Genomic DNA, 144,179 nt, shown 5'->3' with positions numbered 1-144,179 from the left:
AATCTGCCCCCGGAGTTAGAAATGACCCACAATTTGATATATATTTTTTGTATGTCCGAGGAGTTAGTCTCTGGCATCACTGAAAATCATAAAATATACAGATAGGATAGATTGACTTAATTAAAATAAAGAAAGAAAGAATGAATACAAGTAACCTACACTAAACTATACTGAAACATCGCCTTATAAAAACAAATGAACATCAACTGAAAACAAAATAAAGAAAACACAAAAACATTAAATTACCTATGGCGTTTCAAAGAGTCCTCCGATTGAAAGTGTACAGCCCCGTTACTGAACGACCAAGTGGAGATACCTAGGGCATGCGTGGAGGGTTAAAAAAAAAAAAGTAACATCGTTGTCATGGGTCAAAAACAGCCAGGGGTTTGTTCGAGATCTTAACATGTAAATTAAGCAAAGGTGTTTTATGACCCTGCTTTACAAAGACAGGAAACGTCCTCAATAGTTCAAAGTGGTGTCGGCACCCCTATTCAGCTGTTCTGGACTTGTTTTGATGCTGCCTGACCCGACGTCACAGACGTGTCAAACAGAAACAGAAGAGGAGAGAAGAGAAGAGAAATACAAGGAATCTATTAATCCTAAAATAAAGTGCACGTGTATATGGGTACTGCTTCTTTGAATGCTCATCGCATGGCTTCTAAATATATTATTCTTTGGGGGTTGTATTCTGTAAGAATGTGAAACAGCTAGTTTAGAGATATGCTGATTGTGGTGTTACGTTTAACAGGAAGCTTTCTGTTTTAAAACAGCTAGTTTAGAGATATGCTGATTTTCTTTATACATACCGTGGTGACGGTTGAAATGATTCCCTTTGTAAAGGGTATTTTGTATCCTCTTTATGCAATATGCATTGTTGTTCTCATTCATACTGTTTGTAAATTCCCAATCATTCTACAAGGTAATGTATGCTTGGTTTAATCTTTCTTCTTTTTAACATATCTATTATAATTTGACAGCAAAAAATCTTAATTTGACAGAAAATAAACAATTCCAAAATAAATGAGGCCCAAATAACTTCTGTAGAGAATTATTTTTCTATCCACATGTATGAAATATACCACAAAGGTGTTTGATAAGATTTTCATGTATTTTAAGTCATTTTGTTTCAAGATCTAAAATGAATATGTTAAAATAATGCAAATACTTAGTTAAATACAGTAAAAGCTTGAACATTATAACATAGAGGCAATATCATGTTAAGTTAGATCATATAAAGTGTATCATAAAAAGACAACCATATCACATTTGTAGTATTCCCCAGTAAAATCAGAAACACAGTACTAAAAACATGCTTTTTTTTTACATAATGTCCGACTATTTGTGATTGTAAAACAATTTCTGACCTCCATTCAATCAATTCAAAGATAAGCGTCCATAGTTTGTTGCTGCTTACATCTGAACTAAAATATTTGTAACAAACTCTTGAACACTGTCTACAATTATAGACTATAATTGAACAGCAAACATGTATTTATTTATTTGTGTATTTATTAATTTCATTGCTTTGTATATGTTTTCATCTTAACTAAAATAATTGTAATTATTAAAGAATTGAATTTACACACAAACAAACAGCAGACATTGAAAGATTTTCATTTATTTTTTGTTTTACAACTTTAATTTGAAAATAATTAGAGAACCGGTACACGGTAGATAGAAAGATCCTGCATTCGAATATCAGCCAACAGCCTTGTGGGAACAGTACATGCATTACCCTTGAGCAAGGTGCTTTACTTAGATTGCTCCAGTAAAAACCCAACTGTATAAACAGGTAATTGTATGTAAAAATAATGTGATATCTTGTAACAATTGGAAGTCGCCCTGGATAAGGGCGTCTGCTAAGAAATAAATAATAATAAAAAAATAATAATTACACAGTGAACAGCCCACCCCAAATCTACCTCAGTGTAATAGTGTAAAATATTACATATTGATTAAGAAATCTATATGCAAGATGTATTCTTCTGAAGGATAGTAGTTAAGACTATTATTTAAGAAAAATCTCTTACTAAGTAAAAAAAAACGTTTTTTTTACCCTTTCTTCTCTAGGGCCGCTTCTCTCCTCTTGGCCAAAAGACAGGGTCTGTTCACCATGTTCTCCATAACCCTGCTGCTTGGTCAAACACAGAACGATTATCCATAACCTTGTTACACGGGTTCTTTTTACAGCCAGTGGCTGTAGAGTTGAAGCTATCGATAAGACTCTTATTTTTATTAAAACATTAAGGGTCTCGCTTTCAAATTCATTTTTAAACATGCTTTTTATAATATTTATTTTGAAAATAATTAGAACCCAATGCTAGTATAGGCTATTAAAAGCATGAAATCCAACAGAAATGTAGGGCCCCCAGCACATTTGAAGGGTGCTATTATGGGTTATTTTGAGTGTAATATGTATATAATATACTGATTATGAAACTCTTTCATATGTTTAGGGACTCTCTGTTTGTTGTTACGGAGAGTTTTGAACATAGTCAAACATGTTTAGGGACTCTCTGTTTGTTGTTATAGAGAGTTTTGAACATAGTCAAACATGTTTAGGGACTCTTTGTTTGCTATTAACCCCGGTTATTGTTACGGAAAGTTTCGAACATAGTCAAAAAAATGCACTGCAATACAACTTATGTGCTTTCTTTCTTTTCTTTCTTTCTGTCTTTATCTTTTTTTGTGATAGTCTATAAACTAGGGGTACACCAGACACCATTTTTAGGGGAGGGCTATTTTTGACGGACATCCGGTTAATGTCAGAAAAAAGGGATTGGTCATAAATCACTAAAAAATGTGGGAAAAAGGGGCAAGGCTTTAGGGCCATAAATCATTCAAAGCATGGGAGAAAGGGGAGGGATTTAAGGGCCATAAATCACTCAAAGTGTGGGAAAAAAGGGGGTGGGGCTTAAGGGTCACAAATCACTCAGGGGGAGGGAAGGGGCGGGGCGTAAGGGTCATAAATCACCCAGAGGCATTGAAAGGGCGGGGCTTAAGGTCATAAACCAACCAATATGGGCGGGGTTAGGGTCATAAATCAATCAAAAGGGGTGGGCTTAGGGTCATAAATCAATCACAAGGGGTGGGGCTTAGAAAAGTGACAGACGGGTAGTTAAGGTTTGAACGAAGGTTCTGTTTAAAGTCGATTTTACAACCAGCTCAAAAGGGGGGTAAATCCCCATCGATATGCATGAAAATCGGTGAGTGTGGTCAGATTGACATACTCAACGAACCCTGTGAACGGGGTAGCATTTGGTGAAATACTTCTTGAGATACAGCGTGGCAATAAAAACAGCTGTTTAAAAAAAAATTATAATAATAATTAAGACGCTTTTATATACACCTGTATCTCAAAAAGTACTGCCAATTAAAGAACCACACTTGGCATACACATAGTCCCGGGAGTGCAGATGTGCAACGGGGTATTTATATTTTCGGGGGGGTCCTGGTTTTACCAAAATTGAACCAAAAAATATAACGGTCTGACGTCACTTCTGTCTGACGTCAGTGCCTGGCAGCGTTGCTTTCGACCATTCCATTTCACTGAATAGGGAGACATTGAATAGCCTATAGTTCAGCACACACGGGTCAGATCTGTGTTTCTGTCTGGATAAAACTGGTAATCAGTGATAATAATTAGTGTTTGTGCCTTCAATACTGGGGAAACTAATAATAATTTATTCATTTAGGAAATACGTTTTTCTCCTCCCCCCTCACTTTATGATACAGTCGGGAGTTCATCGAAACTGTCCGTGTTCCATTCCACACACACAGCGTCAGCGGTCAGAGAAACGAACACGTGAAACAGAGAATGCAGTGGCACTTTACAGTATTACCCTGTTAGCTGGGTTGTATTGTCGCTCACCAAAAAAAAAAAAAACTTTCATAACTAAAGGGGGAAAGAGGTGCCGTGGCTCAGCCCTGGCACAAATTAAGAACTAGTTAAATAATAAAATGTAAGCCTCCGATAAAGGCGTCTACCAAATGGATAAAAAATAATAAAGACGACAATGTATTTGTTATGACACCTCCTATTTTAAACTCCAATGTTTTTTTGTTTATTGAAGATCGTTGTTATTGAGTTTGTGATTATTTGTTTCTATCACAGTTGTAATTTGCTTTGTTAAACTAATGATCTGACTGACAGCTTTACATGGCCAGGCTTGAACAAAACTCTTGTTCGTCGAGGAACACATTGATTCACATAAAATAAATATATACTGCCTGCTGGATATGAAAAAAGAAAGAAGTCTGTCAATACTTGTAAACGCAATACTGTAAATGGTTCTGATCTTGTATAGCGTAGGTTCTAAAAAAAAAAAAAGTTAGAAGATAATGTTTTGCCAAATAGAATAAAATACAAATGTATACCATTATATGTATGCGTGTTATATATTCCATGTTTAAGCACATACATTAAACATTTTCGTCTATTTGTTTACTGTATATCGCTGCCAAAGGACGTTTGAGATTTTTTAAATTAACAGCGCACGCTGGTCCACGAAGTTGTTCCTCAACTGCGACAGAATGTTTGATACCTTCTTCACAACGCAAAGTAATTTACTGACAAGTGGGTAAAAGCTATTATTAATCATTTGTGTTGATTTAAGAAACCCCTGAAATAAGGATGTATCAGACAGCAGTAGAACATCCACGAGTAAAATAAAAAGTTATTTAACTTTTGTTAATGAAATGGGTCAATAACAACATATTTTATAGAAAGTAAGACATGGCTGATGACGATAATCAATCGGCATGAATTGAGAACATAAATAAATTAATATACTACTCGCAGCGAGTAGTCTAATGCCGGTAAAAATACCAAAAAAATAAAAATAAAAATAATAAAAAAATTACAATACAGTATATTATTAATAGTGACAATACAACTGTAGTAATATTCATATTGCAATTGTTTATGTGTAAAACTCGTCAAGACAGTACAGTAAAGTACAACTATACAGAATTCTATTCATTAAATTTCGAGTAAACTTTTGGGCAAATCAATTTAGAAATGCATGTAACCTGTTATTGTTATTGTTTCATTTTTAATAAATACTCTTAGTATATCACAGATTATTATATACATTTTCAGATATCCAAATCACTATACAGAATTCTATTTATTACATTTCAGAAACCTTTTTTTTCCTTTGGTGGTTGGTCCAAATATCTCCTATCTAATTCAGGTAAGAACTGACAAGACTTGAAAGATGGGCCTGACAGATAGAAGAGAGAAGAAGCAACTGCAAATCCAATATGGCATCAAGACCTTAAATTGCACACAACGCATCCTTCTGCCTAAAAACCTGCAGGATTCTTACATGATCTTTCTAGAGAGAGTGGACAGAGCCACACAACATGAAGAATGACTGCTCCCCGGCAGTACTGTTCAAATAATGTCACCAGCTCTTCAGCCTGAGGTACAGCCCTTTCTTTTCCACCTTTCCAGACTCAGATAGAGCCATTGCTGTCCCCACCTCTCCAACCTCAGGTACAGTCCTTGCTGTCGCCATATCTGCAGCCTCTCTTGCAGCCGTTGCTGTCCCGACCTCTCCAACCTCAGGTACAGCCATTGCTGTCCCCACCTCTCCAGCCTCACGTACAGCCGTTGCTGCTTCCACCTCTTCAGCCTCCAAGGCAGCCATTGCTGTCCCTACCTCTCCAGCCTCAGGTACAGCCGTTGCTGTTGCCACATCTGCAGCCTCAGGTACAGATGTTACTGTCCCCACCTCTCCAGTCTCCAAGGCAGCCGTTGCTGTCCCCACTTCTCCATCCTCAGGTACAGCCGTTGCTGTCCCCACCTCTCCAACCTCAGGTACAGAATCGTTGCTGTCCCCACCTCTCCAGCCTCAGGTACAGAACCGTTGCTTTCCCCACCTCTCCAGCCTCAGGTACAGAACCGTTGCTTTCCCCACCTCTCCAGCCTCAGGTACAGAACCATTGCTTTCCCCACCTCTCCAGCCTCAGGTACAGAACCGTTGCTTTCCCCACCTCTCCAGCCTCAGGTACAGAACCGTTTCTGTCCCCCACCTCTCCAGCCTCAGGTACAGAACCGTTGCTTTCCCCACCTCTCCAGCCTCAGGTACAGAACCGTTGCTTTCCCCACCTCTCCAGCCTCAGGTACAGAACCGTTTCTGTCCCCCACCTCTCCAGCCTCAGGTACAGAACCGTTGCTTTCCCCACCTCTCCAGCCTCAGGTACAGAACCGTTGCTTTCCCCACCTCTCCAGCCTCAGGTACAACCATTGCTTTCCCCACCTCTCCAGCCTCGGTACAGCCATTGCTTTCCCCACCTCTCCAGTCTCACGTACAGCCATTGCTGTCCCCACCTCTCCAGTCTCACGTACAGCCATTGCTTTCCCCACCTCTCCAGCCTCGGTACAGCCATTGCTTCTTCCACGTCCTCAGCCTCAGGTACAGTCCTTGCTGTCCCCACCTCTTCAGCCTCCAAGGCAGCCATTGCTGTCCCCACCTCTCCAGGCTCAGATACATATGTTACTGTCCCCACCTCTCCAGCCTCCAAGGCAGCCGTTGCTGTCCCCACCTCTCCAGCCTCAGGTACAGAGCCGTTGCTGTCCCCACCTCTCCAGCGTCAGGTACAGTCCTTGCTGTCCCCACCTCTCCAGCCACCAGAGCAGCCATTGCTGGGGACTCCAGGGACAGTCTTTGCTTTCCCCCCTCCTCTAGCCTCAGAGGCAGGGATTAACAACATTTGATTTTGCCTCAATAAACCTGGCTTTTAAAAAAAATCTTTACATACTTCTTGTTGGTTGTTTGATTTTCCAAGATACCTTCTGCAAAACTATGGAAATTCAATGGGAAAAACTTTGTTAAAGTAAAGTTAAGGTTTGTTTGCAAATGTCCAAAAGGTTAGGAAATTGCAAGTTAAGGTAGCCACACAACCTTAACTCTGCACCCATATGTGTATGTTTCCTGTCACACTTGACATCACATACGACATCATCAATGACATGGGAAATGACATCACTAAGCACATGACAAATTCTCCCCGAAGACTGGCCATTCGGAAGTCATTGTGATTGGTAACATGTTCCAAAATCACTCAGACACTGTGTGCAAAGCTGGTACATACTTACCCCAAAAGACTTAAAGCTGTTATTGCAGAGAAAGGTGGCTCTACCAAATATTAATGTGTGGCGGTTCAATACTTATGCAAGCAAGATATTTCAGTTCTTTATTTTTCTTAAAATATTTCCCAACATAAAACCAATGTCACCTTACAATAATTGATTTTGAGTTTCAGTGTTTTAAAATAAAACATCAAACAGAACTAAATTTCAATGTACAATTTGTAATTCAGTAATATGAGAGAATTGGTCAGGGGTCTAAATACTTTTGCAAGGCACTGTATATATAATCCCATGCCTGCCAAAAATGTGGGAATGTAAATGTTGATCTTAAAACATTCCATTTATTGCATCTCCCAAAAACATTTATAATAACTCTTAATACAACCACTTCTAGACTACCTGCAATGTTTATTTTTCTTCTATTTTCAAAAAACAAACATACTATATTTCAACTATTATGTCATACTCTGATAAATATCCATTTGTTACGATATTTAAAACAGACCAGAAACAGGAATGGTACTGTAATAATATTGATAATGTTTCCTGTTCTTTTGAAATAGTGAAAAAAATGATTTCAAAATCCACATTTCTAATAGTTGCATATGTTTGTCATGTCATCTGAAGAAATACAAAAGTATTGCACAACAGAAGTAATGCATTATTGTTCTATTCAATGCAAGAAAATGGCAAGATTTGAATTAAACCAACCTATTCCTCTTGAAATTAAAAACTTACCATTTAATTTGAGAAATGAGGATATAGAAATAATACGTAATGGAAATTGGTTAAACGACAACATTATAGATGCATACCTGTGCCTTTTTAAGTAGTAATTTGACAGACAAAAGTGTGTTAACTATTCCTTCCACATTTGTCAGTCAATTTGAATAGTGTCTATTGTGATGACATTGAAGTACTGCCAACCCCCCCCCCCCCCCCCCCCAAAAAAAAATGATAGGAATTGGTGGTGCTTCACAACTGTTCTTGTTCCTGTTAATATAAAGTCATCCCACTGGATACTTATTACAATCGATATGAAGCATGATGCAAACAAGGCGAAATGTACAGCATTAAAAATATATATATAATGGAACTCGCCTGGTCTTAAACTGGTCGTCCTTGGAGGTCGCAAGCGTCTTGCACCCTTTAGGAACTGAGATACCAGAAAGTGGCAACCTGGTGATAGAGTGTCAATGCGTACATGGCAAGCCGATATGGCGGCTAAATACACTTTAAGTGTAGAGGAAGATTTCCCTTCATCCAACAGTTTCTGTAGAAACTCTAATAGCACTGCCATAGGGCAAGATATTGGGTCATGGCCCTCAGCCAGACACCAATCTTGAAACAACTGCCATTTTTACGTATACTGTGACCTTGTAGAGGGCATTCTTGCGCTCTGAATAGTCAAAATAACCGCAGTCGATAGCCCTAAGGCTGACAGGCGCTCCCGTTCAGGGGCCAGGCCCATAGCTGCATGAGCTTGGGATTAGGGTACCATAACCCTCCCTGGGCTTGAGATAACAGGTCTGCTCGCAGAGGGAGTTCCCTCGGGCGACTGTGCACTAACTGCACCAGGTTCAGGAACCATATTCTCCGAGGCCACCGAGGAGCGATCAGAATCACTGTCGCTTACTCTACCCTGACCACCTCTAGGAAGGCGGGGAGCATCGGTATCGGTGGAAAAGCATATAGGAGTCCTGGCGGCCACTCGTGGGCCAGTGCATTGACTCCTAGGGGGCTGTCGAGGTCCTTCACCGAGAACCACAGAGGGCAGTGAGTGGACTCTCGCAAAGCTTTCCTTGCCCTCTGACGCAGAGAGCGCTGTTGAAAATTGGTGCACAATGCGCAGAACGTCCTGTCAGCTAAGGCAGATGCAGCATGATTTGGACCCAGGCACGCTACACAGTCTTCATGTGGGTCGTTTGCAGGCAATTTTGTCTCGCATGTGAAGCAACGGTGAAATCCAGACATGGTAATGACACCCCAATCGCCAAAGCGTCGTGTGTCAATGGATTTGGAGCCGATGTTAAGCACCGAGCGTCGAGTGCGAAGCGTTGAGCGTCGAGATGCGTGCACCAATCGCCAAGCACCGAGCGTCAAGCACTTAAGCGTCGAGGTGCGTGCACCGAGTGCCAAGCACCGAGCGTCGAGTGTCGAGGTGCTATGCACCAAAGCGCGAGTACTGAGCGTTGAGACGCTATGCACTGGACGCCGAAGCGTCAGCTGACCCAGAGAGCGGAGACGCTAAGTGCTAGTACAGTGTCTTAGTCTAAAACGACAATGGTGCTGTGCTATACTTACCTGTATGTATCAAGGGGGCAACTGCATAGGTGCACTTGGTGGTTGTCTTCCTTATGTATTAAATGGATTTTTTTTTTTTTAGAGGCGCTGCAGCAGCGCGTCCTCTAAACTCTATTCTACAACCTAAAAGGAGAGAACAGACAATACAAAAACCCCCAAAATATAATATATACAATAATATTAATATTATTAATTAATATAATCATTAATATGCAAAGCGAGAGAGTGAAAATAATATGTATATAAAATATATATATTTTCAATGTTCAGCGGAGCGAACACTGAAATAAACTCGGAGATGATAGCCAGCTTCTCAAGCTTGGAAAGCTAATGAGTACAAACAGTGTAATAATGTAAGAATTCTCAGCGAGAAAAACTTACCAGCTCAATGTCCTACATAGGCTGAAGGCAAAAGGGGAAGGGCGTCTCTGCGCGCTGCGTAATGTAAGCTTCCAGGGGGGCGGGCTTACACGTCAGCTCGCACAGAGGCCTATTGGCAGCTTTGCTATAAAGCTCAGCCAATTCCTACTGTCTGACGGTGATAACCCATATTTGATGGTTATTTACGAATTGAAAGGGAACTGGGGATCGCCTCCGCTCTCCGCAACTTTCATGCCGAGGGAGTCTTCTCACCACTGCCCACAAACACTAACCCAAGGTCTCGTTTGGGCTCTCCTTCTTCAGACTGTTTGTTTTTCTTTTTCTTTTTTTTCGCTACCATTTCAAACTCTTCTTCGCTTTGTCCAGCCTCTTGCCCTGAGGCTGTCTGCGCTTGGCTGTGGCTGTGGCTCTTATGCTGCGGTGTCGATTCGGCTTCAGGCACGGCTGACACTGCTTCAGGCACCGCTGCCTCGGGCTCTGCTGGTTCCGCCAACTCAGGCTTTGCTGGTTCCGGGGGCTGCTCATCCTCCCGCTCTCCCCGATCGCCCCTAGCCTCCTCCCCACCAGGAGCTCCCTTATCCTGCTCTGCTTCAGCCCAATCCCTGTTTCTCGGACACTGTTTCCTTTGATGCTCCACATTTAAAACACCTCATTGTATCAGAACTGGCAAAAACAACACAATTCGTCCCCTCGACATTAAAATTCCACGCTACTTCAATAACTAAATTAGGATTGTGTTGTAAAATAAACGCTTGTCTTCTAAAGATAAAACATGTTTTACACTGGGAGTTTTACATCCTAGAGGAATCGTCTTAATGGGTGTGGCAAAGTGCCCCCCCTGTGTATGTTATGTTACGTGTTGTGTGTAAATGTTGGTGTATAGGCATTGGTACACGGGATATAAGCGGTCTGTGTTTCACGTGTGTGTAAATTGTATATTTGTATTTAGGCACGGGGATGGCACATCACATCACGTGCAAGTAAAAAGTAATATGTGAGCACGGGGAATTGCACTTTAATTAATTCACGTGCAGTTGTACCGAGATTCCAATTGAATGATTGACTAGCAATCGAATCTCGGTACAACTGCATAAAAGCTGCATGTTTTCACTCACTGGGGGTTGGTGTTCGGTGAGTGGAGAACGAGTGTGGAGAAGGAGAAAGTAAATAGTAAGAAAGTAAGAACGTAAATAACTGTCTCACTCACCGTGTTTCGTTTGTCTGTCTGTGCACTGTCTGTTTACTGTCTAGTCCGTTTTGTTTACCTGTTTATTTTGGCGCAAGTGCCGTGTCCTGTTTTGTGTTCTGTTTGTTAAACCTTTTTATTTATTTGTTATTAAACGCTGAGTGCAACCATCGCACTCAGTTTCTCATCATCACCGTCTGTCTGTGTGTTTCTCTCTCTGGTCTGAGTTCCTCCCTGCAGCCGTCTTTGTCACACGTGGTGTCAGAAGTGAGATAACAGCGCCTTCAGGGCTCAGGCCAGAGCGGGAACCGCAGTTTTTTTTGTGGAAAAGTAAATAAAAAAAAAAAAAAAAAAATGGAAGGCTGGAACTGGAGAGACGGCTGCAGTGAGCTGGAGGATCTCCTCGGCAGGTTGGAGGACCAAGGTTGGTGCCTTGCCTGCGGGGTGTATGGGCACACGGTGGCTGTCTGCCCCTTCCAGGAAGAGGAGGAGGAACCAGCCCAAAGGAGGAAGGTGAGCAGAAGGAGGCAGAGAGGGGGAAAAGTGAGGAGGAAGCAGAGGGAGCCAAGGTGGTGCACCATGTGCATTGCTTATGGGCATGAGGACGAGGACTGCCCAGAGCAGGAGCCAGGGGAGGAGGAGCCCGAACGTCCTGCGCCTGAGTGGGAGGAGCCCGAACGTCCTGCGCCTGAGTGGGAGGAGCCCGAACGTCCTGCGCCTGAGTGGGAGGAGCCCAAACGTCCTGCGCCTGAGTGGGAGGAGCCCGAACGTCCTGCGCCTGAGTGGGAGGAGCCCGAACGTCCTGCGCCTGAGTGGGAGGAGCCCGAACGTCCACAGCCCGAGTGGGAGGAGCCCGAACGTCCACAGCCCGAGTGGGAGGAGTCGGTGCGTCCACGTCCCAAGAGGGAGGAGTCGGTGCGTCCACGTCCCAAGAGGGAGGAGTCGGTGCGTCCACGGCCCAAGAGGGAGGAGTCGGTGCGTCCACGGCCCAAAAGGGAGGAGTCGGTGCGTCCACGGCCCGAGAGGGAGGAGTCGGTGCGTCCACGGCCCGAGAGGGAGGAGTCGGTGCGTCCACGGCCCGAGAGGGAGGAGTCGGTGCGTCCTGTGTCCGGAGGGGAGGAGCTGAAGGCCAAACCCCTATTTTTTTTTGGGAGGGACGAGGGCGTGAAGCTCAGGCTCCACAGCAGCCGCTGTTTTTGCTGCTGAAGGGAGCCCAGCGGAGACGCCCGCCACCAGCTCTACCCCCGCTGTCGGAGGAGCCGGCAGCGCCACCAGCCCTACCCCCGCTGTCGGAGGAGCCGGCAGCGCCATCACCACCACCCGAGGGAGAGGAGCAGGAGCTGCCTCTGCCTCCACCACCTGAGGGAGAGGAGCAGGAGCTGCCTCTGCCTCCACCACCACCCGAGGGAGAGGAGCAGGAGCTGCCTCTGCCTCCACCACCACCCGAGGGAGAGGAGCAGGAGCTGCCTCTGCCTCCACCACCCGAGGGAGAGGAGCAGGAGCTGCCTCTGCCTCCACCACCTGAGGGAGAGGAGCAGGAGCTGCCTCTGCCTCCACCACCACCACCCGAGGGAGAGGAGCAGGAGCTGCCTCTGCTTCCACCACCCGAGGGAGAGGAGCAGGAGCTGCCTCTGCCTCCACCACCACCACCACCCGAGGGAGAGGAGCAGGAGCTGCCTCTGCCTCCACCTCCCGAGGGTCCGCTGCTGCTGCCGTCGCCTGAGGTCATCGAGGGTCCTGCTTCGCCTGGGGTCGCCGGGGCCTCTGCTTTGCCTCGGGTCGCTACACTGTGGCCGGAGCTCCATGAAGGGGAGCTGCCGGCCATAAAGAAAGAGGGGGAGGTCAGGAGACCAGCTCCCCCAGCTGCACTTTCGCGGCAGCAGATAGTGTGGCTGAAGCCCCGGAAGAGGGAGCTGCCAGCCACGAACAATTGGGGGGTGCCAGACATTCCACCATGGCCACCCCCAGAAACAACTTGCTTCCCCCTCTTCCGGGACTTTGGGACTGAGGGGGAAGGTGGCCATTGAGGCCATGTGTGCGTTGCACAAGGGGGGGTATATGTGGCAAAGTGCCCCCCCTGTGTATGTTATGTTACGTGTTGTGTGTAAATGTTGGTGTATAGGCATTGGTACACGGGATATAAGCGGTCTGTGTTTCACGTGTGTGTAAATTGTATATTTGTATTTAGGCACGGGGATGGCACATCACATCACGTGCAAGTAAAAAGTAATATGTGAGCACGGGGAATTGCACTTTAATTAATTCACGTGCAGTTGTACCGAGATTCCAATTGAATGATTGACTAGCAATCGAATCTCGGTACAACTGCATAAAAGCTGCATGTTTTCACTCACTGGGGGTTGGTGTTCGGTGAGTGGAGAACGAGTGTGGAGAAGGAGAAAGTAAATAGTAAGAAAGTAAGAACGTAAATAACTGTCTCACTCACCGTGTTTCGTTTGTCTGTCTGTGCACTGTCTGTTTACTGTCTAGTCCGTTTTGTTTACCTGTTTATTTTGGCGCAAGTGCCGTGTCCTGTTTTGTGTTCTGTTTGTTAAACCTTTTTATTTATTTGTTATTAAACGCTGAGTGCAACCATCGCACTCAGTTTCTCATCATCACCGTCTGTCTGTGTGTTTCTCTCTCTGGTCTGAGTTCCTCCCTGCAGCCGTCTTTGTCACAATGGGATACATCAATTTTCCATATCTTGCTAGCTCTCTTTCCAGTAACTCGTTTTTTAAGAAGGGAGGGACATTAGACAGTATTACTTTGGTTACGGGTGTCACTAAAGGTGAAACTTCAATAAAAGAAGGCTGCACACTAAACCCCTCCTCCTCTAGCTTGTTACCAACTCCAAATCAGTTAAAAACATGACTAGAGCTTTATTCATCCTCCACCGACACCCTGACATCAGGCACACAGAGGCAGCCGTGCCGGCGAGTCAGTACCCCCGCTCCCCCCGAACTACACGCCATATTGGCGTTTCTGTTCATCTACGATCAGCTGAACAAACAACAATGACTCACAAATATACTAACACTATTCCGATAAACCAACAAACATATTTTACATAAAACACACACACAAATAAATAAATTATTTATATATATATATATATATATATATATATATATATATATATATATATATATATATATATATAATTATATATATATATAATTATATATATAATTGCAAAAGCTTAGACTCTCCTGAATCACAACTCCCACGCTTCACTCACCACTTGGCTCCTCCCACAATCCCACAATATATATATATATGCATAATAGTTTTAGCTGCCTAATAGGTGGACTAGATATTCAAATGCACATTGACCCCATGTGAATGATAGATAACTAGTTTAGTTTTTGTACTGATGCTAACGATTTTCTATGTTGCTTTACTACACTGCCTGTTAAGTGTCTGCATCAACTGGTTAATATCATTAAGCACTGATTGGACTCTGGGGTTTCATTGCAATAGAATAAATGTGCATTTGAATATCTAGTCCACCTATTAGGCAGCTAATACTATTATACACTCATGGCACTTTGACTTTGCTGCTATTCATATTTAAATGAGACTATTGATTAGTGTATAAATATTGCACCTTGCTATTTTGCACATGAGACTTTGCTGCATACATAATGAAATTATTGATCTATGTACAATTATTGCATTTTGTTGTTTTGCACATTGAAGTTGCTTTTTCCTACTAGGTTTGGATCTTTAAGAGTTAATAATAACTGCAAGCGATTGGCCTTCTGCACTTTAGCTATAGCTGAGCTGTCGGTGTCATAAAGGAACGACTAATTATTATTTGATATTGGATATTTGACATGTTACACCAACCTAGTTGTCTTTGCGTGGATAGCACTGCTTGTGTTTAACTATTGTTTTAATACATCAACCTAACTGATATTACTGTAATTGTTTTGTTTGAATTGTATGATACCTATTGAGCTTTTTTATTAATCTTTTTCCTTTGTATTTTAATAAACAGCTTTGGCATGTTTGAACTGCATATATGTCTATGTCTTTCATTTAATTGAAGGGAATCTATGCAGGAGGTTTAAGATTTACTTGTTTAAATACTCAATTTCCCTTATATAATTATAACATCTAGTAAGGGTGGCGTAGTCAACTATATTATCACTTATGATCCATGGTCAGGGCGCTACACATAGATAATTACATTATTCGTTTATGCATGTGTGCATGCTTGTATTTTTTGTATGTAGGATGTGTGTGCTTTGTACATATTTTTAGTTATGCTTAGCTTCCTAAACATTCTTCTGCTGATTCTACTTCTGATCAGGGGACGGGCTTTTCCTCCATTTTCTACTGTCCAGTGAAGTCTCGCAGATGTTGACTGCTATTGGTCGAGAGCACATGCGTCAGTGAAGCGGCGCTTCAAAAAATGCTCTTGGGGAAATCTGGACGCAAAGCGAAGTGAATTGTCTGTGTGTCTGATCTCATTGAAACAAATTATATCAAAAAGTGACTGGAGGCGAAGCAAAGCGCAGCGCAGTGACGCGACGAGCTGGTGTGTCCCTGGCTTTAGACGGCTGTCTACAAGCCTTCCCAGAGAGCGACCTTCCGAACAGACTGCGAGCAGAGCACGCCAATCCAGCACTGTGTGAATGAGAGTGTGAATGCGAGAGCTAGTTATCCATTTTCCACGAGTTAAAGATCCTGTTCTAAAAGAGCTAGAAATAAACAGTGGTTCTAACTGCCTTCAACCTGAAATCTGTCTGCAGTGTCCTTCAATCTACACCCGCTGGGAACCCACACGCACGGCTGTTACAGTATATTTAAGTCAACACTTAAAACAGAAAGGAACCTTTCAAAAATGTGTTAATTGTATGCTGATATTTGTTGCCTTGTCTATGCTGTTTTAAGTACCAATCAATTATATGTTTTTCAGTACCAATTACCGGGTAATAATAATAAAAAAAGTGTCGCCTGACAATCTGAAAACTACTCTGAACATTTTACATAGGCTAATGCTTACGTTTATATTAAGGACGCTTAAATAGTATTGCTTTCGTAAGTAAAAAAAGTGGCAGCATTTCATTTGATGAAAAAAGGAAAATGATAATCTTATTACAGCTTGATCCATGTCTCAGCCTATACTGTTGACTCAAATAAATAAACTCCAGCCAAGATCAGCAAAGAAATTAACCTTTGTTAGATCTGTAGTTCTCTAATTCAGATTGTCAGAAGACACTTTCTTGTGATCGACTGATACCGAAAAACATAGATTAAAAATAATGGAATAGGCAGGAAATTTCATCATGCAGTTAACATGTTTTTGGATTACTATTTACCATACTTAATAACTACTTCAGAAGGAAATTCATGTTCCTGCAGCCAAGGCAGCTTCTAAACAAAACTAAAAAAAAAAACGCTGATTATCTATGAAAAAGTGGTGAATCTTATGGGTGATGCAGTGGGCTTCATTTATTGCACACAGTCAAAAGGATATTTAACACATTTTATCACCTTTAATAGTAATAGTTTAATAGTAAAAAGTGGCCGAAAAAAATGTCCTAGTATCTATTAATAAGGCACACTACTGATCCAAGCAAAAACTGCAATAGAAAAAAAATATACAGAACAAATATAAGATAATTTATTCACAAAAAAAGTTTTTGCGTTTGCTCGATTTGCATTTAGGCCAAAAAGTTCAATTTTAGTTTTGTCAGACCACAAAACTTTTTGCCACATGGCTACAGAATCTCCTGAGTGTTTTTCTGCATACTTCAAACAGGATTCAAGGTGGGCTTTCTTGAGTAATGGCTTCCTTCTTGCCACCCTACCATACAGGCCAGATTTATGGAGTGCTTGGGATATTGTTGTCACATGCACACTTTGACCAGTCTTGGCCATAAAAGCCTGTAGCTCTTGCAAAGTTGCCATTGGCCTCTTGGTAGCCTCTCTGATCAGTCTCCTTCTTGCTCGGTCATCCAGTTTGGAGGGACAGCCTGATCTAGGCAGGGTCTTGGTGGTCCCATACACCTTCCACGTCTTAATAATTGTCTTGACCATGCTCCAAGGGATATTCAAGGCCTTTAATATTTTTTTATACCCATCCCCTGATCTGTGCCTTTCAACAACTTTGTCCCGGAGTACTTTTGAAAGCACCTTGGTGCTCATGGTTGAGTCTTTGCTTTGAAATGCACTACCCAGCAGAGGGAACCCACAGGAACTGCTGAATTTATCCTGAAATCATGTGAATCACTACAATTTAACACAGGTGGAGGCTAACTTGGTGTGTGATTTTTGAAGGCGATTGGTTACACCTGTGCTAATTTAGGATTGCTATTACAAGGGGGGTGGACACTTATCCAACCAAGCTATTTCAGTTTTTATTTTTCATTAATTTTTTACAAATTTCTGGAATAGCGCAGTGCAGTGAGTACGTGATTACTCTGTGACTTGCGTAAATTGCGTAAACCACATTGAACTCTTGAAGAAGGAGGAGTCTCCTGTTGTTTCTCAGGGTGCTGTTGCAAAGAAAATTGGCATGTCAACATCGCAGGTGCCTCGCCTTGTGATAAGATGTGATTTCAGCGATTCATTTTGTTTAGGAATAAAAAAAAAACATTGACTTATATTTTAAATTATGTATGTAACATTTAATTGTGATGTGATTTCATTCCTTTTCTTTTCATTAAGAAACAAACTGTGACTAAGGTCCTCTCACTGCCTCTCGTTTAATTGGGACAGCCGCTTATTCAGGATATTTTTCCTTCTCCCGAGGCGTCCCGATAAAGGGGCGCCGACTGCATTACTTGTAGTACTAGGGCAGTGGTCAGCAAGTAATTTAAATAGCGGGCCAATTGATCCCTTGACAGCCGCAGAGCGGGCCAATCGCCATCCCCCAATAACACTCAACAGGGGATCAAGCTCCACTGATCCGATCCTGGAGCTGCGCAGCCGTAACTAGGGAAACTGACCAATGAGAAGCGAATATGCGTGGCGCAGAGACTGAAGATTCTGAATGTCAGAAAATGAAATGCATTTAATTTAAACGACAGAAATCAGAAATAACTACTGTACATGTATAATTTAAAACTTCAGCGATTCTATAAAAACAGATTGAGTATATTAATACCGGTATCTGGTTTTGTTTTGTTTTTTTTTTAACTTCTAAAAATGTTTTAATAAATGTTAGCGTAATCAAGGTCGTGTGTATTTTCTGACAGACACACAGATATTTTACACACAAACATCTAGCTGCAGCATCTGTTCAGGGCAAATTATCAAGTGCTGACAGACAGCTGCAACTAGAAAATGTGGCGGACAGGGGGAGATTGAGGCTGTCAAAAGGTAAGCTTAAGTTATTGAGAAAAAAAGGAATGGGTTTTAAAGTTTATTAAGTTATCGTTACAATTATCCAAATTCAATATAGTGCTTATTTAAATATTATTTTAGTAATTTTAAAAAAGGTTTCAGTTATGTATTTTGATGATGCATGGGCCATTTTTAAAACGTTTGATCAAGCTCTGATCTAATTCTGATCTTGGTCTATACAAACATGGTTGAACCGATAGTTGGGCCGTATTCTTACTTCTTCCTCGCCGAAATCCTCAAGAGGGTTTTGGCTATCTTTAAAAACCCGACCTATGCGTTTCTGACGGTTTCGAATAAAACGAATTGCGTTTAGTTCCTCAATTTTTCAAAAGTGGGATCAAGTTCTGAATGTTCTAAAGCTGACAGCAGAAGGAAAATGTAATTTTGCTCATTGAATTTGCCATGACGCAGTTAAGCTTTTGCAATGGATTTTTCTTTTTCATTCTGCGATGTTGAGTGTAGGGGTCGCAATTGTAGCAAACATGAAACGCAAGGAACAAAACAATTAAGATTTTTAAAAAATTCCAAGCGATTTTTTATTATTATTATTATTTTTAATATCCCTGCCAAGGATGCTTTTGCGGGCCGGACAGCACAGGTCAGCGGGCCGCATTTGGCCCGCGGGCTGCCAGTTGCCGACCATTGTACTAGGGTTTTGTAGCAGGTGTTGTCATTGAGTAATTTACTCTCCAATTGAGACTTTATCGCCCCTATTATCGTACATCACTAACGGGTTTAAGTGTGCATAAGCTGTCTTTTTAGCCATTTAGACAGATGACTTGTGTATGTGCGATTTTTGAATGTGTAAGTTTAGGTGCTTCCAGGCATTTAGTCGTCTGTCTATTTTAAGTTATTCACGTCTGACACACCCCTACATGCAATTTCCGAAACATTTACATGTCTTTTAGTGGGGTTTTAGGAATTTCCGAGTTACACCTGCTTCTGCTTAGTGTAACTAAAATTATATTGTTTAAAAGATAGACAATTCACTACCCTTTTAAAAGCGAGAATGGAAGATTTTTTTTCAAAGTGGTTGTAGTGCAGGAGAATAAGGAGAAGTTTTTAGTTTTATGGACCTAACAGATAATCAGATTATGAGTCGTCTTTGACTAAATGCACAAGTAATATTGGATTTAGTGAGGACTCCACAATACGCAGCTCTGCTGTTTCTTTGGCAGTGAAGATAACCACTGCCCTTAGATTTCAAAGTATGGAGGCTATTTTATACCAAAATGAAAAATAAATAAATGAATAAATAAATAAATATAGAAATAAATAAATAAATGTTTATATATTGATTTATTTTTACATTTATTTATTTTGACATTTATTTTTCATTTTGGGATAAAATATTCTCCATATCAAAGATCCATCGGAGACAACTTGGGTATAAACCAGTCTACCGTGTACAAAATAATGATTGTGAAGTGACTGTGTGTGAATAAACATTGTAGCGTTGTACAGAAAATGAGACGCATAGAACCGTTGATGCAGTTCTCGAATCCACCGTTTACTCACTGCTAATGAACTGGATACTCACTGAACGTGCTGAAACAGCTGGCAGTCCCAGTGACAAAGAAATTAGCTACCATGACAAACTGCCACAGGCTGTAATACTGGTATTGGTCTCTGTAGGCCGTGACCATGTAGAAATAAAAGGGTGTACAAAATGACACGTCTGACCGCTCTCATAACTCCAAGCTCTCTCAACTTCCCTTTTATACCTCCCTAACCCCTACTCGTTGTAATGTCACCCCTCCAATCCCAACCAGTCTCTGTGTCCAGTCCCTTTTGTGCAAGTCATTGTCCATTCATTCCTATGGTAACACCCCCTCAGTGTTCTGTCTGTCTATAGGGAAGTTACTAAAGTCTTTTCACCATTTAACAAATACAGCCAAACATACACATTATTTTTGTATCTGATGCAGAGAGGCTAATGCATGCCTTTGTTTCATCTAGACTTGATTATTGTAATGCACTTTTTTCTGGTATCCCAAAATGTGTGGTATCCTGCTTATAGCTTGTTTAAAATACTGCCGCTAGAATTGTGACTAAAACCAGGAAAAGTGAACAAATCACCCCTGTTTTGGCCTTACACTGGTTCCCTGTGCACTAAGATTACAGGATGCGGGGCTGCTAGTTATTCCTAGGGTCAACAAAAGTAACACGGGAAGTAGGGCTTTTTCTTGTAGAGCTCCTCAATTATGGAATGCTCTGCCTTCATTTGTCAGGGAAGCTGGGACTGTTACAGTTTTTAAGGCAAGACTAAAAACACACTTTTATAAAATGGCTTTCTTATCTTAGTGGGTTTTAATGTAACTTTAAAATTGCTTTTTTTGTTTTATTATTATTATGTGTATACTGTTATTTAAATCTGTTATTTAAATGGTCTGATTTTGGCAGTTGTATGTGTGACCTGCTATACAAATTTATTGTGTATTTTTCCTGCTATGTACTTTACAGTACTTTGCGATACTTTTGTATAAAAAGCACTATATAAATGCAATAAATAAATAGATAAATACAATAAAATAAATGAATACAGGCTAGTGTGGTTTGTCAGTTCAGTTTCACAGACTTGTAGTCTAGTCACGTGAGCCATGTAGACTGCCGATGTTAAAATAGATTTGTCTTCCGAAAACTACACAGTTGTTACAAAAAACAAAAGAAGAATTGTATACAATTGCAGGGACAGTAGCGGTTTAAGGCACACGCAAGGGGGCCCCTGTTGTCATGACTCAGTTACTGAATGAATGACATTAGTCATTTTACCGTTCTTTAATCTATATGCCATAAGCCATAAACAGAAAAACCACAACCTGTTGGGGTTTAAAGGGCAGCAGCGTGGAGTAGTGGTTAGGGCTCTGGACTCTTGACCGGAGGGTTATGGGTTCAATCCCAGGTGGGGGACACTGCTGCTGTACCCTTGAGCAAGGTACTTTACCTAGATTGCTCCAGTAAAAACCCAACTGTGTAACACCTCCCTGTCTTTGTCAATATTCTCTATTATCATTAACCTATAATGACATCTGGTGTGTTATTCTATTCATTCTTTATTAACTTAACCCCGTTACTTTGATTATTAAGTGGCTTACTTAATAATAAATCAAGGAGTTAAAGCCAAATAAACAATTTATTTGTCTGTGTGTGTGTTGGTTCAGAGCAAGGTTTACACTTAGTTACATTCCATGAGACATTAACCCTATAAAATCCCACTAACCTAGTCAGTGCACTGATATCCCCAGTAAGCCTTATCATTGAAAGAGTCACAACAGTCCATGAGCTCATTGAACGTTTTAGTTTAAGGCCTTCTTAAATAAAGCAAACTGTCTTTCTCAACTCCTGGTTTATTTAGTTACCCGACTCCTTAAGCTGTGGCTCCTGGACTTCCCTGCCGGCTAACACTGTCACTGGAACCTTCCTAGCTTCCTTTTGGGGTGTTTGATAAACTTTAGCTGAGTTGGTTTGTTTCACCTGGTCTCTGTGACTAGCTCTCCTGCACTGCTCTGCACTGCTTGTCTGCTGAATCAGGAAGAGAGAGTGCACCCACACACACATTCCTTTTGTACTGGTAAGATGACCTCTGCACTCTAGGGGGTGGAGCCGGGAGGATCCTTAAAGGCGCAGTCCCTTTCATTTTAAACACATAGTAATGCAGCTAATCTTTTAGCTACCGCTACAACTGTATAAATGGGTAATTGTATGTAAAAATAATGTGTAAAAAATAATGTAATTGTATGTAAAAATAATGTGATATCTTGTAACAATTGTAAGTCGCCCTGGATAAGGGCATCTGCTAATAAATTAATAATAATAATAAAGCCATGCGCAAGTTTATGTCAGTATGTGCCATGTAAAACATGAGCACAAAACGTTAAGACATTTAAAAATGAACTAATTCTGACACACTACAAACAAAGTTTGCATTACGCGTGCTGTGAATACATGTATAGGTGTCTCACATGCGTGGGGCTGCGTGTTTGAATGAACCTGGAAACAAATCTAAATAAATGCGTTTCCAGACAATGTATCGACCTTGCCTCTTGTTGTGATGCTCGACTACATCTACAAGGGAAATTTGCTGGTCCTGTATCCAAACCTCAGTATTGACTGTACCTGTCTCTGAGTGTGTGGTTTTTTTATGATTGTTGTAGTAAAATGCAATACAGTACATTTAATAATGTCATTGCTGCCCTGTTTGAAAGTCATGGTATCATAGCGTAGTATTACTGGTAAGAATAGAGAACAGGGGCCACGGAATCAAGCTTTGCATAGGGCCACTGTTGGACAGACACTGCCACTGTGTGGGGATTCAACACGTTACCCCATCCTCTTTTTTGTATGGTCATGGAATCTGTTGATCCCTTGCCTTGTGTGAAGGTTTTATATAAATGCATCAAGTAATCAGTATTTCTGCTTCCTCAAATGAAAAAAAAGGTTTTTCTGTTCTTTTTTATTTTCCCCAAAACCAGAGAGGCAGATTCTCCAGTTGTTTTGGGGTTTGCTGCCATTTCTTTTAAAGCACACTGCTCTTGTTTTTTTGTTTTTTTCAGAAAAGCAAATGACCATTACAAATGCCTAAAGAACTACATTTAGGTGATTCTGAGACCCGTCTCCTCATTACAATTCGAACTGAGATTCTGCTGAGTCAATCAGCACATTACTACAGGTTTCGAAAATCACACCTACATTGACATGTCTAAATCCAGTGTTCCCTGTAGAAGAGAATTTAGTCATCAGATGAGCATAAGTGATTTAGATGCTTAAACCCCTAATTAACAGTAATTTACGCAAATTGGGGCTATACCAGCCCTGACTACACCTGCCAAAAAAACACATAGCTTTAACTTTAGTCAATTTAGTCATGTATAAAATAGGACCCATAGTGCGCAAAATGTATTTTGCGTGAGTAAAATGCAGCATGATTGGAAAATGGATCAGAGATTTGTTTTAACATGACTGGGCAATTCGAGGGCTTTAATCTCAAGTAAAGGACCTTGAATGTTATTGTGACAAGACGGGTAAATGAATAGCTTTACAAGGAATCCCCGGAAGAGATGTGATGATGTGATTGGCACAGAAAAAAAAGAAAGCCACCATCTAGACTATAATGTGCTGAATTCAGTCTCCATGGAAACCTCATCCTCCTGTACACCCCCCCCCCCCCCCCCCCCTCCCCCCAACACCACAATCACACACACATATGCTCTGTGGCTTAGGGCAGTGTCTGTGTTTTTAATAAATGATGAATTAAACAGTCAGTATCAAAGAGAAAAGGGGAGGAAAGCCATATTATTTATTTGCAAGTCTACCCTCTCCCAAAACTAATTTTAAACCCGCTTCTTTCTCTAAATATTTATTGTCATGCTTGTAATGGCTGTGCTCTGCAGCCCCCCTCCCAGATGTTCTAGTCCCAGCTAGTCTCCTTCCCTCTCTCTGAACTGACTTTGCATAGCAATAAGCTATGGAACAGACCATTTTCCCCATGAACAAGGGGAAGTTGATCATAGCCCACCACTCCCTTTTCTAAGCATCAGTGTTTTTTTATCCTTCCCTTTTGCCTTTCTCTAACAAATTGATTGATTCCTTATTGCTTAAGTACCCCTTTCCTTTATTGCGTATTCATGTGACCAGTCCCTGATTCCACCTGCCCCCTCTACACACACACAGACCCACAGTCTTGTGATGGTACAAACCAGCTCATCAGCGGCTGCAGTGATGCAGTAACCAAACCCTGCTGCAGCAATTTCAAGCACCTTCAACACAGTCCCTATTTAAGATGTGATGAATTTTTAAACATTTTGTATCCCCCACCTTGCTGCAAGCGGAAGACTCCCCCTTTCCTTCACACTCCTCTTTCATTGCTCTCTCCCTTGCTTCCTCCCTCCTGTGCTTTCTCCATTCTGCCTCAACCTTGACTGGATTCATCTGTTGGGATGTCAGCAGTGGACAATAGGCTGCAAACGCCTTCCTATTCTGTAGGATGCTAAGATTGTATTAGCCCCTCAAATTCTAATGTGAGTATGACTGAGTATAACTGGATTTGATATTTATCTCAGAGACCAGCCTTAGCTTTGGTCACATCTGTGCTTCTTAGAATTAATGCCTGTGATGAAAATATATAGTATTTGTTGTGTGTTGTATGCATGGATGCTGGGTTTTAAAATAGCTGTTATGTAAATTAGTCATTTTAAAGCAGTAGGAACTGTACAACGCTCCCTATTAATGATGTCTCAGAACCTTTCATGGATACAACAAAGCATTTTCATACAGGTCCCTTGACCTGCATCTATCTATCTATCTATCTATCTATCTATCTATCTATCTATCTATCTATCTATCTATATCTCTCTCTCTCTCTCTCTCTCTCTCGCTCAGATAGAAAAATTGTACACACACACATATATACAGAACATGCAGACACAACCATACATATGTACATATTGCACATGTAATTGAAACATGCATATCTGGTAATATCATAATGTGCCTAGGGCACATCTTTTTAGAATGTGGTTCTTAGAGTATGGATATATTTGCAATTTTTTGCTGTAATGTGCTGCCTCTTGCCCCAGAAACTCACTGGAAATAAGATCTTGGTTTCAATGAATGCTGCTTTTTGATCTGTCCATGGGACTGGGAAGATTTTAAGCCAGTCTTGTTTGTTTCCATTAGCTGCAGACCAAGATCAAACCAGCTTTGATTGAAATTTTGTCAGCCCTAGTTAGGACTTCAGACTCAAAGAATCTCTCCAGCTCAGTGTTATGGAGGATTTAATGAGTATCCAATGCAAAGGGGAAATAGGAAAAAAGAGGAAATATAAGAGGCTGGTAACTGTGTTTATGGCAATTATACAATGACATGAAATGTATAGGAGATCACTGAACTTGCTGCAGAATACAGTCCATTCTGCACAATCCGTATAATCCATACTGCACACGGAACCAAGACAGTCCCAGTTTCAAACTGAAACAAGATGAGATTTTGTTTTGCCGGTTTCACAAAGAAGTTGTAGACTAGTGGTTCTCTTTCTAAATAAGTAAATAAATAAATTATCTCCAACAGGATACTAGTTTCTCTGGATGACTGGCATTATTAGTGCCTTGCAAAATAAAGACCCTGTTTTTGTATTTGGTCATTGGTTTGTTTTACTGCCATGAAACCAGTCTGTTACTCCTCCTGTTTCAGTTTCAACATCATCTATACATATAACATTGATAACTGCCATTTTTAACTCCAGTATTTTCCTGATTTGTATAATGAAATGAGAGCCCTCCATTCTACTTTTTTCTTTCTACAATCTATGGTTTAAAATGTGCCTCTGTGTCCCTTGTATTGGATTCTCAATAGATCACTTCCTCTGCCAGAGAAAGGGGACTGGAGGGAACCTCTAATACACACCTGTCCCAGTTTAGATTGGGTAGTTATCACTCTGTTGCTTATGAAAATTAATAAGATTGATTTAAGATTCAAACCAATCTTTGTTGAGCATTTGAAATTAACAACTTGGCAGCATTTAGGATAAGTTAGTGATTCTCTGTGTCAGCATGAAGGTAGTTGGGTTAAGTTGAAGTCACAGAATAACGGCCAGAAAGGGTTAGTTGAAAGTTACATAAAAAAGAGGATGCCTAAGACAGAAAAGAATGCTACCAGTAGCAGTTAGGAAGAGTATAAACCGGTGTAGACCAGTTCTCTGGTGGAAATAAATAATAATCAGAATACTCATAATTGGAAGATTTTTGTTTTATTTATTATGAGTGTCTGAATTTTAGGAACTTGTTTTTGCACAATTGAATTGAACTTGAACTTGATTTTGGTGTTTGGTAGAGTACTGTACATCCAGATTATCATGTGTATCATTTCTTGAATCAAAAATACATTTTTTACTTGCAAAACAAAAATGATGGAAGAAAACACAAAAGAATCTACAGAAAGTGTAAAGCAACAGAAAGTTATACTGAGTCCCTTTGGATAATTTTTATGTTAGCTTTTTCTTGAGGTTAATGTTTTTCATTTTTAAATATTTTAAATGACACACACAATTATGCTGAGATGGGAAGTAAAGGGTAACGTGATAAACATTTACAGTGCAGGCTATTTTGGATTATTTATAATAATTTTGCCAAATAGAAAGCGAATACATGTGTTTCCAAAGTGATTACCAAATACTTGATTCTGTGCATTCAGTGTCAGTTTGTTGTGACATAAATGATATATTAAATAAATGGCAAAAAACTTAATTAGATTATTCTCCTTTTTATTGCAAATGTTGTGACATTCAGTAGAGCAACAATTGTAAATTGGTGCTTGAGCTGAAACCTCCAGACAGAAGGGGTACAGTTTTAAAAGTTGAAAATCACTGCAAGGGTATTATTTCTAAAAACAACTCCCTTGTTCTAAATACACAGTGTCTGAACTGCATACATATGTATATAGGTTTGAATTCCTATATCATAAAGAACCCAAAGAGCTGGTGATGTATGTTGTGAAGCAGACCTGCAGACAGTCTACACTCTCAGCATATCTAAGTAAGAGTCTAAATACACTGCCAACATACATTGTAACTAAAATGACAGGGGGGGAAGAGTGGCCATGGCACTGCTGGGTATGAACATGTCTGTCAAATGGGGGAAAACCTCATAATATTGTCTCTTTATGGCTGAAATGCAATAACATCTTGTTCCCTGATTTAAACTGACATTCATCACAGAGCGAGTATTGTTCTTTTAATTTATTTTTTTACAAGTGATGTAGCACCTTTAATATGACTGGCTATAAGTGGGCAAACTTCATGGGAATTGTATGTGTCTGGTAACACGCAGTATTTTGATTGGTCACCACCATGGAATGTAAACCTCTGATAGGCTGAACGGACTATTGAAATGCAAAATACAAATTTGGCTTGTCATTTCCTCTTCTTGTAGAGTATAGGCTAGCATGTGGGGTGCTGAAATGTACCACGATGGCAGTAAGCAGTGCTGGAGATGGGGAGGGGAAGGTTAGAACCTGAAAGAGCCTTGTCTCTAGAGTGTCATTACCCTGAGCAATCATTTTGTAATCACCTGCTAAACCTTTAACTGACCTATTCCCTGCCTGCCACACGCTGTTCCAGTGAAAACAGTATTTATTTATTTATCTTTTCTTTGTTATTATACCAGGAGATTTCCAAGACAAATGAATCATCTTGATTGAATCCTAGTGGTATACTGAATTTAAAATAAAATAAATACCTCTTCTAGCTTGAAGAACTAATTTATACCAAATAGAACATCCCTCTAGAAACCTTTATTTTTCAGTCTATTTTAAGAAAATCTTCTGGATGCATTTAGAAGTTGGCCTTTAAACCCTCAGCCATGTAGGATAACTGTTTGTTTGTTTTACATCTCCAAGCAATAATGACAAATTCTACTGGAATGCTCACTGCTGCTTAGCACTGCCAAATAAAGACTGCTTTTGTACTTGTACCTGTATGGCAAAACATCATGTACTGCAGGTTGATTGTACTCCTGTTGAGTTCATGTAAAAAAAAAAAAAAAAGTGTGTTTTGTGTTACTCCATTTTCCCTCTGATCTTCAGTATAAAAAATCTGGAATTACATAATTTAGAAATGCATCTTCTCTCACTTTAAAGTTCTCAGTTCAACAGGATATATTGTTATTCTGGGAACCTCAGTTTTTGTAATCAAAGCTGAAGTACTGCATATCAGCAGACAAGGGTCACACTGATCAATTTATTAGAATAAAAGTAGAAACTTTATATTGTTGCTAGTGATCCAGGATTCGGTTTCGGATTCGGCCCGAATACCTACTTTTTGAGCAGGGTTCGGATTTGGCCGAATACTTAGGATTCGGTGAACCAAATCTGAATCCTATATCCGCCCAGACGCACATCCATTTAATACTAGGCATGCACCGAATATCGAATCCATCTCAAAAGATTCGGCCAAATACCAAATCGAATACCGAATCTACAAAAACTGTCAAGAAAAACTGAAGGAAACTGTTGAATAAAAAACAGACTGGCAGCTACTAACAAGGGTTGTGCACATCTATTGTTTTGAGCCTTTTAGTTCAGAGTATTTTTATTATTGAATGGAAATATATCCCTGAATAAGATTTCACTTTGTAACTTACACAATTTACCGCTAGCCCCCTCCCCCCACGTCAAAATACAGAACTGTTTACTTTACCTTTACAAGAAAGGAGAGCTGCATCTTTGCCATAACCCACTATTTTCTTTAATGACGTTTCAACCTGTGTCTTCTGATCTGATAGTAGGGTTGCCAGCAGGCTCCAGAATCTCGGGACTCTTTAAGGAAAGTCAGGTTTTGTAACTCACCTCTCTAAACTGCAATGTATTCAGTAAAGTGAGTGTGAATTGTGCAAACTGTCGCCAAATTAATTAATAGTTTTACTTAATTGTTACCAAAAGCACACACCTGCCCACGAGAATCGTTTCCATCAATCAGACCATACAGCAGCTGATTGGCTTTCTGAGTCTCTGACTGGGCGGGACTGTGTAAAGCAATATTAAACAAATAGAAACTTTATCTGCTGCCACAAGGTTAATTGAAAGAGTGCAGGTGCAAAGTTATCTATAATAATGGTGTTGTGCTATTCTGATAGATATCGTTTACTGTATAAAAAAAATCAAGCAATACGATTAATCGTTATTATGAGGCTCTCCGGATAAAATCGCCACCACAATTAAGCAATTAAGCACATTTACTAAACTGCTGAAGCAATTCACACTCACTTTACATGTTGAATACATTGCAGTTTAGAGAGGTGAGTTAAAAAAAACCTGACCTGCCTTAAAGTGTTTTGATTAGTTATCTTATTAATAATATTTAATTGACATGTTACAAAGATCAAGGATTTACTATGAACACACATACATGCGCAGACACAAGGAATGTTTAATCAGTAGTAGTATTTTATTAAGTAGACAAATAATAAACAATCAGAAAAGTCAGAAAGTAAATCTCTTAGTCTCTAAGAACAAACACAATTCAAAACTCTCACTGCACTCATACTGGCTAGACACCGCCTGTCTCCTGGCACACAAAGCAGCAGCTTGAGCAAGCTAGTACCTCAACTGAGATGATGCAGACAATCTTAGAATATATCACATTAAGCTTATTAATGCTATATAGATTAAGGATATGGCAAGTTTACTTTTCAAGAAATTTTTCATACAACAATATGAGGTAGATTACTTATAGTTACTACATCAGGTTTTACTAAAAATTATTTCACACGCAAAGTGTGCAAACTAAATAATTAACAGTTCAATTCTATGTGAGTGTGTTACAATTAAATAATTTAGTTCCATGAAAGGAAAATGCAACTGGAATTATACTCAACAGTTCCGTGAAGCTTAGACCTTTGGTCTGCTGGCTTGAAAACTCAATCTGTTGAAGTGTCCAGTATAAAAACTCTCCTCTCAGCAACAAATTCTTCAATCCTATATTGGATCAAACTCAGCAACAAAGCTTTCAATTCTCGATAGAATCAACAAACGGCTGCAACAAAGTCTTCGGTATAGGATCCACAACAGCACATGTCTGATCGGTCATCTTCGCTGAATCTTTTAGCTACGCAGGTAGCAAGGCATATTTTATTTTGGATACTGTGGTTTTAGGTGTAAAACAGACCTAGACTGGTTTGTCTGACTACAGTCTCTGTAAGTTTTTTTTATAATTATTATTTATTTCTTAGCAGACGCCCTTATCCAGGGCGACTTACAATGGTTACAAGATATCACATTATTTTTACATACAATTACCCATTTATACAGTTTGGTTTTTACTGGAGCAATCTAGGTAAAGTACCTTGCTCAAGGGTACAGCAGCAGTGTCCCCACCGGGGATTGAACCCACGACCCTCCGGTCAAGAGTCCAGGGCCCTAACCACTACTCCACACTGCTGCCCTTTACGGGCAGTCTCCCGGCTGGGCCTCAGTCTCGTTGCTTGTGGTCGCTGACTCGCTTGCAGCTTGCTTCCTCCTCTTGGGTCTGTTTTCAGGCAGAGTACCGGAGTTGCAGCTTTGCTTAGTAGAGTGACAGCACCTTGTTTAGCATTCGATGTGGAGTGCAAAATGTTTAGTTTGCTTGGATATTTATAGTCTCTCACTCTGCTAAATAGCCACTTTCATGAGATCATTTGTGTATATTGCCGTTTTTAAACTCACATTCCTTTGATGTTTTAATGTCCTTTTCCACTGGGACATCACTAGTTTATGTCTTCCTTGTGTCAAAATGATTGTTGTTGCACGTTATTATCTGTACATAATTCAACTGTCCGCTCAGCCTAATCCAGTTCATGCGCTGGTCCTCTAATCAGTAGGTCACATAGTTCAGTATGTCTGCAAGCCAGAGGACCCCTTCTCAAGACACAGTAGTTTGCCCTGTTCTCAAGACACACAGTTTCATTAATGAATCCAGTTACATTTCTAATACATGTTCATGTATTATCATATTCAGGGAATATGTCCCACAATACATTTATACAGCAGGTAGTCTCCCTCTGTCTCTCTCCCTCGGTTGCTGGAGACTGATGCGGCTCTCCCTCGGTCGCTGGAGACTGGTGCAGCTCTCCCTCGGTCACTGGAGACTTGGGCTTCCCTTTCTTGGGCTCTGGACCCACGGGCTACCCCCTTCTGGACACTTGGGCTCCCCCTTTCTGGGTGCTGGACACTCAGGCTTCTCCCACTTGGGTGTTGGACGCTCTGGCTCCTCCCACTTGGGTATTGGACCCTCGGACTCCTCCCATTCCACATCCGTGTCTGGGTCCCAGTCGGCCTCCAGGCAGCTGTCCTCAAGCCCATAGCAAGGGCAGAAGGAGCATTGAGGGACACCGGCCCAGGCATACTGTGTCTGCGCCTCTCGCTCCTGGTAGACCCAGTCCATGACCTGGGTCATTGCCTCCAAGGCCTCCATCAGCCCTGGATATCCTCTGGTGATCCCCTTCAGCTGGATTGCGGGCTTCAACTGGACAAACTCCAGGAGGATATCCAGGTGGCTGTCCCCCAGTATGTGTCTCCCCTCTGTTCTAAGCCACAGGGCGTTGCTGGGGTTCCTCAGCCAGCTCTCGTACCTCTCCATTCTTCTGTGGCATGGTGGCCCTTCCTTTCCCCTCTGCAAAAATATGTACCTGCAGTACCAGTTCTGGCCTGGGTCCATGGAAGCGCTAGAATCCCACACTGGACACCATATGTGGCAGGAAGGCTGAGTGGTGACGTACCCAGACCAGACCCGGAAGCTGACACAGAGACACAGCTATCTGCTGGTTGTTATACCGGTGATCACCTCCAGATTAGCAATAAATTAATCAATTAACCTGGAGATGGTCAAATTCTGCACTGGGTTTTTATATCTGTGTGATCGACAGCAACTCTGTTCATAATTAATTCACTGCCGACTGCACATTTTCACGAGATGGCAGAGATGAGCTGCTAACAATCGCCCGTGCCAGACCACATATGGAGGCTGTGTGGTCCAGTGGTTAAAGAAAAGGGCATGTAACCAGGAGGTCCCCGGTTCAAATCCCACCTCAGCCACTGACTCATTGTGTGACCCTGAGCAAGTCACTTAACCTCCTTGTGCTCCGTCTTTCGGGTGAGACATAATTGTAAGTGACTCTGCAGCTGATGCATAGTTCACACACCCTAGTCTCTGTAAGTTGCCTTGGATAAAGGTGTCTGCTAAATAAACAAATAATAATAATAATAATAATAATAATAATAATAATAAACCAAACAAACCAAAACATTGTATTTTAAATAAACACAAAATACATTCAAATCATACCACCACAACAACAACACCCATTCCCATTCCCTTTTTTATATCATGATACACTATGTGACGGAAAAGGGCGCTGGCCCTTTAAGGAAATCGGGCAATGTAAGAACTACAGCAGAAAAAACTACAGTTACCAGAATGCCCAGCGCCACAATTACAAAAAGGGCGGGGCCAGGGAGTATATAAGGAAGTGCACAGAAGAGCCAGGGGTGTTGCCGTGGGGAGACAGCCCTGACTCTGCTGGGAGACTCGCTGCTATTGAAGCCTGTAAGAGGATTACCGGTGTTGGAGAGGAGCAGTGTTAGAGTGAGTAGTTTGAGCAACAGGCGGCCCGAGCGGGACCAATCATTGTGTGTACTGTTCCTGAAGGGGGTGACATTTCCCAAATGTTCAAGGTTTTTAAGCGCCTTCTGTCTTTCTGGAGGTTTTAAAAAGTCTATTAAGGAAGAGATACTGCTGCCCTCTTTGTGTTAAATCTGGATTTAAGTCAAACTAGACCTTGGCAAGGGTGAAGTTTTACTCCAAAACTCTGACTGACATGAAGGATTACATGACACATCAGAAGTAGGGCTGTAAATCTACGTTTAATTGACTAAACATTTAAACCCACCATTAACTTGGTCATTTATCGTTTAAACGGGCATATAATTTATATTTCAGCAATTTCATATTTTTATACTTGCAATATTTTAAGAGATATTTTTTATCTGTTTTCTATTTTAAGTGTTTATGACAGATTCACACAAACATAATACACATATAAAACATTGTACACAGGGAAAACTTTTTTTTTAATGCCAGTTCTGACAATAAATTCCATACAGTCCTCGAGCGCCAAATAATGCAGGGGAATTAATTTCTGAAAACTTTAGTTCAAAATCACAGTTCCTTTCATTTGTTATGTATTTACAAAAAAAAAAAAAAAAAAACATGAAAGGGGGAAAGAGTAAGGTACTGTACTTCAACGGTAAAATTCACCTTCTGCAAGAAAATTAGTTTGTCTACATTTCCAGTGAACTTCTGATCTTTGTCACAATATTCCCATCAGTGGAAAAAAGTCTCTCGACTGGGACTGAAGTAGCTGGCACGGTGAGGTATTTACATACTAGTTTTGCCAGTCGCGGGTATTTGTTATCATTGACTGCCCACCACTTAAATGGGTTGCATTCAACATCCAGATGTGGTTCACAGAAGTACTGCTCAAACTCACGTCCATTTAGATTTGATGCCGATGGAGCTTTGCGCTGGCCTCAGAGTTGAGCGAGGAGCCTTCCGGCCTCTCTTTGCTGGTGGGTTGTTTCATTCTCTGTTTCAGATTGTGAGTGTGTTTTCAGTGGCTGGGAAGATCACCGTGTGCATTTCGTTCTTTATCGCAGCATACGCTCACCCCTTCAAATCAGCATCTACAAACTACAGCAACTTGTAGCATGGGTCCAGTACAGCCGAAAGTATCAGTGCTGACTGTGCATCATTAACCTTAAACCTATTTCGGATTTCCTCAGTCACGAGCCGTTTGAACGTTTTAATGGAAGGTATATCTTCATTTGAAACAACCAGATGGTTATTGATTAACCCGTGCAAACACGTTTGAAGTGATCTCGCCAGACAGAACAGTTTTAGCACAGTACAGCGGCTTTAATGTGCTTGAGATTCAGCAATTTGCCAGCTCTCGTCTTTCACTTCAAGTGTGTGAGCATCTGTAAGTTTTGTGATTCTCCTATCACTTAAGACAGCACAAACTGCCCATCTTTATTGCAAGAGATGCTCCAACATAAGAAAGTCAGTATGCCAGCATGTTTTAACATGCTGAACAAGCTGATGTTGGGAAGATTCATTATGTGCTGCTGTTCCAAGCAGAAGTGCTGTGCTTAAAAGTGACCCACAGATGCCTTGCTTCTGCCAGCAGGTGAGAGATGTGGTCAGTTTTAAGACCAGCCTGAACTGAAAGCTGTAGTGAGTGTGCAGTGCAACCAAGATCCTGAGCATTGCAGGTCATTTTGCCAAGCTTCCGCATGTTTGAAGCATTATCATGAACAACAGCACCGACCTTACCGTGAAGATTCCAAGACTCTGCTACATTTTGAACAAAACTGGCAAGTGCATCAGACGTATGACGTCCTATTTCTGTTGCTGACAAGACTGCAGTTTTAAATTCCCATTCATCAGTGATAGAACGCACGAGAAACAAAATGTAAGAATCTTGTGCTCTGATGTCCAACAATCTGTCGCTAAGCTTACGTGTGTAGTTTTATCTATGGCTTCTTGTAAATTCGCTTTCGCAGAGTCATAGGGACTGTGCATTCTACTTAGTACCGGTGGCCGTGATGGTACCTTGTAATCAGGCTCAATGAAAGACAGCAACTGCAGAAATCCATCACCTTCCACTGTTTGAATGGGCAAGCAGTCTCTGCAATCAGTTCTGATGTTCCTTCAGCTTTTACCGGGTCTCAAGCTCACGGGCGTGTAAATGCTGATGTGCTGTGGATGCTTCAATAGAAGATGGTTCAGCATTGTACCAGTGGAGCCTCCCCGATAAACTAAACTGCTTGAACAAATGGTACACCTGACAGTGCTTTCGTCTGTTTTTTCAAACAAGTCCCAAACGAGACTTTTATGTTTAGATTTAGACATGTCACGCACGTTGCTTTTTCACAGGCCTTACTACCGCATCAGAGGAAATAGAGTTGATTCATGTAAGAAAGTCACCTTTGATTGGTTGAAGACTGATCACATGAAAGAACACCCAAAGGTCAAATGGCAAAACTACAGATGTAAAAAAAAGACTGTAATATGGGGACACGCTTTTTTTTGTTGTTTGATAAGTGGGGTGTAAATGTATAATAATTTTTTTAAACAAATGTTTTTTTATCTAAATAAAATCTTTTTTTTTGTTTAAACGCGTACAGCCCTAATCAGAAGATACAGGTTCCTCTGTTTGTACAACAGTAACGTTAGGTTACCTACCGTAACCCTGGTTCTGTACATTACGTATGACATTACGTATGAGATATGCCTGCCCATTGGGTACGTATCACTGAGCTCTCTATACCAGAGCTGCCGATAGGCCCCTTCTTGGGATGATGCACTCGGTCCCGCCCACAGAGGGAATAAAACTGCCATCCAAAGGAAGCCATTTCTCTTTTTCCGTCGAACCCATGATGGCGACCGATGCAACCTCGTGGTTTGTGGTCGTCTTCTCTTTCAGGGAACCAGGGTTACGGTAAGTAACCTAACGTTCCCTTTCAATTCGAAGACGACCACCAAAGACATTACGTATGGGATAATGTATACCACAGCCGTCGCGACGGAGAAGGAACGACCCAGAGGTTAGCAGTGCGAACTTACACCCTCAAGGACCCTTGTGCCTACAGAAGGCAAGGCAGGGTCTACCACATTAAGATGGTAGAACCTGGAGAAGGTCTGCGGCGTAGTCCAGCTAGCCTCAGTACCAATATCAGACATCGAGGCACCTCTGAAGAGGGCCCAAGATGTAGCCAACCCTCTAGTGGAGTGTGCGGCTACCCTACCAGGTGGGGGCAAGCCAGCACTATTAAATGCAGTCGAGACTGTATCCACAGTCCAATGTGACAAACGCTGCTTAGAGAGGGGCTGTTCTAGGTTTCGTGTCCTGTGACAGACGAAGAGCTGGTCAGATTGACGCAGAGCTCTTGTCCTATTCATGTAGCATCTCAATGCCCGCACTGGGCAGAGGAAATTTAATCTCTCATCCTCCGTTGAAGCAAACAGAGGTGGATGGAAGGACTCCAGTTCCACAGACTGATTAATGTGAAAGGCTGTAATCACCTTGGGGAGGAAAGCAGGGTTGGTGCGCAGACACCCAGCTGCCATCTTCCCAAATACGCATGCATGAGCTGTGCACAGACAGTGCCTGCAGCTCACTGACCCGCTTAGCAGAGATGATAGCCAAGAGGAAAGCTGTCTTAATAGACAAGTACTTCAGCTCTATGTAGTGTAAGGGCTCAAACGGGGCCTTCGTGAGAGCCTCCAGACAACATTGAGGCTCCATTTGGGGAGAACAGTCCTCCTAGGAGGGCATAATCGCCGAGCACTTTTAAGAAAACGGGTAGCCAAAAAATGCGCGCCTGGAGACATTGAATCTATGGGGGCATGGCAAGCAGAGATAGTCGCTAAATACACCTTCAAGGTGGAAGATGACCTACCAGCATCAAGCAGTTCTTACAGAAACTGTAAGATGACTGGCATAGGGGGTCATGGCTTCTAGCCAGACACCAAGCTTGGAAATACCTCCACTTATAGGTATACAAAGACCTAGTGGACTCTGGCCTAGTGCTCTGCAATGTACCCACAACCACATCTGATAGCCCTAGGGCTAACCAGTGGTCCCTTTCAGGGGCCAGACCTATAGCCGGAACCTGCCCGGCTCCAGGTGCCAAAGAGAGCCTTTCGCCTGAATGAGGAGATGCAAGCGAAGTGGCAACAGCTGGCACAGGGTCGAAAACCAGACCCTCCTGGACCACTTGGGGGCCACTAGGAGAGCTGACGCTTTCTCTAACCAGACTTTTTCGAGAAAAGCCGGGAGCAGATGTATAGGTGGGAAAGCGTACAAAAATGCTTTGGGACACTCGTGGGCTGCTCTCGGCTCCCACGCATTTATGTGCAGGGATGTCCCACGATCCGACCAGGGTCCGCAAACTCCTCTACCTGCCCAGACCACCCCCGCAAACCAGAGTTGGGTGCGTCTGTCATCTGTCATCACCAAGTCACCCCTATCCTTACGCCTTCGCTCAGGTGAGAGGCTTGCCTCCACCAGCGTAGAGCTTCCCAGCATAGGCGACACGGTCAGCCGACGGTGTATGTCGCGTTTGGGGTGTAGCCGAAGGCACTGAGCCATGCTTGGATCGGGTGCATGTGGAGTAAGCCTAGTTGAGTGGGTGATGAAGCTGCGGCCATCAGACCCAATAGTTTTTAACAGAACACCAATTGTACTGTGAACCCTTGCTGAACAGGGCCAGACAGTTGCGAGTGGCAGCTACTCTGTCGTCCGACAGGTAGGCTTGCATCATTCGGGAATCCAGCTGGAGACTCAAGTAGACCGTACTTTACACCGGTATTAATTGGCTCTGGCATTGTTGAGGGTGAGACCCAGCCTCAACAGTTGCTTCATACAAATCGCTGTGTGGGCCACTGCTCCTTCCTGCCACTGGGGCAGATCAACCAGTCATCCAGGTAATTCATCACCCTGATCACTTGCAGCCGCAAGGGAGCTAGGATGGTATCCATACACTTTGAAAACGTGTGGGGGGCTAAGGAGAGGCCAGATAACAGCACGGAAAACTCAAAGACATTCCCCTGTAAGGCGAAGTGGAGATACTTCTTGTGCGCTGGACGAATAGGAACGTGGAAACCGCATTCTTTCAGTCCAGTGTGATAAACCATCCACCCGGCCGGACAGCCTGGCGAGTACCGCGGACACCAGCATCTTGTTCTCTACCTGCTGAGATGCCTTGCGTTCTCAGTGAGAGTGCTGCAGCAATACCTCAACTGCTGGTCCAAGTACCGAGTACCGAGAGCACTATGTGCACCGTGCACTGACGCTGAGGCGCTGGGCACCGTGTGCCATATGCACTGAGCACTTGTGCACCGAAATCTGAGTATCAAGGGCTATGCATGCGCCGCGGTACCGGAGGCCGCTATGCAATGTGCCTACCTGGTCAGCACGTAGCTTGTACCAGGGAGAAACAAGGCCGAAGCAGCGGTGGGCGAGTTGAAGCAGTAGCAAAATACGTAGAAAGATAGTATAAGGCAGAGCACACTATTTGTTTACAAGGCCCGACTCACCAAGGTGGGCAGGCCTACACAGCCGGCAGGGTCTACTCGACAGTGGGGATGTGGCAAGGCCTAGCCCCGTGGAGGAGAGCGCGGCTGGAAGAGTCACTCAACAGTGGGGATACAGCAAGGCCTAGCCCTGTGGAGGAACTGTGTAAAGTTCGGGAGAAAGGTCAGACACCAATCTCTGCGTCACCAAATTGAATCATTCAATGTACACATTAGCTAATTAAGATAGTTAGCACTATAAATACCCTCTTCACTCACCTCTCATTTCATCGTACATCCATGCATCATGGACAACATTCTGGATTATTCCATTTCGTTGGATAATGACCGGTTTGCCGTTTCCCCGGGGCCAAGATCCACTCATCCAGCCCCTCCCAGGCCGACTCCATGACAACTTCGGTCAGCGATATTTACCACGCCAACCTTCTCTGCCCAGATGTCTACTTCACCAGCACCAGCACCATCACCAGATCCCTTGTCTTTTCCCTGTCGCCCAGCACAACAACTGACTCACTCTCCTGTCCACCACAGCTCCTGCCTGGCCACTCGTTCCTAAGCAACTCCTGACATCAGAGACTGGACAATCCTCAGGCTACCAGCATTATCTTCATAGCAACAACATCCCCTTCAGATCTACAGCACGTAAGGACTTGTCCATGCAAGCCCAAAAAATTAGCCGAATTTCAGAAAACCAGATCTAATACTGCCAATGCACCTAAATCACCCTCGTCAATCAATCCATTTCGTTATTTTGGGGGATTATTAGGGTTATATTAAACAAATATTCCTGGTTCTGCAGGCCCAAGAAACCGTTCTTTTCAGCATCGCTCCCCACTCACTGCAAACATACATTGTATTCAACATTCCCTTCCCTTCATTTTCAATGCCTGTAGCATCCTTTCTTATGTCCCTTATGAATAGAGCTATAAGAGTTTCCTCTATCAAAGTTTCAATTTCTGGTATCAGTTTTTTCAAACTCATTTTTGGTGCCCCCAGCAAGTCGCAAATTTCACTAATCCTGAAGGATCAGAATCTCCTTCTCCCCAGGCTTGCTTACCTATCACCATCAACATACTCTCCCAGTGCATCTCATTTATTCGCTCCCGCTACTCCTCCCCATTGTTAGATAGAACCTTAGAAGCCCTTTTCTCCTAGCCTTCTTCAGGATCCTCAGGGCGCATCACCCTCAGACCTGCTGTTCATTAACAAAAACGGAGCAATTGTCACCCGCCATTGGTTCCTCTTTCACCTTCGGCAGATCTTTCCAGGTCCGGATTTACAGCTGAGCAGTTCTCCGGTCATTCTTTCAGGATCGGAGCAGCCTCTTCAGCTTCTCGTCACGGAGTTCCAGACTCCCTCATCAAGCAGTTAGGTCGTTGGTCCACCAGTGTTACCAATTTTACATTAGAACAAATATAATAGATCTTAAAAATGCTTTTACAAAAATATGCTCTTAAGTGTTAGTAGCCTGCCTGGAGGAAGAGCAATCAGATCAGCCATGGATTCCCAGAGGTTTATTTCCCAAACTTGGGTTTTATTTTCCTCTCTTGCGCGCCGACGATCCTTGTCAAAGGTTGGCTAAACCTCAAGTGGGCTATATCTAGTACTACTCACGGCATTGAGACCTGCTTGTTCTTTTGGGGGTCTCTGTCTCATTCAGTCGGCCAGGCAGCGAGCACCTCAAACCAAGTCAGGTTTGATGCCAAATGAAAGTTTATACAATATACCCATGTATTTGCATACTCCGCTTTCTCCTCAATAAATACTGTACTAAAACATGTTGCGATTGGTATTTGTCGAACTACTGAATTCAAACTTAGCAAGAACCACTGTGCTCAATGGAACGCGGGTAGTACTAGCAACATTTTTTATAGTTCCATAGAGATTATAGTAGTGTAGTGGCAGAAAATGGAGAAGACATGTGCTTTTCAGTTGAATACTTTATTCAATTTCAGGACGCTCTCTCAACATCCACACAGAGACCACTGCTCTGTCAGCTTCACTGCATTCCAGTAACAACAACAATTTTTGCCGTTGCTGCGCCTTCTTATAAGATTCAGCTCCGACCCTTATGTAGAACAGGGTACCAGAGCTGAAAAACATCCCATTGGCCCTCAGCCACGCACCAGAACCAATGGGCGAACGAACAACACGAACAACAACCAATGGGGAAACAGACCAGGGAAGACAACAGGCAGGGGGTTACATAATACACTGGAATACACACACAAAAGGTAAACAAGCAGTGGCGGACACAGCGGGGAGACACAAACAAACAGCAGGAAACACAATATATAAACATCAATGCACGGATCGCTACATTGCCCCCACCTCAGCCCAAAAAGTCAGCAGGGCGCAATGCCCAAGAGTCCAGCTCCACAGTTTGAGCATTGTTGCGATCCGGCACAGATTTTCCATGTTGCCGCTGTCGGTCAACAACAGCGGCGGTGGCAACACAGTCAGGACGCAGCTGGCAAGCGATGCAATGCGATTCCATGTTTTCAAAGTATCTGTGTGACTGACAGTGGTGACAGAGAGAAGACACAGACAGAGAATTCCTCTCTTCTTCCTTTCTTTGGTGGATAAATAGTATTGCAGCAAGCTGTACTAAGTGTTATATGTTGTATCGTTTTATGTCGCTGTTCCGTGTTTTGTCTATGTGCCGGTGCATGTGAACGAGTGCACCTGTGTGGTGGGGGGGAGCGTGATCGAGTCGTGACCCCACTGTGCTTGTGAATGTTGTCCAATTGTAGTGTGTTTTGGGGTATAATGGGGCAGCCTGCACGCTGCTGTGGGCTGGGTTTGCTGTGGGCTGGGTTGTGGTGTGCCTGGGTTTTTGTGTATAAAGGGGCAGCTTGCATGCTGCTGTGGGCTGTGTTTGCTGTGGACTGTGTTTGCTGTGGGCTGGGTTTGCCGTGGGCTGGGTTGTGGTGTGCCTGGGTTTTGTGTATAAAGGGGCAGCTTGCACGCTGCTGTGGGCTGGGTTGAAGTGTGCTGATCTTGGCTGATGTGATCTATCTGCGGTCGTCTGGCTCCTTATCACTCAACGTTACAGTATTTTGCAGTTAGAAAAAAAAAAGGTTTATACACGCACACTAACCTGCCCCAGAAGTTTAACGTCACAACTGACACGGTCTCTCGACTTGCTGTGACGCTTTATACCCCAATCCAGATTTGTTAAATCAATAATGCTGTACTTTGACCATGCGAGTGCAGAGTTACTGAAAAGTAAATAAGGCCAGCAATAAAGATGGTTATCTGCTACACCTCCTGTCAACCAATCCACTCTGTCATACCAACCACTTTGAAATGACCTATTCTTATTAGCAATTTCAATGGTTGGTTATGGCTTCCCTTCAGATTTTATCTTGAGTTTTTCAGTATAATCTAGCATGGCAAATGGAGTCTTAATCAGCCGATCAACTGCGTTATCCTGCATTTGACATTTAATGTCTGCAAAACACCAAAATAAAACAATAACAAAATATATTGTGTTTCTTACTGCTGATGCGATGCGAAATGATGCAGTTTCAATCAACACTCAGAAATGAACGCATTACAGTAGTGATTCAGCAAGGGGCGGGAGGATGCTGATTAACAATTGGCATTACGAAGATGCTGCAAAATGATCTGTCGATCTTGGGCAGGTGTTGTGACTCTTGGTCTCCCAGTTCGTGGCCTGTCATTGACAGAGTGTATCTGGTTATTCCATCTCGCCAGGTTTGAAATTGCTGGCTGTGGACACCCAAGATGGCGAGCCACAGTACGCTGCCCTAGTCCAGCCTCTAACATGCCGAATGCATGAAGGTGCTGCTCTCTTGACAGACGTGGCATATTGTTTTTTTTTTCTGTGATTCTTTATTGCTTTTATTCAAGCTTGCAATTCAACAGCAGAAATCACTCCATATCAACTGGCTCACTAATTAGGTGATTAAGTGCATATGCTTCAGTCATAGTCACTCAAACGTGTCATGGTCAAGGATGAATGATCAAGTAATTAAAAAGAAACCAAAAACATTTCGTCAATGTCCTTCATTTATATACCTTATTTTTTTTTAGAAAATAAATGTGTTATAATAGTGATAAGTTTCTTTTGATGATCGGTATATGTATATATTTTTTTAATTTAATTTTCTCTTTGAAAAGTTGAGGAGGCTCTGCCTCCCTTGCCTCCTCTAAGGAACCTCTCTCTCTCTCTCTCTCTCTCTCTCTCTGAGAGAGAGAGAGATTCTATGCTACCATGTCAACAGACAACTAAACTGGAAAAAATAAATCCTGATATATAAACGTGACTAATATTATACTCCTTCCTATGTCCTCACCTTCTTCAGTGTACAGTCAGTGCCGCTTAATGTCAACAACCACCATATTTATCACTAATTAGAGCGCTGTAAAGCGGACAATAGGCTACACTCAAAACAGAGGTTCACACCAATAACAGAATTACAACAAATGTTTTTAAAAGAGCAAGAAAATGAAAATACAAAAAAGAAAAGCACGTACTCACATAAACCTCACAAAGTCGCATTTGCATTCACCTTTTGAATGTCACCTTGTCAGTAAAAAAAAAAAAGCTTAATTGTCGCAGGTCACCTACATCACTTCCTGTCTCAATGACTAAATAAGGGGAACTCATTAATCAAAATGCATGTTAACAAGATCAAGAAAAATGAATGGAAGCATAATCCGCTGTTATGGAAACTGCTAGCGTACAGGGAGGCGGCTCTCCCACCAGCGAGCAGCAGCCACATGGAAATAAAAAATAATGGGAATATCTAGTTTGTGTATAATTTGTAAACTTCATTTAAAATTGTGCATTTTGTCATGCAGAATGTACATTTATTTAGATAACTTCACATATACAATGCTGATTTACGATTATCTGGCGTGTGGGTAAAAATCGGATGGCATGGATTAAAAAATTAAACCCCATTAATCATTTACCCTCATTCGAGGGGATATTTTGCCACAGCTTACTATATACACATTTTTTAATGTGCATTTTACAATCTTTTTTTGGTTAAAAATGAAAACAAAATACCATAAGCCATCTATGTAATTTGGTTGGAATTTATTCTTATGATGACATCTACTTTTGTATGTATTTTAGTATGATTGTAGGCAATATTTAAATACATACGTTTCAAGTGCCATTGGTGTTTGTAGTTGTTAGTTATTATACAAGTATACCATGTATGTAACACTTAATTATATATTTATTCAGCTTTTAAAATTATGATATAACTCCCTAACCTTATACACAATTTGTTTATAATTAATTGTTTGCTGAATTCCTCTAATCATGCATGTTCTAGTGTTACTCTTTGCTCACCTCCACGATAAATAAACTCAACATGATTAGATTGAAGTAGCCACCGAACACTTACAGAATTATATGAACTTTACAGCCAAACCAGTGCTACCAAAGCCCCAATTCTCCTTAAACAAGAATGGATTAATTTAGTTCAAATTTACAATTTATCGTTGATAACCAAATTTACCAATACAACCACCTGATCTCCCCAGTTTAGCACCTTCCAATTACCAGGTCTCACTGCCTGGAACCAATTAACCTTCCCACATACAGATACTTTCATTCAGAACATTAGCCCCCAAGTAGCAGTGACACAACACAACGACAGATGCACTTCTAATGATTTTTATTTCGGTATACAATTTATTATTCTAATTACAATTCAATACACTAAAATGAAAATACAAGTTTCAAGTATAAAATTATTCTTGAAATACTAGAACAGGTCTATTAAATTAGCAGCAGTCAGAAGTATAAACAAATAGTGCATGGAAAAGAAACCGTAAAGAATGCAAATGTGTTTCAGTGAAATGACAAAAGACACTATATAAGAAAACACTGAAACATCAACCAAAACTAAATCACACACTTCAATCAATTATCAAATCATGAAGCAAAACAAAAGTGAAACACAGCACACAAACTATAACTTAATATACCAACCGTGAAAGAATTATCCAACGTGCTCAACAACTGTCAGTGACTGAAACACGTATACAATACTGTCCTAATACCTCTAGATCTTTAATTACTCTGGCTAAGCCGGCCTTAACTATACAGTGCAAAAGAGTGTAACAAGCAATAGTTGATTTATACAACGTGCTACAGTTCATTTACACAATCAAAAGCTACACTAAAATGGAAAGGGGGTAAGGAGCACTATCTTGTACTGGCCCAGTTACACAACAAGATATAGAACTTAATAACTGAATTAAATAAGCCACAGAGCCAAGACTCAGTACTCACCAAACGATACGCAAATACTAACGTTTCTCCAAATTCTTATATCTATTATTATTATTATTATTATTATTATTATTATTATTATTATTATTATTAATTTATTAGCAGATGCCCTTATCCAGGGCGACTTAAAATTGTTACAAGATGTCACATTATTTTTACATACAATTACATTATTTTTTACACACAATTACCCATTTATTAAGTTGGGTTTTTACTGGAGCAATCTAGGTAAAGTACCTTGCTCAAGGGCACAGCAGCAGTGTCCCCCACCTGGGATTGAACCCACGACCCTCCAGTCAAGAATCCAGAGCCCTAACCACTACTCCACACTGCTGCCCCTGTATTGGTTTTAGGCTCTGTACCCCGTCTCCGCTTTCTTACAACACCACAACGTGTAACGTTGTTAATTTGTCTCTGTCACCAAGCGTTCTGTCTCTCACTCTCTCTCTGTGCTTGGCAGTGTCCATTTTATCCAGCACGGCACAGGTGCAGCTACTCTGTAAAAACTGTATTGAAAGCTAGTGAGGCGGGGGCGTGTCCCCAGCCGACCCACTCCTAGCTCAAAAAAGAGAAAGCCCAGACAGAGGATGATAAATAAATTACAGAGATCAATTTACTTGCAAGTAACATAAAGCAATCATGCAGTTGAGAACAATACAAAACTGTTAAATAACAGGAGGTACCAACATGAGTGCTACATACAAATGTGTGAAGGTGAAAGATTTCCATTACACGAGAGTAGATGTTAAAACTTCATGCTGATTTGAACTCGGCTCTCGCCAAGATAAGCACCAACTAAGACGTAGCTTTACAGTAAACTAATGTGATCCATATGTGTCTCCATCCATTTACGTTTCCTTCCATATGATGATGTAGATATCCTTCTGTCTGGTGTTAATGGCTGAAGTGTAATGCTGGCTCCAGGGATCAGCTTATTTTGCCTCCCTGGCGCATCAGCACACACAACGGCTGCGATGCTGGCTCCGGGGATCAACCATAGTGCGGCCTCCCCAGCGCATCAGCATGACAACCGTCTGGATTGAGCTAAGTAGGGTACATCTCTGGGGTTTTCAAGTGGGCACCTTCCATCCTCAGTGTTTCGTCGACTAGCCCACGACACCTCAAGAGGGCTCGACGGTGATTCTGGCATCCCAGCTTCACCCCCCTCCGTCCCCCACTCAACTCAGCCCAGCTTACTTACCTATACATCAGCGTTTCTTTCTTTCTATTGTGCTTGAGATCCCCAGCCAGACTCTTTCCGTCTCAACCACAGCCAGTTGCTGCTCCTCTCTGCTGCTTCAGATAAGTTCTTCACTGTGCGACGCAACTCTTGGCCACTGAATCCGACGTCTCTGAGAAACCGGGTTGTAGAGTGTGCCACAAATCCTCGACAACCCACTTCCACTCGGTAAACCCGGACTCTCCATCCTCGCTGTTCCGCTTCAGTGGCTAGTTGAGCATACCGCAGTTTCTTCCTCTCATACGCCTCATCTACAGCATCCTCCCATGGCACTGTTAACTCTACCAGGTGAACAAGGCGTGCTGATCCAGACCACAAGACAATATCTGGTCGAAGGTTAGTGGTGGCAATCTCAGGTGGAAAAATAAGCCGTTGACCAACATCTGCCAGCATTTTCCAGTCTCTAGCAGCTTCCAGTTGTCCTGGGCGAGGATTGGTTTTAACACCTTTTCTTGGTGGTTGCTCTCCTGGGCTGAGGAATGTTGTCTTTTGTGTGTAATGTTTTGATGGAACAGGTGACAACTTATTGGTCATGTTACGCTTGTCTTCCAATGCTAAGGCCAAACATCGCAGCACCTGGTCATGGCGCCAAGTAAACCGTCCTTGGCTAAGAGCCACCTTACATCCTGTCAAAATGTGCCTTAATGTTGTAGGTGATGAACACAAAGGACATGAGGGATCCTCTCCTACCCAGAGGTTTAGGTTCTGTGGTGATGGGAGAACATCATATGTTGACCTGATGAGGAAACTGATCCTGCTCTGTTCCATTGACCATAGGTCTTGCCAGCCAATCTTGCGTTGTTCCACACTCTCCCATCTCATCCATTCTCCCTGCTTGGCCTGGGAAATGGCCTTTATACACCTCATCCTCTCCTCCTGCTTTTGCACCTCGTTGAATACCAGCTTCCTCCTTTGAGCTGGGGCTGACTTGTGCCATGTAGGAGGAGCTGAACTGAAACCAAGACCCCCTCTTCCATGCTGAACTTGCCCCATGATATCACCAATTCGAAGGGCAGCCTTTGCATCTTCCACAGCTTTCTTTGCCGCCCACTTTCTTCCAGTTTTCAACACAGGTGCTGCCTCCCTTACGCATTTATCGCGTGACTCTACTAATGTCATTTCCAGTCTGACCTTGGCGCACTTAAACTCCTCGGTTAGAGCAGAGACTGGTAGCTGCAGTATTCCTTTACCATAAAGTCCCACTCTGCTGAGGCAGCGTGGAACTCCCAACCATTTCCTGATGTATGAACTGATTAAAGCTTCCAGCTTCTCTACTGTTGTCAAAGAAACCTCGTACACAGTCAGTGGCCACAGCAACCTCGGCAGTAGACCAAACTGAAAGCACCAGAGTTTTAGTTTACCTGGTAGAGCGCAGCTGTCTATGCTCTTCAACCCTTCCACTGCTTGTTGTCTAACTTCTCCCACACGAACTGTGTCCTTTAGATCCCCGTCGTACCATCTCCCAAGACTCTTCACTGGCTTCTCAGACACTGTTGGTATTGCCTCACCATTAATGAAGAATGTTTTATCTACTACTTTGCCTTTAATTATAGAGATGCTCCTTGATTTAGTGGGCTTGAATTGCATTCGTGCCCATTCAATGTTATTGGTTAATTTGCCCAATAATCGATTAGTGCAGGCTACTGTTGTAGTCATGGTTGTCATGTCATCCATGTTTGCTCGAATTGGTGGTAGTCGCATTCCAGAAGCCAAGCGCTCTCCTCCTACTACCCATTTTGATGCCCTAATGATTACTTCCATTGCCATGGTCAAAGCCAGTGGAGAAATGGTGCATCCTGCCGTTATTCCAACCTCTAGGCATTGCCATGTAGTGCTGAATTCTGAAGTTGAAAAACTGAATTGCAAATCTCCAAAATAGGCTTTCACTAAATTTGTTATTGTCATCGGTACACTGAAAAAATCAAATGCTGCCCAAAGTAGTTCATGTGGCACTGAACCATATGCATTAGCCAAATCCAGGAATGTCACATGGAGCTCCTTCCTCTCCTTTTTAGCTGATTGAATTTGTTGCCAGATCACATTGATGTGTTCTAAGCAACCTGGGAAACCTGGAATGCCCGCTTTTTGTATTGACGTGTCAATGAAGCAGTTCTTTAATAGGTAAGCTGACAATCTCTGAGCAATAATGCTAAAGAAAATCTTGCCTTCTACGTTTAATAGGGAAATGGGACGAAACTGACTGATGCTTGTAGAATCTTTTTCTTTAGGTATAAAGACTCCACCTGCTCGGCGCCATGCTCTTGGTACAACCTGTTTTTCCCATGCCACTTTCATCAATTTCCACAGAATTCGTAGAACTCCTGAAGCACTCTTGTACACTCTGTACGGAACTCCATTAGGCTCTGGAGATGATGAAGCCCTTGCTTTTTTCACAGCTTGCTCTATTTCTTTCCACTTAGGTGCACAGTCCTCCATTTGGTATTCTGGTGGATTGATAGGTGGGATGTCTGACGGAATTGACATAGGCTCCTGCGTTTTTGAATCTGTATGTGTTTCCTCCAAAAATCTCTCCAGCTCAACCTTAGATGCTTTTAGTGTGCCATTCTTCTCACTGGTGAATAACTTCACAAATTTGAATGGGTCTTTATAAAAGTTAGTTCTCGCACCCTCCTTCTTTTTGTAGCGTTTCCGTAGGCGCTCAGCTCTGCGCAATGTTGCAAGCTTATCTTTTATGACCCTTTGTAAGAGATTGAGTCCCTCCTTCTGACTTTGTTCTGCTCTTCTCCATTGGTTCCTCAGCTGTCTCCTTTCTCTAACTAAGCGTTCAATCTCCTGCTGCCGTCTAGACTTTCCAGGAATAGTTTGTACTTTTTCCTTCCTTTTTTCAACTCCAAACCTCTCACTTCCATATGCGTAGATGATGTCCACAAATTTATCCAGCTTCTTTTCAACTGTTCCACTTAATCTTTCCAATGCAACGCAGAGATCTGTGTTTACTGTGTCCCATGCAGTTTTCTCACAAGCTCTTGGCCATTTAACTCCAGGCTTGTGCCCGTTGAGGTTCTTTTCTCTCTTATGCTGGTTTGTCTGACCGGGTTCACAAGGATCATTAGGTTCATCACTAACTGTGTCCATGCAAGTCCTCCTCACATCTATGACAGGGGTGCTGATATCCTGCGAACTGTGGTTTGTTCCTGTCGCTGGATTTCATTCGACTGACTTGACTGACTTCGTAAGAAGTACTGATCAATGCGAGGCCCTTGTCCCTTCTCCCTCAAGCATTTCATTCTCCCTTGATGAATCTTCAAACCCCTGACCGTTGTCGCCTTGCTCCAGCCGCAGACACAAACCTGGAGTTCCATGTCTTTGTTAACTGCAGATCTTGAACTAGTCTTTTGTGAAGTACTCTCCATACTCATATCCGTTTCCGTTCCTAAGTCGTTAACCGTGTTGTCCAACGTTGAGTCATCTTCCGCCCCCGCTCTCGTAGACTCTAGGGGTTTTTTTCTCTTTAATTTCTTAGAAGCCTTGGGCGGGTGTCTCCAGCATCCTGTAAACACAGAGCTGGATACTGCCGACAAGGGTAGCTAACCCTTACCAGCCCCAGTGGGGTCTCTTTCCTCCTGTCAGCTGTCTCTCCAGGCTGTCACAAGGTCTTTCCCTTGTTGCCAGCTGCACTATTCACAGCAGTCACTGGACGTATCCAGATCTTCATGATTTCCATTACACGAGAGTAGATGTTAACCCTTTGCGGTCCATTGTCGGACTGGGTCCGACATTGCAATTATTCCTCACAGGTCCTTTGTCGGACTGGGTCCGACATCATTATAGCAACGCAATAAACGGGTGTTTAGTCGTTTTTTCTCCAGAAAAAGCAGAGAAAACCATTCAATTGCCGAGTGGGAGCGACAGGAGCCGAGACAAGTCGGAAAAAAAAAAAAAAAAAAGGCATATCCCATGAATAGTCATACATGGTATCAGGTATCAGATAACGGGGCGTTCATAGTAAACAAGCTGGCTGAGTGCGTCAGCGCACAGAGACTATCATGGACATTTGCAGAGCTTTTTTCAGATGTTATAGTAATAAAATAATGACTTGGATCGCATTATTGAGGAGTTTGGTGATAAAACGAGTGATCAGGAGATGCTCGATCGGTATGTACGACTATTATTATTATTATTATTTATTTCTTACATAGGTGAACGCTATAGCAAACGAAAGGGTGGGGCGGGGCTGGAGATGCCTAGTGAGTGCTTTGTTGATATGCAGGGCCATTTAAACCCGTTTGACTGTGAAAAAAAATACTTTTAAACAGCGCGTATAAAATTAACTGCGCGTGTGAAAATTAATTAGACCTGGCGTGCCTGACGCGCAGTTAATAAATGGACTGCAAAGGGTTAAAACTTCATGTTGATTTGAACTTGGCTCTTGCCAAGATAAGCACCAACTGAGACGTAGCTTTACAGTAAACTAATGTGATCCATATGTGTCTCCATCCATTTACGTTTCCTTCCATATGATGATGTAGATATCTGGTGTTAATGGCTGAAGTGTAATGCTGGCTCCAGGGATCAGCTTATTTTGCCTCCCTGGCGCATCAGCACACACAACGGCTGCGATGCTGGCTCCGGGGATCAACCATAGTGCGGCCTCCCCAGCGCATCAGCATGACAACCGTCTGGATTGAGCTAAGTAGGATACATCTCTGGGGTTTTCAAGTGGGCACCTTCCATCCTCAGTGTTTCGTCGACTAGCCCACGACACCTCAAGAGGGCTCGACGGTGATTCTGGCGTCCCAGCATCACCCCCCTCCGTCCCCCACTCAACTCAGCCCAGCTTACTTACCTGTACATCAGCGTTTCTTTCTTTCTATTGTGCTTGAGATCCCCAGCCAGACTCTTTCCGTCTCAACCACAGCCAGTTGCTGCTCCTCTCTGCTGCTTCAGATAAGTTCTTCACTGTGCGACGCAACTCTTGGCCACTGAATCCGACGTCTCTGAGAAACCGGGTTGTAGAGTGTGCCACAAATCCTCGACAACCCACTTCCACTGGGTAAACCCGAACTCTCCATCCTCGCTGTTCCGCTTCAGTGGCTAGTTGAGCATACCGCAGTTTCTTCCTCTCATACGCCTCATCTACAGCAACCTCCCATGGCACTGTTAACTATACCAGGTGAACAAGGCGTGCTGATCCAGACCACAAGACAATATCTGGTCGAAGGTTAGTGGTGGCAATCTCAGGTGGAAAAATAAGCCGTTGACCAACATCTGCCAGCATTTTCCAGTCTCTAGCAGCTTCCAGTTGTCCTGGGCGAGGATTGGTTTTAACACCTTTTCTTGGTGGTTGCTCTCCCGGGCTGAGGAATGTTGTCTTTTGTGTGTAATGTTTTGATGGAACAGGTGACAACTTATTGGTCATGTTACGCTTGTCTTCCAATGCTAAGGCCAAACATCGCAGCACCTGGTCATGGCGCCAAGTAAACCGTCCTTGGCTAAGAGCCACCTTACATCCTGTCAAAATGTGCCTTAATGTTGTAGGTGATGAACACAAAGGACATGAGGGATCCTCTCCTACCCAGAGGTTTAGGTTCTGTGGTGATGGGAGAACATCATATGTTGACCTGATGAGGAAACTGATCCTGCTCTGTTCCATTGACCATAGGTCTTGCCAGCCAATCTTGCGTTGTTCCACACTCTCCCATCTCATCCATTCTCCCTGCTTGGCCTGGGAAATGGCCTTTATACACCTCATCCTCTCCTCCTGCTTTTGCACCTAGTTGACTACCAGCTGTATGGGGGGAGTCTGACACATTACGAAATACGTTTAGGAAAAATCTGTGTCAATGATCTCGATCACATTCCTAGTGCATCGCTCTGTGTCCTTGATGCCTGTTCTTTGTTCTTGTGTGGATAAGACACAGGTGTTAAAAGCCAAGGACGCATAGCAAATCTGTAATCACCTACAGAAACTTTATTGTAATATCTAATATTACGTTTTTTATACCAAGATCTCAGTTGTATAATTCAAATAAAATCTACAGTAGAGGTCAGCTGTGATATAATGTACATATTTAGGATTCAAATAGGCTACAGTTGCATTGATAATTTCTTGGTAGTAACATTACACTGGGTGCAAATAACAGAATATCATTTTAACAAAACAACAAACGTTTCGTAAGGTTACAAATGGTTAAAACAATTGAATAAATCTCCTTCATAACCACAAGTATAGAAAAGGCTACAAATATTGAATTATCTAGGTTGTCTGTAAGAAATTAACTCTGGTCTTGTACGCTCTTTCTCTCTGTATCGTCAGCCACGGTCTGTTAAATTTCTGTTTCAAGGTGAGTTATATACTGTTTCGTTAATGAAAACCCTCCTTTTCCAAGTGCAAATTAACACGTGATAAATTATGACAATTAACAGATTTCCTTTAAATTTACACGCAAACAAAATAAATAGTTGCAAGAAGCACTACTTGTTAAGAAATTAACATTATTTCGTAAATCAACATAATTCCGTAAATCACATTAGGACGATTATTTAATAACAAAATAGGCATAACAACGTCTTGAAAATGCCCAAATCAATGCTACATACTGATTTCTTGATTAACACTGGAGTTATCATTTACGACCTTTTGAAAATCCTGCCCATTGTGTGGTAATATATTGTGACACATATATATATATATATATATATATATATATATATATATATATATATATATATATATATATATATATATATATATTGTAAGACAGCAGGGAGGGGGTTAAAGCCTCCCTGAAGAAAAAAACATGTGCGGAATGCACATTTGTGTAATTTAATTGTTTTGCTTTATTGTTTAATTGAATTTATTAATTGTTTTAGTATTAATTATCCCCTGCACCTGGTAGCCATTGTTAAATTAGTACCAGGTGCAGGGTATTTAAGAAAGGCAGCTAGTCTGCTCACGGCTGCTGAGTAGAAGGAAGCAGGATAGGTGCTCTGCTTCCGAGCAGTCGGGTGAAAAAGGTATGGTGCAAACCTGTGTGGTTTAATTAAGTTTTGGGGCAGGGAAACGGCTTAGCCGTCCTGTGTTAGTTAGGTTCCTGCGTGTGTAGTTAGTGCTCGATAAGAGCTAGGTGTTTATTTGGTTTTGTGTGTTTTTATTTTTGTGTTTATTAAAAATTAGCGCAACCGCGCTGTAAAAATCAATTTCTGTGTGCTGGGTCAATTTTTAAAGGGGCAACGAACCCGAGTGGGTGCAATTCCTTTTACATTTGGTGTCAGAAGTTTTGGGCGCCCCTACGACCCAATAAAATGGATTTTAAAGAACTGATCGAGAAGATCAATAAAAATACCGCCGCTCAAAAAGAGCAAAATGAGAGATGGGAGAGAGAGCTGGGGTTGGCCCCGCTGAAGAGACAAGTGCGGGAGCCGACCGAACTGGAGTTGTTGCTCCAAAGGTGGGAGCAAGCGAGAGGAGCCCCGCTGACTCCAGCCCCAGAGCCCAGTGGGGAGGAGCCGCCGCTTCCGGAGCCCAGAGGGGAGGAGCCGCCGCTTTCAGAGCCCAGAGGGGAGGAGCCACTGTTGCCAGAGTCACTGGTGGAAGTCAAGGGGGAGGATGTGCCGCCTCCCCTGCAAGCCAGTCTGGCATTGCCGAGGGAGGTCCCTTGTCCCGGCAGCGTGGACACCAGGCCGGAATGCCCAGACCTCCCTCCGCTTGACCTGGCTCCCAGGTCGCAGTACAGCCAGGCACAGTCGCCTGCCTGGTCCCTTGCTTCACTCCCCCTGGAATCCCAGACGTCGCTGCGCAGGATGAAGACGTCACTGCGCAAAAGGCAGACGTCGCTGGCGCTCCCCCTGCTGATTGCTCCATTCCGCATACCTACTGCTCTGCTCCCCCTGAGATTCAAGACGTCGCTGCGCCGGTCCACAGCCACGCGCCTCTGCCTGCCAGTCCTGGCTCCCGGTCACCGGCATGCGCTGTGGTCGCCCTGGACAAGCCGTCTGGGTCCCTCCTCGTCGGTCCTAGGTCCCTCCCTGGAAACGCCGGAGGGACCAACCCACCCTCAAGCCCGCCCGTGGAAGAGGGTGACAATTGACATTGCTGGACTTGAGGGTGGGTGGTCTTTTAAAGGTGGAGGGAGGTGGCCGTCGAGTGGCCGGTGTCATGAAAAGACAAGGGGGGGATATGTAAGACAGCAGGGAGGGGGTTAAAGCCTCCCTGAAGAAAAAAACATGTGCGGAATGCACATTTGTGTAATTTAATTGTTTTGCTTTATTGTTTAATTGAATTTATTAATTGTTTTAGTATTAATTATCCCCTGCACCTGGTAGCCATTGTTAAATTAGTACCAGGTGCAGGGTATTTAAGAGAGGCAGCTAGTCTGCTCACGGCTGCTGAGTAGAAGGAAGCAGGATAGGTGCTCTGCTTCCGAGCAGTCGGGTGAAAAAGGTATGGTGCAAACCTGTGTGGTTTAATTAAGTTTTGGGGCAGGGAAACGGCTTAGCCGTCCTGTGTTAGTTAGGTTCCTGCGTGTGTAGTTAGTGCTCGATAAGAGCTAGGTGTTTATTTGGTTTTGTGTGTTTTTATTTTTATGTTTATTAAAAATTAGCGCAACCGCGCTGTAAAAATCCATTTCTGTGTGCTGGGTCAATTTTTAAAGGGGCAACGAACCCGAGTGGGTGCAATTCCTTTTACAATATATATATTAGTGTCCATTTGTAAAAATTCCATCTACCAACTACTTGCTACCAATAATGTAAAATTAAAAACTGTTAGGAGAACAAAAGGGATTACTAATGTCAAAACACTAGCCTGTAAAATCAAGTGTTGCACTAAACAACTAGTAAAGACAAATACATGGGTCATGATCTCAGCATCCGGAAGAGATAGGTGAAATAAAGAGGATTGTATTGCACAATAAGATATGTGCATTAGACGACAGCACAGGGTGGTGCTCAGATGTCTAACTGATTGTGGCAAAGTGGTTAACAGCGTGCAGGTGCAAGTGATCAATGAACAGACAGACAATTGTAATCCAGGTCTAAAGTTGTTTAATGGGTTTGTATGTCTAGTGCCTGACGGTAAAACAAACAGTAAACAATAATGATGGTAAGTAATACAGAGGTGTGTATTACTTAGTTTGTAATCCCCGAGTTTGTCCCGAAATAATAGTCCAGTTTATTGTACACCCACATGAAACACAAAACACAGGTCCTTCCGGGTTCTTTTTCATTAACCAAAACGAAGGAACAGAATACGTCGCTTCGACCCCTACTTATACTGTCACTCATGACCCCTTGGTAAATGATTGCAACCGCTCCTCCAATCCACGACTGCCACATCATTTAACTTCTGGGTCGATGAGTTAATGTACCGAAGCCCCGCCCCTTTTCTAAATGACCGACTTCCTTTTAACCCTAGGAACGAAGTGTCAGGCCAAGCAGTCCAGGGTACTCTGTTCCCGTTACTTAGCGCCCTCACAGGTCAGGAGGGAGATTTACCACCAAGAATCATTGTCTTTCTATCACACCGATGAACACAGGTATGGAAGTATTTTTGTTAATTTGAGCACCGACTCCACAGCTCCCCAAGTGGTTTTGTTGTTCTCCTTCCCCTTCAGTTGACCCCTAAGCAGTCCCGATTCTTGCAGCACCTCTTGAAACACACAGCTGGCTTTCTGACTGGGAACAAGTAATCTTGGTCTAAACTCAGGGAGGCTGGCAACTGACACTCACTGCCAGATTGGGACAGTATTTCAAGCTATGATGACAGGATAACAGGATTCACTCCTGTAGTAAACAAAGGTGCAACCAGGGCTGGAATTTATAATTTGGTTCTGTGTCATAGAGGAATGTATGGGTAGCATGTACAGTACTGTGCAAAAGTTTTAGGCAGGTGTGAAAAAATGCTGTAAAGTAAGACTGCTTTCAAAAGTAGACATGTTAATAGATTATATTTATCAATTAACAAAATGCCAAGTGAGTGAACAGAAGAAAAATCTACATCAAATCCATATTTGGTGTGACCACCCTTTGCCTTCAAAACAGCATCAATTCTTCTAGGTACACTTGCACAAAGTCAGGGATTTTGTAGGCATATAGTCAGGTGTATGATTAAACAATTATACCAAACAGGTGCTAATGATCATCAATTCAATATGTAGGTTGAAACACAATCATTAACTGAAACAGAAACGGCTGTGTAGGAGGAATAAAACTGGGCGAGGAACAGCCAAACTCAGCTAACAAGGTGAGGTTGCTGAAGACAGTTTACTGTCAAAAGTCATACACCATGGCAAGACTGAGCACAGCAACAAGACACAAGGTAGTTATACTGCATCAGCAAGGTCTCTCCCAGGCAGAAATTTCAAGGCAGACAGGGGTTTCCAGATGTGTTGTCCAAGCTCTTTTGAAGAAGCACAAAGAAACGGGCAACATTGAGGACCGTAGACGCAGTGGTCGGCTACTGCAGCAGATGAAAGACACATCATGCTTACTTCCCTTCGCAATCGGAAGATGTCCAGCAGTGCCATCAGCTCAGAATTGGCAGAAAACAGTGGGACCCTGGTACACCCATCTACTGTCCGGAGAAGTCTGGTCAGAAGTGGCCTTCATGGAAGACTTGCGGCCAAAAAGCCATACCTCCGACGTGGAAACAAGGCCAAGCGACTCAACTATGCACGAAAACACAGGAACTGGGGTGCAGAAAAATGGCAGCAAGTGCTCTGGACTGATGAGTCAAAATTTGAAATATTTGGCTGTAGCAGAAGGCAGTTTGTTCGCCGAAGGGCTGGAGAGCGGTACACGAATGAGTGTCTGCAGGCAACAGTGAAGCATGGTGGAGGTTCCTTGCAAGTTTGGGGCTGCATTTCTGCAAATGGAGTTGGGGATTTGGTCAGAATTAATGGTCTCCTCAATGCTGAGAAGTACAGGCAGATACTTATCCATCATGCAGTACCATCAGGGAGGCATCTGATTGGCCCCAAATTTATTCTGCAGCATGACAACGACCCCAAACATACAGCGAAAGTCATTAAGAACTATCTTCAGCGTAAAGAAGAACAAGGAGTCCTGGAAGTGATGGTATGGCCCCCACAGAGCCCTGATCTCAACATCATCGAGTCTGTCTGGGATTACATGGAGAGAGAGAAGCAACTGAGGCTGCCTAAATCCACAGAACTGTGGTTAGTTCTCCAAGATGTTTGGGCCAACCTACCTGCCGAGTTCCTTCAAAAACTGTGTACAAGTGTACCTAGAAGAATTGATGCTGTTTTGAAGGCAAAGGGTGGTCACACCAAATATGGATTTGATGTAGATTTTTCTTCTGTTCACTCACTTTGCATTTTGTTAATTGATAAATATAAACTATTAACATGTCTATTTTTGAAAGCATTCTTACTTTACAGCATTTTTTCACACCTGCCTAAAACTTTTGCACAGTACTGTATATAACAGACAATATAACAAGCTGCTGTAATTCGCAAGTTCATTAAAAAAATAAGTCATAACCCTGGCCAGAGAGCTATATTATATAAAATCTGCTCCTACTTTGAAGACTGCCATGGGGCCATTTAATGGGCCTCATTTACGAAAGGACGATAAACTTCATGGTTAATGATTTCCGGATTTACTATTGCAATTTTATTCACTATCGCGTGCAATACTTGGTATATTATGGTGTGCACTAAATTTAGTGCTTCACACTATGATAATCAGAATGAATATATGATTTTTATCGTAATGCATTCTGAAGTATTTAAATGAGCATCCAGCTCAGAATAATGAGATGAGCTGTAATCACATGGTATTTACTAAAGGACTGTGACAGAAATACAATGATTCTTGGTTGTAAATCTCCCTCCCGACCTGTAAGGATGCTAAGCAGTGAGAACAGAGTTCCCTGGACGGGCTGGCCTGACAGTCCTTTCCCAGGGTTCAAGGGAAGTCGGCCAGCTAGGAAGAGAGTTCGTTGCAATAACGCATTGACCCAGAAGGGAAGGCAGCCGCAGATTGGAGAGGCGGTTGCACTCATTTACCAAGGGATCATGTGTGACGACATAAAGGGACAGAGAATCATAATCTGTTCCTTCGCATTGGTTTGTGTAAATAAACTAAGAAGGACTGTGAGAGACCCCGTTGCACGTAAAAAGTACAGTGAGTGTTTTGTTTGTTGGTCTTGTAATTGTCTTGTCTTGTGCATTACTAGACGGCTAACACAGATCCGGAGCTGTCACCAAGGGCCAGCACTAAACCGGCACTAATATGAAACTTGTATCACCCACCACGAGCATTACTGCCCAAACCCAGGACTGTCTTTCCCGTGTTATTTACCCCGTGCTGTAAACATTGGTGTGTATTGCCGGGGGATTATTGTTTGGTCGCCAGATCTGGAAAATAAATTAAAAACATTTCCAAACCGGATTACAATTATCTCTGTCTGCTTCTTTAATCCATTGCATCACTCCTGCACCTGTTTCCACTCAGCCACAAGGACGTTAATTTTAGTGTGTACTATTTATTTTAAACGATGTAATTCAGCTTTAACTGCAACCTATTTATAACCTGCAATTTACACACACATAAAAAGTAACAGCTATATGGCCTCATTTACAAGGATGCTAAACTTTTTGGTGCGTGATAATTGCAATTATATAATTGCAATCATTGTGCACGTTAATGATTTCCGTATTTATTGCAATTTTATTCATTATCTTGTAAAATAGTGGGTATATTATGATGCACACTAATTGTATTGTGCCATACTATGGTAATCAGAATGAATATGTGATTTGTATGGTACTGCATGATAATGTATTTAAATGAGCATCCAACTCAGAATAATAAGATGAGCTGTATTCACATGCTATTTAATAAAGGCTGTTCATTTTAGTGCATGCATTAAAGTGATCATTTATTAGTGCGTGTGGGAACCAGGCTTTAACCACTGATAGGCGCAGTATTTTTTCTGGCCTGAAAACTAGTGCTGTGCAGTTCGATTCTTTTTACTGACTCGATTTGTTTGATTCATTCAGTTTAGTGAATCAGTTCAACAGATTTGTTTTTTCTGATTCACTAACGCAAAATAAATACATCTTGCTGAATTTCTTGGTTATGAACATTTGTTTGAAAGGAAAAATCTGGCAGTAAGAGCCATTTAAGTTAACGCTGTTTACTTGGTGGGCTGCAAAATTTTTTTTTTACACACATAAATCGTAATAACGTGAAAATGTCTATATAAATAGTATGTACACCAATATACTCAAATATACTACTCAAGACACATTACCCTCACTGCACGATTCCTAGTCATTAATAAGCATGCAGGCACGTTTTCAATCAATTAATCAACATATTACTTCATGTATTTTATAGTACAGAAATAGGAAGATATAGAAGCAGCTTTCCTAGAACACTGACAAAAAAAAAAAACTCAATATCACAAATGTAATATAATGGAGGAAATAGAAGAGTATTTTATTTCAGTGGAAATCTCAAACAGCAAAAAAAAAAAAAAGTATAATGCTAAGTCTCGTCTCAATATTTAACTTATATTCCAAAATATAAAGTTTTTAACAGCACTGAAAAAAAGATACTGACAAGCTGTGAAAATGCAAAATAGTAAACAGTACCACTGGAAACTGATTTTAAATGTTATACAAAGTAAAATAAATAGTTTAAACATGCCTTTGCTTCGCTATCCTAATCAAAATTATGTGTGCTGTGTGCTGTTTGATTGGCTATTTTACTACCTCTGTGAGCATGTCACTCATACAATGTTGAATACGTGTGTTATATTAAAGAGGCAGGTTGTTTTAAAGAATTCCAAAACAATACATTACAATGAAATTTTAGAAACTAATGGGTGGGCCGTATGCATTAAAGGAGATTGGAAATATTATTATTATTATTATTTTTACATCACACAAGGAATACATGTTCAAATTAAAAGGTAAGCAGTGCAGTTTCACGTTACGTTGCCTCTGCCTGTCCCCTGCTGAGTGCTGTGGTCTGTTGATCGCCCATTTTCAGTCAATGTAAGCTACCTCCACCTTCACAATAAGCTACTGACCAAAAGATACGCCTGGACTGCTGGGGCTTCTGATATCACGGTGGTCAAGGGTAAGTCTCTGACATTATCGTGCACATAAAATTATCGCTCACGATGCATGTAGCGTGCACGGTAGGGTATGTAAATTAGCCAAATAGTGTGCATGTAAATTATTTGTTCTCTGTTAGTAAATGGGGTAGTAAATTTAGATTTATCACACACGTTAGGCTCACTACTTCATGTGTGCGCTAACTCCAAATTTAGTGCCCTTTCGTAAATGAGGCCCAATGAACACATCTTGGTTTAAAGGCTTATCTACAGACAGCAGCAACTGCACAGCACTTTTATATCTTTGGGTTATGGCTGAGCTCTGTAAGAACAGGAAGACCAAAATGTTGCTTAATTGTTTCTTTTATTCATGACTTATTTTTTGTTGAGAAAAGCATGCTGTATTTTGAATTGTGGTCTATTTTTAAGGGTCAGGTTGAATTTATTGAGGGTACGGTTATAGGATTAGCATGTTCTAGCGATATAAAGACATGGGTTTCTGTAGCAGGTTACTCCCTCTCCCTCTCTGTATGCGTTATTCTCTATTCAGACAGGAAGGCACAATCTGTACATTTTAAGCAGGCTCTTCTGTAGCTGCAGTCTGTTGTAACCAGGATATGGGGAGGAGCTGTGGGAGGTACTGTGGCTTATGGAGCAGCAGCTACAACACAAAAAGGCAGCACATAGGGGGGGGCTGGGGTGGGTGACGTCACCGCCCAGCTGTTATCATTCAAACTGTGTGTGTGTGTATGTGTGTGTCTTTGTGTGAGAAAGAGAGGGGGGGTAGTGAAAGAGAGCTGCAGTGAATGTTCCTTAAGTCACCAGGGCCTGTTTTCTCCTGACAGGAAGCAATAATGGGGGCTGCCTGATTCCACACCCTTGCTACAGTAAGTGTATATTCCTCTCAATCTGCCTGTGTCTGTGTGTGAGTGTGTGCTTCCAGCTTTGATAATCAGTTTTGCTACTCATTCTAAATGGCCGTGTGTAATCTGTGAATGTGCTGTACTGTAACTGGAACTAGGAAGGAATGCCGTTGTTGTTGCTAGCTGCTGTTGCCAGACTGGTCTCTTCTTGTGTGTTCTGATTTTGAGCAGGGCTAATTTCATCCAACTGTAATGTGAGGAATAGAGAAGTGCCATCTTGGTTGGCTTTCACTGTGAATTATTTTCTCTGTGAATTATTTACTACGACATACATGTTCTTGCCTTATTTTGAATGTCAGGACACTGAGCTGGTTCTTTTTGAGAGATCCGCCTACTGCAGCTTGTCCAGGCCTGGCTGCACCAACAGTGAAAGGTGACATCCACTGTACAGCCTGAAAAAACAGCTTTAACTTCGGTAGAGAACACCCCTAGCTGTCTTGTGGCACATGGGAGTGGGATTCTTTAAAAACAAACACTAAGTACTAAATGTCAGAGATATATATTTGACAATAGGAAATGTAATCATTCATCATTATCATAAAAAATAAAATAAAATTGCCAGCCTCCACCCCAATATTTTATGAGTTATACGTATTCAGAGCAGCCACTTGGTCCCATAGCTCTGAAGCTGAAGAGAGCAGATGGGAACCCAGCAGTACAGCATGAACCTAATTAACTACCAGGGTTAGTTACCGGGCCAATGGTTCCTCTGATAATATTAACACAATTAAGGTTGGGTAATGTTACATATTTTCATGTGCCGTTGTTATGGGAAGTGATGAGTCACATACAGTGCATTGTTAAGGTATGTTGTCCAGCTTCATGGAATTCCTGGTTCCTGTATCTGCTGAAGCACTGCAAATGTATGCCCTGAGAGCAGAGTATGAACCAAGGTTTTATCTTCACTGCAGCCACGTGCTGAGCCATGGTCAAGTATGTCAATCTTTTTTGAGCTGGCAATGTTGTTGTTTTTTTTCCCCAAACACTGCTGTTTAAATAGAAAAAAAAAAAAAAACCTGAGGGCAGTGTCAGGGAACAAAGCACATTTGGCAATGGTAAGGCAGGCAGTTTAACAAGGGTAGCTGCATTACAGCACTGAGGAGTGACAACCTGGATGTATTGTACTTATTTTTATTTATTTATTTTTTTCGAATAAAACTTTTTTAATGAGTTTAAAAGTTTACAACAATTCAAAACAAAGATTTCATCTAGAACAACTTAATAAAAAAATGCATGTTAATAGTAATACATAACTCACCAGTTCATGAGAAAACAACTAATAGTATATTTTAAGATATATTTCATACTTATTCAATAAATAAAGATAAAAAGGTGGTATCTAAGATGTTTCTATCAACAGGCTTAAAATTTTAATGAATAAATCAAATTTCTGTAATTTATAATAATAGTTTCTCTCATATTCTAAAAATTCTATTGAAGTGCGTCTCCATAATTCAAATGATGGTGGACTGGTATCCTTCCAATTTGTTAGGATGCAGTGTTTAGCAGCGGTCAGTAAAAACAAAAGGACTCTTTCCTGAGATTTATTTATAAGTAGAGGTGATAATTCTCCCAAAATAATTTGCTGAGGATCATTTCTTAAAAGTAATCCAAGGATCTTTGATCTACAGTGTATTACCTTTGACCAGAACCCTTGTAATTTGCTGCATTCCCAAAGCATATGTATTAATGTTCCATGTTCACTGTCACATCTCCAACAGTTTGAGTTCTGTTTTAGATTTGATCGATATAGTTTATATGGTGTATCATGGCAGCGGTTTATAATTTTGAATTGAATGGAGCGAAGCTTAGCATTGAAGGAGCACATTTTAGAAATGATATGACTCCAAGCGTCCTGAGAGATTTCAACCTGCATATCTTTCTCCCATTTTTAATAGAATCATTTTTTATGTTAGTGTGAAGCAGACTGAGCTGACTTGATATTAAGAAGGTGAGATTCAGTTTGTGTTCATTTTGGTTCAATGAAGCTTGGATCCATACCTTTCAATTGTTTGAGAGCAAGCTTAAGTTTTCTAAAAATTCTCATATTTTCTTGAGTCAAACCCAAATTATTTTTAAACATTCTATAATTCTAAATTGTCCTTTACAAAATAAATCACCATAGCAAGGAATTCCTGCTTTAGCCCATGGCTCTTCATAGAGCATTTTCTTTTTATACAGTAATTTGTGGTTATACCATACATCTGAATAGTAATACAATGGTTTTGAGTCATTTAACATACATGTTAAGATGGAGAAAATATGATGTCCACATTTAAATATATACATATGTTTAAGAGGAGGTGGAGGACCATGAAATAAAATTGTCCTGAGAGAAACAAGAGCAGCCACATTTTGCAATTTTGCAAGACATAAAGTAGGGTTAGGGATGAAAGAAAACCAGAAAGTGATATGCCACATAATAATTTTTAGTATTATGTATTGTGTGAAAGCATTAAAGCTGATAATTTCAAACAAGCTTTCTTCCCATTCCATATAAAATTAGTACAACATTGTATCATAGGATGAATCATCATTTTGATTACTTCAATCTTGCCCCAAAAAGATATTGAAAGTATTTTCCAGTTATCCAATTTTAATTTTATTTTCTCTAAAAGTGGTTTAAAACTGAAATCATACATTTTTTATAATTCTGATATCCCATCTGCTCCAGGAGTTTTATTGCATGGGAGTTTATCAATAGCCCTCAACACTCAGTTAGCTTGGTCCTCTGTTAATTTTTTTAATTGAGTTTTATTCAAAAATAAATCAACACTTATTTTATCACTAATGTTATTTGAAGGTAGAGTTTCTTGTACTTAAATTTAATTTCTTCAGGATTAGTAATTACTTGGTCATCTCGATTTTTAATAGCTGTTATGAATCTAGACTCACTAAGTAAGTTTTTTGAGTGAATTTGCCAGAACTTTCCCAGATTTGTCGCCGCCTTGCTCATAATGTAGCCTTTTTATTCTGTTAATGTGGAACACTGCTTTTTATTCTGTTAATGTGGAACACTGCTTTTTATTCTGTTAATGTGGAACACTGCTTTTTATTCTGTTAATGTGGAACACTGCTTTTTATTCTGTTAATGTGGAACACTGCTTTTTATTCTGTTAATGTGGAACACTGCTTTTTATTCTGTTAATGTGGAACACTGCTTTTTATTCTGTTAATGTGGAACACTGCTTTTTATTCTGTTAATGTGGAACACTGCTTTTTATTCTGTTAATGTGGAACACTGCTTTTTATTCTGTTAATGTGGAACACTGCTTTTTATTCTGTTAATGTGGAACACTGCTTTTTCTGTGAGTAAGTTGTTTAGTTGAAATTGAAGTGGAATAATTAAAGCGTAATTTGCTGGCCATGGATCTAAAAGAATTTAGCCACAGTTTCTTTGATATTTTTTTCAAGGATTTGAATTTTGGTATTTGTTATTCTCCATCTGATACAAGCTTTAAAGGTGTTCCATAGAACACTTGGTTTTGTTTCACCATTACTATTAATCTCAAACTATTCTTTAATAGCTGACTGAATGTAGTCTGTCTCTAATTAATGAGTTTTTAAACCTCCATGTTCTTGTTTTATTAATAGACATATCAGAATCCAGTAAGAGTGTGACAGGGGCGTGGTCAGACATTTGAACAGATGTATCGAGTGCATTTGCAACAATACATTTTGAAATAAATATATAATCAGTCCTGAAAAGAGTTGTATGTGGAGCTGAGAAAAAAGAATAGTCTCTTTCTGTGGGGTTTAATAATCTCCACATCAGTGGCGTGCCGTGACATAATGGACTGGGGTAGTAGAGTCGTAACAACCCCCCCGCCGACCCCCCTCCTTTTTTTAAGTGGCAGCTACCTGTAAACCACAGATACCTTTCATAATTGGAATTCTGAAAGTGCCGAGTATATCCTTTCCCTTCTTGTGTCAGCTCGGGGATCTGTGGTGTATATCTCCCTTTTTTAACAATCTCCAATTTTTCAGAGAAAGTTCTCCTTGAAAAAGGATTTGTAACCAAATCGACTATGATGTCTCCGTTTTCTCAATTTTTTTTTTATTTTAGTGTAAAATAAAATTCGAAATAATTAGATGTTGTAAAGGTATTTATCAATGTATATTTATAAACAATATCGTGCAAATCCAGCTATCCTCCTAACTGCAGTGCTAACCAAGGAATATTCATGTTTTGGGGTTGCTCACTAATGATTGGTCAGCTGTCAGAGCTTTGACTTTCCCATTGGTTGCTAAAGCAGGGCCTTCAAGTGAGGCAGAGAATACACTGGGAGATTTATGGCCTGCCTCTGCTCACTCCTGATTGGTCGCCTGTCTAAAAAAAGGACATTCTTCGACTTGCCTATTGGTTAAACTCACTCAAGACCTTCAACTGAAACAGAGAATACCTTCAACTGTTTTTTTTCTAGCGTTTGGTCGTTGTTTTAGACTTATGTGGGGGGAAATGCAGATCTCTTATTGGCTGATCACATCCCCTTCAGGAAACCCCTAGGCTCTTAAAAAACCTCTAGTAAACCCTGTAAGTCATCTTGGATAAAGGTGTCAGACAAATGAACAAATAATAATTAGAGTAGTATGTTTCATAGTATAAGCAAGCACACTGTACGCAAGTGAGTGAGGCAACTTAATGTCATTTGACTGACGGTTTACTTGGCACAGTCTGGTCAGCAGAGAATACCTTGAAGGTCCTGACGGCACGCCACTGCTCCACATGTCCACTAAGCCACATTCAGTAATTACATTATTTAAAGCTGATGATACTTGCTTAAATACACATATATCTTTACATGTACGGTCAACAATGTCATCCATGGTAGCATTAAAGTCCCCTCCAACTATCCGTGGGAGAGCTCTCCATGGATTTAGTTTTTGAATTATACTTGATAAAATAAACACTTGGTCATCTAGATTTATTTTAATTGCTATAATGCGTTCCTCCTGATCTTGCAGTTTGTCAATACATGTAAAGTTGAGTTTTGTATTTATTAATATAGCAATTCCCCTGGATTTGGAGTTTATACATCGAGTAAAAAACCTGGCCTAACCACCTCATCTTTAGTTTCTACATCTCAGTTTCTAACAAATGAGTTTCCTGTAGCAATGCTACATCAGTTTAATCTTTTTAAGCAGGACAATATTTTATGTCGTTTAATACGTGATTTAAATCCCTTTACATTCTTTAGTCTGTGTTGATTCCTGTTAGGTAACGTCTTCAAAGAGCATTCGAATTTTACATAAACATACGTTTGTAAAAGTGTAAAACAGACTACTAACAGCTCCGCTATGAACTAGTGAGAATAAAAAATATATATCTAACCCCTAAACACCCAGCGAAAACAACAGCTGAACCTGACTGAAAAGCTCCTGCTCAGGAAAATAAATAACTAAATACAGTAGTTTGCGGTAAAACATTTGGAGCGAAAGAGTGAGCTCAGTTAAAAAGTTAAGCTTGCAAGAATGTACATAAATGCCTGTAGCTATAAATTCATAAGTACGGACAAAGACATAGACGTTTATAGACACAACTAATAGGTACAAATGCACATACGACACATTGATACATATACTGTATACACACATAGCTACATATTACCGTATGCATACAAATACATACGCCCATATTTTTCCATTCATATGGTCAAGTCAAGTATAAAGTCCCCATAGCATTATACAAAATAGGTTAATTTCATTATTGTGTTTCTATTCCCATCACATTTTTGATAGTACATGTCAGTATCTATCTATAATACTAGTATACTTTGTGATAGTGGGGGGGTGAACTGTCCTGTCTTGTTTCTTAATGATCCATTTTCTCCGTTTGCACAGCAAAATATGGAAACTTGCTTCCTCCACACAGGGCCAGCGCAACCATATAGGCAGAACAGGCGGACGCCTAGGGCGGCACATTGAAGGGGGCGCAAAAACGGTACATAATTACATTTTATACTTCACATTTCTTTAGTCGTAAAATGTTCAACATCTTAGATCACTATTTTTTTTTGTTCTGCAAAACTTATTGCTGATGTTACGGAACCATATCATTCATGAGCAGTGGTGCAGTCTAAATCTGGAAGTACAGGAACGCTGTGGGGGGGCGGGGTGATCATGCTGGTGCGGTGTCAAGAGAAATCTCTGGTAAAAAAATAAAATAAATAAAAAACCACACACAGTTCTCAATTAATTGATTGCCGATTGGTCAATAAAATCAAGTAACTAGAAAAAGGCCAATCAGCATCGGTAGGACTGCATTAACTTCGGTTGCTAAGGAACTAACAGTATTGGCAGATTTTTTTCAGTAATTCGAAACAGACAGGCAGCAGGCAATATGTCTCAGTATCACCCCCAAAATGGAGCTCAGAGAAAAAAGAAAAAAGATTAAAAAATTCAGAAGCATCCTAAAATTGATTTTTTTTTTTTTTAAATGTGGATGTGACAGCACCGAAACGCACAACAAAGCGATGAGGGATACGGAATAGTCTAGGCCCGATACAACTGCAAGTAGCTGCAAAACAAAACAAAAAAAACGATGTGCACAAAGAATGACGAACAAGCAACAGTTGAAAGAGTACTAGTAGAAAATGACAGTGCTGAAGTTGTGATTGATAACTTACCTAAAGGAGCGGAATATCCAAGAGATAGGGCTAACTTTCCTATTAATGTTAGCGATCACCAAGTGAAGTGGTTTATAATAGATTGTGGATCATGTCAACTGAAAGGACCTTTCCCAAGAGATGAACAGCAAGGTGGGAGATGCTTTTCAGAACATTATTATAATCGTACAACAAAAGCAGGTGTCTGATTGCGTATAACATGGCTGTTATTCACCTGAACTTGATTCAGTATACTGTGAGCCCTGTTGGTTATTTGGGGACCGTAGCAAATCAGGATTTGAGCCTCCCTGGGCAAAAGGAATCCGTAATTGGAAAGGTTTAAAATACAACCAAAATACAGGCACACGAAACGACTCAAACGCATAAAGATGCATGTGTTGTATATGATCACTGGAGACTTAATCGGACAGTGGATGCACACAATGAAGCAGAAATACAGAAAGAACAGACCTTTGGAGACAAGTTCTGACGCGAGTAGTTAATGTGCCCTTAACTTTAGCTACATGCAGCTTACCTTTTAGGACACAGGGAGACTCTCGGCGATGGATATTCAGTTAATTTCCTGTCTGTAATTGAGCTCTTAGCTGAGTATGATCCAGTGCTGAAACAGCTCATACAATTACCAAGCAACACAATTAAATACCTAAGCCCCAGAATTCAAAACAAAGTTATCAAGATTCTGTCTAAAAGTATTGAAAACGATATTGTCAATGAAATAAAACAAGCACCATTCTTTTCAATTTTAATGGATACAACTATAGACATTAGTAAGGTTGACCAAATGAGCCATATTTTTCGCTACGTCAGTGTTGAATATGAAAATGACAGACCAACTGCTGTAAAGATAAATTAACTTTTTTAGGTTTTGTTGAAATTCAGGATCAAAGTGCTTCAGGAATTTAATCTGAAATTCTAAAGTGCATAGAGAGCAAAGGTTTGGAATTAAATAAATGCCGGGAAAGGCTTTGATGGAGCAGCAGCAATGAGTGGTGTTTACAGTGGTGTGCAACTAAGCTTGAATCAATGCAAAAGAGCCGAATGCGCTTTATGTACACTGTGCATCATACAATCAGAATTTGGTGCTAAATGATGCAGTTGTGAACATCCATGAAGTGTCATGTTTTTTTTGATGTGGTACAAAGACTCTATATGTTTTTTGCTGACAGTGTTAAATGCTGGGTAATTCTTTCCTCTTTCACGAGCGAGTCAGGTGTGCACCTGAAAAGACTGTGTCCATCGCGTTGGTCATCCCGTTATGAGTCTCTGCTAGCCTTGCATTTTTGCTGCGTGGACATACTGAAAGCACTGACGAGGATCATTCTTCTGTCAAGAAAAAAAGATTAATCTGAAGCACTGGGGCTTAAAAAGAAGCTTGAGTTTCCAGTTTGTTTTTCTTTTTCTGCATTGTGTCTAAAATGTTACAGCGAGAAACATTTGATCTAATGAAAGCTGAAGAACTGATTCAAAGAGCTGCTGAAACACTGACAGTCTATCGCAACAACTTTGAGAATGCATGGGAGACTGCGGTTTCCATTGCATTGACTGCAAATTCGAACAAAAGAGAGTCCGAAAAGTGAAACGACAATTTCACGATTTTAAGCGAGGATCAGAGACTAACAGATCCAGAGGAACATTTTAAAGTTACAGTGTTTTATTCTTGTTTGGACATGGTAACGCAGCAGCTGGTAAACCGATTCCATGGCATTTGGAATTCTACAACCACAGACCCTGGTTTCTATGCCAGATGATTATTATTATTATTATTATTTATTTCTTAGCAGACGCCCTTATCCAGGGCGACTTACAATTGTTACAAGATATCACATTATTTTTATATACAATTATATATATATATATATTTTTACATACAATTACCCATTTATACAGTTGGGTTTTTACTGGAGCAATCTAGGTAAAGTACCTTGCTCAAGGGTACAGCAGCAGTGTCCCCCACTGGGGATTGAACCCACAACCCTCCGGTCAAGAGTCCAGAGCCCTAACCACTACTCCACACTGCTGCCCTTGCCAAAGCAGAAGAGTTCCACAAAGCTTACAGCAGTGACATATCACCATCATTTCCAAGTCAAATGCTATGTTTCCGAGCATCAGTAAAGGATAACATTCAGAAACTTACTTCAGTCAGAGATAACCCATCTCCTCATTGCTGAAAACACTGCCTTGTCATCTTCTTTGCCTGACGTCTGCACAGCATGTTTTTATGTTTTGAACTATTCCTGTTACTGTTGCCACTGCCGAGAGATCATTTTCTAAACTTAAGCTGATCAAAACATACACCAGAAGTACCATGTGTCAAGAAAGACTATCGAGACTAGCCTTGTTGAGCATAGAACAAGAACATGCAAGAAAATTGAACACAGACAAGATTGTGGATGATTTCGCTGCCATGAAATGCAGAAGACGGGGGTTTAACTGAGGCTTGGTAGGGACACGTATTTACTCGATATTATAGTGTGGCCCAAATTATAGTATGGCCCAAATTTTTCTTTTTCCTATCGGGCCTGTGACATTCTATGTACACCACTGCCTGTATCAATTGTTATTTATAACTCTAAGCTCATGCATGGTGGTAGAATCCATTGAGCATAAATATTGTTATTGTGGAGCTGACAGTAGATGTCACAACTGTTTGTAACCAGAGTGATGATTGTATAGGCCAGTTGTGCACAACTTTTTTGCTGGAAGGGCCACATTGACAATCCGACTGACTTCTGAGGGCCACTACTAAAACGTGTTTTTTTGTTGTTGTTTTTTTTAACCATACAGATTCCAAAAAATTGTAGGACATTTTTTAGAACTTCAGTAGGACATATTTTTTTCGCATGCTATTATTATTTTTATTATTATTATTATTTATTTCTTAGCAGTCGCCCGAACAAGTAATAATACAATTAAGAGCAAGATAAGCAATCTTTCACAAAATCTCCATCGGTGAAAGGTAGAGATGTCTTGGCAATTAATGAAGCAATTTCATAGCTTACCTCGTACGTTACAGTTTGTGATTCTTTCTGCACCTTCTGGAGAAAAAAATGTAATGTCATAAATCTTAAGGCATGAACCAATCACGATTGGATTTGCTGGTTACTATAGCTACCGCTAGGCGTGAGTAGGCGTGTTAATACATTCTGACCCAATATTATACTTAGGACTTGTTTTTCAGTTTTTATAATTAAAATTTTCGGTGCTTATTTTTAGCTATTTATTTTCAAGTTATATGTAAATCGCTTTTTTCGGGGCTTTTTATATACTGTATTAAATTATTGTTTTCAGTTACTTTCGTTTTTTTCTGTCACAATATGTATAGTAACTTGACAGTACTTACACACGTCAATTGCACCTTCTTTCTTTTGCTGTATTCCACAATGAAATCCTAACGGTCACAGGCATATTTTTCTGGGGTTTTTGTTTGTTTTGGCATTTTTTGGCATTTTTTTACATTTCACCAAAATTTGCAATTGTTTTAAATTCAACAAGCGTGTAAATACTACCTATATATATATATATATATATATATATATATATATATATATATATATATATATATACAGCACTGTAATATAGCTTTAAATGTGTTGTATTGCTGCAGAACGAAGGCTCCCACAGGATAGCTTTCGCAGATTAGCTCACACAGGGTAGTGCTGTGTGCACAACTCGTAATAGACGTCATCATTATATGTTACAGCCCGATCACATGATAAGGGTGGTAAATGTAGGTCCTAAAACAAAGTTTATTTCATAACAATAAACTAACCCTAAACCTAAGGTTTGTGGGGTATTGGCCGTAACTTTAAATACACACAACATAACGTTAGGTTACTTACCGTAACCCTGGTTCCCTGAAAGAGAAGACGACCACCAAACATTATGTATGGGATATCCCTGCCCATTGGGTAGGTATCGCTGAGCTCTTTATATCAGAGCTGCCAATAGGCCCCTTCCTTGGATGATGCTCTTGGTCCCGCCCACTGAGGGTATAAAACTACTATCCAAAGGAAGCCATTTCTCTTTTTCCGTCGAACCCGTGAGGGCGACCGAAGCGACCTCATGGTTGGTGGTCGTCTTCTCTTTCAGGGAACCAGGGTTACGGTAAGTAACCTAACGTTCCCTTTCAATTCGAAGACGACCACCGAACATTATGTATGGGATAATGTATACCAGAGCCGTCGCGACGGAGAAGGAACAGCAGCATATGAGGGATGCACAAGCACTGTCTAACCCAGAGGTTACTGGTGTGAACTTACACCCTCAAGAACCCTTGTGTCTACAGAAGGCAAGGCAGGGTCAACCACATTAAGACGGTAGAACCTGGAGAAGGTATGCGGCGTAGCCAAGCTAGCCGCAGTACAAATATCAGACAGCGAGGCACCTCTGAAGAGGGCCCAAGATGTAGCCAACCCTCTAGTGGAGTGTGCGGCTTCCCTACCAGGTGGGGGCAAGCCAGCACTATTATATGCAGTCGAGACTGTATACACAATCCAATGTGACAAATGCTGCTTAGATAGGGGCTGTCCTAGGGTCCGTGTCCCTTGACAGACAAAGAGCTGGTCAGATTGACACAGAGCTCTTGTCCTATTCATGTAGCATCTCAATGCCTGCACTGGGCAGAGGCAGTTTAATCTCTCATCCTCTGCTGAAACAAACAGAGGTGGAAGAAAAGACTCCAGTTCCACCGATTGATTGACATGGAAGGCTGTAATCAAGCAGGTTGGTGCGCAGAGACACCCTGCTGCCATCTTCCCAAACATGCATGCAGGAGCTGTGCACAGACAATGGGCAGCCAAAAAATGTGCGCCCGTAGACATTGAATCTACGGGGGCATGGCAAGCAGAGATAGCCGCTAAATACACCTTCAATATATGGTAACAGGATAATGTGTTGTACCTTTTCTATTGGTTGTGTCAGAGAAAGAGGAGGTGGACCATCTATACAGAGGGGTATTTAATGTCATGCAAAAGATTGTAAGAACGAGTATTCTGTTTGTCCTGTACCTGGGACCAGACTCCCTGCATATTTCAATAAACCTAACAACTGATTGAAGAAAAGGACTCTGTGCATTTTCTTGAATCTACTTACTCACCATCCTTTTTTTTAAGTTACATCACTAACCCTAAACCTAAGGTTCATGGGGTATTTGCCATGCATCACCAATTAATTGGCACACAGTAATTACTATGTTCAGTTTTCTCCCCCTCCAACACCCTGGTTATTGTCACATGGTAGTGGTGTTGGCAGTGTAAAGGAATATGCCATAGAAAGTGTCCTGAGGGTATCAGATGATTCTAGGGCGTTTGCCATTTACTCCTACCTTTCACTTCCAGAGCTCGGCAACTCTACGAAATCAAGCCACCCTGTCCCTAACCCAACCCTAACCTTAAGCAACCCCTGCCCTAAAACCGAACCTCAAACCCAATACCTAACCCTAAACCTAACCATTAAGAATCATCTTATGCCCTCAGGACACTTTCTAGGGGATGTTCCTGTGTGCTGCAGCGGTGTTGAGGGTGAATGAAGCATGACGTAAATTACGAGTTGCACACGCAGCGCTACCCTGAGAGAGCTACCCTGTGTGAGCTATCCTGTGTGAGCTACCCTAAGAGAGCTACCCCGTGTGAGCTACCCTGAGAAAGCTACCCTGTGTGAGCTACCCTGAGAAAGCTACCCTGTGTGAGCTATCCTCTCTGAGCTACCCTTGAGAGCTACGCTGTGTGAGCTACCCTGTGAGAGCTACCCTGTGTGAGCTACGCTGTGGGAGCCTTCGTTCTGCAGCACTACCCTGTGTGAGCTACCCTGTGTGAGCTACGCTGTGGGAGCCTTCGTTCTGCAGCACTACCCTGTGTGAGCTACCCTGTGTGAGCTACGCTGTGGGAGCCTTCGTTCTGCAGCACTACCCTGTGTGAGCTACCCTGTGTGAGCTACGCTGTGGGAGCCTTCGTTCTGCAGCACTACCCTGTGAGAGCTACCCTGTGTGAGCTACGCTGTGGGAGCCTTCGTTCTGCAGCACTACCCTGTGTGAGCTACCCTGCGAGAGCTACGCTGTGTGAGCTACCCTGTGTGAGCCTTCGTTCTGCAGCTATTTATTCTTTTTAAATGTCGCAAGCAAGAACATCTTGTTTTAAATCTCACAAGCGTGTTACAATTCTCCAATAATAATGTAGAAATTTACTTGGGGTTGGGTTTAAAGTATTCAGAACGAATCAATGTGAGATACAAGTCAGGAAGGAGGGACTTTTTTTTTTTTTTCGGTACAGATTTCCATTACACGAGAGTAGATGTTAAAACTTCATGCTGATTTGAACTCGGCTCTCGCCAAGATAAGCACCAACTAAGACGTAGCTTTACAGTAAACTAATGTGATCCATATGTGTCTCCATCCATTTACGTTTCCTTCCATATGATGATGTAGATATCCTTCTGTCTGGTGTTAATGGCTGAAGTGTAATGCTGGCTCCAGGGATCAGCTTATTTTGCCTCCCTGGCGCATCAGCACACACAACGGCTGCGATGCTGGCTCCGGGGATCAACCATAGTGCGGCCTCCCCAGCGCATCAGCATGACAACCGTCTGGATTGAGCTAAGTAGGGTACATCTCTGGGGTTTTCAAGTGGGCACCTTCCATCCTCAGTGTTTCGTCGACTAGCCCACGACACCTCAAGAGGGCTCAACGGTGATTCTGGCGTCCCAGCTTCACCCCCCTCCGTCCCCCACTCAACTCAGCCCAGCTTACTTACCTATACATCAGCGTTTCTTTCTTTCTATTGTGCTTGAGATCCCCAGCCAGACTCTTTCAGTCTCAACCACAGCCAGTTGCTGCTCCTCTCTGCTGCTTCAGATAAGTTCTTCACTGTGCGACGCAACTCTTGGCCACTGAATCCGACGTCTCTGAGAAACCGGGTTGTAGAGTGTGCCACAAATCCTCGACAACCCACTTCCACTCGGTAAACCCGGACTCTCCATCCTCGCTGTTCCGCTTCAGTGGCTAGTTGAGCATACCGCAGTTTCTTCCTCTCATACGCCTCATCTACAGCATCCTCCCATGGCACTGTTAACTCTACCAGGTGAACAAGGCGTGCTGATCCAGACCACAGACAATATCTGGTCGAAGGTTAGTGGTGGCAATCTCAGGTGGAAAAATAAGCCGTTGACCAACATCTGCCAGCATTTTCCAGTCTCTAGCAGCTTCCAGTTGTCCTGGGCGAGGATTGGTTTTAACACCTTTTCTTGGTGGTTGCTCTCCTGGGCTGAGGAATGTTGTCTTTTGTGTGTAATGTTTTGATGGAACAGGTGACAACTTATTGGTCATGTTACGCTTGTCTTCCAATGCTAAGGCCAAACATCACAGGACCTGGTCATGGCGCCAAGTAAACCGTCCTTGGTTAAGAGCTACCTTACATCCTGTCAAAATGTGCCTTAATGTTGCAGGTGATGAACACAAAGGACATGAGGGATCCTCTCCTACCCAGAGGTTTAGGTTCTGTGGTGATGGGAGAACATCATATGTTGACCTGATGAGGAAACTGATCCTGCTCTGTTCCATTGACCATAGGTCTTGCCAGCCAATCTTGCGTTGTTCCACACTTTCCCATCTCATCCATTCATCCGCCTGGGAAATGGCCTTTATACACCTCATCCTCTCCTCCTGCTTTTGCACCTCGTTGACTACCAGCTTCCTCCTTTGAGCTGGGGCTGCCTTGTGCCATGTAGGAGGAGCTGAACTGAAACCAAGACCCCCTCTTCCATGCTGAACTTGCCCCATGATATCACCAATTCGAAGGGCAGCCTTTGCATCTTCCACAGCTTTCTTTGCCGCCCACTTTCTTCCAGTTTTCAAGACAGGTGCTGCCTCCCTTACGCATTTATCGCGTGACTCTACTAATGTCATTTCCAGTCTGACCTTGGCGCACTTAAACTCCTCGGTTAGAGCAGAGACTGGTAGCTGCAGTATTCCTTTACTCTGCTGAGGCAGCGTGGAACTCCCAACCATTTCCTGATGTATGAACTGATTAAAGCTTCCTTCTCTACTGTACAGTAATCCGTCACGTATCAGAATGCGGTGGGACCGGAGTAAAGTCGGATAAATGAATCCTGTTTTAAATACCATTATACGCAGCTGTAACAATTACTATATTCACACCTTTATTGTTTTGAGATTCAGCTTTTATTAGGGAGCACCCCTAAATCCCTTGTTTAGAAAGATACAGGGTATTAAGGTGACAGAGTAGCTGACAGAGGTTTTTTTTGGGTGTTGTTAACTCTTCCTATAAAAAATCACGACTGCACATCACTTGTATTTTACCTCAAACACGAGCAAAAGAAAAATTAGACGTGCCTGTGGGATGATCTCATTTTACGCATGTGCAATGCACCAGGGGATACAGGTTTCTGAGGGGTTACTGAATTGGTTACAACACCTGTTAATTCACGATGTAACTCAGGAACGACTTCAGATAAAACTTCCACCAACAGGCTGTTCACATAGATTCCGCTTGCCTCTGAATTAATCAAAATACTTTGAAGCCACTCTAAAATCATCACTGGTATTAGTTTCTAGCATATTTCTTGGTAGAATAATTTTTTGTCGAGCATAGTTCTGTAGCTGGGTCGCTACGTCAGGCCTAGCAGCTTCAGCCATGTGAACTTAAAATAAAAACTGTTTATAAAAAAATAACGTTATTTAATATGTATCTTTTTACACACAAAACAGCTAAAATAACAAGACCCTTTTTAATGTTTACAGACGGCACAAGGCAGCTACCGTTTTTTAGTTTCAAAATCAAAGCCTGTCATTGGCTGAACAGGTTAACAGGTAACAAGGAGGAACACCGATCTCCCCAATGTGGAAGAGGTGGGAATGGGCGGGGCAGATGTGATTGATTGAGTTTGCAAGTGCATGCATCGAATGACAAAGTGCACACCGAATGGATAAAAGGCACATTGAATGGATAAAGCTCATATTTAATGTTTGATGCTAGTTTTTAACATTCGACTGTTGCATTTAACATTCGATGGTAGTATTTAACATTCAATTCTTGCATTTAATGTTCAATGTTGAATTTATTATTTTATTATTTGATGTTAAAATTTAACATTTGATACATGAATTTAATATTTAATGCTAGTATTTATTATTTGATGCTAAAATTCAATATTCGATACTTGCTTAAATTTAACATTTAATGAAGTCATTCATTATTTAATTTTTGTTACTTTCACCTCACATAGTTCCTGTGTCATGTTTTGTTTCTGTTGCTGCTGTAAAATGCTTCCGCTCTTTAATCAGTGACATCACACAGGGAAAAAAAGGCAGTGAAATTCAATCGCTCCTTTATCCAATGATATGCATCTGCAACATGGACTGCAATGTATGGTGACCCAGTAAGTCAAAGAAACAAAGTGCATTTTTTTATCTTGTTTACCCGATCATGGTCCCAGAATGACACTTCACCATGGCCGTAGCTACAGTGATAATTTACCAAATACTGACAAGCACATGGGGTCAGCCTTACATATTGCATACCTTTTCCATATATAGATAAAAGTGTTTCTTAACATAATTTCACAGAGCCTGCTTTCAAAATGTAAGGTGGCTTCTTCTGTGTCCACCGATGAAGTACGTTCACCAAATTCACTTCCAAATGCTGATGGACGTGAAGCAAAGCCAAACCAGTCAGACGGTAACCAGTACTGAGGCAAGAAGTAGATGGGTGAAACACCTGTCTAGTTTGGATTGGGCAGTCATTTTTAAGAATTCTACCGCCATGGTCAGTGTCTAGTGTGGTATCCACATGTTTGATGGCCGTCATTTTGTTGGGTGGGAGTGGGGGGCTGCATGCAGGGCAACATGAGGGAAGTGGATATGTATGACCAATCGTGAGACAGAGGTGCATGACAGGAGAACTGCCAACAGAGCTGTAATAGGGATCTATGAGATGTCCCAGCATAACAGTCTGTTGTGTGGAACTGCAGAGCTGTAATAGGGATCTATGAGATGTCCCAGCATAACAGTCTGTTGTGTGGAACTGCAGAGCTGTAATAGGGATCTATGAGATGTCCCAGCATAACAGTCTGTTGTGTGGAACTGCAGAGCTGTAATAGGGATCTATGAGATGTCCCAGCATAACAGTCTGTTGTGTGGAACTGCAGAGCTGTAATAGGGATCTATGAGATGTCCCAGCATAACAGTCTGTTGTGTGTAATAGGGATCTATGAGATGTCCCAGCATAACAGTCTGTTGTGTGTAATAGGGATCTATGAGATGTCCCAGCATAACAGTCTGTTGTGTGTAATAGGGATCTATGAGATGTCCCAGCATAACAGTCTGTTGTGTGTAATAGGGATCTATGAGATGTCCCAGCATAACAGTCTGTTGTGTGTAATAGGGATCTATGAGATGTCCCAGCATAACAGTCTGTTGTGTGTAATAGGGATCTATGAGATGTCCCAGCATAACAGTCTGTTGTGTGTAATAGGGATCTATGAGATGTCCCAGCATAACAGTCTGTTGTGTGTAATAGGGATCTATGAGATGTCCCAGCATAACAGTCTGTTGTGTGTAATAGGGATCTATGAGATGTCCCAGCATAACAGTCTGTTGTGTGTAATAGGGATCTATGAGATGTCCCAGCATAACAGTCTGTTGTGTGTAATAGGGATCTATGAGATGTCCCAGCATAACAGTCTGTTGTGTGTAATAGGGATCTATGAGATGTCCCAGCATAACAGTCTGTTGTGTGTAATAGGGATCTATGAGATGTCCCAGCATAACAGTCTGTTGTGTGTAATAGGGATCTATGAGATGTCCCAGCATAACAGTCTGTTGTGTGTAATAGGGATCTATGAGATGTCCCAGCATAACAGTCTGTTGTGTGTAATAGGGATCTATGAGATGTCCCAGCATAACAGTCTGTTGTGTGTAATAGGGATCTATGAGATGTCCCAGCATAACAGTCTGTTGTGTGTAATAGGGATCTATGAGATGTCCCAGCATAACAGTCTGTTGTGTGTAATAGGGATCTATGAGATGTCCCAGCATAACAGTCTGTTGTGTGTAATAGGGATCTATGAGATGTCCCAGCATAACAGTCTGTTGTGTGTAATAGGGATCTATGAGATGTCCCAGCATAACAGTCTGTTGTGTGTAATAGGGATCTATGAGATGTCCCAGCATAACAGTCTGTTGTGTGTAATAGGGATCTATGAGATGTCCCAGCATAACAGTCTGTTGTGTGTAATAGGGATCTATGAGATGTCCCAGCATAACAGTCTGTTGTGTGTAATAGGGATCTATGAGATGTCCCAGCATAACAGTCTGTTGTGTGTAATAGGGATCTATGAGATGTCCCAGCATAACAGTCTGTTGTGTGTAATAGGGATCTATGAGATGTCCCAGCATAACAGTCTGTTGTGTGTAATAGGGATCTATGAGATGTCCCAGCATAACAGTCTGTTGTGTGTAATAGGGATCTATGAGATGTCCCAGCATAACAGTCTGTTGTGTGTAATAGGGATCTATGAGATGTCCCAGCATAACAGTCTGTTGTGTGTAATAGGGATCTATGAGATGTCCCAGCATAACAGTCTGTTGTGTGTAATAGGGATCTATGAGATGTCCCAGCATAACAGTCTGTTGTGTGTAATAGGGATCTATGAGATGTCCCAGCATAACAGTCTGTTGTGTGTAATAGGGATCTATGAGATGTCCCAGCATAACAGTCTGTTGTGTGTAATAGGGATCTATGAGATGTCCCAGCATAACAGTCTGTTGTGTGTAATAGGGATCTATGAGATGTCCCAGCATAACAGTGTGTTGTGTGTAATAGGGATCTATGAGATGTCCCAGCATAACAGTCTGTTGTGTGTAATAGGGATCTATGAGATGTCCCAGCATAACAGTCTGTTGTGTGTAATAGGGATCTATGAGATGTCCCAGCATAACAGTCTGTTGTGTGTAATAGGGATCTATGAGATGTCCCAGCATAACAGTCTGTTGTGTGTAATAGGGATCTATGAGATGTCCCAGCATAACAGTCTGTTGTGTGTAATAGGGATCTATGAGATGTCCCAGCATAACAGTCTGTTGTGTGTAATAGGGATCTATGAGATGTCCCAGCATAACAGTCTGTTGTGTGTAATAGGGATCTATGAGATGTCCCAGCATAACAGTCTGTTGTGTGTAATAGGGATCTATGAGATGTCCCAGCATAACAGTCTGTTGTGTGTAATAGGGATCTATGAGATGTCCCAGCATAACAGTCTGTTGTGTGTAATAGGGATCTATGAGATGTCCCAGCATAACAGTCTGTTGTGTGTAATAGGGATCTATGAGATGTCCCAGCATAACAGTCTGTTGTGTGTAATAGGGATCTATGAGATGTCCCAGCATAACAGTCTGTTGTGTGTAATAGGGATCTATGAGATGTCCCAGCATAACAGTCTGTTGTGTGTAATAGGGATCTATGAGATGTCCCAGCATAACAGTCTGTTGTGTGTAATAGGGATCTATGAGATGTCCCAGCATAACAGTCTGTTGTGTGTAATAGGGATCTATGAGATGTCCCAGCATAACAGTCTGTTGTGTGTAATAGGGATCTATGAGATGTCCCAGCATAACAGTGTGTTGTGTGTAATAGGGATCTATGAGATGTCCCAGCATAACAGTGTGTTGTGTGTAATAGGGATCTATGAGATGTCCCAGCATAACAGTCTGTTGTGTGTAATAGGGATCTATGAGATGTCCCAGCATAACAGTCTGTTGTGTGTAATAGGGATCTATGAGATGTCCCAGCATAACAGTCTGTTGTGTGTAATAGGGATCTATGAGATGTCCCAGCATAACAGTCTGTTGTGTGTAATAGGGATCTATGAGATGTCCCAGCATAACAGTCTGTTGTGTGTAATAGGGATCTATGAGATGTCCCAGCATAACAGTCTGTTGTGTGTAATAGGGATCTATGAGATGTCCCAGCATAACAGTCTGTTGTGTGTAATAGGGATCTATGAGATGTCCCAGCATAACAGTCTGTTGTGTGTAATAGGGATCTATGAGATGTCCCAGCATAACAGTGTGTTGTGTGTAATAGGGATCTATGAGATGTCCCAGCATAACAGTGTGTTGTGTGTAATAGGGATCTATGAGATGTCCCAGCATAACAGTCTGTTGTGTGTAATAGGGATCTATGAGATGTCCCAGCATAACAGTCTGTTGTGTGTAATAGGGATCTATGAGATGTCCCAGCATAACAGTCTGTTGTGTGTAATAGGGATCTATGAGATGTCCCAGCATAACAGTCTGTTGTGTGTAATAGGGATCTATGAGATGTCCCAGCATAACAGTCTGTTGTGTGTAATAGGGATCTATGAGATGTCCCAGCATAACAGTCTGTTGTGTGTAATAGGGATCTATGAGATGTCCCAGCATAACAGTGTGTTGTGTGTAATAGGGATCTATGAGATGTCCCAGCATAACAGTGTGTTGTGTGTAATAGGGATCTATGAGATGTCCCAGCATAACAGTCTGTTGTGTGTAATAGGGATCTATGAGATGTCCCAGCATAACAGTCTGTTGTGTGTAATAGGGATCTATGAGATGTCCCAGCATAACAGTCTGTTGTGTGTAATAGGGATCTATGAGATGTCCCAGCATAACAGTCTGTTGTGTGTAATAGGGATCTATGAGATGTCCCAGCATAACAGTGTGTTGTGTGTAATAGGGATCTATGAGATGTCCCAGCATAACAGTGTGTTGTGTGTAATAGGGATCTATGAGATGTCCCAGCATAACAGTCTGTTGTGTGTAATAGGGATCTATGAGATGTCCCAGCATAACAGTCTGTTGTGTGTAATAGGGATCTATGAGATGTCCCAGCATAACAGTGTGTTGTGTGGAACTGCAGATGTTCAATGCCATAACGTATAATTTTGCAGGGGAGGAGGGGGTGTTGGGCCGGCACTTGCATTCATAGTAACATGGAGAGGTGGTAACAACCAAGAGTTTTCCAGTGTCATACTGGATGAGCAACAGAATACAGACAGATGTTTAATGGGAGGGGTGGCCTCACCATCACAGTTGGGCTATATAGGTCATGCTGTCATACTAGTATGTTCTGTGTTTACCATTTCTCCAGTGTCTTAGGACTATGTTGGCAGATAGCACTCACATACACTCTGTAAACAGACATCCTTATTCAATGACACTTAACCATGCTTTTTATTTTGCAAAAAATGTTTGTATGCATTGCCATACTTTAATTTGTTATGGTTTGACCATGGTGACAACATGCTATATAATAAACATTTGTGCTTTATAGAATTCTCACAGCAAACATTGCCCCTATTTTAAAATCTACAGACTGTATGTTGATGTAAATTCAAAGCCTAAGACACATTTTGTGAGAAATTATTTTTATGTAACACACCTAGGACAAAACTACTCAGAACAAGTAATTGATTAGCACTAATCTTAGATTTACTTACAGTACCTAACGTTCAAGATTAGTGCTAATCAGGGCCTGTGAAACCAGTTTGTTTTGAACTAATGAAAGGATATATTGAAGTGTTTACTGGGGTTACAAAGGCAGAACAAAATCACTGTAACAAGCTAATCAGGGTCTGTGAAACCAGTCATGAAGTACAAAACATGTAAAGGCATTAGGAAAAATGCAGCCATCAGTGTCATAGGATTTTTGCTAAGTTTCTCCTGCTTAGAGGTCACAGGAGTCCACTTGAAAGAAGTACAGGCTTGAAAGAAGTACAATAGTAACTATTTATTAACCCTGCTGCGGATGCATAACACTGACAGGGACATAGTTAAGTTGACCGTATGTGTGTGTGTCACAATCAAAAATCTAGAAAAACGCTTATCTAATTGTGATATTTTTGAGGTTTTCAGATTTTCAGGAAGTGCCTGTACTGTACCTCTTTCTTTATGTAAATGTCTACGTCACAATTGTATTCTTGTATTGAGAGCTCCCCTTTATAAAGCACCCCTTTGATGCGGAACCAGTTTTAAGGCAGCATGGTTGTGGCTTCGATTTGCCCCATAATGCCATTGCACTAGCACTTTCATTCTTGTTATAAGGCTGAACACAAATAGCACAGCTTTGTATTTATGGATCCTGACTATCGTGTAATAAAGTGGGAGCACTCTATAGAGATTTTTGTGACTATTTAAAAATGCATCTTACTGCTGACTGTTATTACATGGAGATAAAACAGTGAAGTATAACTAGATATAGTTAATTCCATTAAGTAAAATATAATATGCTGATTACTGTATACCACATCACAAAATGCACTCATGCGTAATTACACTGATGGTTAGCAACTCACTCGTATGTAATTGAACTGTTTCCTTCTCTAAGTACACTCACAGACAGCATTCAAACCTAGACAGTAACTGCATTTTTTACGTGAACATATGGTGGATGTAGGATTCATGTTTGAGAAAAGCACTTGTAGCAGACTACAACAAAGAAAATGGCTACAGAGCAGTATCAAAGAAATATGAAATTATGAAATGCACAATCACAGCAATAATAAAGAAGCACCACAGAAAAAATGCAACTGAAATGCTTGAAAGAAGTGGACGTCCAAAGAAAAGTATTGGTACAGCTGGTAGGAGAATCGTCAGAACAGCTAAAAAAAAAATCCAAGATGAACAACCAAGGATTTAAAGAAAGAATTTGAAGCATCAGGCATAATAGTGCACAAAAGAACTGTCCAAAGGCACCTGAACACAGAAGAGCTGTATGCATGTAGACCTCACTGCACTGTGTATTTTTGTCTTTGTCATAAGAGGAATATTGTGGGAAGTCACCTTGATGACCATGCAAGCCTATTTTAAAGGCAAAACTCTTTGTAAGGCAAACAAAGGCAGACATACAATCGAATAACATAATGCTCTGGATAGCTTTCACACCTCTTAAGAGCTTACCATGGTAAATTTGCACAATAATACTGCAGTTTACCATACTTCCCCATGCCTCTATTGTGCATTTACTGTTTTTAGTTAACCATAGATTGAACAATGCTTTACTATAGTAATCTCAGGGATCGACATGGACATATTTTACCATTACAAAATACCAATTTTAAAATATAAATAATATTTTTTATTGTTATTTGAAATAGAATTTTCAGATACCATTTCTATTTAGAATGGAAAACTATTTTGTAAATAGTTTTGAAAAAAAATAGTTTTTTTTAATATCAGTGTAGCTTTATTATGTCTGAATAACAACATAGCATACATATGCAAGTCTGTTTACTTTCATTGGGGGGCCTTGGAAAAGGAACCAGGTGTGGGGCTCCCGAGTGGCGCATCCAGTAAAGGCGCTCCTCGCAGGATGTGCCCTATAGCCTGGAGATCGCTGGTTCGAATCCAGGCTATGTCACAGCTGACCGTGACCGAGAGTTCGTAGGGGGCGGCGCACAATTGGCTGAGCGCTGCCCGGGTAGGGAGGGCTTAGGTCGGCAGGGGAATCCACGGCTCACCGCGCATCAGCGACCCCTGTGGCCGAGAGGGCGCCTGTGGCTCTGCAGCGGAGCCGCCAGATCTGTGTTGTCCTCCGGCACTATAGGTCTGGTGGCATCGCTGTGGATCTGCAGTGCGAAAAATGACGGCTTGGAAGGAGCACGTTTCGGAGGACACGTGTTTCAGCCTCCGTTTCCTGAGTTGGCGTGGGGGGGTTGCGAGCGGTGAGCCGGGGATACAGATAATAATTGGGCATGCTAAATTGGGGTGAAAACCGGGGTAAAAATAATTGGCGACGACTAAATTAAAAAAAAAAAAAAAAAAAAAAAAAAAGGAACCAGGTGTGATCAGTATGAACCAATCTAAGAGAAATGACTGGTTAATAACCATGCTACTTTGATGGGACAAGTAGTAGCAATAATTATTGGGCGTAGACAGCAGGTAGGACATATGTAAGAGGGTTACTATTTTTATGCTACAAATTCAGAAAATTATTTGGAAAAGGTTAAAAAATGATAAACAGTGAGTAAGTGTTAATGAAAATATGTAGTATAGAAAGGGTTAAGCAATACATATTATTGCTAATTCTTATTTTATACAGGGCCACAGTGTGGAGTAGTGGTTAGGGCTCTGGACTCTTGACCGGAGGGTCGTGGGAGACACTGCTGCTGTACCCTTGAGCAAGGTACTTTACCTAGACTGCTCCAGTAAAAAAAAAAATAAAAAATACTGTATAAATGGGTAATTGTATGTAAAAAGAATGTGTAAAAAATAATGTAATTGTATGTTAAATAATGTGATATCTTGTAACAATTGTAAGTCGCCCTGGATAAGGGTGTCTGCTAAGAAATGAATAATAATAATAATAATAATAATAATAATAATAATAATAATAATAATAATAATAATAATAATAATATGCTGTACATACTGTTGATATATAAAATGATCATCAACTTTTTCATCATTTTTCATCTCCAGCCCATAACCCATTGTGGGGTTGTTTCTCCCATATCTTTAAGTTTGTATCATAGGGATACTTACTTACGTTTCTTTGTAAACTGCCATACACAATTAAGTGGCATAAACATAGGACAGAGGATAGGAGACACTTTTCCACACAGAGTGGTGAGGGTATTGAATGGGTTACCTAGACATGCTGTTGAGGCTGAACCACTGGGAGCCAATAACACCTAACTGACAACGTTTTAGATCAATCAGTAACTAGGAACCGGACAAGCTCGTTAGAAAAATGTTCTTATGTTCTTACATAATAAACTTATTTCACACTTACTGTAGGTGTAGAGAGGTGTGATATATGATGATTAGGTGAATCTGAAATGTTGGGTTATCAGTTTTTTCAAGGACACCAACTGTAGAGGGGTTATTATTAAAGTAGTGTGTGGGCTGTGCAGACACTGTGCTGAAGCGTTTGTGCTGAGCAGCACAAAAACAGAATGATGTATTATTTTTCTTTTGCTGATGTTCTGGAAAGTCCCATCATATCTGGTTAGGCCAATCAGAATTTATTATGAGTGAAAACTTATGGTCACCATGTATTTAGACATTTTTCCAGTTTTCTCTCTCCAAGTTAGGATCAAGGGATGCTGAGCAAGGGATGCCCTGTTCACAGACGTTAGTAATTAACTTTAAGAAGCATCCAGTTAAAAAACAGAGCTCATGCTTTAAAATGTACGAAACTCCATGCCCAGAGAAGTTCTTGAAATAACCTTCAATTTAGTGAAAGCCATTTATAACATTGTAACCATAACGTTCTGCTGTAAAAAAATAAATGAGGAAAGCTTCTGCAGTTCCAGTATTATAGTTGTACATTCTAGTTTACATCAGGACTAAACATGCAGTACAGTGTTTGAGCTGCAGTTTAGAATGAATGATTATATTCAAGTGTCTACTCAGGGTTAATACAAGAAGACTATATGAAAGACCAAACTAAATGCCATAGAAAAGTCCTACACTGAGTAATATATTTTATTTGGGCTACTCAGGCAGTCTAATTTGTCCTACTGTAAATCAATGGGCTCTGGAACTTGGATCCACAATCCCTACTTTGACCATAACCCTGCTGCATTGCATCTTTATATCTTCATATTGCTTGTTGACAGATCTATCGACAATGAAACAGACTCCAGGAATACAGGCACCAATAAGAGCAGTGGACAGGTGGATGAAACAATATATAAATGAAGTGAGATATCATGTCACGAGTTGGTCATTTGTAGATGTGCGATGACGGTAATAGCATGTTTTAATAAATAAAAAAAATGGTATGTGTTTATTTTCGAATGACTGAGAGACTCGAGAGCCATATTTGGTTACTTGAAGAGCCAGGTATGCCGAACCCTGTGCTGGTGGCTGGTCCCTCAAACTGTAAATGAATGTCGTTTGAATTTTCAGAGCATATGCAGCTCCTCTGTAGTGCAGCAACCTCCCGAGAGGAGGCAGCGTCATCATTCCTTCAACAGTGCATTTGACTGCTGCTCGAGAATCGAGGCACTGCAGTGTGTCTGCAGTGTGTCAGTGGTCACTGAAGCAATGATGACTATAGTGCTTTAAATCTATTGTCTTGCTTTTTATTAGTGGGAGCAACTGAATCACTGGTCTCCCTTATATTGTTTTGAAAGTATTTCCTTCTTTGCTTTTTCCTCTTTGTCTGTCAGTTGCTGGTACCTATTAACTTTCAGAAGGTCACATGGTGTAATTGCAGCTATACCATTGAACAGGAAATGACAGATAGCATGGGAATTGATTCAATACCAGGAAGCACTTTTATTTGTATTTGTAAAATCTGCTTCTAGTGGATTATAAAAACAAGCAAAATGATATTCAACAAGAAAAAGTGGACAAGTAACGATGTACCTAGTATTAATAAGAGGTGTGTGGAAGGGTGGGGGTATTCACTGACACGGGAGACAGAAGGTGGTACTTGAAAACACTGCACAGGTGCCCAGTTTTATTTATTTTCTATTTTAGCCCGCAGAGGGCGCTGTTGTCTGTGGCCTGTATACCAGCAATGGTAATCAGGACCACAAGGTTACCAACACAGGTATATGCAGGTTCGAGCAGACACACTCACAGGTGCTCAAAATAATAATGAAAACCAAAGACGAAATGAAAAGGGAAAATAAAATTACAAAACAAAAGTGCTGCTTACGCAGTGCCCCCACTGCCGCTATGCCGGTCAGCTCGGGTCTCCGTCCTACGCTCCGCTGTGCACTATAACACTGGGGTGGCCAAGATTCCCTTATCACTACACACGTTCCCTCGGGTACATAACCATATATTTTAATAAATAGTTTATTTAAGGCAGGCTGCCTTCCTCATGCCTGATTGCCTGATTTTATTGCCTGATTTTATTCTCTCTCTCCCACCACTGGCGTTACTGCCTGGTGTTTGTTTACACTCGCCTCCTCAGCTAGCATCACTGGGTTTCCCCGGTCATGGCCACCCGAATGCACAACCAAGTGCAGTTCTTATGGGCTGAGCAACCCCCCAAGGCCCGCCTCTCAACCACTCAGAGAGAGGGAAAGCCAACACACCTTCCTCCCAACCTCTCCGTGTCATTGCTATGATTGACAGGTGGATCTTATGAGGCTGCTGCCCCTTTCCTGCAGAACCACGTATGCGCCAGACAGTCAGCACATTTTTCCCCTGTTACATATCCTCCCCCTCAGAATGGCACCACCGGTCCATTCGAAAATCCTACACCCTCATGCAGTTTCCCTGATTGGTGGACTACCCTGAAGGCATAGGGCTGCAAGGCCAAGTACTACCGTGTGATTCTGGCACTGTTATCCTTCATCCTGTGAAGCCATGCTAGGGGGGCATGATCTGTAACCAGGGTGAAGTGAGATAGTACCGGAGTGACTCGACTGCTCATTTTACCGCGAGGCACTCCTTCTCGATGGTACTATAGTTTTTCTCACGGGGAAGGAGCTTCCTGCTGATATACAGTACCGTGTGCTCGTTTCCCCACACCTCCTGAGACAACACTGCCCCAAGACCTGTCTCTGATGCATCTGTCTGCAGGGTGAACCTCTTACTGAAATCAGGACTGCATAGCACTGGCTTGCTACACAGCTTTTGCTTCAGCGTGAGAAAGGCCCTCTGGCACGGCTCCGTCCACTGAACCGTATTTGGGGCAGCCTTCCGGGTGAGGTCTGTCAATGGAGTAGCAAGCGTGGCAAAGCTCAGGATGAACTTCCTATAATAGCCCGCTACTCCCAAGAAAGAGCACACCTGGGTTTTGGACGTAATAAACTTCTGTGTAAACAGGTGTAGAAAGCTGTATGCACATATAAAATTATAAAACATAAATAACTAGTTATAAAAATAGCATAAAACAAAAATATAACATAACGTATGCAACGTGAAAGCGTTTTGAGTGAAACAGAGTTCAAAGGCAGGCTGTCTGTTCAGAGTTCTATTACAGCTTTCAATCTACGCAGAAAACACAACTGTACCAGTGCATTTGCCACAGACTTGCCTTTTCACAACGTGCGCAGACATCAAAAGTTCTGTTTTTATTGCATTTAGCAACCTGGCATTATCTCTTATTCCGTGTGCCAGTGGGCGCAGTGCTGGCTGAAGGTTGAGGGGCATTTGCCAGCCGACTTTCGTGTCTCTTATCAAAATGTTTCTATCGTAGCTCCAGGGCTAGCTGCAAAATGAAGTCCCTCCGAGTGATTGTGTTGCCGGTGCACTCCTTGTACAAAACCAAGCGTTACAAAAAAGAGACACAGGCCACCTGCGAGTACCACCTATGACAGAATACAGCCGTGCCATTTGTTCCAGTATATCCACACCGTACTTCGTTGTGTTATAAAATGCAACAGTCTCTGGCTTTCGTTTAGCATCAGTCCCGATGGTCACTGATCTGTGCAGAGCTTAGAATACACACATTTTTAAAAAAAATTTGCACCGTCACACTCAGGGTGGCACAGTCGTTCTGCCTGAGAAATGTAGTGTAAATAATAATAATATATGATGTGTAGAATGACTTTCATCAGTGTTTCAAGCACTCAACAGGATTATAATACGTTATTTCACAATGACGTTGATTTTATTACAAAGCCCAGACGAAATTGTCGGCTGCATTGTATTGATTTCAATATGCCGCATAAACTGCGGGTCTGGCGGTAGAAGAAGCAAGTGCTTATAACTTATTCATTTTTACGATTCTGCAGCTGAAACACCATATGGCTATTTAATTCAAATATTTAGTAACACTTAAGAACGGAAATGCACGAGATATTCACATACACAGAGATATTTAAATTTGAATTCAAAAGCCGTTCAAAAACCAGCTATGGCAGTACTAGTGTTATATACAGTGATTTGCAGAAGTATTCACCCCCTACCAATAATGTCACATTTTGTTGAATTACAAATAATGTATTCACAGTTTTTCTAAATAACGTTTTTTATTCAAAGCTGTAGTGGTTAAACTGAACACTGTTATATGAGGAGGAGGTTAAATGTCAGCAAAACATGCAAAGAAAATGTACAAAATGAAATTTATTGGTTGCATTCAGCCCCTTAAGTCAGTACTTGGTAGAAGCACCTTTTGCAGCAATTACTGCTATGAGTCTTTTTGGATAGCTTTGCACAGTAGGATGGTGAAATTTGTGCCCATTCTTCACGGGAAAATTGCTCCATTTCTGATAAGTTTGTTGGGGATCATTGATGGACTCTAATCTTAAAGTCTCGCCATTAATTTTTGATTGGATTCAAGTCAGGAATTCACTTAGGGCCACTCAAGAACATTAATTCTCTTCTTCAACCACTCCAGTGTGGCTTTGGCTTTGTGCTTTGGGTCATTGTCCTGCTGAATTGTGAGTTTCCTCCCCAGTTTCAGAGTCTTGGCTGACTCAAACAGGTTTTCCTCAAGGATTTGCCTGTACTTTGCACCATCCATTCTCCCCTCTATCCTGACAAGCTTCCCAGTCCCTGCTGAAGAGAATCATCCCCATAACATGATGCTGCCACCACCATGCTTGACAGTTGGGATGGTGTTGACTGGGTGATGTGCAGTGTTGGAGCTTGCGCCAGATGTAACGCTTGGAATTTATACTGAAAAGTTCAACTTTTTTCTCGTCTGACCACAAAACCTTTTTCCACATGTCTGCAGTATCATCTACATGCTTTTTCGCAAACTCCATATGTGCTTTAAGGTGAGGCTTTTTGAGTAATAGCTTCTTTCTTGCCATCCGTCCATACAGGCCAGCTTTGTGTAGGGACCGGCTTATTGTTGATGTGTGAACACTGACTCCCATCTCAGACACAGAACTCTGAAGATCTCTCAAGGTCATTGTTCAGAGTGACATCCCAAACCAGTTCCCTGCTTGCCCAGCTGCTCAGTTTGGGAGGGCGACCTGATCTGGGTAGTGTCTGGGTGGTATGATGCATCTTCCACTTCTTAATGATGGACTTCACTGTGTGAGAGGGAATAATGATGGTGTGAATTCAACATGGTGTCTGAATGTATTTCCAGTGCAAGGGCATTATTTGCTGTAAACTAAAGCAAGCTTTCTTTTTCTGCCCCTCTTCAGGTTAATTGGTGCAAGTGAGTGTGGCGCCCTTGTTGAATGTTGCTCACCATGGCAAAGCGAGAGTCCAGCAGCAGCCCTGTGGTCCGGCAGATTGACAAGCAGTTCCTAGTGTGTAGTATTTGTCTAGACCACTACCACAACCCAAAAGTATTGCCCTGCCTGCACACCTTCTGTGAAAAGTGAGTCTTGTACAGCTTTTCATGAAAAAGCACCCTCTTTACAACCTTGTGCTGTATATCACCCTATAGAAACACAGGCTGGATGTTATTCTTCTGCCTTCTGAATATTCTGTGATGCACTACAAAAAATCCCCCAGGACACACTATTGTGACGTTGATTGCAAAGGTCAACAACATAAAGAGGGGGGGGGGGTGTTATAATAAGGCAGCTTCTGTAGCCTGCAGCTTTTTCAACTGCTGTGACTCTCTGATGTGAAAAGAGACCTCACGTCACACACACATTTCTCTAGTCTAACAGGGTTTTCTAAAGTAAATTATATACAGTAGTAGTAAACAATGATGAGGATGAGGACGGTTATTCTTTGGCCCACTGCTGGCTTGCAAAAAGACATTTCTGGATCTTTCATTTTTATGTTAATTGTTATATGACAATATGCCTTTCTAAAAGGGAGGTTATCATTTAATGCTTGTCTGCTTGTCTTCATTAGGTATTGTACTTCCAACAGGACTAGGACACATGGCTTAATATTATTTCTATGGGAAAAGTTGAGATTTGAAAATTACCTCAATAAATAAGACATGATTTGTCATAAGACAAGGATCTGTTATAAGAGGTCAAGCTGACAAAATGTGTTTCTTTGAAGACTGCTTATCTCAGGTCAAAGTTCCCATAGAACCAGTGTTAAATCCAAGAGCTACTGTATAGACAAGCATGCCATGTTTACTGTATTTTCTATAAAGGGCATATTGTCAAATATCAATTGAAATAAATAATTTGAATTTTCAAGAAATGAAATGTTTCCTTGGTACTGTGGGAGTCTGCTTCACTGAAAAAATGCCCTCCTTTTACTAAAACTAACTGGTTTAATTAACAGCACTTTGCAGGGTGGCAGGCTACTTTTAATACAGGTCTGGTGTCTATCAAAAGCCAACCTCTGACTATCACTGATTGGGCTAATAGTGCAAAGGGGCATTGTCATTGGCTCAGGCAATTACCTTTCTGTATGAAGGACAAATCTAAACATAGGCGGTCCACCACTAAATTAAAATGTTCTTTCAACACAAATAAGCTCTTTGGAGAATATTTTCAAGGATTATGTTATTTTAAGTAACATATGCAAAATGACACTGGAAGAAATAAAAAAAATGATGGTGCATTGTAAAAAAAAATTTAAAAAAAATCCTGCCTCCATAATTATCTATTTAACAGATCTGCTAGTGAGACTAGAGCACAGTCATTAAACACATTGATAATCCTGAAGTCAGTTGGAGGATTTAAAAAATAATAATTTTAAATGTATTTATTTTTTGCAATCAAAGCCCAGTAAAATTTGAACAAAATATTGTGTTAAATTTGGTGTGGTTTAGAATGTGGTGGTCATAGTAATTTTCTATCAGAACCCCCCCCCCCCCCCCAAAAAAAAATAACAACTGTTATTTTTGAAACTCTTGTTACCTTTCCCCCAACACTCCCCAGGTGTCTGCAGAACTACATCCCCCCTCAGTCTTTGACACTGTCCTGCCCGGTGTGCCGACAGACCTCCATCCTGCCTGAGAAGGGTGTGGCTGCCCTGCAGAACAACTTCTTCATCACAAACCTAATGGAGGTGCTGCAGCGTGACCCCGAGTGTGCTCGGCCTGAGGCCTGCAGTGTCCTGGAGTCTGTGAGCGCCGCCGCTGCGGGCAAACCACTGTGCTGCCCCAACCACGAGGGCAAGGTACCCTGGGGATGGGAGAAGGAGGGGGGGGGGGGGGTTAAGCACAAGGGAAAGTGAGGGGGATTTCAGACTCCTGGACTAGGTACTTTAGATGAGGGTGGGGTCTCCACCACTGGAGCTACATATATAAAATGGAATTTATCATGGAGACATTTCTAATATAAATAAATGGTATACATAATTGAGAAGTAATGATAAAAAAATGTTAATCTTACAACATTTTAAAAGTGTTTGAATAATACCTTCAGTTGCATTACCAGTACTTATATTTTTGCTCCTAGTTTAGTAAAATTAGGCGGCTTTAACAGAATACTACTGTAATTGGAGTCATATTACAGTAGTATATTATAGTACTACTGTAATTGCCTTTTTACAACATGGAAAGAAATAATCTATGTGGGTATTTTGAATAATATAATATATTTTGCTTTATAAGAAATACATTACAGTGGTCTAATACATTACAGTGGTCCATTTCATACATACAGTTTACTTTATTGTTCTGAACATACATGCTATTGTGTTTGCTGTGGAGCTTGCAATGTGTGTGCTGTGTATCCCCCTGCAGGTGATGGAGTTTTACTGCGAGTCCTGTGAGACAGCAATGTGTTTGGAATGCACAGAGGGGGAGCACCGGGAGCATGTGACTGTGCCGCTGCGAGACGTGCTGGAGCAGCACAAGGCAGCACTGAAGAACCAGCTTGATGCCATATGCAACAGGTGAGCTGCTACAGTTTATCTTCCATGCAGCGGGTGAAAGGAGACATGCTTTCTCTGGCTATGAAGGAATGTGTACAAGTTTATTTACAATAGACTACATCCTTGCAGCGGACAAATGTCAGCTGTACTTTTTTTCTTTGCTTCAAATGATACAAATGTTAGTTCCCATTTGAGACTTCGCACCATTACATTAATTTCCATGTCCATTCCTTGTTTTTTTTGTCGGTTTCAAAAATATTTATATAGTTTGTTTGTTGTCGTTTGAGTCATTGATATGATGAAGTTGATTCATTGAACCCTAGTAATTGAACCATCATTATAATACAGAGTGGTGCATGGCAGTGTTCTGTGTTGTTTGGCTCTTCAATCATGCAATACATACATTGCAGTTCATGTTCAGTTGTGTGTAAGAGGATAGCAACACAACATGCAGCTGTGCTATTAGGAACTGTTTACATATCCGCTGCTCCACAGGCTACCGCAACTGACAGCCGCCATCGAGCTGGTGAATGAGATCTCAAAGCAGCTGACGGAGCGCAAGAACGAGGCGGTGAGCGAGATCAGCAGCACCTTTGAGGAGCTGGAGCGAGCACTGCACCTGCGCAAGAGCGCCCTCATCAGCGACCTTGAGAATATCTGCAGCACCAAGCAGAAGGTGGGCAACCCAGCTTTCTGCTTTGTCTGAACAGTATTTGTTAATTTTCTGCAGGCTTTTCACAAAGCATTATTGTGCTTTTAAGTTAATTTGCAGTGCTATCTATTTCCCTGTTTGCTAAAATTCCTAATACCGTAATTTTCATAGTATAACACGCATAAATGCATCGACGTGGATTTGTTTAAAAAATTTAGTGAATTTCCCATGAACGCAACAAACACGGGAGCGCATGTATGTTTTATGCGCATAGTTCCGTGCCCGCGTGTATGTTGCCATTGCACAGCTGAGAGCGAAGTAGGAGACGCCACTAAAACTTCAATATAATATTGAAATATACAGGCTGAAAAGCGTGTGAGAGCTGCTGGTAGTGGAACACAGTATTTAATCAATGAGACCGTATCAGAACTACTGCAACTAATGATGTAAAATAAAAATAGATATTTTCGTGTGATGTTTTATTTTTTGCTAATAATACCATATTATTTAGAAATGGTGTCCTGTGCATTATAGTAATAGTAGGAAGATGTGGTTACAGAATAGGTTTATTTTATACAAAACAAGATATGCTATATCAAAATGCATTAGCTAAAATATATTTCATGGTATAGAATTTGTATACAGTGGTGAAAGTTAGCTGTAAATAGATTGTATAATGTAACTAAACAATGTAAGATTTGTATAAAATGTTGTTCGTAATAAAAAATCTACTTGCATTGCAGTCATACTCACCATTTCTAGAATAGGTTTCTTTAATATTAAATTATGATAAATAACTGCGATATAGTGTTTTGAATACATAACCGTCCTCATCTTAATGTAAAATCCAATACACTGGGATTTCTTTAAATGCAGGGAAATAATGTTTTTTTTTTTTAATGCTTTATTTTATTATTTTACCAGCAATGTTAAAAAAAAAAAAAAAAATGTTGTGAACAGCTGTGAGATATATTTTAAGTCATATGCTTATTCTAACTGTGGAATTCAACAAGCTTGTGTTTTGAATTCTGAAACATATTGCAACAAATTAGTGAAGATGGAACAAACTGCAGCAGCGGGAATCTTCCAAACAATAGCGCTTTTATTGTTATAGCAGGTTACAGCAATTCAGCAGATTCTTCACAGAAACTACGACAGCACTTCTCTAACACACCACAGCTAGCATGCCGGTCCCAGACCCCACAACATTGCAACAATGTAGTACTGTAGCATACTGTCCAATCAGGAGGCTGTCTGCGCATCCTACCCCTAGCTCCTGCCAGCCACGCTTCCCGCACTCAGTAGAGATCACTGCTGGTGCATTTGCATGCACAGTACCAAATAGTAAAAAAAGCAGGGACCCAGCTTGGGACAGCGGCCTCACTTCCCCCGGCAAGAAAGTGCCTTTCCTGTACCATAATACCGCTTTTGGTTGCTGCCTGAAGCTGGGCGAAGGCAAAGCCACGTGTGATGTCCAGCTGGTCCTGCAAGCGCCTGCCGTGTTCTGACCTGGATGTGTCCTCAGTGGTGTCTGGCGGGCAGCCAAACAGCAGCTCAGCCTGGCCAATCATCAGTAGCGCGGGGGTGCAACAGTGGACTCCTGGACAGCGGTCCTGCAAGTCAGCAGGATCAGTGACAGCTGAACGTCCCAGTCCTACTGGTGAGTGACAGTGGCAGTGTGTCGTGTGTATCCCCAAGCGGCGGCACATCTACGCAAAGACCTGGGGCTCAAAGTTGCATCCCTGTTCTGAGTGGAGTTCTTGGGGAACTGGGAAAATAATCCCTCCAGCATCAGGCCACTTTGTGAAATAGTCCTTTGTCACCAGTATGAAGTGGTTCCCCTGGTCAGAGCCAGGGAAGAGAACCAAGATGTTGACCCCCACACGTTCCATGGGGCCCCCGACTGGGAATTGCATAGCGGGGCGTGCGACCAGCCAGGGGGTCTTTCCCGCGTCATACACTCATTGCGGCAATATTCCTCCACATCCCGGCGGCGGCACCCACAGTAAAGTGTTTGTTGGAGAGCCGAGCAACTCCAAAATGTCCCGAACCTGGGGTGCCATGCTACCACCTGCCACCTCACCTCCCGGTCTGCCGGCTCTCACCACCACTGCTGCAGGATGCTGTCTCGGATGGCTGGACTGCTCCACTGTGACCACAGCTCCTTTGTTGCTGTTGACTACAGGGCGATCTCCCAGGGCAACAGCCGGCTTTTCCGCACTGATTGGCGCTGTTCCCAGTCCTGTGGCTGCAGTTAGAGACCTTCTCCCAGGAATGACATGACATCAGCATTGGCATGGTTCTCTCCAGCCCACTGCTGGATCTGATAGTTAAGCAGCGGCAGTTGTTTGATCCAGAGCGCCACCTGCCCATCTGGTTCTAGGGAAGTCAGCAGTCACTGGAGTGTGTCGTGGTTGGTGCGGACGATGAAGGGCAGCCTGCAGAGGTAGTACCCCCCCTGCCACCACTAAGCAGCTCCCGTCCAGTACCGCCGTTCTGCTTTGCTCAGGGACCGGCTGAAGTAAGCCACCACCCGCTCTCTGTCTGGCCACTGTTGTGACAGGGCTGCTCTAATCCCCTCATTGCTGGCATCAGTGTCAAGCAAGAAGGGGCGAGCTGGATCAGGAGGCAGCAGCACAGGTGGTTGAGTCTGCGCTTCTCTCAGGCTGTCAAAAGCACTTTAACAAACCGCAGTCCACTCAAACAGCTCCTCCCACAGCAACTGGTGGAGCGGGGCAGCGATGGTGACGAAGTGGACAACAAAGCGGCAGTAGTAGGAAGCAAAGTCCGGGAACCCTTGTAGCTGTCGTTGATCTGCTGGGACGGGCTAGTCCCAGACAGCGCTGATCCTTTGGCTTAGTATGGACCCCTCACTGATACCCACTCTGTGTCCCAGGAAGGTGACCTACCACTGCATGAAGCTGCACTTGTCTGGCTGGAGCTTCAAGCCAGCTGCTTCCAGCCACTGTAGCACCTAACTGAAAGTTGGTCTGTGCACCAGCAGATCATCCAGGTACATCAAGGCAGCATTGTGACAGGACCACATTCAGTACTTTTGCCATTAGCCATTCAAAGGTGGCAGGCATGACTTTAAACTGCCACAGCGATCGACCGGTGAAGAAGGCAGTCTTTGGCCAGACTGCAGGAGCAAGCTCCACTTGCCAGTAACTGCTTTTTAAGTCCAGTGAGCAGAACCACTAAGAGCCAGACACCAAGTTCGGGGACTAGTGGGCATAGTTTCGTCAAGTAGAGTTAATGAATTCCAAGGCCTAATTGTAGACTATCCATACACACAGTTCTTTCAAGACAGTTACTTGCAGGCTAAATCCCAACCTCCTGCTGAAAGCCATCTCACAGTTTCATCTATCTTAGTCCATCACTGACTTCTACCCCCTGCCTACATCTCAGCAGAGGAACAAAGACCCCATGTCTTAGATGTGAAAAGAGCCCTCTACTACTATATATTGTCAACGTCAACGTTTTGTGTCCTTTGGGGAGCACACACTGGGGAGCCCGTAGCTAAACAAACCACCGGCTGATGGCTGTTGAGTTCATAAAGACCTGCTATATCCTTGAAGGCAGACCTTTATAAAAAAACATCAACATCAAAGCACACTCACTCAAGGGAATATCTAACTCTTGGGCCAACCCCAAAAATGTCCCCCCTATCAGACATCTGCAATGCAGCCACCTGGTCCTCTTTTCTCACCTTCAGAAAACACTACAGTCTATACATCTCTACTGTAGGTCACAACCTTCCTTTGCACACTCAATATCATGCACCGCTTCCCAATAATAACACTACCAAAACCTCAATTTAATCTCTTTGGTATAGGGGTTCATATGTGGATTTAAATAGAACCATAAGAATACCATCATTATCTGTAATTGGATTTCATACGGTTTGAGATGAACTCCTCACCCCTATATTTCCCTTGCTCCTTCCCCTCTATCTTTTACAAAAAGAAAATAATGAACAGGGTTACTCTTCTCTCTCTCATCGGTATCACCTGGAAGGGAGGGGGGAGGGGTACCAGGATACAATTCTGCACCAACCAGGAAGCTTGGTTTCTTTCTCCTGGCCTAGCACGAGATTGGAGTTTTGTGTATGGAGTTCATCTCAGACCGGAAAAAATCCAGTTATAGGTAATCAGGTAACCCTAACCCTAACCCTATATTACCTCAAATAAATTACAATGAGATAACCTTCATAGTTCCCTTTAATTTATCTGATTATTTTTAAACTGAGAAAATAATTAATTTTTCATTTTCATAATCTTTCTCTCCTTTCTTCCTCTTACATCTCTTCCTTTCTCTCTCTTGTGATCTCTCATCTTCCCTCTCTCATTTCATCTCCCCCCCAGGTTCTGCAGTCCCAGCTAGCATCTCTCCTCCAGGGCCAGGAGAACATCCAGAGCAGCTGCAGCTTCACCGAGCAAGCCCTGAGCCATGGAAGTGCCACTGAGGTTCTGCTGGTGCGCAAGCAGATGAGCGAGCGGGTGGGCTCCCTGGCACGGCAGGACTTCCCTGAAAGGCCGCATGAAAATGACCACCTTGACTGCGTGGTGGAGACAGAGGGGCTTCGGCGCTCCATTCAGAACCTGGGCGTGCTCATCACCACCAGTGCAGTGGGCCACACCAGCGTGGCGACAGGAGAGGGCCTCCGGCATACCCTGGTGGGGCACCAGACCTCCGTGACAATCACCACTAAGGACAAGGATGGGGAGCTGGTGAAGACGGGCAATGCCATCCTGCGTGCTGAGATTACAGCACCTGACGGCAGCTACACAGAGGCAGAGGTGGTGGACAACAAGAATGGCACCTATGAAGTAATCTACACGCTGAAGTCTGACGGTGAATTCTCCCTCTCGCTGCTCCTCTATAACCAGCCTGTGCGTGGCAGCCCCTTCCGTCTGCGCTCTATCAAGGCATCCGACGTGCCACAGTCCCCAGATGATGTGAAACGCCGCGTGAAGTCGCCCAGCGGGGGTGGACACGTCCGTCAGAAAGCTGTCCGGAGACCTTCCAGCATGTACAGCACAGGCAAGAAGAAAGAGAACCCCATAGAGGATGATATGATTTACAGAGTGGGTGAGTGAGAGAGGGAAAGAGAGGGAAAGTGTCAGGGACAAATATAGGGGCCTATTTAATTGATGTAAATGCTGATGGATCTAAGTTTCACGCTGTTAGGGTCCAAGGTTTTGGAAATCAGCCATCCAACAGTGTATATTAGTCTCTTTTTAGTTTATTTCTGTCTGGTAAAATATGAAAAAGCTCTAGAAGGTTCCATCCATTGCATAGACTTCATAGTCTTCTTGTTATAACTTCATAGAACCTGAATAACTAAGGTAACATTAGGTAGTCAAGATTAATGCAAATCAGGGTCTTTGAAACCAGTATTTGGTTGCTAATATAGTGGTTGCATTGCTTGCTCTAGAGACTGCTCTTTAAGCTTCACATACCTTTACACAGGGGCACTATATAAGCCAAATAGAACCAAAGATAAAGAACGGGCAGGTGTTAAAATAAGAAAACAGTACATTTGCAAATAGGGTGAAAGCTATGGCAAGCAAAATGATCAGTTAGAGATATCTCTAAGTCATTTACAGATATCTCAAAATATTTGAAGAGATCACTAAAACATTTTAAGATGATTTACAGATATCTTTAAATGGGCTTTAAATTGGATATCTAAAATGTATTTTCAGATATCTTTAAATCATTTAGAGATATCTCGAAATAAACAGGAAGTGCATTCAAAACATTTTCACAGGAAGTAATTTAGAGATATCTCAAAATGATGTAGAGAGATCTTGAAATGAAGAGGAAGTTATTTCAAGATATCTTAAAACGATTTAGAGATATCTCTAAATGAACGGGAGAGAGAAAAAAGGACAGGCCAGACTCCAACCGAGAGAGCCTTCCCTATGGAGTCGAGACTAGCCCTAATGGCCTCTGGGCCCCTGAAAAGACAGAGTCCTCTGACTTCTTGGAGAGTCGTTATAGGCTTGGCCTCACGACTGGGTCCCAGTTAGCGAAAATAATCTGAAAGAACACAACTAATTGTTAGTTATGGGACTCGAGCACTAAGATTAAGAGGGCCATGTCCCAGGAGAGTAAAGGAGGAAGTAAGACAGAGCCTTCTTTCTTGAGGCAAGATATATAGCGCATGAGCTGTGAAGGAATAGTGTGGCCGGTGGTCCCCTCTGACCACACAAAGAACCTGCAGTGTTACTGGAACACCAGGTCAGGGAAGTGAAAGTCACTTTCCCCCCAGAGGGGACCGACACAGAGGTACGCGGCACAGGAGGAGGGAGGAGGGAGGAGGACCAAAACGCAAGAGAAAGAGGCGAGCTGTGACTGTGATTAAATAGGGAGTCGATGATGACAGACAGGTGAAATTAGTCAATGACAATAGGCAGAAAATTAGAAAATAGCGAAGCCCTGGTTCACACCCCCCGAATTTGAGATATATTTTATTTCATTGTTAGATATCTCAAAATGAAATTAAGATATCTTCAAAGGGGTTTATTTACAGATCTCATATTCATTTAAAGATAGCTGCAAATGATTTACAGATATATCTATATAGTTCAAGATATCTTAAAATGCAATTTGAGATATCTCTAAATGATACTTTGGTTTGCCATAGAAAGCTGATATTCAATTGGAAGAATCTCCAGGGATTTGAATTCAGTTACCACCGCAACTTCTTGTGGGGAAATTGGATGTGGAAATATGCAGCATATGTGTGCTGCAGACTGGAGTCAGCACTTTTAGACCTTTTTAAACATCAGTAATTTACACAGTCTTGGCTATAGAAGTGTGTGCTACACATTGTAGGTGCTTCATTTTTTTTTTTTTTAAATCCATATATAAAGTAACAAGATTTATCCAACTTGATAGTATATTTATTTTACATAAATGACAGCCATTACTCTTAAATATTAAATTATTTCATAAATATCTAGCCTGCTGAAAACAATGGTTTCAGTAGGCAAATGGAACCAAAACATGGGCTAATGTCTTCAGTGTAACCACTGCAGTTTAAGCATAAAGGCTTTGTTTTTTGAGTAGGATAAGCAGAAAACAGTATGGTTCTTCATCCCTCTATGATTGTGTTTTCTCTTGTTCATTGATTATTTTTCACTAGCTACTCTGAATCAGGGGCTCCCAAACTGGGGGCCGGGGCTTCCTGGCAAGCCGTGAGATCATTTCATGCAAAAATGTTCTCTCCCAAATCATCCCGACAAAGCAATGTTCCCCAGACTGGAGAATCAACTAATTTACACAAATACTGCTAGGTGCTTGGGGTCATTTTGAACGTAACATTGATGCCAGCTTGTGCCTGCACCAACAGTATGTACCATTATACAACTGTAACCCGATGGTCTTTCAGTTCGATCAATAAAGACTCGGACATAAAGCTTCTTGGGGTCGTTTTGTCTGGAATTTATTATTTTGGCAGAATGAGTTCTGTAGTTATTCAAAACATACTAAAGTACAGAAAGGAAAGCGGTAGGTGGCCTCTGCAACAAGACAACAAATATACACTGTTAAATAAACAAGGCCACTTACAGTCAGAACACAATTTTACATCAGTTACTACAGTTGTCTTGCACTGAAATAAAACACTTGTAATTATACATTAAGTACTATAGCATAGCAGTATCTGGTGAATTCTTATTAACTTATGCATTTAGCAAAGATAATATTGTTTACTCAAAAATAAGCATTTAGCCTACAAATGATCAAAATATAGAAAATAAATCTTGTACTGCTTTCTAATTGCTATATAAGACTAGATAAGTATTCTGATTCACACATGGTAAGATTTTCTATCTGCGTAGGTCTCAATCATATATCACACTTTAATCAGTAAATTTGAAAGTACTAGAAAATATTACTAAAATTTAACTGAACAGTTATAGTTAAACATATTTTCAATTTACTTGTTTGTAATAATTAAAGAATAAATTCCTAGCTGTGCTTTTTCTCTAATACAGCACACAAGGTACGCTTGCAACTTTCTTATACATCATCTGCATTAATATCTTCCTAAATCCGATCCTGTAACTTCATGAAAGCAACAAATATATATATATAACTATACTGATCAAAGAAATATATATTTACCTCGGATGGCTTAGGATTCAGATATTGTATATAAACAGGACGTCTGCTCTAGATGTGTGTGTTTTTTTTTCAATTGCAGTTTGTATGGATTCATTCCTTAAAGGGGCGGTACACTTACTACAAATCACCAAATTCTCCACCTGGTCACACAACAAAAGGGGATCATTGCAAGGAGAACAAAATATGAATTATTTTAATGCTCTTTATAATTATAAAATCATTTTTTTATAAATTACAGATAATTTTGCATAGGGTTAACAATTTCAAGTATCAGTCCATTCAAATTTATGACTAAAAATGAAGAAACTAAATTGGTTAATTTCAAATCCTTTTGTAAAGCATTCCAACTGTCTTCTATTGCAAATGAAAACAAGTACCAAATGTAGGTGAGACCTATGATGTGTCATTCTATTTGGTTATGATGTGTCATTCTATTTGGTTATGATGTGTCATTCTATTTGGTTATGATGTGTCATTCTATTTGGTTATGATGTGTCATTCTATTTGGTTATGATGTGTCATTCTATTTGGTTATGATGTGTCATTCTATTTGGTTATGATGGGCTGCTGAACTTGTGCTTCTTTATATCGCAGGCACACGAGGCAGGGAAAAGGGGGAGTTCACTAACCTGCAGGGGATTTCTGCCTCAGGGAACGGGAGGATTGTGGTCGCGGATAGCAACAACCAGTGTATCCAGGTAACTGAATTTTACTTGGACAGCTGAGTTCATGTACACCAGCTGAGTTCATGTAAACCAGCTGAGTTCATGTACACCAGCTGAGTTCATGTACACCAGCTGAGTTCATGTACACCCTCTGAGTTCATGTAAACCAGCTGAGTTCATGTACACCAGCTGAGTTCATGTACACCAGCTGAGTTCATGTACACCAGCTGAGTTCATGTACACCCTCTGAGTTCATGTAAACCAGCTGAGTTCATGTACACCAGCTGAGTTCATGTACACCAGCTGAGTTCATGTACACCCTCTGAGTTCATGTAAACCAGCTGAGTTCATGTACACCAGCTGAGTTCATGTACACCAGCTGAGTTCATGTACACCCTCTGAGTTCATGTAAACCAGCTGAGTTCATGTACACCAGCTGAGTTCATGTACACCAGCTGAGTTCATGTACACCAGCTGAGTTCATGTATACCCTCTGAGTTCATGTAAACCAGCTGAGTTCATGTACACCAGCTGAGTTCATGTACACCAGCTGAGTTCATGTACACCCTCTGAGTTCATGTAAACCAGCTGAGTTCATGTACACCAGCTGAGTTCATGTAAACCAGCTGAGTTCATGTACACCAGCTGAGTTCATGTACACCAGCTGAGTTCATGTACACCCTCTGAGTTCATGTAAACCAGCTGAGTTCATGTACACCAGCTGAGTTCATGTACACCAGCTGAGTTCATGTACACCCTCTGAGTTCATGTAAACCAGCTGAGTTCATGTACACCAGCTGAGTTCATGTACACCAGCTGAGTTCATGTACACCAGCTGAGTTCATGTATACCCTCTGAGTTCATGTAAACCAGCTGAGTTCATGTACACCAGCTGAGTTCATGTACACCAGCTGAGTTCATGTACACCCTCTGAGTTCATGTAAACCAGCTGAGTTCATGTACACCAGCTGAGTTCATGTACACCAGCTGAGTTCATGTACACCCTCTGAGTTCATGTAAACCAGCTGAGTTCATGTACACCAGCTGAGTTCATGTACACCAGCTGAGTTCATGTACACCCTCTGAGTTCATGTAAACCAGCTGAGTTCATGTACACCAGCTGAGTTCATGTACACCAGCTGAGTTCATGTACACCAGCTGAGTTCATGTATACCCTCTGAGTTCATGTAAACCAGCTGAGTTCATGTACACCAGCTGAGTTCATGTATACCAGCTGAGTTCATGTACACCCTCTGAGTTCATGTACACCAGCTGAGTTCATGTACACCAGCTGAGTTCATGTACACCAGCTGAGTTCATGTACACCAGCTGAGTTCATGTACACCCTCTGAGTTCATGTAAACCAGCTGAGTTCATGTACACCAGCTGAGTTCATGTACACCCTCTGAGTTCATGTAAACCAGCTGAGTTCATGTACACCAGCTGAGTTCATGTACACCCTCTGAGTTCATGTACACCCTCTGAGTTCATGTAAACCAGCTGAGTTCATGTACACCAGCTGAGTTCATGTACACCAGCTGAGTTCATGTACACCCTCTGAGTTCATGTAAACCAGCTGAGTTCATGTACACCAGCTGAGTTCATGTACACCAGCTGAGTTCATGTACACCCTCTGAGTTCATGTACACCAGCTGAGTTCATGTACACCAGCTGAGTTCATGTACACCAGCTGAGTTCATGTACACCAGCTGAGTTCATGTAAACCAGCTGAGTTCATGTACACCCTCTGAGTTCATGTAAACCAGCCTAGTTCATGTACACCAGCTGAGTTCATGTACACCAGCTGAGTTCATGTACACCAGCTGAGTTCATGTACACCAGCTGAGTTCATGTAAACCAGCTGAGTTCATGTACACCAGCTGAGTTCATGTACACCAGCTGAGTTCATGTACACCCTCTGAGTTCATGTACACCAGCTGAGTTCATGTACACCAGCTGAGTTAATGTACACCCTCTGAGTTCATGTAAACCAGCTGAGTTCATGTACACCAGCTGAGTTCATGTACACCCTCTGAGTTCATGTAAACCAGCTGAGTTCATGTACACCCGCTGAGTTCATGTAAACCAGCTGAGTTCATGTGCACCAGCTGAGTTCATGTACACCAGCTGAGTTCATGTACACCAGCTGAGTTCATGTACACCAGCTGAGTTCATGTAAACCAGCTGAGTTCATGTACACCAGCTGAGTTCATGTACACCAGCTGAGTTCATGTACACCAGCTGAGTTCATGTACACCAGCTGAGTTCATGTACACCCTCTGAGTTCATGTAAACCAGCTGAGTTCATGTACACCAGCTGAGTTCATGTACACCAGCTGAGTTCATGTACACCCTCTGAGTTCATGTAAACCAGCTGAGTTCATGTACACCAGCTGAGTTCATGTACACCAGCTGAGTTCATGTACACCCTCTGAGTTCATGTAAACCAGCTGAGTTCATGTACACCAGCTGAGTTCATGTACACCAGCTGAGTTCATGTACACCAGCTGAGTTCATGTATACCCTCTGAGTTCATGTAAACCAGCTGAGTTCATGTACACCAGCTGAGTTCATGTACACCAGCTGAGTTCATGTACACCCTCTGAGTTCATGTAAACCAGCTGAGTTCATGTACACCAGCTGAGTTCATGTAAACCAGCTGAGTTCATGTACACCAGCTGAGTTCATGTACACCAGCTGAGTTCATGTACACCCTCTGAGTTCATGTAAACCAGCTGAGTTCATGTACACCAGCTGAGTTCATGTACACCAGCTGAGTTCATGTACACCCTCTGAGTTCATGTAAACCAGCTGAGTTCATGTACACCAGCTGAGTTCATGTACACCAGCTGAGTTCATGTACACCAGCTGAGTTCATGTATACCCTCTGAGTTCATGTAAACCAGCTGAGTTCATGTACACCAGCTGAGTTCATGTACACCAGCTGAGTTCATGTACACCCTCTGAGTTCATGTAAACCAGCTGAGTTCATGTACACCAGCTGAGTTCATGTACACCAGCTGAGTTCATGTACACCCTCTGAGTTCATGTACACCAGCTGAGTTCATGTACACCAGCTGAGTTCATGTACACCAGCTGAGTTCATGTACACCAGCTGAGTTCATGTAAACCAGCTGAGTTCATGTACACCCTCTGAGTTCATGTAAACCAGCCTAGTTCATGTACACCAGCTGAGTTCATGTACACCAGCTGAGTTCATGTACACCCTCTGAGTTCATGTACACCAGCTGAGTTCATGTACACCAGCTGAGTTCATGTACACCCTCTGAGTTCATGTACACCAGCTGAGTTCATGTACACCAGCTGAGTTCATGTACACCAGCTGAGTTCATGTACACCAGCTGAGTTCATGTATACCCTCTGAGTTCATGTAAACCAGCTGAGTTCATGTACACCAGCTGAGTTCATGTACACCAGCTGAGTTCATGTACACCCTCTGAGTTCATGTACACCAGCTGAGTTCATGTACACCAGCTGAGTTCATGTACACCAGCTGAGTTCATGTACACCCTCTGAGTTCATGTACACCCTCTGAGTTCATGTACACCAGCTGAGTTCATGTACACCAGCTGAGTTCATGTACACCAGCTGAGTTCATGTAAACCAGCTGAGTTCATGTACACCAGCTGAGTTCATGTACACCAGCTGAGTTCATGTACACCAGCTGAGTTCATGTACACCAGCTGAGTTCATGTACACCCTCTGAGTTCATGTACACCAGCTGAGTTCATGTACACCAGCTGAGTTCATGTACACCAGCTGAGTTCATGTACACCAGCTGAGTTCATGTACACCCTCTGAGTTCATGTACACCCTCTGAGTTCATGTAAACCAGCTGAGTTCATGTACACCAGCTGAGTTCATGTACACCAGCTGAGTTCATGTACACCAGCTGAGTTCATGTAAACCAGCTGAGTTCATGTACACCCTCTGAGTTCATGTACACCAGCTGAGTTCATGTACACCAGCTGAGTTCATGTACACCAGCTGAGTTCATGTATACCCTCTGAGTTCATGTAAACCAGCTGAGTTCATGTACACCAGCTGATCATGTACACCAGCTGAGTTCATGTACACCCTCTGAGTTCATGTACACCAGCTGAGTTCATGTACACCAGCTGAGTTCATGTAAACCAGCTGAGTTCATGTACACCAGCTGAGTTCATGTACACCCTCTGAGTTCATGTACACCCTCTGAGTTCATGTAAACCAGCTGAGTTCATGTACACCAGCTGAGTTCATGTACACCAGCTGAGTTCATGTACACCAGCTGAGTTCATGTAAACCAGCTGAGTTCATGTACACCAGCTGAGTTCATGTACACCAGCTGAGTTCATGTACACCCTCTGAGTTCATGTACACCAGCTGAGTTCATGTACACCAGCTGAGTTCATGTACACCCTCTGAGTTCATGTAAACCAGCTGAGTTCATGTACACCAGCTGAGTTCATGTACACCCTCTGAGTTCATGTAAACCAGCTGAGTTCATGTACACCCGCTGAGTTCATGTAAACCAGCTGAGTTCATGTGCACCAGCTGAGTTCATGTACACCAGCTGAGTTCATGTACACCAGCTGAGTTCATGTACACAGAACACATTACTAAAATAACTGCCATTGTTTAATCAGAACAGTATGCATTGTTTGTTGAAAAAATTGAATAATGTTACTTTTAGGTTTGTTTTTTTTACCAAACACACACTGCAGTACAATAAACAATATTCACACAGCTTAAATCATGAGTTATTTTGTTTATTTTTTAAAACTTTTGAAGTAAAGCTTGTGAATCAGTGTGGCAATGCGCCCCGCCCCTGTGTGCATTTGTGTGTTGTGTGTTGCGTGCGTGTGTTAATGTTGGTGTATAGTCATTGGTACACGGGATATAAACGGGTCTGTGTTTCACGTGTATTTAAAAAGTGTAGATTTGTATTTAGGCACGAGGAGAGCACAAATCACTTCACGTGCTGGTTAAATGTAATATGTGAGCACGGGGTTGCACAGAATTAATTCACGTGCTGGGATTCAAGTGAATAATTAATTAGTAATTGAATCCCAGCACAACAGTATATATAGATGCACGTTTCTTTCACTCAGGGTTAGGTGTTCGGAGAGTGGAGAACGGGTGAGAGAGAAGGAGAGTTAAAATCGTAATTATAAATATAATAAGTGTTTTGTTTGTACTCACCGTGTTTGTTCGTCTCCGTTTCACCTGTGTGTTAGTGTTTAGTCATTTTGTTTGTCTCTTTATTTTGGCGCAAGTGCCGTGTCCTGTTTTTGTACTGTTAAACCTTTTTATTTTGTTAATAAACGCTGAGTGCAGCCATTGCACTCAGCTCATCATCACAACCACTGTCTTTGTTTGAATTCCTGATTCTGGTCTGACGCCACCCACTCCGGCCGTCTTTGTGACACGTGGTGTCCTGCGTGGGATCGACAGCGCCTCCAGGACTCAGGCCAGAGCAGGAACCGCAGTTTTGGATTAAAAAAAAAAAAAATGGCAGAAGACGCCATCAAAGTGCGGGACTGGATGCTGGAAAATGCTGGGCTGGAGGCCCAGTCTATACCAGTAGTCGTCCAGTTCCTGCAGTTTATGGATAGGGAACGATGGGAGGCTTATGCAAGGGAACAGACCGTAAGCACCTGGGAGGAAGGTGTGGGTTTGGTCCTCAGCTACCTGGAGGCAATTATAAGTGGAACAGCAGCCCAGGTAGCAGTCCCACCAGCAGAGGAAGAATGCCTGCTGTCCCCGTCTCCACCAGCAGAGGAAGAATGCCTGCTGGTTTTGCCTCCACAGCCCAAGCGGGAGGAGCCTGAGCGTCCACAGCCCAAGCGGGAGGAGCCCGAACGTCCTACGCCTGAGTGGGAGGAGCCCGAACGTCTTACGCCTGAGTGGGAGGAGCCCGAACGTCCTACGCCTGAGTGGGAGGAGCCCGAACGTCCTACGCCTGAGTGGGAGGAGCCCGAACGTCCTACGCCTGAGTGGGGGGAGCCCGAACGTCCACAGCCCAAAAGGGAGGAGTCGGTGCGTCCACAGCCCAACAGGGAGGAGTCGGTGCGTCCACAGCCCAACAGGGAGGAGTCGGGGCGTCCACAGCCCAAAAGGGAGGAGTCGGTGCGTCCACAGCCCGAAGAGAGGGAAGTTGGGGCTTCCACAGCCCTAGGACCCAAGCTGCCAGCAGAGGGTGAATACCTGCTGGTCCCACCTCCACCAGCAGAGGGTGAATGCCTGCTGGTTCCACCTCCACCAGGAGCAGAGGAGCTGGAGCTGCCTCTGCCTCCACCACCGCCAGGAGCAGAGGAGCTGGAGCTGCCTCTGCCTCCACCACCTCCAGGAGCAGAGGAGCAGGAGCTGCCTCTGCCTCCGCCACCACCACCGCAAGGAGCAGAGGAGCAGGAGCTGCCTCTGCCTCCGCCACCACCACCCAAGGAGCAGAGGAGCAGGAGCTGCCTTTGCCTCCGACACCTACACCGGCAGGAGCAAAGGAACAGGAGCTGCCTCTGCCACTTCCAGGAGCAGAGGAGCAGGAGCTGCCTCTGCCACTTCCAGGAGCAGAGGAGCTGCCTCTGCCTCTGCCACTGCCAGAAGCAGAACAGCAGGAGCTGTCTCTGCTTCCCATACCTCCACCACGGGGAGTACGGTGGCCGGAGCCCCAGAAAGGGGAGCTGTCGGCCACGAAAAGGGGTAGGAGGTCTGGAGACCACCAACCCCAGCAGCAGTTTTGCTGCCGGAGATCGTGGGGGAGGTCAGGAGACCTGCTCCCACTGCAGCAGGTTCGCTGCCGGAGATCGTGGGGGAGGTCTGGAGACCTGCTCCCACTGCAGCAGTTTCGCTGCCGGAGATCGTGGGGGAGGTCCGGAGACCTGCTCCCACTGCAGCAGTTTCGCTGCCGGAGATCGTGGGGGAGGTCCGGAGACCTGCTCCCACTGCAGCTTCTTCGCTGCCGGCAGTACTGTGGTCGGAGCCCCACCAAAGGGAGCTACCGGCTACAAAGACAGGGGGAGAGGTCAGGAGACCAGCATCCCCCGCAGCAATTTCACTGCAAGCATGGACCAGAAGGCTGTCAGCCGTGCCACTACCGGCAGGGGTGCTGACAGCATTGCCAGCCATGGGCCCACTGAAGCCTCCCTTCCCAGCCCGAGACTTTGGCCTGGACTGCTGGATTTTTAAGGGGGGAGGTGGCCGTTGAGGCCATGTGTGCTGCGCACAAGGGGGGGTATATGTGGCAATGCGCCCCGCCCCTGTGTGCATTTGTGTGTTGTGTGTTGCGTGCGTGTGTTAATGTTGGTGTATAGTCATTGGTACACGGGATATAAACGGGTCTGTGTTTCACGTGTATTTAAAAAGTGTAGATTTGTATTTAGGCACGAGGAGAGCACAAATCACTTCACGTGCTGGTTAAATGTAATATGTGAGCACGGGGTTGCACAGAATTAATTCACGTGCTGGGATTCAAGTGAATAATTAATTAGTAATTGAATCCCAGCACAACAGTATATATAGATGCACGTTTCTTTCACTCAGGGTTAGGTGTTCGGAGAGTGGAGAACGGGTGAGAGAGAAGGAGAGTTAAAATCGTAATTATAAATATAATAAGTGTTTTGTTTGTACTCACCGTGTTTGTTCGTCTCCGTTTCACCTGTGTGTTAGTGTTTAGTCGTTTTGTTTGTCTCTTTATTTTGGCGCAAGTGCCGTGTCCTGTTTTTGTACTGTTAAACCTTTTTATTTTGTTAATAAACGCTGAGTGCAGCCATTGCACTCAGCTCATCATCACAACCACTGTCTTTGTTTGAATTCCTGATTCTGGTCTGACGCCACCCACTCCGGCCGTCTTTGTGACAATCAGTCACATAGTTTGTTGAAACATCTCAATATTCATATCAATATAGTTAAGAAAATACAGTCAAGAAAAGCACATCAAGAAAAACACTAAAGAATGACAGTTAACTTCCATATTTATATACCCCACCCCAGGTGTTCTCAAATGATGGTCAGTTCAAACTTCGTTTTGGGGTTCGAGGGCGCTCTCCCGGCCAGCTCCAGCGCCCCACTGGCGTCACTGTTGATATGAACGGTGACATCATTGTGGCTGACTATGACAACAGATGGGTCAGCATCTTCTCTTCCGATGGCAAGTTTAAGGTGAGGGAGTGTATGTTTGTCTGTGTGAATTTGTCTGTTGTGGGTAAGGCTGGTTCTGTGTCACTGTGTGTTTCTGTTTATTGACCAGATACCTTAAGCTTTCTGCCTAGTGCAAAAAGATACAAATAATAATGTTACAAAGCTACTGAAGAAATGGCTGAATTTGGTGTTCTCATCTTAACCCCAGTAGATTGTCCATATCACAAAACCACCACAGCACAATTGAAAGACTTTAGAGAGACCCTAAATTGCTAGTGGGTGTTCAGGTTATTTACATGACATGCACTAGTGGTATATAATACACAAAAATACATTTTGCTGTGTAACATGTGTTTTGTTCAAAACTGCACATTTGCGACCTATACAATGAATAGATGTGCATTGCAGACACATTTTATTGATCTATTTTGTCAGCTACAATTACTTTAATAGTTATGGATGGTGTTTATTAATAATAATAATAATAATAATAATAATAATAATAATAATAATAATAATAATAATAATAATAATAATAATAATAAATGTTGTCATAAACTGCTTGTTGGTCATCACCCTTCACGTTTTTTCTTTTATGCAGAACAAAATTGGAGCTGGACGTCTAATGGGGCCAAAGGGTGTGGCTGTGGATAGGAATGGCCACATCATCGCCGTGGACAACAAGGCCTGCTGTGTCTTCATCTTCCAGTCCAATGGCAAGCTGGTCACCAAGTTTGGGGCGCGGGGCACATCGGATAGACAGTTTGCAGGTACCGTACACAGGACGGTAATACAAGCCTCTACAGGTTTTGTGAGACCCACTTCCTCACTACCACAGAGCGGCCAACAATAAAGGGTTAGGAAGTTTACCTAGTTTAGATCCTCAATGGGGTATAAAACAGTGCACAGCCTAATCCTGGAAGCCTGTAACAGGGGAAACAGCTTTTTGAATCAGTTCTTAATATTTAAGAAAGTACAATGCTAACTTTAGAAAAGAAAACCCTTCTGATATCTAGCCAAGGACAATTGTCCTTATAGGGACATACAGTTTTACAAAGCTCATTTAATTACATTTAATAAACCACTGAAACAAAATGGGCCAGATTGACATCACTTTGGTCCGAATGCAACATGTTTGTCTAAAAGGAAAATAAAACTGGTAATTTAAATGTAATCAAACTAGTTTGAAAGTGTAAACCTGGATAATACAGTCATGGTTCAATCAAAGTTTCAGAGGTACAGTACTGGTCCATTCCCTGAGAATATTTTCATTTTTATGCTTTGTCTCCATAATTCTGAGATACTTTTCTATTCAAAAGTAGTGTAAGATAGCAAAAAATACAGCACATCAAATTTACTCTGAAATGTAAAAAAACAAATGTACAAACCACACCTTTCAGCAGTCACTTGGAAGTTTGCCAGTGTATTTTTACCTGGGAAACTTCAACAAGAATTGCACATTCACAAATGCTACAATGTAATGTAGTTATAGGCACACATGTACAGTATACTTATTGGATTTGATTCACAAAGTTTTATTTTTTTTTACTCCAAATCTCTATACCACAATTTTTTCAGCCAGAAAAAACACACTCAATAAAGTCTTAGGCCATTTTGTTTATAATTGTATTTGGTGTTTTTTGAGAGTTATTTGAGAATCTAGTCCATGATGTATATTTATCCCGATCTAATTATGTTTTAAATCAAACATTTACAAATGATCTTCAGTGAAAATGCAGCTGCGTTACAATGGAAATGCCATAGTCTTTTTTAATAAGAGGTAGTGGTAGCACAAAGGTGGTGGTATCAGTTTAGTATTTTGATAAACCAATGGTATCATTTCAATCTGCAATATTTGTTCAATTTCTATTGTTTTACCATTGCTGTTGATACGCCAGTCAGGTAAAACACTGCTACGAGTATTCCAGTGCATATAAGAGTGCACAAGAGAAGCACCTGCAATGTAACTGTGACAGGTTATTAGGACTGGCCAAGTGCTCATTGCAGCACATCTCATTTGTGCTTTTTGGAGAGTACACTGGTCATGGTAGATGCTGCACTTCATTCTGTAGCTAATTCACTACAGTGGTATTGTGAATTGTCTACAAAATGAAAATCTGCACTTATAGTTTGGTGTTCTGACACATACTGCATAAACCGCATGCCTGCCCTAACCCTAACTGTGCTCCCTGTGAGATGTTGGATATTTCATGTTTTTTAACATCACCATACCAGTTTGGATCATGATTATTTGTAAGAAGGGAGAACGGTCTTGTCCACTGTAAACATGTCTGCCTATGTCGATGCCATTCACCTAAATGGGGGCATCATAGAGAATGTCTTGTATGCATGTCATCATCAGCCTGTCATATCTGCACTGTTCCTTGCAGACTTGGTTGGGTCTCACTGAGTTTTGTAATGCCAGGTACTACTCTTGTCTGGCAGATGTAGCCTTGGCGTGGCATTTCTGATGATATCCTGAAACACAGCTAGTCAGATCAGTGGTCCAGATAAGGTTTTGTGTCATTGAGTAATTTACTCTCCAATTTAGACAATATCAGCCTGATTTTCAGAAGGTGCAAAGTGAAAAATAGGTCACAAAACACCTTTGCGACATCAGATAGATGGCAAAATGTATTTTTTAAAAGACCTATAGTCTGTTGCGCAATAGCATTTCAGGGTGTGCGTTTTGTGAAAATGCACTCGCATTACAGTTTGTTAAGCAATTGAAGTCCGTAATTAATTCTATTTTGCAAAACACTGATGTACCCATTTAGTACAGCAAAATACACTCACTAATTAAGACACGACCCCTCTCGTGTCTTATTTAAATTGCAACAACTGACAGGGCTACTGAGCTGTAATCGACAATGGAGGATATCGAAGCACTTCCACTTCGACTGCAGCACGAGAGGGAAGGGAGGAGAAAATGTCCCTACCCTAAACCCAGAATAGTTCATCCCCGTCAGACATTTCTAGCTCCAATTCCAATACAAGTTATGCATAGATACATATTGGATATAGGGACTATAACAGAGCTGTGTGATCTGCTTAAGTTTGATTTAGAATCACAAACAGCCCGCAGTTACGCCATACCTGTACCTGTAAAGGTTACAGCAGCCCTTCATTTTCATGCAATGGGTGCCATCCAGACACAAAGCTGGGGACAGATCAGGCATCTGTCAGTCTTCTATGTCAAAGTACTGCACTGTCACAGATGCACTTTTCCGTAGGGCAAGGGAGTATGTACTATTTCCAATTGGGGATGTGGAACAAAATAGAACAAAACACATATATTATCAGTTGTCTGGCTTCCCAAACGTGCACGGTGTAATAGATTGCACACATGCTGCAATATCCCCAGATTCAAGGAATTAAATTGCTTTCCCAAACAAAAAACATTATCATTCTTTAACTGTGCAAGTTTTATGTGATGCTCAATGTATTATCACTGATGTAGCTGCCAAGTACCCTGGCTCATGCCACGACTCATTTATCCTGGAGAACAGTGCCTTGCACAGAAAATTCAAACAGGGGCTTCTAAGTGGAGGCCAATTTTAGCATATTAATGTTTAACATTTGTATTATGATTTTTCACAAACATACAGAAACATTCAGATATTGCATGTAAAGAATATGAATATGAATATTGCATCAGATAATAAATTGTTAATTAATTTCAATATAAGGATTTTTCTTTCTATAGGCATGCTGTATTATTATTATTATTATTATTATTATTATTATTATTATTATTATTATTATTATTATTATTATTATTTATTTATTTTATTTTTTTTAAATTTAGTCGTTGCCAATTAGTTTTTATTATTTTCTCCCTAATTTGAAATGCTCAATTATTTTATTATGCTCAGCTCACCGCTACCACCCCTGCGCTGACTCGGGAGGGGCGAAGATGAACACACGCTGTCCTCCGAAGCGTGTGCCGTCAGCCTCCCGCTTCTTTACACACTGCGAACTCACCGTGCAGCTGCCTCAGAGCTACAGCGTCGGAGGACAACACAGCTCTGGGCAGCTTACAGGCAAGCCCGCAGGCGCCCGGCCAGACTACAGGGGTCGCTGCTGCGCAGTGAGCTGAGGACACCCTGGCCGACCTAACCCTCCCTCCCCCCGGGTGACGCTCGGCCAATTGAGCGCCATTATTATTATTATTATTATTATTATTATTATTATTATTATTATTATTATTATTATTATTATTATTTAGTCATTTAGCAGATGCTTTTATCCAAAGCGACTTACAGAGACTAGGGGGTGAACTATGCATCACAACTGCTGTTCTGTGTGTTAGGTCCCGAATCTCTTTTGGACTTCTTTATTTGACCATTTTATGGAAGAGGTTGCGTTTAATATTCCGCTTAGTGTTTTCAAAGAGATACATGTATACAAACTTGTTATTCTATGACCTGAGGTACCATCCAAGTAATTTTGTGATTTGTTTTACACATTTTTAGCTGACTTTTCCCTTTTAATATTTAGTAGTAGTGACTTTTTTTGGTTCAGGACACTGTAGAGAATATTATACAATACTATCATGTAACTATCAAATAATGTTACTGTTTTTCCACTCCAGTAAGTAAATGTTTATATTATTGTGTGCATATCAATGTCTGTAGATAAACAGTAAATATATACACTGAATATCCTATTATCAAAGCAGCAAGAACAACAGGATATATAGAGCCAACTACAAAACACTAACTAGTATAAGCAAATGTTTAAATGTAGTTCATGAAACATTATTTGCTTATATCCACTCTTTTTATATTTAGAAATGTTATAAAACATATATATTAAAACTAAGGCTGTCGCGCAATTAAAAATGTTGTTTGTTTCATTTATGGGCATTAGCTGATTAACGCGAACTGTTTAACCACCCAGCAAAATGATTAGCAATGAACAAACATGGAAACAAAAAACACTGAGGTTTATAACAAGTTTATTATGTTGGTCAGGATACATGCACCACACTGGATTTTACCACAGCTCTGATTACAATGCACACAAGTAACTTTGCACACATATGTTTGGCAATCATTTAAATCAACATAGATGAACATTCCAGTTCCAAATCCATATATACATCCGCAGCACACTATCAACAACCCCTGTACAAAACAAGACAACAGTTATGATTTTTACACAACCTTAACCCCTTTTTATACGAGTTTAAACCCACAGTGTCCTACCACTTCCGGGGAGAGAGAGAGCTTCAAATCAGCACTTCCCTAAATAGCAGCATTTCTTTCTCTCTCTACCCAGAAGACACTTTTAATGCACGATTAAATTGTTAAAAAAACGAATCTCTTCAGTTGATTAATCGGTCCGATTAATCTGTTAATTGGAACAACCCTAATTAAAAGACATGAGACAGAACACATTTTCTAATCTAATTATAATTCAGATTCATCGGATTTCTGACTGGTGATACAACTGTTACGGAGCACCACTTGAAGTTGGGAGGTCATAGATTTTCTCCATGTAGTAGCATACTAGCACTCACCATAGTTACAGTGGGGCGGCTGGATTATGTTATTATATGGTAAATTCTGGCTTAAGTTTATTTTAACAATTCCTGCTTTGAAATAGTATGTTGTGTTGCTTTATGTTACATTTGTATTTCACCAAAAATATGGTCAATTTAATTTATTTTTTTTAATTACTTATGTTTAATTTTACCATTTTGAAGCCTGGCTACCTTAAATTGCATTGCCTAAAATAAAGTTATGTGAGACAGCAAAAAATAACTTACCTAGTGAAAAGTTTATATAATATAACAACAAATATTTTAAATAGAAAATGTAAATAATATCTTAGAGAGGTTACTCACTACAATACTTAACATGGTTATTTTGAATACAATAGAATAAAAGTGAAAACAATCTAGCAGGTTAAAGGCCAAACTTTCCAAATAAATTCTCTGTTTGTATTTCTCTGTGCAAATACCGATGCAATTGAGGTCATATCTGTCAGGGCGAGGGTTTCCTTATGGCAGTACCCTCACATCAAGTCATTAAGTCTCTTCAGTATCATTCTTGATAGTAAATAATTTTTTATGCGACGAAGAGATGAAAAGCACCTTTCTGCCGTTGCTGTGGTCACTGGTATTGTGGAATACAAGCAGAGCAGTTTGTGAACTTCTGGAAGTAATCTTTTAGTCACTGGCACTACATTAATTGCATCAGAGATGAATTGGGTGTTTGTCACCTTTTTAATTTTGTTTCCGCTTGCTTCTTTTAAAATGTCAGGCATCATAAGCAGCTGTGTGTGCAAGCGCTCAAAATCAAAGTCCATTAGCAGCAGTAAGCAGCATGTGTTCAATATCGCTCGCCACTACAATGTCCTTCTGGTCAAACCGCCAAGCCAGTTCACTGTCCAGAAGATCTATAAGTTTGTAGTATTGCTTCCTGTAAAAGCTGTATTATGTAGACTGTTATTTATTAGATTGTTATTTTTAAGTTTATTTTAGTTTATTTATTCCTGTGTTTTCTTCAACAGAGGCTTCAATAAAACCTCACTTGTGGCATTTTAAATCTGACTTCGGACTGTTTCTTGCCACCTGCAATAGCCACTTGACCACAATACTTTACAAGCAGAGAAAACAACATAGGAGATACGCAATCCATAAAAAAGTATTGCATTTTTCAAGCATTGCCAAAATGCCACCAGCTTTTCTTCTGTATTCATTGTGAGAATCATTTTTGATCTTAGTCATTGCAGCACACAATACACTATAGTTGTCAAGGATCGCTGTCACAGCACCTGTGAGAACAGTCCATTGTGTAGGACAGAGAGTTTGCAGTTGGGACCTTAGTTGAGAATCTAGCTGTGTTGCGATGCTTGGTTGTTTTGAAATCTGGGTTTGGAATTATGTTGTAGCCTTCCTATAAGATTTAGTTTTTTTCATGTTGTCTAAAGGATTCGACAGAATCTTTCCAATTTTGGAAACCATCAACTGTGAATACCCCCTCCATTTTTTGTTAATGTTTGAACCCTTAGCTGTGCAGAACAAACAATATGAAAAAAAAAGTTTTCCCCTTACTGTGCAGAGTGTTAGCCACTCTTTAAACCATTTAGACTGCACCGTTCTTTTTCGCTGAGATGTTCCTGTTCCTTGTACCTTCTTTGTTGTTCCAATATAGCGGGTTGACGGGTTGGCAAGGCCTGGTAAGACCTAGACAACATTCAGAGGAACACAGGGAATTGTGGAAGTCCTCGAGATGGTTCTGATTCAGTTTCTTCAGTTGCATATTGGTGTGTAGTTGCTGCTTCGTTGTCATGTGCAGGAGCTGTATCGAGACATGTTTTGGGTAGCTTGGCTGTTGTTGAAAAAATCAGTAATTGATTTATTTCCACACTTCATATTTGTAGCCTTGCAAAATGCTCTTGTTGAATTACATACAGTGAGTGATTGGTGCAAAAATGACATAAAACAAAAACATCTTTCCGTTGCCCCAATAATCCTGCTGCAATTTTTTTTCCAGGGTAGTAATGTAGCCAGGTCAAAAGTATAATAAATATTTTGTGATAGACACGCAACATTTTAAGGAAAATATCTGCAAATGGGGTAGAAATATATTAAATTAATTTAGTTTCCCAGGATGAGAAGATTTGTTTTAAAATGTATCTTGCTTGGTGTTGTGGGGGTTTCTGAAGGAGGCTGATTTTTTTTAGAGTCATTTTTTTACCCCATTTACCTGCTTAAACTGTCTCTGCTCTTTAATATTTAAATGCCCATCTCATCAACGTCACACAAACTATCAGGGAGTGAAATTCAATCCCTCCCCTATCCAATGATATGTGTTTCCAACCTGTACAGCAAAGTATGCTGGCCCAGTAAATCAATAAAATCAAATGCGTTTTTTATCGTGTTTACCTGATCACAGGCCCAGAAAAACACTTCAGTATGATTGTGTATACACACTCATGGTCCTTAAAGGGTTAACAAAAGGCCTGCATTCACATACTTTATATTTCTTAGGAATTCAGTTGTTCCTTGTTATCTCTAGATAGATACATTGTTAGGTTAGGTTGAGGGGTGACTAAGACGCCGCAGAGAAACCCAGAATCTAAATGTATCACCAGTCAGAAACATGCATTGCAAGTGAGTGGATTCAACCATACATTTTTTTTAAATGTTTGTATTTATTTTTAATTGAAAACCTGGACATGTGTTTCTGGCAATTCCAAGGAGGCTGCAAGCTGTCCCGTCTCTAGCTACCGCATGCAGTATATTCACAATTGACCATTGAGGCGTCGGGAACCTACGAAGTACAAGAAGCTTGATAACATGCAAACTCAAGCTGTGCAGCAAAATTGCTATGCATATTCATTAAACGTTACATTTAAATGTCATTCCTATATTTTCAATGCGTAAAACACCCTTTATGCAGATTACCTGGAGCACTTATTAAGATACTTGTTCAGCACTTTAATTAAACTGATATTATGATCTCTATCTATGTGGTCTGTGGTTGAAAATCACTGGCATCAAACACTTGCTTTTGATTATGCTGAAACGTATTGGGATTCACAAAGCACCCCTAACCTCTCTAAATACTGTATAAACACACCTAAACATATGTATCTCACACATATTTGACATAGTGTGTTAAATCTAATCTTAAATCTGTTGAGAAATATTGTTTTGTAATATGTGAAATGACATACTACTTCTTTTACATAAAATAGGACCTCCAGCCTAGACATACTGTAGGGATGTAGGAGAAAACACGTTGCTGGAAGCAATCCTAATTAGGAAACAACTTAGGTGCATATATGGCCTTTTAAAATAAATATTCAGAGTTGTTTTTTTCTATTAACATTTTTTTTTTGTATTCCTTTTAGAAAAATGTGGTGCAAATGTTGTACTGGAGCAAAAGCTTAGTAAATCTGGCCCAGTGTTCAGTAAGTATTGTGTCCTTGCATTCTGAAGTGTGAACTCATTACCACTCTTTCTACACCTGGAGGAAAATACCATATTACAATATCCTTTTTATGTACAATAATGAAATAAGGGAATAACTGGCACAATATTAACGCTGTACTAGTTAGTGAAAGTTTTTGGACTATATTACATTTTTCGACTGACTGTTAGTTACTGGTTGTGGTCAGCCCTGTTTTTACCTAATAGTCTTCACTAAAGGAGTGAGTATACATGTAATGGTTTAACCTAACATTTCAATATTTTTCAATGATCTCTTAGCCTCTTTCTTTCTTATGTCTCTCTCAAGGCCCTCACTTTGTTGCTGTAAATAACAAAAATGAAATTGTTGTGACAGACTTCCACAATCACTCGGTCAAGGTAAGTAGAAACCCTCTTATTGTTTTGTTTACTAAAGGGAATATTTCTATATGTCTCTTTCTCATCTTTACCTTTCTCTTCACCTCCTTTTCATCTTTAACCCAGCGTTTCCAATGTTCAACCGTAGTGTACTATAGTTTCTGTCTTGTCTTTTTTCTCTCAGGTGTACAGTGCAGATGGAGAGTTCCTGTTTAAATTTGGTTCTCATGGAGAGGGAAATGGGCAATTTAATGCTCCGACTGGGGTGGCAGTTGACGCAAATGGGAACATCATTGTAGCAGACTGGGGCAACAGCCGAATACAGGTGAGACCTACTCTAGTCTAGTTAATATAGTAGCATGTTGGGTATGCCTATTTTCTCAGTCAGTCATATTCTAAAATCAGCCATCATTTTAGCAATTGTAGTGACACTGTGGATCTTGAAATTGTGTCATATGTATACATTAAAATTATTCATTCAGTATTACCTATTACTTATGTTATTGAAATAGCAACAAGATTATTTTGACATTTTTAAAACCAAGTTGATCAATTGAAGACTTTTGATTGAGAATTTCACCTAAAAGAAGTTGCTTGAACATTTCCAGAAAAAGTTGCCTCATTTCATGGGTCTTTGTTCACCAAAACAGTCAAGAAGGTGCTTCATTAACAGGTCGGCACGGGTTCCTTTCATTCTCAGTGCCACTCCCTGTTTTTCAGGTGTTCGACAGCGCCGGCTCATTCTTGTCCTACATTAACACCACAGCAGACCCCCTGTATGGACCTCAGGGCCTGGCCCTCACCGCTGATGGACATGTGGTGGTGGCAGACTCCGGGAATCACTGCTTCAAAGTCTACCGATACCTGCAGTAACACAGGAGGCCAGTTGGCATGTTTGGAAACGAAACCAACAAACAAATATTTACTGAAGACGGAAGAAATGGACAGGGTGCAATTTGTTTTTCTCATCTACAATCAAGATTTGCAAAACTTGAGTTCACATCAGACAAGAACATACATGACTACTATTAGTGGGGTTTCTACTAACACTGTAAAGTTTAACAAAATGAGGCAAAGGACTCACAATTTTTAAATTTAAAAAAAACACACAAAAATCTAAGATGACAGTTATGTCTTATATCAGGAGACAGAAGATAAAGTAAATCTTGGTTGTATATTCAAAGTTTTTACTTTTAGTGTGTGGATAAAAACAGCAAAAAAATTATTTAGCAAAACAAACTGAAGTGTTGCCCAGCAACAGTTTTTCCAAATGCATGATGGTGACTCTTAGTGTATCAGATCATCGGTTAGACAAGAGAGAGGATCTGTTTATTTGTGAGAGGAGGAGAGAAGCTGGCAAATTTCTCATGGACATGACCAAAAATAAAACTAAACAGGGAGCATCCATGTATTTAATTCCATTAATTTCATCAAAAAAAATAAGTTGAATTTAATATTTAATAATGACAACAAGCCAGCCACTGCTATACTGATTGTGTTTATTCCCATTTGTTGTTGATTTGTATATGTTTATAATTATTTAACTGTTGACTGTATATTTAAATATATATACAATGCAGAAGAGCAGCTATTTTGGATACAGAAACTTTATTGCAGTACAACGCAGTAGTACTGAGCTAGTATTGATTATTTTGCTGTACTGGTGTATGAATCAGAACGAAGTCCACCCCTCAATAGCACCCCGGTTATATTGGATTACTCATCATGCGTTTTACCTGATATGTTCAACTCAGTGTCAGTGACGATCATTAATTGTGAGGGGGTAATGTTTTAAAAAATGCTTAAATATATGCTGTAATCAAACTGAGGTGTGTGCTACAGCTGACAAAAAGACACAGATAATAAGCCAATAACTAACAAGTTGCTTATTGAGGTGCTAGGATTGAGACTTGTTTTGCATCACCGCCTGTGCTACTGCAAATTTACTGCATCCATATACTACAATGAGAGTTCCATAAATCCTATTCCATTGTTAGTTCATCCTGCTCCCCGAGAGGGAGATTCTAGGACTGTAGCTGTCTATTTGTCAATATCACCAAGTGCACCTCTGGTACCATACTACAGTGCCACCTGTCTGATATGAAAAGGGTTGCTATGGCTACAGTCTCACCTAATGCATAGTGGTCATGAACAAGTACAATAGCCTGCCCTCATAATGAAGACCTTGGTAGATAAGAACAGACAGTCCCCCAACAGAAAGTTTCTGTAACTTTTTCTCCCTTAATTAAATAAAAAAATCTAGATAGACTTCAATCTTGTCATAAGAGAAAACCACCATTTAGTAGGATCTTTGAAATAGTTGTCAGCAGTATTTATATACATTTTTAACAGCACAATATTTCACCTTTTTTATATCAATTTAGTTTTTCATAATTTATTTTCTTTTCTAAATTATTTGATCTTTTTCTAATTTGAAGTATTTGTTTTGCCAAGGTTGTGGAATGTAACAAAAAAATAAAATAATTGTACTGAAGGGACATCATAATCCCCCTAAGAGCTAGCATTAATATGCTCTGTATCAAAATGTAGTGCAAAGATTTGGTACAGAATGTATTTCAAACTATCTATCTATCACTGGTCCAGTGGTTAAAGAAAAGGGCTTGTAACCAGGAGGTCCCCGGTTCAAATCCCACCTCAGCCACTGACTCATTGTGTGACCCTGAGCAAGTCACTTAACCTCCTTGTGCTCCGTCTTTCGGGAGAGACGTAACTGTAAGTGACTCTGCAGCTGATGCATGGTTCACACACCCTAGTCTCTGTAAGTCGTCTTGGATAAAGGCGTCTGCTAAATAAACAAATAATAATAATTATCTATCTATATATATATATATATATATATATATATATATATATATATATATATATATATATATATACTGTATATACACACACACTGATAAATTGCTGTTTTGTGACTGTTTTAACACAGCCACACAGTTTAATTGTTTAATTGATTAATTGTTTTATTGATTTAATAGAAAAGTGTGGAATGTGGCCAGATGATAATTGAATTATTGACTGACAATTAGCCCTGGCCACAGACTGTATAAACAGGTCTGAAATGTTTGTTTTTTGTCTGTATGAAGGTTAAGGCTTGAGGAAGCCTGTGAGTATTGTGATACTTTTATGTTACGGCTCCTCCCCTTCTGATTCCGGAGATGGCAGCGGCCCCTCCCATTTGGCTCTGGAGATGGCAGTGGCTCCTCCACTTCAGCTTTGGAGATGACAGCGGCTTCTCCCCTTTGGCTCTGGAGGTGACAGCGGCTCCTCCCTCTGACTATGGAGATGACAGCGGCTCCTCCCTCTGACTATGGAGATGGCAGTAGCCCCTCCCTCTGGCTATGGAGACAGCGATGCTTCTCCCCCTGGTTCTGGAGACAGCAGGGCGGTGCCTTGTATTTATTTTCATACAAAACACAAAATACAAAAAAACAAAACCTAACTACGTCACGGAGTGCTTGCTAAACTTTTACAAGTCCTAGCTATAAACTGGATGGCTTAGCCGTTTAACATAAAAGTATCACAATACCTTTCAGGTCTGTCCCCCACTGGCCTTAGCCTTCATACAGACACAAACCAAACATTTCACATCTGTTTATATAGGGTTGCCAGGCGTAATTCACAATCAATAATTAATTACCTGCCTAATTCCACACTTTTCTATAAAATCAATAAAACAGTGAATCAATTAAATAATTAAATTATGTGGTTGTGTAAAACACAAAATACCCATTTATCAGTGTGCAGGGCCACCTTTGACCTTTGACTGTGCCTTCTGCCAGTTCTGTTGTCAATTCAACGCTTGTCTTCTTTCTATTCCTTAAGGATATTATCTTCAAGTATTGCTCATCCTTGTTAGACAGCTTTTTGGGTCTTACAGTCCTGGGTTTGTCAATTAAAGATGATGTTTCTCTGTACTTGTTGATTTGCTTCAGATACCACACCTTGAAAATTGAGTGATGTGAGCTATTTCACTCAGTGTTTTGCCTTCTTTATACAAGTCAAGGTTGTTATAATAGTAGAAAACACTAGTGGAGGCTTTGAGTAAATTATTGATGCTCATAATGCATGAGAGTAGAAAAATGCAACATGTCTAAGACTTTTGCACAGCAATGTATATATACATACTGTGTATATATATATATATATATACACCCTCACTGTCATTCCAGCAATAAAGGGTGTTAGAAATTCCAGCAATTGGCAGCACCGCTTTTACACTGACCAGAGCTGGCCATGCTGGTTGGGATTGATTAGAGCTGGCTTGTATTCCTGTGCTAGGTTTAGGAGAGTGCAGGAGAAAAAAATGTAATTTGAACAAGATGGAGTAAATACCCCATTCGAATCAAAGAGAAATTAAACATTAAAAGAGACAATAAGAAATGTGTTGTGTATCCAGTTACCAACTACCCCAGATGAGTGACAGTAATTGCTACATTTTATTTAGCTGGGTTACATGAGTAACAAGAAATGCTTAATTTGGGACAGACATGTTCAAGTTTCCTGAAGCAGGCATGGCAACATTGACCTTTTTGTCCAATTCTTTGTTCCAATGATGTTCCAAAGTGCCATTTAAACCTGTAACCATGCCCTAAAGTATTTCATTTGACCTATTATCCTGAGCTTGCCCACTTCACTGCTCCAAAGTTAGGAATATTGCAGTAAAAAAGCAAAGAGAACTTGCTGATACAGTAGTTATATGTCAAATAAATAAATAAATACAGCAATGCCGTTAACCCTTTGCGGTCCTATGTTGGACGCAAAAGACGCAAAAAACAGGTTTCTAGTCGTTTTTTCTCTGGAAAAAGCCGAGAAAACCATTCAATGGCCGAGTGGGAGCAACAGGAGCCGAGACAAGCTGAAAAAAAAAGGGCGTATCTCATGAATAGTCATACTTGCCCCTGGCATCTGATAATGGAGGCCATAAGGAAACAAGCTGGCTGTGACTGCATCAGCGCTCAGAGAATATCATAGACATCTGCAGAGCTTTTTTCAGATGTTATAGTAATAAAATAATGAGTTGGATCACATTATTGAGGCGTTTAGTGATAAAACGAGTGATCAGGAGATGATTGATCGGTATGTACCACTATTATTATTATTATTTATTTCTTAGCATATGTGAAAGCTACAGCGAACGAAAGGGTGGGGCGGGGCTGGAGATGCCTAGTGAGTGCTTTGTTGATATGCAGGGCCTTTTAAACCCGTTTGACTGTGGAAAAAAATACTTTTAAACAGCGTGTCTAAAATTAACTGCGGGTGTGAAAATAAATTGGACCTGACGCGCCTGACACGCACTTAATAAATGGACTGCAAAGGGTTAAAAAAAAAAGAGGAAAATAAATGTCCAGCACAGTGGAGACAACAAGTATAAATGTTTGATATTGTATTAATTGACTGCTGGTGTTTCCTAAGATCCCTGCTGCTTGCATAGAGATTTGATGCTAAGAAGTACCACTACCAAGAATAACATTAGAATGTTTTAAATAAAAATGGTAATATTTGAAATGTACAAATAAAAACAATGCAAGGGAAAGCAAAGGAAATTAGAAAATGATGGACATAACACACATCTTATTTTTTAAACTGGATTAAGTTTAGAGCTGTCTTCACAAAGTAAGTCCAGAGGCTGTTTAGCTTGGTTTGTGGTTTACGTAGTCTAGTTTCTAGTCTGAAGTATTACACCTTTAAGCCTCCATTCAATGCACACAGCTTGGGAGTCATTACACTGTAGGTTGAGGGTGAGGCAATTGTATTATGTTGCTGACAGGTTGACATGAAGTTCATTCTCAATACAGTTTAATCTCTGCTTGAAGGGTTTGCATTTGGAAGACAAGGAGTCCTTCAGTCTGTGCTGTACATACCATACTGTTAGCCTCAACAACCCTGGCGGTGTTACCAAGCAATGTATAGCGTATGACAAGGGAATGAAAGAAACGGTTCCCTTCCTTTTACTGACTCAATGTGTACAGTACACATGTGTTTGCATTGTAGCAGCAGCCATAAAAATCGAGCTAAAGTGAAAGGGTTTTGCTATAGAAACCAGTGTAGGCCTGTCATTTTAGTAGCCTAGTGTTGCTGTAAAGAAAATACCGTTTAATGAAGTATTTGTTTTAAACACATTTGAATGAAATGAGATGAAATGGGTCTGTCTATTAAATCTGATGCCCTGTACTCTTTGGCATGTTGTTTTGAGAACTAACACTTTTCCTTTGGTTTCCAGTGGGGGTTTGGATACTTTTGTTGTCAGGGGTTTACAAAGCAGCTTAACGGTTCTCAACCCTTCAGGTTCGAATGACCCAGCCCTTCTAATCAACTACAATTCACATGAAGAGGCTTCTTTATCATGTTTTATTTGTAGAAAGTAGTGTTCCGTGTCAGAGTGCTAGTTTGCCCCATCGCTTCCTTCACTTTTTTGGTCTCAGCAAGAACGGTTGATAAAGAATTCTTATTGCAGGACCAAACCATTACCCAGATGAGGCATCATAGCACATCTGTTTAATAGCCATGTTATCTCTGCATTAAAGGTTTGTACAGTATGTTGTAGAACAATAAGATTATTTTATAAAGGTGTCTGAAACATTAGGCCTACATGCAAACAACACATTAAAGAACAAGACAAGAGATGCAAACTTAAGTATAGTAGTAGATTTATCTTTAATAAAATGCAATTGAGCCTGAAATGCCAGAGCAATCTGAGACAAGAAAATCTCTTGTATTAGCTCTTCCTGTTGGAGCAATGAATGTAAAGGTATTCACAGCCCTTTCAGTAATATTATTCAGTGCACTGCGACTGTATATTAAATGTGGAAACTTTTACTGTGTGGTTGTAATTCTCTACTGTATACGTACGAAGACATACAGGGTCAGTATTGAGAGCGGGACGGTTACAAAACCCAACATTTTACAACAAGTCCACTTGAATGCTGTTTCCTTCGGCTGAGTCCTGCACTTCATTCATAATTGTAAACCATAAATAGTAAACCTTTGCATACTGTCAGTATTGAATGTTGCCTTATGATAAAGAAAAGAGTTTCTATTTCGTAATTGTACACTGTATTTGTAGCTGGGTACGTTGTGAAGTTTTTCTCTATAACTGTTATACCCATATAGAACATTTGCAAATAATGATCATCTAATACACAGGAAAAAAGACACCAACATTTTGAACAAGTCCTTTTTTTTACAATTCAGTACCAGCAGGCTGCAGTATAACCAAAGAGCAGGTATAAGAGCTGGCTGCAGTATAACAAAGACATAAGAGCAGTTACTGTTACTGTTACTGTTTAAGTTTATGGTTGAGTTATAATTTTTTTCTAAATCTGCCTTTATTTGGCTTTCAGCTTGTTGGAGAATCCTAAGTGCCGGTGTCGTGCTGAATTCTGCATTACTTCGAGATATGTGCATATGTCAGTGTTGAATTTTGTCTCTGTGATTACTTGCTCTATTAATTTAATCATTGTCGTGGTTTACTGTGTACATTTTAGACATCAAAGCAGTATAAAAACACAAAACAGCTTGTGCATGGCTGGTTAGATTCTTACACCTATCAGGCCCCCAGTGGGGAATGTTTTATATCTACAGTGCCAGTGCAGTCAATTTTACATCTAAAGAGATGAAGAAATTGATCTATAGATATTATTTGGGGGGCCCATATCCATGGAAAATCATACTGGTAGTTGAATGGGAAAATGTTTATTTGCATGTAAACAATGATATTATATGAAGATTGGAACTAAGTTGCAGGCTACCAATAATCAGTATAATAATTAGAAGTAATGTAGAACATGCTAAACTGGAAAATGCTGCCAATCTCACTGTTGGGTAGACTTTCTATGGAAGGTACCCAGCCCAGAACTAAGAAAAAGAGACTCTCACTCTCTAAACTAGGAGGGCTATCCTTGCCTGTTCTTGAGAAATATTATTTGGCTACAAGGCTATATTTGGTGCAATACTGGATGGTAATGCCGGATGTACCTACATGAAACTGTTTGGACTATTCACATCTCCTAACTGGTCCCAAAAAATGTTTAAACATTTAAAATAAAAAACAGTTTACATACACTAAATGTCAGGTACAATGTTTAGGATTAGACAATGTTTAATTAAAACTGGAGAACAAAGATATTTCGTCCACAAAAATAGAGAGGAGGTGTCACATTGGTAGTTGGTAGTTTGTGAAAAAAAGTAGATAGATATCACCTACACTGCACATGCACACATTTCTGAGTTTAAAGGGAGTGTTTGTTGGGAATTCAATGTGACATTATGTAGGTGTAAATTCAAGTAGATTTATTTTTATCTTCAGGAGATCGATCACACCATTGAAATATGTTCAAATGGCTGTGTTTGACTATTTAAAATTTTTTTTATTTGTGTGTGGTTGAAGTCACTCCTTTAAAAATGTTTACTTTTATCCGCTCTTCCCAGGAGTGGGAGGATGTGACCCGGGAAGAGAGCAGCGCTCCCAATTTAGAATGTCCACTTATTTTAAGACTCAGTTCACCGCTACCACCACTGCACTGACTCAGGAAGGGCGAAGATGAACACATACTGTCCTCCGAATCGTGTGCTGTCAGCCACCCACTTCTTTACACACTGCAGGCTCACCATGCAGCCACCTCAGAGCTACAGCGTCAGAGGACAACGCAGCTCTGGGCAGCTAACAGGCAAGCCCGCAGATGCCCCGGCCAGACCACAGGGGTCGCTAGTGCACGGTGAGCCGATGACACCCTGGCCAACCTAAGCCATCCCCCTCTGGCCAATTGTGCGCCGCCCCCTGGGAGCTCCCGTCCACGGTTGGCAATGGAATATTATAAGGATCCTAATGCTCTTTACAAAGAAAAAGCCTTAAAAAAACATGCAATAACGGCAGGTCGCGTAAGCAATAAGACAAGGGGCGTGTTGATATTATAGTATATCACACACCCTGAACTGCTTTATTGCACTCATAAAATGGGTTCCCTTTCAATTCGAAGATGACCACCAACGAACATTATGTATGGGATATGCCTGCCCATTCGGTAGGTTTCGCTGAGCTCTCTATACCAGAGCTGCCGATAGGCCCCTTCCTGGGGTGATGCACTCGGTCCCGCCTACTGAGGGAATAAAACTGTCATCCGAGGAAGCCATTTCTCCTTTTCCTTCTCAAGGTGGTATGGTAAGACCTCTGTGTTGAGCTGAGCGTGTTGATAGAAAAGAGCATCTTGAGTCAAATCGAGTCGATTGTATTTCCCTTGCAATCGTGCTGAAAGCTGGTTCGCCGCTTTCCCGGAATCAACAACTCTGAAAAGACAGAGCCTCTTTTGTTATCTGTCTGTCGTGTGTGAGCGACTGCCTGTGTAGTCACCTGCGAGTACACAGTTCCTCCACAGGGCTAGGCTTTGCTGTATCCCCGCTGTTGAGTGACTCTTCCAGTCGTGCTCTCCTCCATGGGGTTAGGCCTTGCCGCATCCCCGCTGTCGAGTAGACCTCACCGGCTGCGTAGGCCCGCCCACCTCGGTGACTCGGGCCTTGTAAACAAACAGTGTGCTCTCCCCTATCTATCTATTCTACCGTGGTTTTTGCTGTCTGCTTCAACTTGCCCACCGCGGCTTTGGCCCTGGTGTCCCCCTGGTGCAAGCTACGCGCTGACCAGGTGCTGCATGGTACTCGGTGCAGGTAGTGCTACATTGCACACGGTGCTCGGTGTCACTGCTACACTAGTGCACGGGCATACGGTGCCGCACGGTACACGGTGCCCATGGTACTCGGTGCGCACGGTGTTCGGTACCATCCGCTACAGCGCTAGTGGGTGAGCACATGGTGTCGCACTATTAATCAGTCTGTGCCTTGCCAGGGGCTCTCTTGGCAGCCATTTCTGGGTTTCTTTGTAACCAATACAAGATCAGCTTTTTCCACAGCTAGCCAATCAGAGACTCGGCAGCAGCGGATCCAGTGTGTAAGCAGAGTGAGCAGCCAGCGATTCCTGAGTCAGAGATGGAACAGGCGGCGACGCAACTCATTGGCAGCAGATCCAGTGTGTCAGCAGTGAGGCAGCAATTCCTGAGTCAGCGACGGAACAGTGCCGGTGCGGTTCTCATCAGCAACAACATGCAATAAAATAATATAACTAAATACACCACATCCATCAAAGACATCCAACTACAGTATAACAGCATTAACACTTCAATACATTTATGGTTATAACATATTTTGCCCTTAGGCCATGCATGCAAAAAGCTAAAAACGCCCACCACTAAATCCTAGAGCATCCAATATATCACTCTCTAAAGCTAAAACATAATTCCTATACCTTATAGCAATGCATCAATATATTTGAGATATATATTCAAAATGGTATTGGAAGTGTAGTTGTAGGATATAACATAAAAACCAAGAACCGTCTTCAAAAGGAAGAGACTTCAGAATACGACCAAAACAGCAACCAGCTTTTTCAGGGATCTTCAAAGTATGGACCACGCAACTTGTAGTAACTGCAGTCTTGCCTGAACTTTTATAGAATTTTTTCACCGCTTCATATGTCAGAAGACCCAATTAAATCTAATTATTTGGTTTGTTTTACAACCATTATCTTTTAAGTGAATATATTTAAAAAGTGCCGGTAACATGTGAAGTGAACTTTTGAACTGATTTTTTCTCAGTACCATGGAGTATTGAGATAATGAACATTAACTTTCTTGTACTTCTCATTAGTTAATTTAACACTAGAAGCCCTGCGGCGGTCACTTTTTGGTTTTAAAATGTAATTTTCTCCAGTTGTGTAACACATATGGGGCTGTGCGTTCATATACCTTTCTGTCTGTATGTATTAAATATTCTCACAAAGCATGAAACATGGGAGTGCAAAAATAAACTAGATATTACATTATACCTAAAAGCCCCGGGAGCAGTCACATTGACGGCCACACAGAAAACAATTGTATTTTCATTATACAGAATGGTATTCTATTTTATTATTTTTATTTACCAGTCTGCAATGTGTTTAACTGTAATTCGATTAGTCTCTACTTTCTGCCTGAGTGAATGAGTGACAGCCAATTGTTTTTCAATCAGCTTTTTGAAAGGCTGACGCCTTCTTGCCAGCTGCGCTGCTTTGGTCAGTCAATTAGCATCGGGACTAGTGAAAATAAATACCAGAGACAGTGGAGTTTTATAATGCAACAAAATATGAAATTGATGTTTGGATCCGATGGCATAGAAGTATTCTGTGAAAGCTGGCTCCCGATGGTGGTCTGTTCAGATGTTTTACAATGTATTGGGTACTTTAGAAAGAAAGCACGGAGCAGAATTTACCAAGGAGAGAATGTATTTTAATGTTAGCTTGCGTGGTTCAGGGGGCGTGGAGCTGGGTGCTTCCAATCCTTCAATCTCCCAATTTTCTAATTTCCTCTTAATTAGTATCTATTTTCTATTTAAGCCCTGATCACCTGCACCTTTTCTGTCTAGTGTTTCGTTTTTGTAGCAAACGCTCAGACGCCGTGGTTTCGTGCTCCACCGCTAAATATCTAAACTTCGTTGCCTCGCTCTGCAGGTCATTTCTCTGCACAGCGCTGCCAAGATATATTATCAATCATTTTCCTACCTGCTCAGGTGATCCTTCTTTTCAGACAGCGTCTCTTTTCGGCTTCAAGAGCTCCAACGTTTGCCTTCCTGTTCCATCCAGCAACAGCGCCGTTCAAGAGCAGCGTTATTACTCAACCTGTCTGCAACTTTTTCAGAAAGACTGGTCCTCTGCTAAACTTTCAAGCTCCTTCGACAAGACATCGACATTCACGTTGTCAGCGATTGCCTTACTTTAAATCTATTAAATCCACCATTAAGCTTTGTCTGCGGAATCTCTCTTTACTCCTCGCCTGCAATCAGGCGCCCCTCCCCCGCTCCCACAGAGCCAGCACAGTTACCGTTCCATCGGAAGATCCTGCCCTGGACCTCCATTAGCTACGTTCAACCTTTTAAAAGACGTATCCTGCCCATTTCAACCAGTGGCGGCTCGTGGTTTGACTGGTCACAACATGTTCCAACGACAGTGCTGCACTGCAACTTTTCCACCCGCGCCTTACAGACCATGGTTACCACGGCAACGCCCTCATTTGAGACTGCGGGGAGTGGTTTGTTGCGATGGTGACCAGGCAGCTTCATCAGGCTCTGCGTGCTCTGTGCCTCAGTACTGCTGTCTTCCGGCTTCCTGTTGCTGCGCTTTCACAACTGGTGGAGACGAATTCAACGCGCTGAATCATGACCTCTAAGTACTGCGTTTACTTATTTATATACATGACTAACTGTCCTAATATCTCTAGAACATTTATTATTTAAATCTAAGGGAATAAGCAAATGTTGTTCTACATAACAAGATTTTTATCGTAATAACTTCATAGATTCTACCCTGCTTCACTCAAGTCAATGGTTTAATTCCAATCATAACCTCTGGATGGCAGTATAATACCACAAGTTCTCTCTCTATATATTAAACGAGTTTGGTATCGCTGCGAAGCTCGGACACTACTGCTTTTCTATTTATTCTCGCAGTTATTCTCGGGAGTTCCACTCCTGCCTCATCCTTTGTCTATCTATATCAACTGACATTCTTCAATTTCAACTCTACCCCCCCCCCCCCCCCCCCCCCTTCGAGGACATGGTCATGAAGCCACGCACCTGTCGGCTTTCTGAGATGCTCCGAATCTACCGTCTTCCAGCTTCCCTGCACCAGGATTCCATCCCAGTGACCTCTTCCTGTTCCCGGATTCGTGCTTCCTCATCTGGCTTCTCTCCTTCAAACCGACACATTTCTCCAAGGCACTTTATTCAACCTTCAAGTTTTCATTTCAGCAACGTGAGCTGCCAGTCAGAAACGGAAACCATGTCCTACAACTATCATCATTTCAGTCAAGTGTCCTCCTACCCTGCGATTAGACAATACACTCAGACTGCTCCCAACCAAATCATAGATTTTGCAATAGCCTCAGAGCAACGCATTCTTTATCCTCTCAGGTTCTACAGCGGCCTCAGCTCTATGCATTCTTCATCTCTGGCTTTATCTAAATCACTTTTCACTCAAAGACCTTAGTTTATTTATCTGTTGTTGTTTAGTTACTTTTGCGCATCTGATAATAAACTGATTGCTGCTGAAAAGTTAAAAATGTATTGCAATTGTTTGTTTTATAAATATGTATGTTGTAAACCGATGTCTGTTCAGATGTTTATTTACTTACATTTTCTTGCTTTGATTTGTAAAATAAATGTTCATATGTGTGTTTATATAATATGCTTTGGTTTTTTAGATGTTTATGTAACGTACTCAATAAAAAAATAAACTATTACATCCGACTGTTTCTCCGTTCGTTATACTTTTACAGTGTTTTGAATAAGCCATCAGAAAGACTGCTGCGGGGCTTCTAGGTATGAGTATATCTCCGGTCCTTCTAGTGTTAAAGGTTTATGCATATGTGGCAAAGTGGTCTTGTGCAGGTGTGGTGAAAGACAAACAGCTCGTGAATCAGTGGTGTAGTGTAGTCCGGGTTTAGTGCTGGCTTGTAGTGACAGCTCCTGGCTATTACTTAGCCGTCCAACAAAGACAAATGACAAACAGTTAACATATCAAACAAACAAAACACTAAACACTCACGATAATTAGTTACTTCTGTTTCCTTAACGGGTCCTTAATGTAACCACATGAAGTTGAACAGATTACGGCATCACACCCCCTAAAATACCCTTAGTCACACCGCCTCCGATAGTTAGTTCAATCATGTCTCCTCCAATCCATGACTAACACATCGCTTACTGTACTAGGGCGATGACTTCTGGTACCGTGACTCCACCCCCTTCCTGGATGGCTGGCTTCTGACTGACCCTGGAATGAACTGCCCAACCATCCAGTCTCGGGCACACTGTTCCTGTTGCACAGGCCGGGAGGGAGATTGTTGACTTTGATTCATTCACTCTGTCACAGCATAGTAAAAACCTTGAACTTAGTGTAACAGTTTATACATAGGGTCTGAATAGGAAATGCAACTGACCACCAAACCAGCTTTAAAATGTCCCAATAGTGCTTCACTCAGGCAAGCAAAATTGAGAGGTACCCTGCAGTAAATTTACTTACAAAAAGCGTGTAGCTTTATGCATGTGCCCAAGTTAATAAACTAGGTTACAGCTTGTAACAATCACAAACACCAGGACTGAATAGACTTCCTCATTCCCTTCAAATCATGTGATAACCTGACCTTTAACCTCTTCCAGCTCCACATTTATATAGACAGAAAGGTCACATTGTTACATTATTTGAATGTAATAAGATACTCCAGACAGGCTCAAAGCAAGTGTAAAGCCAGACAAAGGCCGATTTTCAGAAAAATAGCAATAACTCAATATTAGAGAAACAAAACCTACAGCTACTCAGAATGCAAGCAATGCTCATAGTAAGGGCAATGTAAAAAAAATTGCAAACGATGTTTAAGCTACTCAATCTTGAAAGAATAGCTGAGACATTTTTCTTGTCTACTTGGTTACACAATTGGAAATCAGTCACATTTATTTTCTGTCTCTTATTAACCCAGCTGGTACGAATTAAAGGTGAATCACAGAGCTGTTTCCTGAACATCAGAATAAGCACACTATATCATGTTTTCTCCTTAAATGCAATTAACAAGTGAGGGGAACACTGGAAACAGGTACAGCATAGTCAAGTGTTGTGCTTGTGAAGGATTAAGGACAGGACTGGATTTAGTGCCAGAAATAGGAGATACAAGCATGACTCAAGAATGTATGTCTGTATATATGCAAGTTATATTTAGTACTAATGAAAGCTTAAGGTATGGACAACAAGACTGAATCCATGCATCTCTGTCGGCTTATACTTCTACAAATACAACACCACAAGGATAAGATAGTGATCACAGTAACTTTTTTATTTTTTATTTTTTTTAAATATAACTGTAAAATGAACACTACTTTCTCAGCACAATACAAACAAAAAAACATTAGTAGCTGGTTTCACAGATCCCAATTGCCCCTAACATTGAACAACCTGTACTTAACTAAGATGACAGTTCAAGATTAGTGATAATCAGGGTCTGTGAAACCAAATTTTCTCTTAAAGAACATATTTCTGAAGGTTACCACAAAAGTAGTTTCTGAAATGCTTTCGGTTTCTTTTCTTCCTAGACTGCTGAAGTAAGAATGTTAACAAATATGTACTGAACATGATATTTTCTAATAATGACAATAGCTAAAATAATGTATTTAAATATAAAAGAAAAGTTATACTTACATTCCTCAATAACTTCTGAAACAAAATAATCTGTCTGTAACAGGGTGAAGGTACTAAAGCAAATGCGGTCTCCCGACTATAGGTGATGCTGATGCCAACTAAAGGCTTCCCTCATAGGGATGGTCAAGATAGACCCTTAGCAGCGTAAAGGAATATCCACTAAAGTGTCCTGAGGGCATCAGATGTTTCTCCCACCTTTCACTTCCAGAGGTTGGCAACTCTACGAAATCATCCCACCCTGACCTTAACCAAACCCAACCCTAACACCTAACCCTAACCGAATACCTAACCATTAAAAAATAATCTGATGCCCTGAGGACACTTTCTAGTGGATATTCCTTTGTGCTGCTAGACCCTTAAGGTCGACATCTTTGTGAGGTCAGGTAAGGTCGATACAAGGAGGTACCTCTTTCTGGTCGGCCATGTTGGTAAGGACATCTACTTATAGTGTATAGCAGTATTTCCCAACCTTTTCTGGGCAGCTGCACATCTTGATAACTTTGATGCACACCAAACATATATTTTGACGACTTACCATTAATGTGAAACCTGGGCCTGCCTGAGTGAGCAGAGTCGCTTGATCCGGGTGGAACAGTCTTTAAGGCAACTCTTACTAGGATGGTCAAATGTACTTTTAAAACAGAAAACAATCTAAATGGATTTTATTAATCAGTTTTAACTTAAGTTAAAGATATGAGAACAAAACAATCAAACCATTTTTTAAACCATTAGAAAAGCCTTTTAAAGTTCATTATTTAACCGGAAGTCCAATTTGGATTAAACAGAGTTCCAATAGTTAAAAAAATAAAAGCGATTATATTATTAATTCAAAGTGGTATGTCTTCCTAACACATAGCATGAAATCAGCTGTGACGATCTACCCCCTGATAAACAGGTGTTTCCAGTGGTGTAGTCGAGGGTATACAGGTAAACAGTGTTTACCCACTTTGAATTTGAGCAATATATCGTTTATCCTCTCATAAGGGATACAGAGTTTACTCACTTCTACTCTCCTGTGATGTGCAAATCCTGAGTTAAAGACAACATATTTTAACGGCGAGCGTCTGTGTTGTGTTCAGAGAATGTGAGCGGAGCGAAGCGGTGACAATTCCACGCATCACTCATAATATCCCCTGATTCCCACTCCACTCCCCGGCTCCAGACAAAATAGGAACGCTCCGCTCACATGGGATTAAAAAATGTATTGCAGATGAAAAAATGTAATGTACATTCAGAAAGGAATACCATTTAATCGTCCTTATTATAATCGCATACCTTGACCCAAGTAAAAAAAAAAAAAAAAAAACCCGCTATTACCAGCAAAGAAAAAAAGCAGACAAAGTTCTCAGAGAAGTTATCAATTCAATTCGAAGACACTTTCTCATTATTATTGTTTGGTACTGAAAAAATAAGTTTTATACAGGGCTTGTTTGTATCCAAACATCTCATAGGGTGCTCAAAGCAACCCATGAACACATATGAGTGAGTCGACGGGGCTGACGGACCACCCTGTACTAGTGTATGAACTATCCTTAAGTGTGCAGAAAATATAAACCGTGTTCAAAGCGCTGTATGGTGCATAACCGTAGAACTGTATAAGAACAATAACCACAGACAGATGGACACACACACATACACGGATGATGTTTTTCACATTTTTATATGGCACAAATTCAGCTCCACAATCGAGAGAATATATATAATAATGAATTATAAAGTGCCACGTCAATTACATTGTGGCAACTACCCATATACAACTACCCCGCACCGCACCGCTCCCCCGCTCCTATACAACTACCCTGCCGCACTCCCCCGCTCCATATACAACTACCCCGCTCCCCACCGCTCCCCCGCTCCATATACAACTATCCCGCTCCGCACCGCTCCCCAGCTCCATATACAACTACCCCGCTCCGCACCGCTCCCCCGCTCCATATACTACTACCCCACTCCGCACAGCTCCCCCGCTCCATATACAACTACCCCGCCGCACTCCCCCGCTCCATATACAACTACCCCGCTCCGCACTGCTCCCCTGCTCCATATACAACTACCCCGCTCCGCACTGCTCCCCCGCTCCATATAGAACTACCCTGCCGCACTCCCCCGCTCCATATACAATTACCATGCCGCACTGCCCCGCTCCATATACAACTACCCTGCCGCACTCCCCTGCTCCATATACAACTAACACACCGCACTCCCCGCTCCATATACTACCCCGCCGAACACCCCCGCTCCATATACAACTACCCCGCTCCATATACAACTACCCTGCTCCGCACCGCTCCCCCGCTCCATATACAACTACCCCGCGGCACTCCCCCGCTCCATATGCAACTACCCCGCTCCGCACCGCTCCCCCACTCCATATACAACTACCCCACTCCGCACCCCACCCCCGCTCCATATACAAGTACCCCCCGCACTCCCCCGCTGCATATACAACTACAACGCTCCGCACCGCTCCCCCGCTCCATATACAACTACCCAGCCGCACTCCCCCACTCCATAGACAACTACCCCGCTGCACTCCCCCGCTCCATATAGAACTACCCCGCTCCGCACCGCTCCCCCGCTCCATATACAACTACCCCCGCACTCCCCCGCTCCATATACAACTACCCTGCCACATTCCCCCGCTCCATATGCAACTACCCTGCTCCGCACAGCTCCCCCGCTCCATATACAACTACCCCCGCACTCCCCCGCTCCATATAGAACTAACCCGTCGCACTTCCCAGCTCCATATATGACTACCCCGCTCCATATACAACTACCCCGCCGCACTCCCCCACTCCATATACAACTTATCCCCGCTCCGCACCGCTCCCCCGCTCCATATACAACTACCCCCACTCCATATACAACAACCCTGCTCCACACTCCCCCGCTCCATAAGCAACTACCCCGCTCCGCACCGCTCCCCCACTCCATATACAACTACCCCACTCCGCACCCCACCCCCGCTCCATAAACAAGTACCCCCCGCACTCCCCCGCTGCATGTACAACTACAACGCTCCACACCGCTCCCCCGCTCCATATACAACTACCCAGCCGCACTCCCCCGCTCCATATACAACTACCGCGCTCCACACCGCTCCCCCGCTCCATATACAACTACCCCCGCACTCCCCCGCTCCATATACAACTACCCTGCCACATTCCCCCGCTCCATATGCAACTACCCTGCTCCGCACAGCTCCCCCGCTCCATATAAAACTACACCGCTCCGCAGCGCTCCCCCGCTCCATATACAACTACCCCACTCCGCACCGTTCCCCCGCTCCATATACAACTACCCTGCTCCGCACCGCTCCCCCGCTCCATATACAACTACCCCCACACTCCCCCGCTCCATATACAACTACCCCGCCGCACTTCCCCGCTCCATATATGACTACCCCTCTCCATATACAACTACCCCGCCGCACTCCCCCACTCCATATACAACTACCCCGCTGCACTCCCCCTTCTCCATTTACAACTTATCCCCGCTCCGCACCGCTCCCCCACTCCATATACAACTACACCCACTCCATATACAACAACCCTGCTCCACACTCCCCCGCTCCATATGCAACTACCCCGCTCCGCACTGCTCCCCTGCTCCATATACAACTACCCCCGCTCCATATAGAACTACCCCACTCCGCACTGCTCCCCCGCTCCATATACAACTACCCTGCTCCGCACCGCTCCCCCGCTCCATATACAACTACCCCCACACTCCCCCGCTCCATATACAACTACCCCGCCGCACTTCCCCGCTCCATATATGACTACCCCTCTCCATATACAACTACCCCGCCGCACTCCCCCACTCCATATACAACTACCCCGCTGCACTCCCCCTTCTCCATTTACAACTTATCCCCGCTCCGCACCACTCCCCCACTCCATATACAACTACACCCACTCCATATACAACAACCCTGCTCCGCACTCCCCCGCTCCATATGCAACTACCCCGCTCCGCACCGTTCCCCCGCTCCATAAACAACTACCCCGCTCTGCACCGCTCCCCCGCTCCATATACAACTACCCCCCGCACTCCCCCTCTCCATATACAACTACCCCACTCCGCACCCCTCCCCCGCTCCATATACAACTACCCCGCTCCGCACTGCTCCCCCGCTCCATATAGAACTACCCTGCCGCACTCCCCCGCTCCATATACAATTACCATGCCGCACTGCCCCGCTCCATATACAACTACCCCGCCGCACTACCCTGCTCCATATACAACTACCCCGCTCCCCCGCTCCATATACAACTACCCTACTCCGCACCGCTCCCCCGCTCCATATACAACTACCCCCGCACCCCCGCTCCATATACAACTACCCCGCCGCACTCCCCCGCTCCATATACAACTACCCCGCCGCACTCCCCCGCTCTATATACAACTACCCCGCTGCACTCCCCCGGTCCATATACAACTACAACGCTCTGCACCGCTCCCCCGTTCCATATACAACTACCCCCCCGCACTCCCCCTCTCCATATACAACTACCCCACTCGGCACCCCTCCCCCGCTCTATATACAGCTACCCCGCTCCGCACTGCTCCCCTGCTCCATATACAACTACCCCGCCGCACTCCCCCGCTCCATATACAACTACCTCGCCGCACACCCCCGCTCCATATACAACTACCCCGCCGCACTCCCCTGCTCCATATACAACTACACTGCTCCCCTGCTCCATATACAACTACCCCGCCGCACTCTCCCGCTCCATATACAACTACCCCGCTCCGCACTGCTCCCCCGCTCCATATACAAGCACGCTTCTCCGCACCGCTGCCTCGCCCCATATACAAATACCCCCGCACTCCCCCGCTCCATATAGAACTACCCCGCCGCACTTCCCCGCTCCATATACAACTACCCCGCTCCATATACAACTACCCTGCTCCGCACCGCTGCCCCGCTCCATATACAACTACCCCCGCACTCCCCCGCTCCATATACAACTACTCTGCTGCACTCTCCACTCCATATACAACTACCCCACTCCGCACCGCTCCCCCGCTCCATATACAACTACCCCACCGCACTCCCCCGCTCCATAAACAAGTACCCCCGCACTCCCCCGGTCCATATACAACTACCCCGCTCCGCATCGCTCCCCCGCTCCATATACAACTACCCCGCTCCGCACTGCTCCCCTGCTCCATATACAACTACCCCGCCGCACTCCAATGCTACATATACAACAACCCTGCTCCGCACTGCTCCCCCGCTCCATGTACAACTACCCCGCCGCACTCCCCCGCTCCATATACAACTACCCCGCTCCGCACTGCTCCCCCGCTCCATATACAACTACCCTGCTCCGCACCGCTCCCCCGCTGCATATACAACTACCCCCACAATCACCCCCTCCATATACAACTACCCCGCCGCACTCCCCCGCTCCATATACAACCTCCCCGCTGCACTCCCACGCTCCATATACAACTACCCCGCTCCGCACAGCTCTCCCGCTCCATATACAACTACCCCCGCACTCCTCAGCTTCATATAGAACTACCCCGCTCCATATACAAATACCCTGCTCCGCACCGCTCCCCCGCTCCATATACAACTACCCCCACACTCACCCCCTCCATATACAACTACCCCTCCGCACTCCCCCGCTCCATATACAACCTCCCCGCTGCACTCCCACGCTCCATATACAACTACCCCGCTCCGCACAGCTCTCCCGCTCCATATACAACTACCCCCGCACTCCTCAGCTTCATATAGAACTACCCCGCTCCATATACAACTACCCTGCTCCGCACCGCTCCCCCGCTTCATATACAACTACCCAGCCGCACTCCCCCACTCCATATAGAACTTATCCCCGCTCCGCACCGCTCCCCCGCTCCATAACCAACTACCCCCGCACTCCCCCGCTCCATATACAACTACCCTGCCACACTTCCCCGCTCTATATGCAACTACCCCGCTCCGCACCGCTCCCCCGCTCCATATACAACTACCCCAACGCACTCCCCCGCTCCATATACAATTACCCCCGCACTCCCCCGCTCCATATACAACTACTCTGCTGCACTCTCCGCTCCATATACAACTACTCCACTCCGCACCGCTCCCCCGCTCCATATACAACTACCCCGCCGCACTCCCCCGCTCCATATACAACTACCCCGCTGCACTCCCCCGCTCCATATACAACTATCCAGTTCCGCACCGCACCCCCGCTCCATATACAACTACCCCCGCACTCCCCCGCTCCATATAGAACTACCCCGCCGCACTTCCTCTCTCCATATTTGACTACCCCGCTCCATATACAACTACCCCGCCGCACTCCATATACAACTACCCCGCTGCACTCCCCCTTCTCGATATACAACTTATCCCCGCTCCACACCGCTCCCCCGCTCCATATACAACTACCCCCACTCCATATACAACTACCCTGCCACACTCCCACGCTCCATATGCACCTACCCCGCTCCGCACCGCTCCCCCGCTCCATATGCAACTACCCCGCCGCATTCACACGCTCCATATACAACTACCCCGCTGCACTCCCCCGCTCCATGTACAACTACCCCACTCCGCACCGCTCCCCCGCTCCATATACAACTACTCCGCTCAGCAACGTTCCCCCGCTCCATATACAACTACCCCGCCCTACTCCCCCACTCCATATACAGCTACACCGCTGCACTCCCCCGCTCCATATACAACTACCCCATTCCGAACCGCTCCCCTTCGCCATATACAACTACCCCGCTCCGCACCGCTCCCTATACAACTACTCCGCCGCACTCCCCTACTCCATATACAACTACCCTGCTCCGCACCCCTCCCCCGCTCCATATACAACTACCACGCTCCGCACTGCTCCCCTGCTGCATATACAACTACACCACCGCACTCCCCCGCTCCATATACAACTACCCCGCCGCACTCCCCTGCTCCATATACAACTACACTGCTCCCCTGCTCCATATACAACTACTCCGCCGCACTCCCCCGCTCTATATACAACTACCCCGCTCCGCACTGCTCCCCCGCTCCATATACAATTAACCTTCTCCGCACCGCTGCCCCGCCCCATATACAAATAGCCCCGCACTCCCCCGCTCCATATAGAACTACCCCGCCGCACTTCCCCGCTCCATATACAACTACCCCGCTCCATATACAACTACAACGCTCCGCTCCGCTCCCCCGCTCCATATACAACTACCCCGCTCCATATATAACTACACTGCTCCTCACCGCTCCCCCCGCTCCATATACAACTACCCCACTCCATATACAGCTACACCGCTGCACTCCCCCGCTCCATATACAACTACCCCATTCCGAACCGCTCCCCCTCGCCATATATAACTACCCCGCTCCGCACCGCTCCCCCGCTCCATATACAACTACTCCGCCGCACTCCCCTGCTCTATATACAACTACCCCGCTCCGCACTGCTCCCCCGCTCCATATACAATTAACCTTCTCCGCACCGCTGCCCCGCCCCATATACAAATAGCCCCGCACTCCCCCGCTCCATATAGAACTACACCGCCGCACTTCCCCGCTCCATATACAACTACCCCGCTCCGCACCCCTCCCCCGCTCCATAAACAAGTACCCCCCGCACCCCCCCCGTCCATATACAACTACCCCACTCCATATACAACTACCCCGCCGCACTCCCCCGCTCCATATACAACTACCCTGCTGCACTCCCCTGCTCCATATACAACTACCCAGCTCCGCACCGCACCCCCTCTCCATATAGAACTACCCCGCCGCACTTCCCCGCTCCATATTTGACTACCCCGCTCCATATACAACTACCCCGCCGCACTCCCCCACTCCATATACAACTATCCTGCTCTGCACTGCTCCCCTGCTACATATACAACTACCCCGCTCCGCACCGCTCCCCCGCTCCATATACAACTACCCCGCCGCACTCCCCTGCTGCATATACAACTACTCCACTCTGCACTGCTCCCCTGCTCCATATACAACTACTCCGCCGCACTCCCCAGCTCCATATACATCTACCCCGCTCCGCACAGCTCCATATACAAATACCCAGCTCCGCACCGCTCCCCCGCTCCATATACAAACCCCGCCGCACTCACCCGCTCCATATACAACTACCCCGCTGCACTCCCCCGCTCCATATACAACTACCCCGCTCCGCACCGCTCCCCCGATCCATATACAACTACCCCAAGCACTCCCCCTCCATATACAACTACCCCACTCGGCACCCCTCCCCCGCTCCATATACAATTAACCTTCTCCGCACCGCTGCCCCGCCCCCATATAGAACTACCCGCCGCACTTCCCCGCTCCATATACAACTACAACGCTCCGCTCCGCTCCCCCGCTCCATATTCAACTACCCCCGCACTCCCCCTCTCCATATACAACTACCCCACTCCGCACCCCTCCCCCGCTCCATAAAACAAGTACCCCCCGCACTCCCCCGGTCATATACAACTACCCCATTCCATATACAACTACCCCGCTGCACTCCCCCGCTCCATATACAACTACCCCGCTCCGCACCGCTCCCAAGCTCCATATACAACTACCCCCGCCCTCCCCCGCTCCATAAACAACTATCCTGCCACATTCCCCCACTCCATATGCAACTACCCCGCTCCGCACAGCTCCCCCGCTCCATATACAACTACCCCGCTTCGCAGCGCTCCCCCGCTCCATATACAACTACCCCACTCCGCACCGTTCCACCGCTCCATAAACAAGTACCCCCGCACTCCCCCGGTCCATATACAACTACCCCGCTCCGCACTACTCCCGTGCTCCATATACAACTACCCCGCCGCACTCCCCTGCTCCATATACAACTACAACGCTCCGCACCGCTCCCCCGCTCCATATACAACTACCCAGCCGCACTCCCCCACTCCATAGACAACTACCCCGCTGCAATCCCCCGCTCCATATAGAACTACCCCGCTCCGCACCGCTCCCCCGCTCCATATACAACTACCCCCGCACTCCCCCGCTCCATATACAACTACCCTGCCACATTCCCCCGCTCCATATGCAACTACCCTGCTCCGCACAGCCCCCCCGCTCCATATAAAACTACACCGCTCCGCAGCGCTCCCCCGCTCCATATACAACTACCCCACTCCGCACCGTTCCCCCGCTCCATAAACAACTACCCCGCTGTGCACCGCTCCCCCGCTCCATATACAACTACCCCCCGCACTCCCCCTCTCCATATACAACTACCCCACTCCGCACCCCTCCCCAGCTCCA

At 42.5% G+C, this 144,179-nt stretch overlaps 1 protein-coding gene across 8 annotated transcripts; it reads left to right on the top strand.

Annotated features, from left to right (window-relative positions):
* Nucleotides 1-24,036: 24,036 nt before the first annotated feature.
* LOC117406026 (tripartite motif-containing protein 3-like) lies at nucleotides 24,037-126,675 on the top strand. Of its 8 annotated transcripts, none has more exons than XM_034009688.2 (14): nucleotides 24,037-24,343; nucleotides 60,363-60,404; nucleotides 90,122-90,300; nucleotides 91,778-92,018; nucleotides 92,587-92,738; nucleotides 93,213-93,393; nucleotides 97,734-98,460; nucleotides 102,100-102,203; nucleotides 110,163-110,330; nucleotides 110,911-111,079; nucleotides 119,178-119,237; nucleotides 119,564-119,634; nucleotides 119,798-119,938; nucleotides 120,334-126,675. In XM_034009688.2, exons 3-14 carry the CDS (start codon nucleotides 90,158-90,160, stop codon nucleotides 120,484-120,486), a joined length of 2,310 nt encoding a protein of 769 aa, XP_033865579.1. In that variant the 5' UTR covers nucleotides 24,037-24,343; nucleotides 60,363-60,404; nucleotides 90,122-90,157; the 3' UTR covers nucleotides 120,487-126,675. The 8 variants fall into 8 exon arrangements, with proteins under 8 accessions (XP_033865579.1, XP_058885710.1, XP_033865581.1 ...); XM_059029727.1 differs by lacking the exon at nucleotides 60,363-60,404 and adding an exon at nucleotides 54,844-54,964; XM_034009690.2 differs by lacking the exon at nucleotides 60,363-60,404.
* The last annotated feature ends 17,504 nt before the right edge of the window (nucleotides 126,676-144,179 follow it).

Source organism: Acipenser ruthenus, chromosome 9 (genome assembly GCF_902713425.1).
Source record: "Acipenser ruthenus chromosome 9, fAciRut3.2 maternal haplotype, whole genome shotgun sequence".
NCBI classification, from domain to species: domain Eukaryota; kingdom Metazoa; phylum Chordata; class Actinopteri; order Acipenseriformes; family Acipenseridae; genus Acipenser; species Acipenser ruthenus.
This window is presented reverse-complemented; position numbering and strand designations above follow the sequence as displayed.

Excerpts from the sequence above, each read along its gene's own strand:
- LOC117406026 (XM_034009690.2), top strand. The coding sequence starts at position 90,158 with ATGTTGCTCACCATGGCAAAGCGAGAGTCCAGCAGCAGCCCTGTGGTC. Across the intron at positions 92,019-92,586 it reads GCCCCAACCACGAGGGCAAG|GTGATGGAGTTTTACTGCGA; the intron begins GTACCCTGGGGA and ends ATCCCCCTGCAG. Across the intron at positions 102,204-110,162 it reads GCAACAACCAGTGTATCCAG|GTGTTCTCAAATGATGGTCA; the intron begins GTAACTGAATTT and ends ACCCCACCCCAG.